A 140,012-nucleotide genomic window follows, 5' to 3' on the forward strand; every position below is an offset into this window, starting at 1 on the left:
TAAGTAACTTTTCAAAGACAAAGATACATGTGGGGAAACCATGAGAAATACTCATGCCATCACAGGCATAGATACTTACATTCATCTTCCCTATGACATGGTTTTTAAAAAAAGGTATAGGCTTTTGAGTGTTGGGGGGCTTGGTGTCTGAGTTTGAATCTCATCTTCGCTGCATAACGATGGCTGAAGGATCATCTGTAAAGTAGGGAGTCATGCCTTCCTCACTTAATTATTGAGGAAACCAAGGGAGAGAAAATACAGAGGAAGAAAGTGAGAAATCTCTTGGCACAGTGCTCTGCATTTAGGAGACACATAGTAATGGTGGCTGTAAAGATTGAAAGCTCTCGTGTTCTCCATTGTTTTCTGTGTCTTACAGGTGGATAGTTGTCAGTTTCTGGGCTGACTGAGGAGGGAGACAAGCCCTGAGCAATTTCCTCAGTCCCAGTCCCCTCGTGCCTGTGGGCTGGTGCCTCTGACTTTTCCCCACTCTGACCCCACTGGGGTCAATTTCGACTCCCTCATCTCCCTTTGCAGTGCTTTCCCCTCTGCCTGGACCACACTTCCATGACAGGGCATAATGTAGAAAACAAAGTTTATTTTCAAAAGGAAGTTCTATTCTCCATACACTCAGCATCATATATTTAAGAATGGTTTTATGTTTTCAACATTAAGGGTGGAACATAAAGTGGCCTCTGTTTGCTGAGATCATTCAGTAATACCTCCCTTGACCCCAGCTTTATGTAAGTCCCAGTTCAAAGCCCTGCTCAAAGCTGCATATGCCTCTTGAAAGACGTCATACAATTTTAAAGGGTCACTGAGATCAGGAGAGAGACGGGGGAGGAAGAAGACAACAATGATCAGGAGACCACGTGGGGCACAGCAAATTAATGGCAAAAATGATTTTGGGGGTTACTAAACCCCTAGTTTGCCCAACATCCTGCTTAATAAAACTTTTAGACTCAGTCATCTTTTCTAAGTTTCTCAAGGACTACTTAAGTGTGTGAACCCATTCAAAACCTTATTAAAATCCAGGGAGATGGTGTTTATTGGCTCTGCGTGGTCTGCTAAGCCTGCTGATCTGTCCAGGGGATGCCACGTATCTATTCCCTGGCGTTCCCAGCATACCAGGCACTGATGCTCTGGGAGAGAGGAAGTCCCCTTCCTTCCCCACCCTGGATTCTGTTCTTGAGCCAAGGATGTGACCCATCTGGGAATAAAAACACCGTATGTGACTCTTGCACCATAGATTCTGCTCCTCCAAGAAGACGGAAGCCAAGAGGGGTGGTCACATTAGAGAACAAAGCTGGGCTTAGGACGTGTTCTCTTTCCCTCGAAGCTGCTTTGGCCTCTTTTGCCCCAGGGCTTGCTCACTGAGTCCTCTGTTTCATTTTTTAGACGGTGGTGCTGTGACGTGAGCTGACTTGGAATGAAAGCTGTTGAATTCCCAGCACCAGTTACCTACTAGACATTTAGTGATGTTGATGAATAAATGAATGCATGCATGCATGAATAAATGAATGACTCTTTTCATTCATTCCCACATCACTGCTTTCCTCTTCCCATATCTTAGTTCCCACTGGCAGATGAAAAGTATGGTCATTCATTGCTATGTGTCAAACCATCTTTCCTTGTTATTGATTTTTAAATATATATTTTTTGGGACATCTCAGTTGAGTGTCCGTCTTTGATTCAGGTCACGATCTCACGGTTTATGGGTTTGAGCCCCGCATCGGGCTCTGTGCTGACAGCTCAGAGCCTGGAGCCTGCTTCACATTCTGTGTCCCCCTCTCTCTCTGCCCTCCCCTGCTCACACTCTTTGTCTCTCTCTCTCAAAATAAATAAATGTTAAAAAAATTTTTAATAAAATAAATATATATATTTTTTAGAGAGAGAGAGCATGCTCAAGTGAGGGAGGGGCAGAGAAGGAGAGAGAGGAAGAGAGAGAGAATATTAAGCAAGCTCCACACTCAGCATAGAGCCCAGTGTGGGGCTCAATCTCATGGCCCTGGGATCATGATCTGAACTGAAATCAAGAGTTGGACGCCCAGCCAACTGAGCCACCCAGGTGCCCCTCCTTGTTACTGATTTTTAAAAGAGTCATGACTTTAAAAGAAAAAAAAAAACTAGAACATTATTTGTAAACAAGAAATCTGAATTCTATAACCATATGGAACAGAACTGCCCGGTGAATGGGAACCCCAGTGCCAAACTGTATGTGGTGAGAAAAGTCTATTTTCTCAAAATAAAAAGAGAAAAGAAGAAAGGGGGATGGGAAGGAGGGAGGGAAGACAGAAAGAAGGAGAAAGAAGTAGAGAAAGATTGAGAAAGAAATTTGAGTTCTGGTCCTGTGGCCCCAACTTGGCAACTCATGGCTTTGTAACCTTGATCCTCAGTCTTCCCAACTGCGAGGTTGAGCAGTCAGTTCTGACTTTATGATTGCATCTGAATCGCGGTGGTGGGGGTGTCCAAGTCCTTGGTGGGCAGGGGCACTGTTAACAATGCAGCTTCCTGAGCCCAGTCCCTAAGACTTCAGATAGGATGCTCTGGCTCCTGAAGGATGAGACTCTGGGACTGGGAAGCACACCAGTGTTCCTCACCTCTTGGGGGAACAGCCAACCACTTTGGGGCACATAGCTCTGATCTAGATGGGAATGGCTTGTTGATAGGTGCTGGAGGCCAAGGGAATGGTACATTAGCATCTTAGAGACTAGCAGACTCTCTCAAGGTAGCCTTTGCCTTTGGCTGTCAGGACTTGTCAAAGGGGATTGGGATTAATGCAGGAATACTGGCTCCCTGGCTGTACTTACATGTGGGGAAATGGGTAAAAACAGGACCTCCCATATGGGGGTGCTCCATGCATTTTCTAAGCACTTTCCCCTCTGTGATCTCATCTGATCTTTAGGACATAGATTTTCACCTTCATTTCGCTGATGGGGAAACAGACACAGAGGCTTATTGCCAGAGTAGACACTCTTCTTTACTGGCACACCCAGGCAAGAGTTCAGATCTCCTGATTCCTGGTGTAATGGTCTTCCCAGTGTACCATGTTGCAGAGAACTGTGTGTTTATTAAACTAAAGGACTGAGGAATTACTAACAATAGGTTTCTAAAACTTCTTACCTAGCTGGAACAATGATAAAGTTCCAGTGTAGACTGAGGTTACTACTCTAATGAAATTAATGATGAAAATCCTAAGAAGCCCTGGGGTGTAGTCTCTGCAGTGTTATCTTGTGGTGAGGGGGCATGGGCATATATAATATATATCTGCATACATGGGCTTTGGATAAGAGATTGAAAGGGATATATGAAATTTTAACAGCGATCATGAGTAGTGAAATTATAGATGATTTTATTTTCTTCTTGATACTTTTTATATATTGATTGTATTGGTTATATTTTTTATAATGAGTCATTTTCCCTTTTTAATAAGAAAATATACATGTAGCACATCTCTGGGTTTATAGATACTTTGAGTTTCTAAGATGCATTCACTTATTAGTGGATTTATTCTTACTCTGTAAAAGTACTCTGAGCTGGTATTCTTTTATTATCCCCATTAGAAAAAGGAAGTAACTTCCCTAATGTCACATCACACAGCTTATGAGAGGTGACACAAACCCAGACCTCCCAGCTGCTTTTTACATTTCTTCCCTCTCTGAGACCTTGCGTTTGTTTGTTTGTTTGTTTGTTTGTTTAAGTTCTGGAGCAGCACCCCTGCCTCACACACAAACCTGTGGTCCTGCCCTCACTTCCCCTCCCTCGGGTGGCCTCTGCCTTAATACAAGGAACCCAAAGGTGGGTCTTTCCCTGTGTCTCCACCTTTGCAGTGCTGGGAGCAGCCTGCTGCCCACGATAGGGGTGCATGTCCACACATCAGTGAGATGGAGTCTTTCACTCAACGTGGGGCGTGTGGAGACAGGAGTGTGGGTGCCCTCCTGCAGGCCTCCCAGGGAAAGGCCAAGAGGGAGAGAGTGTCCCTTGCAGCATAAGGGAGGTTGAGCCACTGGCTGTCTGGAGGCCGACCCAAGCGTGAGCCACCACACTGCCCTGGATGGACACTAGGTGGCAGAGAGAAGGGAGGTGGTGACAGTGAGGCTGTGCTGTGCTTCTCAGAGATTGCCACTCTCCCTGCCCAGGGATTGTAAATGGCTCTCCTGGGTGGTGTTGGGTTTCTTTCCTTCTGTGATCAGGTAACAGTCCCTGGACCACAGAACAATGGACTGAGTCAAGGGAGGAGAACAGAGCCAATGTTGGGCCAGGAGGGTGGTGTGGGAATGAGTGGGGCCTGGGCATACATCCAGACTCACAGGCATGTCCTGTGTGACTTGACTTGCCGTGTAACTTATACTCCTGTTCCCTTATTGTTAAAATGGTGTTGAGGTTCATGACGTTGGCAATGCTTTTCTTGCAGGATTGTGTAAGGTTTAAGTTGATTCACTTGCTCAACAAATTATTTATTATCTATTGTGTTCCAGATCCTGTTCTAGGTGCTGGGGGTAGAGCAGTGACCAAAACAGAAATCAGTCCAGCCTTCATGTGGGGAGACAGACAATAAGCAGGTAAGTGTATAATAAAACGTCAGACTGATGAGTTCAATAAGAGAAATACAGCTGAGTAAAAGGCATAAAGGGGTAGAGGAGGCTATTTATTGTAATCACTACCCCCAACGTGGGACTCAAACTCACAACCCCAAGATCAAGAATCACATGCTCTGAGCCAGCCAGGTGTCCCCAGGAAGCTATTTTAGATAAGGAGTTAGAGGAAGACCTCTCCAGGGAGGTGACCCTGGAGCAGAGGCCAGGAAGAAGGGAGAGAGTGAGCCGGTTGGCATCTGGGAAGCACATTCAATGCAGAGGGAATGGCCAAGTGCAGCAGTGTGGGTTTAAGCATGGCAGTGGATGTAACAGTCCTGGCCTATCAAATGGGAACAAAAGGACCCTCCTCACTGGTCTCTTGTCCCCGTGAGTAACAAAGAAGTGAGCAGTCACAGAAAGACAAGAATTAAACTTGACATTTCTTTTTTTTTTTTTTTTTTTTTTTTTTTTTTTTTTTTTTTAAATTTTTTTTTCAACGTTTTTTATTTATTTTTGGGACAGAGAGAGACAGAGCATGAACGGGGGAGGGGCAGTGAGAGAGGGAGACACAGAATCGGAAACAGGCTCCAGGCTCCGAGCCATCAGCCCAGAGCCCGACGCGGGGCTCGAACTCACGGACCGCGAGATCGTGACCTGGCTGAAGTCGGACGCTCAACCGACTGCGCCACCCAGGCGCCCCAAACTTGACATTTCTAATGGTCCCTGGGGTCCTACCCATGAGCACCACCTCAGGAATAGGCAGAAAGAAAAAGAAAACACTTTCTTCATGCCAGAGCCAGGAGTACCTTAAATTTCATGATTTGTCTACATTTCAGTCTCCCCGCTGGGACGTGGTTTCTGGAGGCAGGACTGCCTCTCACCTGTCAGGAGTCCTGTGGTGGGCAGGGGGTGGGGGTGGTTAGGGGTGAGCTACACAGCCTTTGGAATCCTGGGTTGCAATGCTGGTTCTGTCACATACTTGCTGTGTGAGTTCAGGTGTGTTCCTTATCTTTCCTGAGCCTTGGTTTCTTATCTGTGAAGTGGAGGCATTTTATAGCCAACTCACAGGACTGCTGTGAGAATGAACAGGGCCTAGCATGTAATAGGTACAGAATTATAAGTTGTTCATTGACAATGCCCACATTCCAGATGCCTGCATATAGGAAGTGCTCAATAAATTTTGTGGAATGAAAGCTTTAGCAAAGAAAATGCTGCATGAAGGATTTCGTATTTAGAGCTGCTGCTATTACCCATGGGATATGCAGTGTCCCCAGGAGGGACACAGCCATCATCTTGGAACACCTGTGAGACAGGCAAGCAGAGTTAACCCTCGAGTCTAATCCCTTGCTCTGGGGCTTGTTTTACTGTCTTGTGATCAGATGGAAAACATGTCAAACCATTAACTTGATAAGAACAGATACAGTGCCTGATATTCACCTGGAGCTAAAAAACAGCCTACTTGCTTCCCACCTAGGCACTGGCTGTCTTCCGGCTTCTGCACGTGGGGTCTCCCCTCAGCCCTCTCTGGAGCCTCATGTGGGTCTTGGACTCATCCCACCCCCACCCTCAGTGTTGTGTTGTGACCATCTCTGTGACTTGTGCAACGCAGCCTGTCAGGAGAGACAGACAGAAGATAAAGCAGAAATCTCAGGATTTAGCCAGATGTAAAATATACCTTAAGTTCACATGTTCCAAAGGTGAGCCCAGCAAAAACCGTCTCGGTTCATAATTGCCCATGTGTTCGTGTGGATTAGAAACATTGAAACAAGTAGCTGGAAAAGGGGATTTGAAGGGAAAAGGGGAGAACGCTTCAAGTGGAAGAACTCGGTGCTTGCATGGCCATAATTGGATGATGGCAGGAGGCAACTGGGGAGTGGCAGTAGATTCTGAGTGGCTGGCAGGGGCACGTGCAGTACAAGCCTAGGAAAGTGTCTCCCCAGGTACTTCCACCTTGCTTGTTCTAATTCCAAGCAACCGGCAGCATTTTGTTTGCTTTCCTAAGACCCAGCCCTAGCATGAAAAAATAATGGCGACCTTGAGAACTTGCCCTCACTCTGTCCTGTGCAACCTGATGTAATGCAGATTGAATGTGTCTCCCCCCCACTTCTCTGAGTCAGGGGTAGGGGAACTGGAGAGTGTTTATGTCTTCTGAAAGATGGGGAGGTGACCCGGAGGCCTGGGCCTCTTGCCCTCACCTCTACTTCTGTTCCTTGGGTTCTTTGTCCAGGCAGGCTGGACTCAGCTGAGTGACCCTTGAATGAGCTGCATTACTGACCTTTGGTATATCAGTGCTAGGAATTTGGTGTGTTTAAATGAAGTGGGCTGCAGATCGCGGCCAAAGTGGTGTTTTACGCTGGAGGGTTCTGTTAACAACAGGTATGTGAGGGGCGCCAGGGTGGCTTAGTCGGTTGAACGTCCGACTTCAGCTCAGGTCATGATCTCACGGTCCGTGAGCTCGAGCCGGGCGTCGGGCTCTGTGCTGACAGCTCAGAGCCTGGAGCCTGTTTCAGATTCTGTGTCTCCCTCTCTCTCTGCCCCTCCCCTGCTTATGCTCTGTCTCTCTCTGTCTCAAAAAATAAATAAAACAAACAAACAAAAACGCGTATGTGAAACCAGGGAGAAAATAAGGTATAAGGATCCCCAAAATAAGAGTCCAAAGAAGTGGCTGACATCCCTTGGCTATGTGGCCGTAAGCAAGGGCCTTAACCTTTTTTAGCATTTGTTTTTTCTTCTATAAAATGGGGATAATTCCTGCCACACCCGACACACGGGGTGCTTATGAGATTCACATTTAAGCAAATTTACAACACATGGTATCAAGTGGTAGGAAATACATGGCTTCCCTCACACAGCGGTTGTGAGACTCCCCCACGCAGTTAACTCAATGACTAGCACATAATAGATGTTCAATGAAGCATCATAAATAATTCTCATTGTTGCTCATAAGGGTTCTGTATGTGCAAATGTGATCCTACACCACAGAGCCATATAAAATGTGATTTTTTATTTTCATTTTTAAAAAATGTTTATTTATTTATTTTGAGAGAGAGAGAGGGAGAGAGAGAATCCCAAGTAGGTGCCGTGCTGTCAGTCAGAGCCTGACAAGGGGTTTGATCTCACAAATCATGAGATCATGACTTGAGCTGAAATCAAGAGTTGGATGCTCAACTGACCTAGCCATCCAGGTGCCCCTTATTTTCATTTTTTTTAAACATTTATTTAGTTTTGAGACAGAGAGAAAGCACATGAACGGCGGAGGGTCAGAGAGAGAGGGAGACACATTATCTGAAACAGGCTCCAGGCTCTGAGCTGTCAGCACAGAGCACGATACAGGGCTCGAACCCATGAACTGCGAGATCACGACCTGAGCCAAAGCCGGACGCTTAACTGACTGAGCCACCCAGGCGCCCCCCCCCCCCCCGCCTTATTTTCATTTTTATTATCCTGGTGACATACCATCTGTTCCAGCCCAGGCAGATAACTCCCCTCCAGGTGACTTTAGTAATCCCCCTGCCATCCTCCTTATATCTGGCCACTCCCCAATTCAGCTCCAGTCTCTTCCTCAAACATCATAATCGTCTCATTGTTTCCCTTGAAAAACAGTGTCCTTGGGGCGCCTGGGTGGCTCAGTCGGTTAAACGTCCGACTTCAGCTCAGGTCACAATCTCGCGGTCCGCGAGTTCGAGCCCCGCATCGGGCTCTGGGCTGATGGCTCAGAGCCTGGAGCTTGCTTCCGATTCTGTGTCTCCCTCTCTCTCTGCCCCTCCCCCGTTCATGCTGTGTCTCTCTCTGTCTCAAAAATAAATAAACTTTAAAAAAAAAAAAAAGAAAGAAAAACAGTGTCCTTTATGGGTATATGACCTCAGCATCCTCCATATTGGTCTTTGAAGCAACCCCCCTTTTCTGCTGTCAGGATCAGCCATCTCTCCCCCATACCTCTGCGTATCCCTTGAGCTCTCACCGCTGTGTAGAATACTCTTTTCTTTTCTCTCACCTTTCCTCAGTCTCAACCCTTCACAGTCCACATCAGCTCCTTCCTTTGGGAAGCTTCCTGTGGTTTACCCAACCCACAGGCCACTCAGTTTATATGGGCTCAGTTTTCATTCTACAATTTTGCTTTTTCCTGCCCATAGCTTTCTAAACGTTCTTTGAGCCACGTGGCAGGGACTAGGTCTTTGGTTTCTTTTGGATTCCTGGCTGGCACTTAGTGGGATGTGCTGCACACATCCGAGGAGGCTGTCCTTGACCATGAGGCTTTCAATTCATCATCTACATTCTAGGCCCCTTTTTAGCAGCAGAAATTCCTTGAGGAGTGACACCACCCTTCCATGAAACATCTTAGGTCTGATGCCGAGGTGAGTCCGTACCTCCCACCACACCCAGGGAAAGCTTTCACCTGATGCCTGCAAGGGGTAAACCCTGCATGACTCACAACTATCTTACTCAGGTATAATTGCTCTTATTTTCTAATTTGGCAGGGACCTTGAAGCCAAAAGAAAGCCATGCAAGGAGTATGTCAGAGCCCTGGGTCAGTGTCTCTTCAGCAGGCTTACATTTTCCTCCTAGTTTATTTTTCTGTGTATACCTATAGACAGATGCCCAGGCTGTGTCTCCCCCTCTCCCACCCACCTCCCCGTACTCTGGTTTGGTTCTAGGCTTACCCGGGAAAGAGCACTCCTGAGCTCCATGTGCAGATTAGCTCCCAAGTTTCTCTTCTCTCCTTTGGTTTCTGTTCACTTGGCGTTTGTGTGTGTGCTTGGCACTTGGCACTGATATAAGATAAATAGGAACTTGTCTTCTCTGGAGAGTCTTACAATCTGGTGGAACTTCCCCCACCCCTCTCCCCAGTGGTGACAGGCTTCTAAAGAGGGCCTCTGGATTTCTGGTCTCCTTTCTCACTTCCCTAAACTTTTTGGGTTAAAGACCACTTTGAGAATATTTCAAAAGTATGGATTCTGTCCCCAGAAAGGTGCACGCATATCCAATAGTTTGCATAAAACCCAGAGGGTTTACAGACCCCATGAAGCCCATCCACAAACCCACAGGCCCTAGGTAAAGAATACTTTTCCTCTTAAAAAAAATTAACAAAGATGAGGAAAGGGGGGAAAAAAAAAAAACCTCAAAACAACCTAAAAATAGAATACAAATGGAAACTAATGAACCTAATTCTATTTCAAATAAATAACATTACCACACTGCAGGGAGAGTAAACAAACAAAAACTAATTAAATTCTAGTTGAAGGAGTTTTTCCTATGGTAGCATGGGTTAGCAAACCTAAAATGCTTTTTGTGTGCTGGAGAATTGAGCAAATGAATAAATATACTGTGGGTAATGGGAGCCAGTTCTTGCTGTTAGAGAAGAGAGTTGCAGATGTAAAGAGAAGGAAGACTAAAATGAATCTTGTGGTGTTGAATTAGAACTGGAGGTATCTGTATGAGTTCATGGTTGTGTGTGTGTGTACAGATATAGAAATAAATTAAGATATAAATATTGATTTATATTTCTTAGTTCCATCTGCTAAAAGGCTTAGACGTGGACACCCAGTAGCACTGAGCACACCTGGCATCCAGATCTTGCTTTCTAAATACCATTATGCACTAAAAGGAAACAGGGCTCCTTGGAGAAATGGCTGGTTTCAGGACTCAGAGAGGCAAAGTACAAGATGAACTTAGAATATCATGTTGTTCCAGAAATCAGGGGAGTGCTAAAAAGATAGTGGCAATATGTCAAAAGGACAGAGGAATCAGAAGGGGCTTCACTGGTCAAATCTGGGGCAATCTGAACATTAAAATAAATAACAATGGTAATATTACCACAGAATTTTCATAGAATAAAATAAGAACCTATGAACTTATAGTGTCCAGAATATATAAAGAACTTATACAACTCAACACCCAAAACACAATCTAATTTTTAAAATGGGCAGAATATATGAACAGGCATTCTCCAAAGAAGACCCACAGGCCAACAGACACATGAAAAGACACCCAATGTCATTCATCATCAGGGAAATGCAAATCAAAACCACAATGAAATATCACCTCACACCTGTCAGAATGGCTAAAATAGAAAACACAAGAAATAACACGTGTTGGTGAGGATTTGAAGAAAAAGGAAACCTTGTGCGCTGTTGGTGGGAATGCAAACTGGTGCAGCCGTTCTGGAAAACAGTATGGAGGTTCTTCAGAAAGTTAAAGATAGAACTACTCTATAATCCAGTAATCACACTACTAGGTATTTATCCAAAAAATGTAAAAACACTAATTCAGGGGGATACATGCACCCATATGTTTATAGCAGCATTATTTACAATGGCCAAATTATGGAAGCAGCCCAAGTATCCATTGATAGATGAATGGATAAAGAAGATGTAACGTATATATACAATGAAATATTATTCAGCCATAAAAAGAATGAAATCTTGCCATTTGCAACAACGTGGATGGAGCTAGACAGTATAATGCTAAGCAAAACCAATCAGTCAGAGAAAGACAAATACCATATGATTTCACTCATATGTCTAATTTAAGAAACAAAACAAATGAACGAAGGAAAAGTGAGAGAGAGAGAGAGAGAGAGAGAGAGAGAGAGAGAGAGAGAGAAACCAAAAAACAGACTCTAAACTAGAGAGTAAAAACTGATGGTTACCAGAGGGGAGATGGTGGGATGATGGGTGAAATAGGTAAAGGGGCTTAAGAGTACACTTACCATGATGAGCACTGAGTAATGTACAGAATTGGCGAACCACTATTTTGTACTCTTGAAACTGATATAACGCTGTATGTTAATGTACTGGAATTAAAACAAAAACTTTAAAAAATCTATGAGCTCATACTAATGTAAACAAATAAATAAGAAGGGAGAACTCTCCCTTATAGAAGAATATCAACTGATAAATGTAGGAAGAATGATGAAGTTAGAATATAACCATTATGCAACCATTGTAGTAATAATTGACAGAGACAAGAATCATCAGTGGATGCTAAAACTTGGAAGTTTGATGAAGAACAGGATATTTACATAAATGGAAAGCACCTCTCTCCAAATTAGTTATTAGTTACAAAGGGAAATTAGTAATTTTACAGTGGGTTCACCTGGTGAACACAACCATACCAATAAGGAGACAAACTGACCTCATGTGCTCCCTGATGTGGTGCCCTGAGAAGGACTCAGTATCATTTTGGTGTTGCATCTGCCAAAAATGCAGAGCCTGAATCTAATTGTGGGGAACCATCACGCAAATCAAATTGAAGCCCATTCTACAGAATGACTGACTTGTAATCTAAAGAAAAAAAAAAATCTAGTTCATGAGATTCCTAAAAGGCTGAGGACCTGATCTAGATTAAAGAAGACTAAAGAGATGTGAATAAATAGTAAGTGCAACGTGTGATCTTGGGTTGGACACTGGATCAGGGAGGAAAAAATAGCTATGAAATAGGACATTATTGGAACAGTTGGTGAAATTTGCATATGAACTGTGAATCAGATAATAATTTTGAATCCATGTTACATACACACATATACACATCTACATACATATGTACGTACATATTCATACACGTACACTCTTGGGAACAGGCTGAAGCTCCAGGTCACAGCTGGAATTTCTTCTTCAGGAAAACTTCAGTTCGTTTCCTAAGGCCTTTTAACTAATTGAGTGAGGCCCACCCAGACTATTTTGGATAATCTTCCTTACTTAAGATAAACTGATGATAGGCTTTAATCATATCCACAAAATACCTACACAGCAATGTCTAGATTAGTATTTGACTGAAAAGCTGGAGACTATAACCTTGCCACATTGTCACAAAAAACCTGACCATCCCATAATCCCAGCATCTACCCCAGGGCCCCTACCTGCTCAGTACAAGTTTGTGCAGTGAAATGGCTCATTCCTAACCCCAGCACCATTTTCCCAGGCAAACCTCAGTGTCTGATCACAACCATTCTACTGTCAGCAGGTGGTTATCAAGCACAGTGCAGGAAATGATTCCAAAAAGGCACAGCTCTACAGATCCCCTAGTGAAGGGAGACGAAACACAGCCAGATGAGTGCAAGACAACTTACAGGTGCATTCCCACTCGAATGTCTAAACCACCAAGTCCCTTTCATCTTCTTGTAACTACCTTTCTCAGGTTCCTCTTTTCTAGCTGTGACAGCCCCTTGGCTGGAGTGCCTTTGTCTAGCTTGCTCCCCCTCCAGGTTGTCCTATGTCTGGGCTGTTGGTGGAGTTGTCCTCAGACATGACTTTAGTCATCTCCCTCCCTGCTTAAGATCCACAAGAGCTCCTCATTAGCCAAGTCAAGTCTAGACACCTCTGCCTGGCTTTCAGGCTCCCCATAATCTGACCCTCCCTGAGTGACACGACAGCTGTCTTCACATTGGTGAAGGGCTGTCAGAGAGAAGAAGGATTAGTCTGATTCTTTGCTGCTCCAGCAGGCAGACGGAGATCATAGGTGGAAACTACAGGGAAACCTTGGTGCCTCAATACAAAGAATTCTTCTCCTCTGTTTTTAGTGTGTGAATGTGGGTTGCGGGGGTGGTGGGGTAAAGGTTGTGTTTCTGGACCTCTGACAATGTAGGGAATATTATTGTGTGCAGCACCCACAGTACTTGTTCTTTACGTACCGGTCACAGGTGGCAGGAAGTCACAAAATACTGCACATCCAGTCCCAACATCAATCGTGTGAAATTTCTGATAGTTTCAGCAGACTATTGTTTACCAAGCCTCCTAAATCAACGAATGGAGACAACAGGAGGACTATTTTAGATTCTCAAGAAAATACGTATTTGTTTTGAATGCCTCATGTTTGTGTGGAATGTTTGTGTTAAAGAGAGAGGTGGGAGCCAAATTCTGTAAAGCCCTGTCGGCCATGGTGAGGAATTTGGCAACTGAAGCAGGGCAGTGACGTGATCCTAGAATGGAAGCAGGAGACCATGAAGAATGAACTTTCGAACAGCAGTGAACTTGGCAGCACTGTCACGAATGGCCTCCAGCAGAGATGAGCTCCCAGACACAGGAGCAGGGGTGGGGAACCCCCTGTCAGGGATGCTGCAGAGTGAAGTTGGACTCGAGGAGGTATGCTGAGCAAGACGACTTCTAAGAATCCAACTTCTGACCTTCTCCCCAGGCCAGCCTCCCCTGCCCCAGCCTCGGATCTCTAGCCTGGATCTCTGCAGTGTCTGCAGAGAGGTGGTGCCAAACCGTCTCCCCGCTCAGAACCTTCTCGGCACACCTACCCTGCTCTCCTTTTTGTCCTTCGGATTCTTCATACCCACAGCAATGCTCTTGATAATAAATTATTACAAATGTGCAACAAGCAGCTGACAGAATAAGCTCTTGTACATTCATATAATGGAATGTTGTGTAGTTATTTCCATTCAGGTGATGCAAGATTTAGCGTGGAAAGATGGGCACCATATACTATTATGGGAAAGAAGCTGGTTACAGTGTGACTTGAATTTTAAATATTAACCAAAAATGCATAGAGAAAATACTGGATGATGTATACATCAAAATGTCATATTCTCTGGGTAATGGGATTAGAGCTATTTTTCTAAATTTTATAAAATTAGCGTGGTTTGACTGGTACCGGCTTTTATGAAAGTATTTTTTAATTCTACCTTTTATCAAAGCCACCTCTTTCCCTGTAACTCTGACCTACACTTACCTTTTCTGACTCTAAATCTTGTTGGGTTTTTTTTTTTTTATGTTTATTTTTGAGAGAGAGACACAGAGTGTGAGTGGGGGAGGGGCAGAGGGAGTGGGAGACAGAATCTGAAGCAGGCTCCATGTTCTGAGCTGTCAGCACAGAGCCCGACATGGGGCTCGAACTCACGGACCATGAGATCATGACCTGAGCTGAAGTCGGACGCTTAAACCGATTGAGCCACTCAGGTGCCCCTATATTTTGTTGGTTTTGTATAATCCGGTACATGGTTGTAATCTGTTTTGTGTTATTCTAAGATTGTTTCATTCATGTTAGTTTTGTCTCTACAATTAAGTTTCTCTGGCTAAACTGGTTTGGTCCTTGATCCTTAAGGTACCACATGACTTAACTGGCTTTCCAGAGAGGACCTAGACTTGGGAATGCTCCCAACTCCCATAGCTCTCATGGGGATTGGTTCCTGACCCCGGGATTCAGGAACCAAGAATGTTCAGCCCTATCACACTATTCCGCCTCTGTCTCCTCTGGTGATTGGATCGAGAGACCTGAAGAACCTGAGGGGCTGTCCGAATTCTAACCCAACTGTTGTTCTCCAGCAGCCAGGGCACAAGTGGAGATTGGAAGGTGACTTTTGCATTCTTTTCGCATTGCTTGTGAACAACATTAGAGCTGAGAGAATCTTTAGTGACTATCATTCTTTTAGATTACCTGTATCCTGTTCTTGAGAAATGGCCTTATTGCCACAGTGCCCACTGTGCTCTGGATACCCTGCCAGAACAGGAGCTTTGTAAAGCCGACTGCAGGGACAGGTCTGGAGAGGCATCCCTTTGTTCTTATGCCTCATCTGTGCTGGGAGGCAGCTACTCTCTTACATTTTTACTAGCAGACCCTCTCAAATGACCTTTGCAATGATTTCAGCATGCTCTTTTTACTCCATAGGCGATTCAAACTCCAGTGACCACAATTTAGGACTGTTAACATCTCTCTTTTCCATCACTAAACCAGAGGGGCAGCATGGCTTCCTTAAATAAGGCTTAGAACAGGAGACCCTGCTGTTTTCTTGATGTTTGTTTGTTTTTTTTTCCAAGTGCATTCAGACGTGATTCTCCATAGAGACCTGAAGGGCTGTCAGGTGGAAGGAAGGACAAGATTTATTCTGTAATGGATTTCTATTGCTTCTACAGCCTTAACACTGCTCTAGTCTGGCACTTTCTCTGTCTCCCTTGCCACAGTCCTGGTCAAGACCACCGTGCAGCCATGCCTGCATGACTGTGACAGTCTCCCATCAGGTCTACCTGCCCGTCCGGTCTTGCTCCTCTAATCCTTTCCCAGAGAGCCTAAGTGATCTGTTTAAATTGTGAATCTGATCATACCACACCTCTGCTTAAAATCTGTAATGCCTCTGTGTTGCCTTCAGAATAAACTCTAAACTCCTTAGCATTGCTTTTAAGACTCAGCTCCTGCTTAGCTCTCCAGGTGCATGCCTTGCCCAGACTGCCAGTCCTACCAAATCCCTTGTGTGCTGACCCTGGACACTTCTTATTCTCCCTTACCTCCAGGTCTTTCTCCTCTCTTCACCTGTTAGTTTATTTGCCTTCCAGGCGTCGCCTCAGATGTCACTTCCTCCAGAAGCTACCCCCAGTCACCCAAGGCCAGGCTGGGTATTCTTATGCATGTTTCTTGCCATCTTACAGGTACCTGTTTACATCTGTCTTCCTCTCCAGACAGTAAGCTCCTTGAGGGCTGGGATGGTTTTATTTATCACCATAACCCCAACACCAGTGTCTGACAGACACTCAATAGTTATTGAATGAATGAATGAGTGAATGAATGAATGAATGACAGATGACATAACAAGGATGACAGATGGACCTTCTTGGAGGTAGATTTCCACTCTGTGCACTGAAGAACTTGCTAATAACTGGTAATATCCAAAAAAGGGAACAGACCAACCCACAAAGCAGTTAAAGTCCTATCCCTGCAAGTCTGCAGACACAGCCTATGTGATCCTCGGGAGGGAGCTTCTTCAGGGGATGGCAGGTTGGGGTACGTGCGCTCCACTCATTTCCCATCTGCCAGAAGACCCAATTAGATTCACTTCTGAGAGCCAAAGATCTGGGTTGGGGTATCAGCTCTGCATTTACTGTGAGAACTGGGGCAAGAGGCAGCCTCTCTGAGCTGTCTTTACCTGTGAAATAGAGGTGATGCTTGCACTGCCTACTTCACAGACCTTGTGAGAGCAAAGCATAGTCACACACGTTAAATAAAGTACTTTGTAAAAGCCTTAAGGCCCAATGAAAGGTCTGATTATTTACCACATAATCCTTAGGTCTTGAAGCTTCACTAAATAACTCTTGCTCTGCAACTACATTAGAAAACAAAGTGCCGTGTGCCAAGTTTTACTCTGGCAGGCCGAGCTGAGAGAGCAGAGAAGTCTGCCTCTTCTGTGCTGTGCCATTGTCCCCTGGAAAAGGCAAGAGTGGGGATCAAGAACACCTGTTTAGCTAGGATCTGTCAAAGGCCATTGTTCCTGCCATCAGGGAGATTCCTTGGAGCTTAATACTAAAACGAGGGGGAGTAGGGCTCCAAAGTCTTGAGTCACTATGAAAACCAGCAAGAACCCAGACTGCAGACATATACAACACACCTTCCTCTTGGACCCCTTGACTGATGCTTCAAGTCAGAATACTTAAAAGCATTTCACTTCCCCTTTGGCATAACAAATCCAATGAAACCATTTAATTTAAAGGCTTTTTATTAGGAACCAGGGGAATGAGCTGCTTGTCCCTCTGTAACAGTCTAGAGTAGGTCATCAGGCCCAGGATGGAGAAAGGTTATTAGCAAAGGTACTGTGCTGTGCTTTGCTGCACTTGCTTAGGGCCTGGAAGGAAAGGTGGCGGCAACGGAGGCTGGCAGGAACTGGTGTTAGCCAAAACACCAGTAGCCTGGGGAGAACCCTCTACCTTCCTTCCACCTCCACTCAAGGCCGGATGGAGCATGCCAGGAGACCGAGAACGTGGCTGGAGCAGGCAGGACGCAGCAGTGCTGGACCCCTGGCTGCATCGTGTGCTACTTCACTTCACTTGCCTGCCCTCCACTCTTCTTGCCGTTTGGTGATTAGGTATTTGAAGAACTCATACACAGACCATGCGATGGCTGTGGAGGGGATCTGGTAAATTACTCTGGCCTGTACCCCTCGGAAGTAGGCGGTCACACCACCTACTTGATACACCGTCCTGAAGGCACTAGCCATGCCTGTGATATGTCCTGTGATGTTTGAGTTCAAAGCCAAGGATTCCTGGGTGTTGAGCAGTGTTTTGCAAACGTCCAGTGGGGTTGTGGCAGCGGCAGCTACGGCTCCTGCACAGGCTCCAGAGAGAACGTGGGAGCTGGGGTTGTACCGTCTCTGGGGGTTAAAGTGCTCCTGCAGGAATTCATAGGTCATGAAGTGAATGGCTTGGAAGGGAACATTCATGGTTAGCTGGGTGGTGTAGCTACGATAAAAGGCGCCGGCCCCTTCATTTTGCCACACTGCCCGTACACAGTCTGTCACCCGGTGGTATGGGGAGTTGTACATCTGCATCCTCTGCTTGACCACTGGTAGTGCCATCAACAAGAAGAAGGAAGGAAATGATGCCAGCAATCAACCGGTGAGCAAGAGTGTCCAGATTCAGAGTCCCGAGTCAGCGGGTCAGCCATTGGAATGGAGAGGGGAAAAAAAAAAAGGATGAGTGAGCTATCAGTCTAATAAATTAAAGTTTCCCTTTTTTGAGAGAAGGGGATAGGAGAAGGTTGATAAAGGGCCAAAAAATAACAGACTGACTTATAGTAGGATTTCTTTAAAACCAACCAGTGAACACACAAGATACATCTATGGTTTAGAAACTCCAGTAGATTTTCTTGAAAAAATTACCAACCTATTATGATCTTACCCTTTCGTAAAACCCCAGGGAAGAAATGACTCAGTGGCAGTGAACATGATAATGAACGGATAGCCCTAACAATCCCAATCCTCAGGTATGCAGAGCACCCAACTCTTATGACATGAGGATGGTTATCCTCCTCAGGAGAAGGGCTACCAGAAAGAAAACACAGTTCTTAACCAAGAAGACTGTGGCTTTAGTTTCCAAACATCTACTCTCTTGAGTAGATAACATGGTATGAGCCCTGGGTCTTCAGCTTAGCTTTGGCCCTTTCCACACCATGGCCTTGCCCAGACTGGTAAAGGGCTGGAGCTTAAAGAGCATGGCAACTGTGCTATCCCTTCACGTTTGTTTGAGTACCTCATTCTCCAGCTCAGAAGCCAAGATCCAAGCAGCCGGGCAGGAACTGAGCTCTACAATTTACCCTTTCATTCCTATTTCGACTATCTTCATTCTAATAAGAATGGCAGGATTTTTAAATGTCAAAATCCATCTTTACCTCTTTGAAGAAAAGTGAAATACTCTGTTAAATTTTCAGATGAGATCAAATCCACTACAAAGAGGACTTCCGAGAAAACCCAGGAATAGGCCAAGTAGAGCCATATCTTTTTTCAGGGAAGCCCCAAAGATGAATTAAAGCTCAATGAATTTGCTTCCTAAGGGGCTCCTCCTACCCACTGACAATATGGGGGGGGCGCCCTCTACTGGTAAGAAACGGTAACACAAAAGGATTTCCCCCCCCAAAATGGCTGGGATGCTCCCTGTCTTTCCTCCGCAAACCAGAAATAAAGGAGAAGCCTAGAGATGCAGGTGCAGTGGCCCACAGGGGGAAAGGTGGAGGAATCATTACCTTCTGCTGGATTCATGGCTGCATCATGCAGTAATGTTGCTACACAACCGGCCGCACCTGCAAAGGAGAAAACAATCGCCATACATGAGGCCAGAAGAGGACAACTGATTGAGGCACCAGAGTGAAGGGAGTGGCTAGGCTAAACAACAGCAGGGAGAGGGAACCCACTGCTCTCGAGCCCCTGTTCTGAAAAATGAAGATATTTGTTCCCACCAACTTAGTAAGGTTACCAGTCTACATTCCATATGTATAATAGGAAGGCCAAAAGAGTCAAAGAAAACAACCCAGATTTTATAAAGACTTTTCTGAGAATGAATGCACTTTATGCCCCAAACAGGAAGCAGGTACACTGCAGCCAAGGGATGCCAGCACCAACTGCCTCCAGTGGAGGGAGAACATGAGGGGCGGTGGTCAGATCTGCCCCACACCATCTCACCTGTCATCCTGCTGCCCCTGTGCTGCCCATTCCAACTCCAAACTCTAACATCTATCCATTTAGACCTTTCCTTGAGGTCCTTAACCACCATATCTCTCAACTTTCCTCTCAGTTTGGTTTTCAATCCTCAAGCATCAGGCTGCTGTCCCTTCCCTTACTTTCACATAGCCTTCAACCCTCTGGTTTTTCTGTGCAGAAGTCTCTTGGCTCAACCCCAATTCACTTGAGGCCTTGTTGTGTCCTCAACAACACAAACTGCCTCTGGTCAGTTAGGATCCTGAAAACGTGATGCAAAGAGCTGGGGCTCCATTAATGTCTTCCTTGGGCAGCTGGGTCACCTCAGATCCTGCCCCAAGGAGCAGGACACCACCCGATTATCAAGATATATACAGTGGGAGTATTTCAATGTGTCTCCACATTACCAGGGCATTAGAAGTTGATGCAGGGAGATGAAAGAAGTCAAGCTGGTAGGTAAGGGAAGATACCGTAACACTTTGTTGAGGTGTCCCAAAAGAGGGGTGGGGTTGAAGCAGCCCATTGTCTGAGAACGTCAGGTTTGGAAGTCCCTCCCCTATACTCTGGCCTACCCCAGCCCAAAGCTTCAGCTCCAAACCATGCTGAGGCTGGAAAGCATTGACAGCAGCAAAGCCCAAAGAGTTGAGAAAGTGGGGGAACCAGCACAGGAAGGCTCAATACCATTGGCAATATGGCTATTGCCCCCAGGGTGGATTACATCACTCAATGTCTTTTTTAACTTTTCGTAGCAGGCAAAATAGAGGGCATGGGCAGGCCCTGCGCCTGTTGCTGTGACGTTTAGCCCCCGCATGGGTCTCCACAGCCCCTCTGTTCTTATAATCCTCCAGAGTGCCTCCAACACATTTCGATAGCGGGCGGCTGGGTCAGGCTGTAGGCTCTGCATCCGGGTCTGAAATTACAGAAAGAAGTGCAATGTCAGTGATGCCAACTTCTTATTCAACGTTGTAACTTCAGCACTCAGGCTTGGGACACTCCTCTGTGGAATCATGCCAATGTGCGGGAGTGCTACCTGACACCCAGTTTTACTCCCAAATCTATGTCTGACCTTTCCAAGGCTTGGACCTTTTGCTAGTCATCTATGAAGGGAACACCATTCTTTTCTCAAGAATATAACTGCTTACGGGGCGCCTGGGTGGCTCAGTCGGTTGAGCGCCGACTTCGGCTCAGGTCACGATCTCGCGGTCCGTGAGTTCGAGCCCCGCATCGGGCCCCTGTGCTGACAGCTCAGAGCCCGGAGCCTGTTTCGGATTCTGTGTCTCCCTCTCTCTGACCCTCCCCCATTCATGCTCTGTCTCTCTCTGTCTCAAAAATAAATAAACGTTAAAAATTAAAAAAAAAAAAAAGAAAAAGAAAAAAAAGAAACAGAGGGAGGATATATTTGTAGCTCTGCCTTTAAAAAAAAAAAAAAAAAAAAAAAAGAATATAACTGCTTAGGAAGTATGCTTGAACTCTGAAATGATTCATAGCCCCAGCAACAAATATCAAGCCTGTTTCAGGAGATATTGCTTTTGTGCCTTAATAAACCCAGGCCAAGAGTTCGTTACAAATAGATTCTAAAGTCAACTATTTACTGTCTACAACATTATGCCTTATTTCTGAAGGTTGATCCTGGGCCTGCTTCCTAACCACACACTATACTGACTAATGAGACGATGGCTCATCCTTTATTACATCCTTGATGATTATCTGACTTTCATGGATTATTTGGCATTGGCAGCTGAGCCTGTAGGTTAAACTCTTGGCAGAAGTAACATTTGTAATCAATGCTGCTCTATTTCTGGGAAAGAGCATTTGCCTTGAGACTATGAAAGGTGGAAACTAACTTTGTCTCTAAAACTGAAGGGGCTCCCAGATTTCTAATCAAAACTGAATGAATCCCCAAACTGGCATCAAATTAAATCAGTCTCTGTGAAACAGAATCCATGGAATTTCCAGAGGATTCAATGATTGGGACAAAAGTACATGGCAGACACTTTGTATAATGTTCCTGGACAAAGTCTGGTTGGGATTTGGGAAATGAATCTCTTCGAAACATTCACCAAATCACAGACCCTCAGAGGGAGGTTTGTCTCCCAGTGAAAAACTCTTGTCTATTGATCCATTTCAAGATTAAGATGGCATGGAGACTAACAATATAAAATCAATGTCCAGTGCCTGGAACAAAGTAAGCACTCAAGATTTGTTTGTTGAATGAATGAATGAACAAACGAATGAATCTTAGCTGTGTCTGCACCAATTCACAAAGTAAGAAGGAGACTATTAGTGAGCCAGAAGGGCAATTTATGCCCAAGTATAGTTTAAATTCCTACTTCATTCCAATTACTGGTTCAGTCTGGATTTAAAAGCTTGAACCTTCCTTTTGGCCAACTGCAATCCAAGAGTGTTGTCTCTTGTCAAAAGCATGAGGGAAAAAAAAAAAAACTAACCAGATCAACAGGTCCTAGTTAGCTGTAAGCAATCCACATTCCTCTAGTTATTTTCTCTTGTCTGCTACCAACAAAGAACTGGAAAGTTCAAAGGTTAATTACTGTAAATGCAATCAGAAATACAGTTACCACTTATTACAACTTGATACATTCATTCTACTTCTCAAAAAAAGAAACCCATAAAGTTCCAATAAAGCATGTGTTTACAGATCTTTCCCATCACTCACGGGGTATAAAATCCATCAGAGGAGTTACCCAGCGACTACAGGTCTTTGCTGGCTACAGCTGCTGATAAAGATAAACTGATCCTGGTGGCTTAACAATTATGTGTTTCCATTGGTTTGTTCAAAACTGTTCTTGCATAGGGAGAATGTTCAGAAGCTGTACTGCTCTGCTGAAGTCACTAGCATTATCTGGACAACCAGCCTTGAAAGGTCTGGCCTCAGAGATGTGGAACGTTTCACCCCCAAGAGAAACCTGGACTGTAGGTATCATACATACCCCTAACTCTAATTCACGATTCTACTTACACCCTTATGGAGAGGAACCAAGCATAAGCTATGCCAAATACAGAAATGAATACGGCTCCCCAAATTTGTGGGCCAATAAATCTTTCTTTTGGAGAAAGATCAAATCTCTAAGAATTTATGAATAGCCTTTAATATAAAAACCACTAGCTTTGAAGAAAAGCCAAATAAACTAATAGGTAAGTGGTTTGGCAAAAAACAAGCCACATTTCAGTCAGAAAGCCTGAGTTTCAGCCCCAGCTTTGCTAGATGTGTGGCCTTGGATATGTCACTTAACCTGAGTTTCAGTGTTGTCATCTACAACATGAAACTAAGAATGGCTAATGGAGCTATTATGGGCATTTGAAGAGTCAGGGCACGTAAAAGCCATTGGCAATTTATGAAGTACTACAAATATAAGGCTTTTTATTGTCTTCAAACATGATTCTAGGAAATATGTGTTTATATCTTAGAATGTATAGATCATGGGAGTGTTGTCTCTTGTGTATGTCATTTCACAAATATGCATGGGCAACTAACTGGTCCTTAGCCACTAATAAATCAGGTTTCATTTTTGTATTTCTTGTTTTCACTTTATTGTTTTTAATGTTTATTTATTTTTGAGAGAGACAGAGAGTGAGTGGGGAGGGGCAGAGAGAGAGGGAGACAGAGAATCCCCAGGGGGCTCCACACTGTCAGTGCACAGCCCAATGTGGGGCTCGAACTCACAAACTGTAAGATTATGACCTGAGCCGAAATCAAGGGTCGGATGCTTAACCAACTGAGCCACCCAGGTGCTCCTATTTCACTTTCAAGTTTCTCTTTGGCTATAATGATTTTTTATGTCCGGCTATCAATCTGAAGTTCACATTTAGGACTGAGCACTATTGTGAAACTCTGTGCCTTGCTTGGCTCTGGAAATCTACTTTGGGGAGGCTGTATGGAAGGCCCGAGAGCCTGACTGGGGTCAAATCATGACTGTGCCACCTAACTTGCTTCCTTTTCTTGTTGTGTAAAATAATGAAAATGGTGTGTACTTCATGAAAACGCTTCACAGATTAAACGAATAAATGTATGTAAGGCACATCAGTTAGTGTTTGGCAAACAAGAAGAGTTGACATTTACTGAATAATTATTATTAGATACAAGAAAGTCAAATATGCCAATGTTTCCATTTCCTAACCTTTCATTGGTGAATGTGTATAGATAACCATTTACATCTGGGGTTTGGCAAAGATTTATTTCCCTTTGTCACGATTACAGAGCCAAATAGCAGCACGTTGGTGACAAGAGGGTACTTAGATGATTTTGAGAAGAGTTCTGACTGCTTTGGTTGCAGAGCCTATCCCTATAGATAAAGTCTGATGTTTGCCTCTGAGGTCCAGAAATGGAAAACTGGGATATGTTTGGGCTCCCAAACCTCCCTATTATGACCATGTAAATAGTTGGCTGAATAACTATGGCCTGGCAAGGTTATGCTAGGTTCCTCCCAAGGATATTTTAAATCAACTTGACCCTGAGAAGTGGCTGGGTAGCACTGGCTTACATGCCAAGAGGCAATGTCAACTTTCATTTGCAAACACTGTGGTTGCTGTTTTGGCTCCAACACAGATACCTGCTTCTAGTCTTAGGGATGGTTGGGCTGCTCTTCTTCTCCACCACCATTTATGGTAAAAGAGGAACTGGGAAACCCTGGGACAAGTGAACTGGGAAGGCCTTTCTGAAGGAAGAGATTTGAATTTTACTTTCATATCTGTACAACAATGTTTAACATCCTAGTGACACTAAATCCTACTGGTCTCACCTAGTTGTTCCCTCTAGTCATTTAAATCCCAGCATTAATGACAAATGAAAATGATTCTTCTAAAATAAGCTTTTGTATTTTTGAAGACTCTTGAGCATTTTTTTCCTCCAGGTCAAATAATTAATTCTTTAATATAGGGCTTTGAGGCATAACTATAATGTTATAGGACTTTTTTAAAACACAAATTTCAAAGCTTATGTAAATGAGTAAGAACTGTTCTTCAAAACAGCTTGGAAGGCTAGAAGTAACTTATTCCACCAGTGCTGTGATTATGCAAAATATTTCTGGAACTCCTCTTTCAGAAGTGTTTCCTCAGTGGGTTTGTCAGCCTCAAGAATAAACCAGGCTCCTTGCTTTCTGCTCCTACCTTCTCTCTGACTCCAATCAGTATTACCCATTTTGATCTCCCACCTTATCTACCATTTTTGATTCTGAATGGTCTGTTACTAAAAAATCGACCACATCTTGTGACAGGACAAAGGTCTGCCCTCTTTAAGGATATGCACCCAAATATTCTAAAGGGATTTCTAACAAAGAAATTTATAAAATGTTTACAGCAACAATAGCATTATGTAAATACATGGAATAAGAAGATAGCCTACCAAGGTAATAGGACAACACTTCAGTTGACAAGTTATAGTAATATTCCTAAGTCAATCACATTATTACATTGTATTTTTCAAGTCATTAAATAATTTTCATTGCTTTCCTTGATCTAGTTTTCACTTGATACCCATCCTGAAACATAGCACCCTAGACCCTGCTAGCTCCTGCTCTCTACTCACAGTCTTAGTATTGGGAGGTTACTTTACTTTGCAGTTAGATCACATTAACTTTTGGATATATAGCATTAACAACTCACATTCAACCTAGACTTTATTACATAAATGTCTGCATCTTTTTTATTTGTACTTGCCCATTTTACATTTTAATACTGTTAGAGCATTAATGATCCTTTTACTTCTCTTGCAAAGATTTTACTTTTTATTTCTATTCCTCCCAATTGACAAGGGTATTTAAAGTTCTAATATCCATTTTAACCAAGTTCATTTACCAGTTTCAATAGGGATGGCCACTGGTAGGAGTTGCTTTGCAGTGCACTAGAAAACTCCTATCAACTCAATGTCATTCACAAAGCTTAATGAGTACTTTCCCCATTTCCTCATCCACACTACTTATGAAAACATGTGGTAGTCCCAGAATCAGGAAGAAGCAGAAGAGGTAGACTTTGTATTTCCCAACTCGGTATTCTCTCCTTTTGAATATGTAACATTTGTCTAATTTGAGGAGAAAACACACGTCAAAGAGCTGTGAGAATACTGTTTTGACTATTACCCCTGATAGGTAAAGGAGGTACCACTCTCTTTCTCAATACGTTTACTTCAACAGCCCCCTTGAATTTACTTCTCATTCAATTTAGTCCTCACTTTTAGAGGTTGGTACCTTTCCTAATGCACAAGATTAACTGTAAAGAACAATCTGTTCCCTCTTCACCTAGCTTTCTTCAGAAGCACCCGACTTCTGTACCCACTAATCAGTCTGCTTGGTTGTGGTTGCCATTAGTTTTTACTTTCACAGGAATCATGCCTTCATGTTAATCCTATTTCATTTTCTTCACACTTACATCTGCTTTTCAAAATCATGCTTCCCTTCTAGGCAACTTTCCCCTTTTTGTCAAATTCAGGTGGCTAAAGAAACACACTGTCAGGTTCATCTCTCGTTTGGGGGCCTATGTGCCCCCATACAAAATCCTAATCCCAGTTTAGTTTTCATGTTCAGGAAATAGGTGGGGTGTCATGCTTGCTGCACAGAGAAACCGAAACCTTTTCCTGAACATGGGTTTTCCCAAATCATTTCCAGTCTGGAGCTATGAATTCTGACTGCACAATGACTTCCAATCATTCATGGCTTAAGAGTTAATAAGTAAATCATTTATCTAGCCGAGACATTTCAGATTTCCGTTCTTGCCCCAACACTGTTAAGGGAAGACACAGCAAGTTTCTTGTAAAAGCACTCGCCCAGAGAGCATCTTCAAGGCATTAAGATCCTATTCGGAGTCTGATTCACCCCAGTTGTCTTCACCGTAATCAAATTAGTAGCACTTACCTGTTCCATCCCATCCCACCCTATTCCTGTTTAGTCCCGTCTAGGATCCAGACTTTGGCTGACAGATTTTCTTTCCACAGTCCCGATTCAGATCTCACTGACGGTTAGAAATGGGTCCTGGTTCCTGACTGGGTTCAATTCCCAGTCGGGACCTTGCTTGCATGGCGCATCGGTCGAATCGTGTGGTGGTGGCAGGAGCCAGGAAGAAACCCATGTCGGCTCCGGCTCTCGGCCAGGATCCTGGCTCGGGACAGGACCCAGGGGTCGGGTCAGCCCCAGGTCGGATTCAGAGCCGGTCCAGGTCTCACCTTGACGCAGTCGATGGGATACATCACGCAGTGCTCCAGGATCCCTGCCACGGCGCCCGCCACCATGTGCGTGGTGACAGTGGCTCCAGCCGGCAGCGCCTCGTAGTCCGGGCCGGAGTCCGGATCCTGCCGTACCGGGGGCCTGCAGGCCCCGGCCTCCCCGCCGCCGGCCCCCCGGCCCACGCCCCGCTGCAGCCACCCGTCCAGCAGCGCCGACTCCTCGGGGCTCCGCCCCGGCCCAGCCGCCGACCTCCCCGCCACACCGCCAGCACCCCGCCCCTCCAACTCCATCCACCCGGGCCAGCTGCGGCGCCCACCCTCGCCGCCGCTGCCGCCACTGCCGCCACCGCCCCCCGGCCCCGTCGCGTCCGCCTCAGGCGCGGCCCAGAGAGCCCGGGGCCTCCGGCTCCCGCTTGGCCCGCGGACACGCCCTTCAGCCAGCCATTGGTGCAGCTGCCAAGTTATCCCCGCCCCTTTGCTTTCGTAGGGAAAAAATGTGTGTGGTATTAGAGAAGTGGCCTGTCATTCCTCCACCCCGTGGCGTTGCTACTGCTTAGGTTCCACCCCTTCCCCTTTGATCTTGGAAGCTTCTTGTTTATTGGCTATTGATTGGCCAACATGTAAGATCAACCCGCCCTCCGACTTTTCTGGAGGGCGGGAGAAACTTAAGGCTGAACTTTGATAGGCTCAACCACTCTTGATACTTTGACCGCGGCCATTGGCCCGCATCACGTCGGGATCCGATTGGCTACCGGAAGAGAGCGAAGAGCCCAGGGGCGAGAGAGGCCGGATTTGGGCCCCAGACTGGCGCCTGTGGAGCTCCAGGCGGTACCCTGTGGGGCGGATGGGGCGTGGTGCCAGGCCTTCAAGGTCAAACCGCTGACGGATGCCGTTAGGATCTGCGTTCGAGCGCCCGCCCCAAATCCCGGGATGCGCGGGTCGCGTGCAGGCGGCTTTGGCCCGAGAGCTCTGTTCCCGCGGGATCTCCGGCCGGCGTGAGGTGGAGCCAGCTTGAGCCGGGTATCCCCTGGCGCGGCCCGCGGGCCGTTCCGGGAAGCTGTTGCGACAAGCGGGCGGCGGCCCGTTAGACTGGTCGCATCTGGAGCGATGCCCCCGACCCCGTCTCGTGCAGCTCGCGAGCCGACTCCCGAAGGCCCTGTGCTCCTCAGGCCCTAGCGCGCCTCACCAGGCTTGCACCCGAAGTCGCCCTGGAAACCCCGCAGTTGCTGAATGAATGAGTTCCCCGGGGCCCGCTGTCGCTGGGTCCTGCGCCGAGCCGAGAGCTGGAGGGAGGGAAGAGAGATGTTGAAATGGGGCGGGATGATTCAGAGATGACGACAGGCGGAGAGGCGGGTCTGGAGACAGCTTGCCGCAACAAGCACAGAAAGTACGGCGGCTGTGGAGAAGCTCGGACGTACCACTTTCCCCGAAGCTGACGCGCCGATGACCACCGCTGCCTGGTGGTGACTGCCTTTTGTGATAAGACCGCTCTCCCTCCCGGGCGGGTCCGCCGGGGTTTAAGAGGGGCGCTCTCGGGTGAAGGACATTGCCAGCGAGCCCCAGCCTCGAGCACCACTTCCTGGGCGACGCTGCTGCGCGGGAGCTACACGAGGGCTGCTGGCTAGTCTGAGTGAACGCAGGAGCTTTCCCCGCTCCTCCGTCTGCCCTCCTTCAGTATCCCTTCTCTGGGGCGTGTTTGTACAAGCCTCCCACTGGTTCCAGCTCAGTCTTTCTACCTGTTTTGCTGAGATGGTGATGCAATTGTGAACTTTCCCATCTGGTTACAGCTTTTCTTTAAGGAAGAGATTGTCCTTTTTTTCTCTGAAGCTGGCCCTTCTCTGGGCCTCTGGGAGTTTTTGTTTTTAACTTTGTTTTACTCACCTATTCTGTCTCTCCTCAGCAGTGGTTATTAACCTTAGGCTCTCGACCTTTTGGAAAATAATGAAGCTACCAATCCTCTTCGCCCCTCCACTTCCCATCCCCCATGCACACACCTGGAGGTCCATGAACTTCAGGTTAAGAACCCCTCTTCTACATCTTTCCCCTTCTCTAGCTCACTTCCCTTGAAAAATGAATAGGACTCACAAAAAGAAAACCACTCAATCCTGCTAGAGTACTAATTCTCTTTACTGCCAAACTACTCCAGTAATGAGTTATGCCTGCTATGTCCTTTTTCTCCTTCAGCCCTACATTTTTACTCCTTAATTCGGTAGTCACAAATGACCTTTTCAAATGCAATGGCCTTTTTCTTATTCCCTCGTGGCCTCACTGACCCATCCCTCACTGAAATTTTTTTCCTCATTAGGAGCCACTTTATTCTACGTTTTAGACTCCTCAGTCTCTGACACTTTTCTACCGACTGAAGGAGAACATTCCTAAAGGTTTAATGCTTCTTGTTCATCTTCACCACCTTAGAGAACCTTACCATTCCAAACCTGCTTTTCTCATTGGACTTATATTTCTTTCATTGCATACTTCTTAACTAAAATTTCCATGTGAACATTCAGTAAATATTTATTGAGTGCCAGCTCTGTACTTGAAGCTGGTGACCCAGGTCACAGTCCGTGGAGTTCTCATGGAGCTTACTTTTTCTTTCTTTCTTTCTTTTTAATGTTTATTTATTTATTTATTTATTTTAATTTTTTTTTTCAACGTTTTTTATTTATTTTTGGGACAGAGAGAGACAGAGCATGAACGGGGGAGGGGCAGAGAGAGGGAGACACAGAATCGGAAACAGGCTCCAGGCTCCGAGCCATCAGCCCAGAGCCTGACGCGGGGCTCGAACTCACAGACCGCGAGATCGTGACCTGGCTGAAGTCGGACGCTTAACCGACTGCGCCACCCAGGCGCCCCTGTTTATTTATTTTTAAGAGAGACAGTGTGTGAGTGGGAGAGGGGCAGAGAGAGAGGGAGACACAGAATCTGAAGCAGGCTCCAGGCTCTGAGCTGTCAGCACAGAACCTGATGCGGGGCTCAAACCCACAGGCCCCCGTGGGATCATGACCTGACCCCGCCGTGGGATCATGACCTGACCCCCGCCGTGGGATCATGACCTGAGCCGAAGTCGGATGCTCGACGGACCGAGCCACCCATGCACCCCTCATGAAGCTTACTTTTTTAATGAGGGGAGGGTGATAGACAAAAATACCAGTTAACTCTAGGTATGATTCTGATACTGAAATAGGTGTGATAAAGTGTGACTAGGTGGCTACGTTTGTTGGACTGGGAAAGGCCTTTCTGAGGAGATGACACCATGATAAGTTCTAAATGACAAACCCAGAAAAGAGCATTCCAGAAGAAACAGTAGGTACAATAACCCTGCGGAGAGAACAAGGTTGCAAAAGTGAGTGTGGCTGGAACATGGTGAGAGAAAGGGGAGGTGACACAGGATGAGATTGGGGAGATAGGCAGAGGGTGAACATCCACCTTAATATCTGACTTGGCATGTTCATTCCAAACTTAGCCCCTTCCACTTCCCACTCCAACCAATTCCTCCAAAATGTTCCTTTTCTAAAGCTGGAGGTCGTCTGTAGCTATCCTTTAGAAATATTCTGAAGCATTTGTGCTTTCTTTTTCCTTCCTTTTGATTCATTTTCCCAGTATCTGATACCTTCACATCTATACTGTAAGAACCTTTGAATGTCCTGCCTCTGGGATTCCCTGGCTTCAGGGGCTTCACCTCTGGGATTCCCATCCTTCCAGGTACATGGTAAGGATTGTTCTTCCCACCTCCTTAAAGATAGGCATGGCTTATGCATAACGGTGGATTTGCTTTGACCAAGGAAATATGAGAGAAGTGTGAGAGCCACATATGAACTTCCCTGCCACATGACTGGTGATGTTTAGAAGGCTCCATCAGCCTGGTGCCCCAGTAAGGATGATGAAGCAAAGTCACTTACTTGCCACCCCCTTCCCCTCAGATGGGCTTTCAGCATGAGTAAGAAATAATCTTTGTCTTTAAAACAGATTTTGGGATTATTCCACACCATAGCATAATCTAGCCCAGTGCCACAGCTCAGACTTTACTGTGATATTAGTCACCTGAAGAATTTGTTAAAATGCAGATTATAATTCACTAGTGGGGACGGGATTCTGCGTTTCTTACAAGTTCCCAGGTGATGCTGATGCCATCAGACCCTGGAGCACACTTTGAATAGCAAGCACCTAACCCACCCTATCTGATGTCCCACCTTCAACACATCTGCACATGCTGCCCTACACCTCACCAACCCTTAAACTTCCCTTAACAAAAAAAAAAAAAAAAAAAAAAAAGGAGCTAACAGAGAAATAACCTTCTTGGAGATATTCCTTAGAAGCCCTCAATAGCTCCCATACCTGCAGCTCCTCAGTCAGACATTGTAGGATTTTTTCTTACATTCCTAGGACCATTGCTTTTCATATTCTCTCTTCTCTACTGTCTTTATTTTCTGCCTCTACCAATGAGACTATTCATTGTCTCACTATCAAGTTTCATCTATTTTATTTAATAATAGAAACCTCAAGTTTTAGTTTGGAGCGATAAGTCCAGCTGAAGTCCATATTTCCCCCAGCTTCCCCTTCAGCTGGTGTTAGCTGTGTGACTAAGTTCTAGTTCATGGGATGTGAGTGTAAGTGGCATGAGACATCTGGGTTCTGCCTTTAAAAGGAAGATTATGTCCTCTGAGTATTTTCTTCATGTTCTCCCTTCTTGTCCTTTAGAATACAGACCCAGAAGTTGTCAACCATTTTTGGCCACACAGACAAGGCCTATACCTTAGGTGGGCAGAGCAACCGGTTGAAGAAAACTGCCTTTAGGCAGTAACAGTAATACCTTTGGACTAATCACGTTCTGTACATGAGAGAACTCGTTTAAGCAGTTGCTGTTAGTTTGAATCTTTGTTTACAGTATCAGGTTTATATCCTGATACATGTTCATCCCTAGAATGCATTTCACCCTTTGTTCTTACCAAAATTATTCTTGAAGGTCCAAAACAAGTCCCACTACTTCCAGCTTATAATACCCTCTTTCCCTGAACTGCCATCCCACATGACCATATGAGGTATAATACAGAATGAGATGGATTCCAGCAGCCACCCGTGCAAATAACACTGACTTCTTTACAGTTACTTACAGAGAAATAGATTCCTAAATTCTGATGAGTAGACCATGAAAGCTGTAGGAATTCAGAGATGGGGCAGTCAGTGAGGAGAGAAAGGATAAGAAGATATGTGTTTGAGCAGTTTAAAACTGGAGAATGTACACAAGAAGACATTTCCAGGGGGTGTGTGGGGAACAGTTTCAAGGGAATCAATTTGTTATTCCATGTCTTCTGCATCTTTCCTAACATTCATCTTTCTGAGAAAGCAGTTGAGGCAGCTCTCCTTTCCTTCCTCCTATTTCTTAGTCTGTCCTTCCACCTTACAAAAGGAAAGTGTGCCTTCACCTGTCCTTCATCTTGGTATATAGTTCATTGTCCTGGTATGTACAAACCTCCAGGTAGCTAAGCCACCAGGTAGTCCTGGTGCCAGCAAGGCCCCCTTCAATCAAGGTACAACTGTAGATTTCATGTGTTTGTCTGACTTAAGTATATTTCCATTAGGGCAAAACATGTCTTTAGGAATGGATATTTTGGTCCTTGTGGGATATTTGGGGTACATATATATTGTACAGTAGCATAATGGGTTTTTAATTTAACCACAACGTATTATCAAAGAATACATTGTTTCTGAGGGAGATTCTCTTTAGAATAAAGCAAAAAAAGCATAATTAAATGTTAAAGGCGGTAGTGCCTTATTTCACTCAGTTGACACATCATGGCAAGTTCTGTGTCTTATCTATCTTGGGACAAGAATATTCAAGATTTATAAAAATGTGCGCTGGGAAGAAATGATATGCTATAAATATAGTACAGTGTTCCCTCTCTGGTCAGAAGCAAGAAAGCTGAGTGATGCTCTTCATTTACTCATGTCTCAACTTTGGTCTTAATTTTACATTTTGCATAACTTCTAGAAGTATAGGGAAAGTACCTGTTTAATTTTCACAGATCAACATCATGCCTTCAAGTAAAAGGAAATATGTCAAAGTAAATTCATCTTTTGTTTTTTCTTGAATATTCATGCTTGTACTAAAAACATTTTCTTTTGTCAACGTAGAGTATTAGCTATACCATTTCACACACACTAGGATGGCTATAATCAAAAACACAGAAAATACTTGTTGAGTCTACGGCCATACCACCCTGAACGTGCCCGATCTCGTCTGATCTCGGAAGCTAAGCAGGGTCGGGCCTGGTTAGTACTTGGATGGGAGAAAATATGTGTTGACAAGGATGTGAAGAAATTGGAGTCTTTTACACATTGCTGTAAAATGGTTCAGTCACTGTGGAAGACAGTTTAGCAGTTCCTCAAAAAGTTAAACAGAGTTACCATACGACCCACCACTTCACTCCTAGATATATCTGAAACAATTGAAAAGAGGTACTTAAACAAGTACGTGTACATGCTTATTCCATAGCAGCACTTTTCACAATAGGCAAAACGTTGAAACGGTCTAAATGTCTATCAATAGAATGAATAAACAAATTGTGTATATACACACAATATAATTCAGATGTAAAAAGGAATGAAAATAGTGATCTATATATACTACTACAATGTGAATCAACCTCAAAAATATGTTAAGTGAAAGAAGCCAAATGTGATTCCACTTATATGAAATATCCAGAATATGTAGCTCCACAGAGATAGAACATGGATTGGTAGTGGTGATGAGACAGGAGAAGCTGCTTGATGGGTACAGGGTTTCCTTTTGGGGTGATGAAATGGTTTGGAAGTAGGTAAAGGTGTTGGTTGCATAACGTGGTGAATGCACTAAATGCCACAGAATTGTTCACTTTAAGATGGTTACTTTCTGGCGCTACTAGGTGGCTCAGTCAGTTAAGTGACTGACTTTGGCTCAGGTCATGATCTCACGGTTTGTGAGTTCAAGCCCTTCACCGGGCTCTGTGCTGACAACTCAGAGCCTGGAGCCTGCTTCAGATTCTGTGTCTCCCTCTCTCTCTCCCCTACCCCCTCCCCTGCTCATGCTCTCTGTCAAAAATATACATTTAAAAAAAGAGATGGTTACTTTGTTACATGACTTTCACCTCAACTTTAAAAAAACAAGATCGGCTAGCACCCAACAGATGAGCTGAATAAACTAGTATCTTGTTATCCTCTCAAATATTTATGCCCAACTCCACAAACAGCAGCTCTAAACCACTTATACAACTCCTGGATTGCCTGCCTCACATCAACTTGAAGAAAATCTACCTTGGACAAAAGTGAAAGATCTGGGAAATGATTGTTAATGGATACAGACTTTCTTTTTGGTCAGTGAAAATGTTTTAAATTTGTATCATATCGTGATGGTTGCACAATCCTGTGAATATACTAAAACCCACTGTATTGGGTGAATTTTATGGCATGTAAGTTACATCTCAATAAAGCTGTTCTTAACAAACTAAAAGGTCTAATTGGGATACGTTGAAGAGTATTTTCTTTTGGAACTTGGGTTTCATCAGCCTTTAAGCAATAAACTGTAACCCTTTGCACATCTACTTTGGAGGGGGGGCTAGTTACTGCAATCACACTATTCTTTTTTCTTAAAGCTTCTCCTAAGGGATCTTATTTGTGAAAGAAAAAAAAAAAGCCAAAACAAGGAAAATTACTAATTTTGATCTAAGAAAAACATAATCTCATCTGTGGCTCACAGGCAAAAATCCAGAAAAATTACTTTGCTTCACTGGTTCTTGTCTAGGAGGAAGTTTCTGTTTAATTCATACTCAAATTGAGTTGAAACAACACAGGAAAAAAAGTATTATTTGATACAGTAAATCCATATTTACTCTTCTTTGGGCACCAATCTCCTTAACTGCCACTCATTTTCCTCCTCATTTATGCATTTCTATCATGCCCTTACTACTGTGACAGAAACATGTAAATCTGTAAGTAATGCCCTCAAGTAATTATTTTTACACCTTTTTGTAAGCCCTGCTGCCCCCAGGGCTGTTTATTTCCAGTAGATGATGCAGTAGATAAAACTGCACTCATAAAAGCATCTACTTATGTACCTGGTAAGACAAAATGTACCCCAAATATAATTTAAGATATAATACCCCGAGCTTTAGGAAACAGTTTCATTTAATAGAATTACCATCTCCTGGGGCACCTGGGTGGCTCAGTTGATTAAGCATCTGACTTCAGCTCAGGTCATTATCTCACAGTCTGGTCTGTGAGTTCAAACCCTACATCGGGCTATGTGCTGACAGCTCAGAGCCTGGAGCCTACTTCATACTGTGTGTGTGTGTGTGTGTGTGTGTGTGTGTGTGTGTGTGTGTGTCTGCCCCTCCCCCACTCACACTCTGTGTCTGTCTGTCTCTCTCTCTCTCTCAAAAAATAAATAAACATTAAAAAAACAAAAAAGAGGGGTGCCTGGGTGGTTCAGGTCATGATGTCACAGTTCTTGGGTTTGAGTCACCCCATGTCGGGCTCTGTGCTGGCAGTTCAGAGCCTGGAGCCTGCTTCAGATTCTGTCTCCTTCTCTCTGCCCCTCCCCTGCTCACTCTCTGTCTCTGTCTCTCTCAAAAATAAACATTAAAAATTTTTTAAAAAGTCTCCTCAGATGGTGACATGTCCTTTTAATTCTGTCAAATAGTTTTAAACTTACTGTTTAAATCTTGAAATTACAAATCTACATATAATATTTTTCTAATTTCTACCCATCTATAATGTCTTCTTAAGGGACTTTAGCATGACCTAAATAATTGATATAGGTCTTTGTTTGCAATCAACAAGAAAAATTATGAAACACAACCAATGTTTTAGGGTTTTTAGCTCCATAACCAGAATGGCTTTAAGTGACAGAGAAACAAGAACAATTAATAGTCACTTGATAAGTCACTTGACTTTGGTGTTATTTCCAGAGACTGAGAAAGAGATTACTCAATTGAGTAACATGTCCTTTTGCAAATGAGATAGTTCCTAACCCTTTAACAAAATTTAGGGAGATGGAAAAATTGTGACAAAGATTTGGCAAAATTCCATTCATTCATTTACCTGGTTTTTGTTTTGTTTTGTTTTGCTTGCACTCGCTTATTTATGTAAAAAGGTTTCTTGATACTTACCTATAATAACAAAAAATAGGAAAAGAATTGGTGATGGACTCCATCTCACTCTACCAAAAAATAATAGTCATCTAATGATCCATGATGTAATCTAAAATGTTCTAAAAGCCCCATCCATCTACTAAGAGGTATATTCCAGTAAAATTTTACTTTTTGTGTAGGTAATTATTCATCAAAATCTGATATTGTTTTCATAGTCCAATTCAATCATTATTTTCCTGATGCCCTAGACTGATCAGTTCCCCCATCACATGCCTCAGGTCCTCTACTTTGTAGAACTTAGATAGTTGTAATTTTGCATATGTGTATAAAGTTATTTCATTAATGTCTATATCACAATAGATGGTAAACCCCATCAGGGCAGGAGCATCTTTTAACTTTCTTCCCCCCCCCCCCCCCGCCTCTTTATATCTTCAGAATAGCATTGCACTTCAAACTCTGTGAGTACTTGGTAACACTTATTTGAATAAAAAATGAATGAGACATTTGTGGATCTTAGGCCTGAGCTGCTATGTCTCCCCTTAGGTGGTGGCAATGACTCATCCAGCAAGTTCCAGTACCCTCACTAGCTCCCTCCAGCCCAAGGCCTAACTCTCCCAGGTGTCCTGGCAGTTGTAGCCAGGGACACCACCCAACAGGGTGCTCGCAAAACTCATCCCTTTCCTGATCTTGGCATTAATTCTGGGAAGCACTCTTGGAAGCAACGGCCCTACAGTGAGTTTAGGAGCCAGGGCTGGAAAGAGAGCCCCTATTACTACTTGTAAAGGTTTATTAAAAGGTCACATTTGAAATAGGATCTTAAAGATGAGAAGAGTTAATTAAGCGAAGTCAGACAGGTGGGGGGCAAAAAGGGTAAGGGTGGCAAAGCCTTCTGGACAAGGAGAACGTCATACTGCCTAAGTCCTGTAATTAGAGGATTAGGCCAAATGACTTGGGGCAGGGGGAAGCATAGTTTTGAGATGAGCCTGGGGTTAATTAGGGGCCAGACCATGAGAAGCTCTGAAAGTCATGTTAAGGGGATCAGTTTATATCTTAAGAAAAATGGGATCTCACTGCAGAATTTTAAGTTGAAGTGAGATAACATGGTCTACTTTGGATTTTGAAAAGGTCGCTGTGGCTGCTGTGAAGAAAGATTGAGGGCAGCAACACTGAAAGTTGAGTTATTATTCTTACTTTATGGATAAGAAAATGAAATTAAGTGAATATGACTTCTTCAAGGCCACACAGCTAGTAAGTGATGAAACCAGGTCTCAAACACTAGTCTGAAAACTTAACCACAGTCTGTTGCCTTTCTAGATCAAGGTAATAAACCACCAAAATAGAGTTAGTTAAAATTATTATTTTTTTTTTAAGTTAGAAACAAGAGCCTTATCTCTGACTCATCCTGACTTTACCTTGGTCACAATTGTCAGAAAATGAGAAGCAGGAGGGTAGCACAGGTTAGCTGAAGTTCCATGACATGATCTAAACTTCAGTTACGTCTTCTGTAAAATGGTAATCACGTGTATTTTTTTGGACTGTTTGAGGTTTCAATCAGAGAAAGAATAAAGTTGTTACTCTAATATCAGTATATAGTTGGAACTCAGCAAAGGTTGATTATTATTACTATCATTATAATTACCTGATTTTACTTTTTGACTGTCATCTAGCCATCACAGAAATCACTGGCAACATGTCACCTAGCTGCCAAGCAAGAAACCAAGATGACCATGCCATTTGCTTGTTTGCATAACCTGTTGCTAGACTAGAGCACCAAATGTGGGATACCTCACAAATAAGCCTTCTTTTTTCTCCTAACAATAATATCTGTACTTTGGGTCCATGTCATGTGTGTCCTCAATTATTGTATGCACTTCGTACCATAAAGAGTAGATTTAAAGATCTTTAATTCCTTAAATAAAATGGCTAGAATTGCAAAACTTTCCTTGAATATTATCAGAGAATGTAATGGTCTATTATCCATGACATACAAAGAAGATAAGCTGGCAGCAAGGGATGAAGCTTGGGGTATTTATCTAAGTAGATATGATGTATTTTTACTGCTCTGTGGCTTTGAATCTTTCATAAATATGGGATATATTCTCAAAGTAACTAGCCACAGTTATGGAGGCAACAACATTACCAACAATAAAAACAACACCATCATTATCAACAAACAAGTTGTGGCTGCTGATGTGGGCCTCAAACCCATGAACACTGAAGTCCTGATTTATCAGTGTGATTTTCCTGGCTGTCCTCCAGGTGTGATTCCCATTTTTACTCTTTTTTACTACAGGCATCTCCCTGCCCACCCACCCCCATTTTTTTAAAGTCTATTTATTTATTTTGAGAGAGAGAGAGAGAGAGAGCACACGAGCAGAGGCAGGGCAGAGAGAGAGAGGATCCTAAGCAGGCTCTGCACTTGTCAGCACAGAGCTCAACTCGGGGCTCGAACTCACAAACTGCAAACTCATGACCTGAGCCAAAGATCAAGTCAGATGTTTAACCAACTGAGCCACCCAGGCATCCTACATTGCTGACCCTCTTAACTGGTCTTCTGCCTTACCCAATCCTTGTTTTTTCATTGTCTCTTTTTAATTAACCAAATCTTTCCCCTTCATCCCGTAGTCTTCCTTGCTTTTACAGCTTACTCATTACAAACTAACATATAAAAGCCCAGGAATTTACATTAACTGCACTAAAAGAGATAATCAAATATTTTAGGTAGTGGAAAGTTATCCTTATAGTAGCAAAGGTAAAACTGTTTCACCTTTGGATTTCAATCCTTCCCTTTGAGTTACTTAGTGGGCTTCTGCTGCTTTAAGCCCAGCACCGTGCTGAGGGATTAAAAAGGATGAGAGGCAGAGAGTGCAAAAAAAGGAATGAACTGAAGTCCTCCTCTGCAAGAAACTTGCATTTGCTGGTGAGAACAAACCCATGCATGCCTTACACAACAACGATAACAGCGAACTTTTAGGAAGGGCTTACTGTGTGCCAGCTAATGTATATATTATTTCTTTTAATCCTATGTGGTTGTATATTAGTTATCCACTGCTCTGGGACAAAGTACTACAAAGCATAGTGGCTTAAAACAGCAATACACATTTATTATCAGTTTCTGTAGGTGAGGAATTTGATAGTAGTTTAGATGAGTGATTAGGACTTGGAGTATCTCAGGAAGTTGTAGTCAGGTTGTCGGCAGGGTCTGCAGTTACATGAAGGCTTGACTGGGGCTGGAGAATCCATGTCCACGATGACTCACTCACCCAACTGTCAAGTTAATACTGCCTGTTGGCAGGAGGCCTCAGTTCCCCTCCACGTGGGCCTCTCCAGAAAGATGCTAAGGGTCCTCATGACATGGTAGCACATGGTACCACATTCTTGGCAATTATTGTCTTTTTGATTATAGCCCTTCTAGTGGGTATGTAGTGGTATCTCATTGTAGTTTTAATTTCCATGCCCCTCATGACTAATGATGTTGAACATCTCGTGTGCTTATTTGCCATCTGTATATCTTTTTTTTTGTTAAGTGTCTAAATCTTCTGTTTATAATTGGGTTGTTTGTTTCCTTATTATTCAGTTTTGAGGATTCTTTTTATGTTCTAGATACAAGTCCTTTATCAGATATATGATCTGCCGTTATTTTCTCTCCCAGTGTGTGGCTCATCTTTTTATTCTCTTAGCAGTGTCTCTTGAAGAGCAGATCTTGGTTTGAATGAAGACCAATTTTTTAAGTTACTTTTGTGGATCTTGCTTTCGCTGTTGAATCTATGAAATCTTTGTTGAACTCAAGGTCAGTAAGATTTCCTATTTTTTTTCCTTTACAGGCTTTGCAGTTTTAGCTCTTACTTTTAAGACTATGATCTATTTCAAGTTAGTTTTTATATGTTTTATGAGGTATTTCACTAGCTGTCAGTTCTTTATTTAACAATATTTCTTTGAGATATTCTCATATCAGTACATAAAGAGTTTCCTTATTCATTTTTAGAGCCAAACTCCTGTTCTGATGGAGATTATATTCAAGTTGTAAGGAGACAGACAGTAAACCAATAAGTAAAACATACTGTATGTAAAATGGTGATGTAGGAAGTGTGGGTGGGAAGGACAGTTACCATTTTAAATAGAATAGTTAGGGTGAGTCTCACCGAGAAATAAATATTTCAATAAGGACTGAAGACAGCAAGGCACTAGGTAGGGAGAGCAGATTATAATAACTCTGGAGAAGAGAACAGAAATGACAAAAAACGTAAAGGAACAAAGGACCTATCATGTTCTCGAAACAGTAAGGAGGCCCATGTGGCTAAAGTAAAGTAAGCGAAGGGAATAACAGTGAGAAATGAGGTTTGAGAGTTAAGAGGTGTGCGTGTTGTAGGTTATGAGGACTAGGGCTTTTACTCTGAGATGAGAAGCTACTGGAGAGTTTGGAAGAGTGACATGACCTGGCTTATGCTTGAGAGGATCACACCAGTTGCAGCATTCAGCATAGCCTGTGGGGGCAAGGATAGATACAGAAAGATTAGTCAGGAGGCTAACGCAATATTTCAGGAAGAAATAATAGTAGTTTGGACCAGGGTGTGGCAATGAGGTTAGTGAGCGATGGCTAGATTCTGGATACATTTTTAAAGTGGTGCCAACAGGAGCAAGGCACAGATTAAGGATAACTCCAAGATTTTGGGCCTAAGGATCTGGAAGAATGGAAGGGTTTTTACCCCTTTGCTAACAGTGTATTATCAGACATTTTAATTTTTGCCAGCCTGGTAGTTGAAAAATGTTACCTAATATAGTTTTCTCTCTACGTTTTAGTTGTGAAAATTATCCAACATACAAAAAAAAAAAATGGAAAAAATAATACTCATTTCATACTGACTTAAACAATAAAAAATATTTGTTAGCTCATATAACTGGATGTCCAGAGACAGAATGGAATTCAGGTTTGGTTTGACTCAGTTAATCATGTCATCAACAATCTAGGGAGTGGAGGGGGTGGGGCAGAGAGAGAATTGCTCCCTCAAACACTCTCTTAGGAAAGCCAATAATTTTTTTTATTTGTCCCAGCAAACATTTCTTTGTCTGGAATTTAACTATCTGGCCACTCCTGACAAAAATGGCTGTGGCCAAGGGATGGGATTTTGCATAATTTTGCATGTCCCACCCCTAGAGCCAGTGGTGGAGTCGGAATCCTCAAATGCACAGGGGTTAGGCCTGGATAAGGTGCCCACATCCAAACTGGAATGGATACCAAGAGTTGGGGATCAATACCCATGCCTCCATCGCAAGTACGGTGGGCATTTTCGAGTTTGCCATACTGCCCCCCACCTCTCTTGCTGGCATCTCTGAAGAGTAGCCTTTCACTTCTCTCAATGACCTGTGCCATTGATTTCCTGCCTCTGTCAACTTTTCAATCATCCTCCTTGTTAATTCACATCCTGCAGTTGCTATTATCTTTTTGCACTGCTATGCCTTCATCCCTCAAAGTACTCCAACACATGGCTATACTGTCTTCAGACTTTTGCTGAAAGTATGGGGTCATGGAGAGGATTATAACATAGCATGGAACTCAGAGCTGAACCCTAGAAGTCAACAATATTATCTGAAATTCCCCTGACCACCTCGCTTTGGGAACTGTGCTGATTTAAAAATATGTCTGAAAATTGATAGTTTTGCCTTCAAAAGGTGGAGCCTAATGGCCCTCCCCTCGAATGTGGGCTGGCTTTTAACAAACAATATTAGCAGAAGTGAAGACACTTGACTTCTGAGGCTAGGTAATAAAAGGGGTGGAGTTTTTACCTGGCACTTATTTTCGGCTGGCTTTGGGAGAAGGGAGCTGCCAGCTGCTGTTTCATGAGGACACTCAAGCACCCCTGGGAGAGTCCATGTGGAGAGGAACTGCGGCCTCCCACCAACAGCCAATCCCCTCTTGCCAGGCATGTACGTATGCCATATTAGAAATATATCCCTTGGCCCTAGATAAGACTTCACATGACCCCAACTGACATCTTTATTGCCACCTCATGAGAGACCCTGAGCGGAACTGCTCCCGAATTCCTGATCCATGGAGACTGTGAGAGATAATCATGCTTATTGTTGTTTTAAGCTGCCAGGTTTGGGGGTAATTTGTGATGCTGCTATAGAAAAATAATGCAGAAACTCCCTCATGGGCCATTCTCTTCATTCTTGTCTATGGGCACCTTGCACAGGTCCCCCCTTTTTTTTCATGTATTTTTCTTTTTTCTTACTAGGGCTCACCAAACCTAGTCTCTAGAGGGAATGCTCAAAATCCTGTATTTTATTATGCAGAGTAACTAGAGTCTTCTTGGTCTAAACCTCTCCCATCCAGGCTAAACCCAGGGGATCCTACTTTCCATAACCAAACATACCCTTTAAACTCCAAAACCTAGCTACTCTGTCTTCCTACCAGGCCAACTGGTACCAAGTCCACTCACACAGCTGCCAGCTTTTAAAACAATTATTCTTGCTCTGACAGAAACATCCATGAGCAAAGTGGTACAAGAGCAGAGAAAAAGAAACCCCTAGGCTCACTGGGGGAGCTCACAGGTGACATGTGGGCTGGGTTTTGAAGAATAAGTAGGACTTCATTTGGTAAAGAAGTGAAAGAAAGTCATTTATTCAGAAGCAATAGCAAGTACAGAGGCTCAAAGGTAAGAGAAGGCATAATTCTGAGAACTGTAAATATGTCAGGGCTGTGGGTGAGTATACCTGCTGGGGAGTTCAGAGGATGTTGGGGGCTAGATCATATCACGCAGTGGAAGCCACATATATCAGTTAGTAGAGTACAGGTGACAGAACTCCCTGATTCAACTGACTTAAAAAGTAAGAGCAGGAGTGAATTTAGTATCTCAAATAATAAGTCCATAGGTAGGGCTGCTCCTGGGTTGGTTAAATTAGCAATGATGTTAATGATGTTACCAAGCACCCAGGATTTTTCTGTGTTTCTATTCTGTTATTCCCAGGCTTCCCACAACTCCCGACCCCCCCCCCCCCCCTCACCTTATGGTTGTAAGATGCTTACAGAAGCTCCAGCCATCATATCCTTAAGATTTCTTCTGGGGATAAGCCCATGGGGGAGGGGAAGGAAGAAAAAAAACAAGAAAGAGAGGGAGGGAGCCAAACCATAAGAGACTCTTAGAAACTGATGGGGTGCCTGGGTGGCTCAGTCGGTTGAGCGTCCAACTTCAGCTCAGGTCATGATCTCGCGGTCCGTGAGTTTGAGCCCCGCGTGGGGCTCTGGGCTGATGGCTCAGAGTCTGGAGCCTGCTTCCGATTCTGTCTCCCTCTCTCTCTGCCCCTCCCCCGTTCATGCTCTGTCTCTCTCTGTCTCAAAAATAAATAAATGTTAAAAAAACTGAGAACAATCTGAGGGTTGATGAGGGGTGGGAGGGAGGGGAGGGTCGGTGATGGGTATTGAGGAGGGCACCTGTTGGAATGAGCACTGGGTGTTGTATGGAAACCAATTTGACAATAAATTTCATATAAAAAAAAAAAAGATTTCTTCTGGGGGTAGAAAAGGGGCTTTCTCTTCTCATTCTCATTATGTCAACTTTTTATAATCTTTTTAAGTTGGGGAAAACCTCTCCCAGAAATGTTTTCCCTCCTCCCATTCCTCCCAACAGCTGGCTTCCCTTCAGTATCCTTGGTTAGAATTGCATCATATGCCCAGGCTCAATATTTGGTTAGGGAGTGGAACACCATGATTGACTTAGACCCTTCATGGTTTACTCCTTCTGGCTGGGACTGGAGCCTAGTACTCTTCAAGCATATGGCCAAGCATAGCAGTGTGGTTACAAGAATAAAATTGGGATTCTGTTAATAATGTGGAAGAGAGATTGTTGGCTTTTTGGGTAGGCAGTTAGCAGAATCTGCTACACCACGCCAAGGAAACTGAACTGTATCCCATTGGGATGGGGAAACACAAGGATTTTAAAATAGGAATTAGCATGATTATATTTCACTATATCAGAATGAAGGGGCACTAAGGAGAGGCATGAGCCTGGATGCAGGGCCACCAGCTAGAACGCTTCATCAGAAGATTTTGCAGAGGATTTTGGGCATTTGAATTAAGAACAACTAGTCACTAACTGGATGAAATAGGTGTTGTGGAGGAAAAATTTTTCTATTCCCTTCAAGATTCTTTTGGCTGATATAAGAATTAAATTGACATGAGACAGATTAACAGTAGAAAATCAAATTTAATTACATACATATAGGGATCCTATGAGACTGTGAGGCCCACAGGTAGTCAGGCAATTGAGGCTTCTATGCCATTCTGAGTTGGGACGTCAAAGGGAAGGAGGACAATTCACAGGAAGATGAAAAAGAGTAAATGTTTGGTAAACAAATGTTTGCTGGGCCACACAGAAAAAATGGGACACAGAGAGGAATTCTAATAAACAGACTTTGCTAAGTTCCTCTCTACCACACCTGGTTCATATTATACTGTAGTTATTTATGCTGATAGTTCCCGTCCTGGAGCAGATCCTCTCTCCAAATTCTTTTAGGCAGCTGGGGGGGGGGGGGTGGATTTTGAAAAGTTCTTCCCGAGTCTTCTGTTAAAAATAATCAGCATAAAATAATCCACATGTGAAAGAGACACATTTTGGGGTGGCAAATTTTGCTCTCCTACAGCAGAAAGGAAGTAGAAGGAAGAAATCCTAAAATGACTTGCAAATTTCTGCTTGGGTGAATCACACAGTAGTTCATCAAAGTTAGAATATGACTGGAGGAGGTTTGGGTGGATAAAGTAAGAGTGGAGAGACTATGAGTCTGGTCGTGGACAATGAGGTGTCTACACGGCACACGAAGAAAGATGAGTAAACTTGGAAGGGAGATTGAAGACCACAATACTTCAACTCCTTTAGAGATTAGGGCAGGATGGAGTATGGAATGAAGAAGAACTAAGAAGAAATAAAGTGATATAGACAACTGATACTGAGTGTGGGACTGGTTTGGCTGATTTTACTCACAGCTGGGTCAAGAAATCAAGGACTTCTTGAGCAAATTGTAAATGTAATTGTAGACAAGTCTTTAAAAAGCAGTTAAAGACCTGTTTTGAAATATGGATTTCTGTAATTGGTTTCAACATGTTGAGAGTTACAGCAAATGAGATGGGGAAGTGATCTCAACCTACTTTTTTTGGCCTCCTGACTGGAAACCTCAGAACTCAGCCCTGTGAGCTGTTAATCAGATAAGCATTGTGGGCTTTTGTAAAGAATCATGCTCTACAAATTACTGAATGCATATGGCCTTACTAAAGGAAGTATTATCCAAACGAAATGGGCAAAGAAAGTATAATGAGATGTTGGGATTAAAATGTAGGTTTCTTTCTGTTTTATAACATTAGTTATGAAATGTAAGTTATAAGATGTTTCAATGTACCTTCAAGCTCTAAGTTAATATAGTTCATAAATCACATGAATTAATTACTGTTTAAAACATAACATAAATAGGAACTCCATTCCACTCAACAATACCTGTTTAGTGGACCACTGGAGTTTGAAATATACATAGGTTAGACAATACTACACAGTTGGCAGGCAAATTGAAGAATTAAAAAAATATAGGGTACCTGCCTGGCTCATTCAGAAGAGCACGTGACTCGATCTCAGGGTCATGAGTTTGAGCCCCAAGTTGGGTGGAGAGATTGCTTAAATAAGTAAAACTTAAAAAAAGAGAATTAAAAAATATATATTCCAAACATTTGTTAATTTTTTCCCCATGTCCACCTGAACCAGGCTCTGGCATAATAAAAATATCTGATATTTGTATGATTCTGCAGTTAATCCTAACTTTATGAAACTATTCTACCCAATGTGATTTCTGGGGGCCCCGATAAAATATAACACCTGAAGCAGAGTAGGGATTGAAAGACAAAGAAAAGAGAACCAAGAATTGAAGGGAGAAAGGCAAGTTAGGAAGCCCATCCAGGCTGGCAGAGTAAAGGAGGTAAAAAAACAATAGTGGGGAGAGCCTGAACATACAAACTGGACAATGTCAGACCATATATGACAATTAGAATTGTGACCTATAACCTCTACAGCAATCATCCCAGAGTTCTCACTACTGTTCAATTCTCTTCCCTACCTTCTAACTCAGGACCAAATATGAGAAAGCCAAATATGTTCTCCACAATCACATAAGAAGCCCTGCTCCTAGTAAGCCCACCACCGCCTTCCCCATGCTAACACTCTCAAGTCAGAGCATACATGAAACTTTTCTTTCTTCTTTTTTTTTTCTTCAGTTTAAGCTTTCCCATTCCCCTGACAGCCTTTGGGTCTCTGCCAGACATGAGTGATGGTGGTTAACTGCCTTCTATAGCAGGTGTAGAATAAATAGCCTCTTTTTTTCTTTTTAATCTCATTTGGGTGGTCTTCATTTATTTCCAGTCATTCACTTACTTGTCATATATTAGCTGTGTTGTGTGCCAGGCAGTGCCCAGCATTGCTGTGGAAGCAGATAGTCTCTGCCTTCAAGCATATTCTATTGGAACAGACAGACACATAAATTGTAATTCAATATGGCAAGAGAAACAACAGGTATGTATGACGGGGTTGTAGGTCAAGTAAAACTTTTAGGGGAGGTGACCCTTAAATTGAGAGTAGTAAGGGATGAGTATGCTTTGGCTTGGCTAAGTTGGGGGAAGGATATTCGAGGCAGATGGAAGGGTGGAGGAGGTCGAATGAGCAAAGCTTAAGAGAGCAGAAGCCACAGATAGATGTGCGTTTCTGAGGTATAATAAGGGAGGTGAAAAGCAGAAGCTGCATGGGAGGGTCGTGGACTGCCACGTATAAGCCACATTTGTAAGGACTTGGACTTTATCCTGTACAAACGGCTCCCTCCTGGAAATGAGAGAAACGGCTGGTGTAAGCAAGGAGGAAAAACATTAAGGAAACATTACCTTTGTATGTATTACTGTAAGGTCCGGGAGAGCAGGGGCACAGCGGCTCATGTATGGCACACAAACATTCAATGAATGCTGAATGAATAGATATAAGCGATTCGGTATAGACGATGTGGTCTCCAGTTTATGCTTCTCTAACAGGACAAGACAAAGAGGCCAGGGCACGAGTCTAGGAGGCTATAGCGAAGGTTTGATTCCGGAGATCAGGGCTGGTGGACACAATACCTCCAACTGGTTGTGGGAAAGGGATGCACTTCTCTCGCGGCCACTCCAAGATCCACCCACCCGAGCTGCACAATTCTGGAAGCGGCAACGTAGAAAGCAACCAGCTAAGAAACAGCACCACCGCCGAGAGCGCAGCTGGCGCAGAGGGTCCACCCACCGCTCGACACAGCTCACCTGTGCGCCCAACGCCGGTCTATCGAGGCGGAGCTACGGCACGACGCCCTTCCGGATTGGACGCGCTCGAAATCCCGGGGCGGGGATTAGAGGCCGAACGTTCTTGGGGATTGGCCACTCTGGCGAAAGAACGTGGGGCTGGCGGAGCAAGTTCGCAGGCTGCTCCAGCTGGGTGGAGGGTGGGCTCTTCTCCGCGGTTCTCCTGTCAGTCATTGGCTCCCTGCGGTTTCCTTGGGGACGTGGCGCCGCCGCCCGCCCAAGGTTTTTTCCGGCTGGTCTAAAGGCCTTGGGGAACCGCTCTGAACCGAGCGGGACGGTGCCAGGGGAGACTGCGGGACTCTCGACCCGTGAGTGCGAGCGCGGGAGGGCCGCGGGGCTGGGAGAGGCGGGGAGGGGGAGTGGGTCTTCCAACCCCCGCCACCGGGGGAGCGCCGGTTCCTCGAGAATGCCCGGCTCCCCGGGAGCCGGCTTAGAGTCAGCTGGGCCCCAGGAACAAGAGCGGACGCATCTGGAGTAGGTGGGTGGGCGCCTTGGCCTTCCCTCGGAAGTCTAGTCCTGTGGGCACTGCTGGAGGTAAGCCTGAAACCCAACGAACTCTTAACAGGCTGCAGACTTAGGAGATGCCTGAGACAAGGAGACCCATTTCTCAGGGCAAAAAGAAAAGGAGGTGACAGGCACTGAGACCACTGAAGGGATCCCATGGCTAGGTAAGGCTGCACATTTTCTCCTCAGCTAGGGGCTCAGTTGGGGGTGGCAGATAGGTTGAGGGGCCCTGGGAGGTTTTTACAAGTGAGGTTTGCCCTACTGCTGCATCTGGACTTTGCAGCTTCCTCGATGGATGGGGAGAAGATCAAAGTTACTTTTTTTTTTTTTTTTTTTAGGCAAATGCTACCATAGTTTCTAGCCCATAACCCCAGGGTGGTAGACTGAGTGCTTGCTCAGCTCCGGAAAGTGCTAAAATGTAATGTTCTTTCAGATTTCCATTTGAGTGAGGCTGTGTGCTTTTTGAGGAGGTTAAACAAAGATTTTGTTTGTTTGAAAGTAGACCGAGGTCCTTTTGAATCAATATAGGAAGTGAGATTCATAGTTGAATTTGTATATCCATATGGTGTGATACTCTGGAACTTCCAGAAAAGATTAATGTGGATCTACATGTACCAAATGGAACAGTTGTCAAATAGAGTAAGTGGGGAAAGATGCAGAACAGTAGGTACGGTGTAAAACCAGAGGAGTGAGATATACACATGCATATTGTCATATCTGATATATATTTATGCTCGTGCAAACATAGAATACCCCTGGAAATATACGTAGAGACAGGGTAGCAGTGCTTGCCTTTCAGTAGGAAATGCTAGGTTAAGGCAAAAGACTCATTTTTCACTATATACCCTTTTAAACTTGTTTCATGTGCATATATTACCTATTAAAATATTTTTTAATTAGTTGAATAAATATACAGATTATCCAGTTTTTTGACATCATTCTTGGTGGGAATGTTGTAGTTGCTCTGATTCTTCAATGTTGTGAAGTTGACCAGGGAGACTAGTGATCTTTTCATAAACATGAGAACTGTAATTCTTTGAATTATACCCAAAAGTGCAGACATTGGGAAAAGAGAAGATAAGGCTTTTCTGATTTATAGTAGAAGCACCATGAATCATATAGGTCCTTTTCTAAAATTTGAGACTAAAAGAACTTCTATAGACTGGTGGTGGCGTAAATTTTTGCCTTTATCAGGAAGGGCTTTAATACAGTTTAAAAGCCTTTTTTTTTTTTTTTTTTTTTTTGGCACTCACATGTAGAGACTTTTCTTACTAATGTTTGTCTCATTTCAGGATCAGTTTTTCCTACCTCTGCCCAGCCTCCTGGTACTTCACTGTGCCCACAGTGAACCCATTTCCCCGCCAGAGGGTGGCATTCCTAGGACTCTTCTTCATATCCTGCCTCCTTTTACTTATGTTAATCATGGACTTTCGACATTGGGGTGCTTCATTGCCACGAGATAGGCAATATGAAAGGTGAGTCAACCTTAGATCACTTTGATCAGACTTGGCATTGAAGTCATAAATATTTTGACATTTCACACAGTACTACCTTTGACCCTTTTGGGGGAATACTGCACTTTGATTAGTAAAATTGCATGCCACTTATTACATAAAGAAGATCTTAAGCTCCATTTTGGCAGGGTTCACTTTTGATTCAGGAATGCTGATGTTGCATTTTAACCATGAAAGGCGTCTTTCTATATTCTTGTTTTGGTGGACTGACTTAATGGATGCATAAATGTTTAGGACTGTTACGTATTCCTGATGAACTGACCCTTTATCATTATTAAATGACTGTTTTTATCCTTGATTATATTTTTTGGCCTGAAATCTACTAGTATGGTACTAATATAATTACTTCAGCTTTCTTTTGAGTAGTGTTAGCATTATAGATGTTTTTCCATCCTTATAGTTTTAGCCTTTATGTCTTTATATTTTATATCTATCCAGTCTTTTTATAAATAACTGCTTTTTATCCAGTCTGAATGTCTGCCTTTTATTTGAAGTGTTTAGGCCATTTGCATTTCATGTGATTATTGATTATGCTTAGGTTTAAATCTGCCTTGCTGTTTGTTTTCTGCTTGTCACATCTTGCTCTTTGCTCTCCCTTTTTCTCTCCCTTCTTTTAAATTGAGTACATTTTATTTATTTATTTATTTATTTTTTAATATATGAAATTTATTGTCAAATTGGTTTCCATACAACACCCAGTGCTCATCCCAAAAGATGCCCTCTTCAATGCCCATCACCTACCCTTCCCTCCCTCCCACCCCCCCATCAACCCTCAGTTCTCAGTTTTTAAGAGTTTCTTATGCTTTGGCTCTCTTCCATTCTAACCTCATTTTTTTTTCCTTCCCCTCCCCCATGGGTTTCTGTTAAGTTTCTCAGGATCCACATAAGAGTGAAAACAAATGGTATCTGTCTTTTTCTGTATGGCTTATTTCACTTAGCATCACACTCTCCAGTTCCATCCATGTTGCTACAAAGGGCCATATTTCGTTCTTTCTCATTGCCCTGTAGTACTCCATTGTGTATATAAACCACAATTTCTTTATCCATTCACCAGTTGATGGACATTTAGGCTTTTTCCACAATTTGGCTATTGTTGAGAGTGCTGCTATAAACATTGGGGTACAAGTGCCCCTATGCATCAATACTCCTGTATCCCTTGGGTAAATTCCTAGCAGTGCTACTGCTGGGTCATAGGGTAGGTCTATTTTCAATTTTCTGAGGAACCTCCACACTGTTTTCCAGAGTGGCCGCACCAGTTTGCATTCCCACCAACAGTGCAAGAGGGTTCCCGTTTCTCCACATCCTCTCCAGCATCTATAGTCTCCTGATTTGTTCATTTTGGCCACTCTGACTGGCGTGAGGTGATATCTGAGTGTGGTTTTGATTTGTATTTCCCTGATGAGGAGCAATGTTGAGCATCTTTTCATGTGCCTGTTGGCCATCTGGATGTCTTCTTTAGAGAAGTGTCTATTCATGTTTTCTGCCCATTTCTTCACTGGGTTATTTGTTTTTCGGGTGTGGATTTTGGTGAGCTCTTTATAGATTTTGGATACTAGTCCTTTGTCCGATATGTCATTTGCAAATATCTTTTCCTTTTCCGTTGGTTGCCTTTTAGTTTTGTTAATTGTTTCCTTTGCTGTGCAGAAGATTTTTATCTTCATGAGGTCCCAATAGTTCATTTTTGCTTTTAATTCCCTTGCCTTTGGGGATGTGTCAAGTAAGAAATTGCTGCGGCTGAGGTCAGAGAGGTCTTTTCCTGCTTTCTCCTCTAGTGTTTTGATGGTTTCCTGTCTCACATTCAGGTCCTTTATCCATTTTGAGTTAATTTTTGTGAATGGTGTAAGAAAGTGGTCTAGTTTCATTCTTCTGCATGTTGCTGTCCAGTTCTCCCAGCACCATTTGTTAAAGAGACTGTCTTTTTTCCATTGGATATTCTTTCCTGCTTTGTCAAAGATGAGTTGGCCATACTTTTGTGGGTCTAGTTCTGGGGTTTCTATTCTATTCCATTGGTCTATGTGTCTGTTTTTGTGCCAATACCATGCTGTCTTGATGATTACAGCTTTGTAGTAGAGGTTAAAGTCTGGGATTGTGATGCCTCCTGCTTTGGTCTTCTTCAATACTGCTTTGGCTATTCGGGGCCTTTTATGGTTCCATATGAATTTTAGGATCACTTGTTCTAGCTTTGAGAAGAATGCTGGTGCAATTTTGATTGGGATTGCATTGAATGTGTAGATAGCTTTGGGTGGTATTGACATTCTGACAATATTTATTCTTCCAATCCATGAGCACGGAATGTTTTTCCATTTCTTTATATCTTCTTCAATTTCCTTCATAAGCTTTCTATAGTTTTCAGCATACAGATCTTTTACATCTTTGGTTAGATTTATTCCTAGGTATTTTATGCTTCTAGGTGCAGTTGTGCATGGGATCAGTTTCTTTATTTGTCTTTCTGTTGCTTCATTTTTAGTGTATAAGAATGCAACTGATTTCTGTACATTGATTTTGTATGCTGAGACTTTGCTGAATTCATGTATCAGTTCTAGCAGACTTTTGGTGGAGTCTGTCGGGTTCTCCATGTATATTATCATGTCATCTGCAAAAAGTGAAAGCTTGGCTTCTTCTTTGCCAATTTTGATGCCTTTGGTTTCCTTTTGTTGTCTGATTGCTGATGCTAGCACTTCCAACACTATGTTAAACAACAGTGTTGAGAGTGGACATCCCTGTCGCGTTCCTGATCTCAGGGGGAAAGCTCTCAGTTTTTCCCCATTGAGGATGATATTAGCTGTGGGCTTTTCATAAATGGCTTTTATGAGGTTTAAGTATGTTCCTTCTATCCCAACTTTCTCGAGGGCTTTTATTAAGAAAGGATAAATTGAATACATTTTAAATATTCCATTTTATCTCTTGTTGGCTTAGTAGGTATAACTCTGGGGATTTTGTTTTTATTTTTGTTTTTATTTTAGTGGTTGCTTTAGGGTTTATGGCTTATAATATACGTCATTAATTTACCATAGTCTATCTTCAAGTAATATAATTCCTCTTCCCGTGTACCTCTTTACCTTTTCCCCAGGCCTTTGTGCTATTATTGTCATGCATCTTCCTTCTACATATGTTATGAACTCCACCATATATTGTTATTTTTTGCTTTAAACATTCAGTTGTCTTTTAAAGAGATTTCAAAAATAAGAAAAAAAAGGCTAGTATATTTACCATTTCTGGGCCTTTTCATTCTTCTGTGTAGTTCATATCCTACCTGGTGGGATATTCATTTTGTCTAATAGATTTCCTTTAACAAGTCTGGTAGTATGAGTTTGTGGTTGGTGAATTCTTTCACCTTCTGTGACTAAAAAAGTCATTTTGCTTTCTCTTTAAAAATATTTGTTGGGGGGTGTCTGGGTGGCTCAGTTGGTTAAGTGTCTGACTTCAGCTCAGGTCATGATCTCACAGTTTGTGGGTTCAAGCCCTGCATCAGAATCTCTGCTGTCAGCATGGAGCCTGCTTTGGATCTGCTGTCTCCCTTGCTCTCTGCCCCTCTCCCATTTGTGCACTCTTTCTCGGTCTCTCTCAAAATAAATAAATAAACTTAAAAGAAATTCATTGGGTATGGAACTCTAGGTTGATCTTTTTTTTTTTTCCTTTCATTACTTTAAAAACAATGTTACACTGTCTTCTGACTTACATTCTTTCTGAGGAGAAGTCTGCTATAATTTTTAAATCTTGTTCTCTGTACATCAAGTGACTTTCCTCAGGCTGCTTTTTAGATTTTATCACTGGTTTCAAACAATTTGACTGTAATGTACCTTGATGTAGTTTTCTTTATGGTTCTTTTGCTTATGATATGCTCATAATTGGATCTATGGATTTATGTTTTTTAATCAAAATCAGAAGAATTTTGACCACTATTTCTTCAAATATTTTTTCCTTTCCTCTTCCACTTCTCCTTTGGTGTCTCCAATCACATATATATTGAACCATGTGAAGCTTTTTCACAGCTCATTTATTTTTTTTTTTTTAGTCTTTTTTCTCTCTGTGTTTCTTTCTGGATATTTTATATTGCTGTGCCTTCCAGTTCATTAGTATTTTCTTCTGTCAAGTCTAACTTACTGTTAATTCCATCCAGTGAGATATGAATACCTTTATTTTTTTACAGAAAATACATCTGAATTATTTGATATACATATATATTTTTTTAATACTTATTTTTGGGAGAGCGCAGTGAGGGAGAGGCAGAGAGAGGGGAACAGAGGATCCAAGAGAGGGGAACAGAGGATCCAAAGCGGGCTCTGTGCTCACAGACTGACAGCAGTGAGCCCAATCTGGGGCTTGAACTCACAAACCGTGAGATAATGACTTGAGCTCAAGTTGGACGCCCAACTGACTGAGCCACCCAGGCCCCCCATTATTTGATAGTTTTAATGCCTTACCAGTTGCATTGAAGATCTATATTCCTTTATAACAGTGATTCATTTTGCTATTTTTTTTGAGGTTAATTTCTGATTAGGCTACAAAATGAAATGATGACATGTTGTGTTCATCATCAACTTGATTTTCTCTGTATTCCTTCTCAGACAGTATCAGGAGACTTTGGATTATAAGTGACAGTCAAACTGACTTAAATGATAAGATAGTTTATTGGCTCATATGACTAGAAGTCCAGGTGTAAAGGACCATAATAAGTTCAACATTGGCTGTCAGGATGAGAATCTCTGTCTCTGTTTTCTACAGCATCCGCTTACTGAATTGTTGCGAAACAGCAGCCAGTAGCAACTAGGGCTACATGCATCCTCACTCATGTCCCACAGGAGAGAAACAGGCCTTCTGTGCTCTTGTATATGAATGAAGAGGACCCTTCCTGGAAACCTCCAGCAGCCCTTTCCTTCTATCTTTTCTGGTCAGAATTGGGACCTGTGATCACTCCCTTAATATTTCTATGTTGTTCTGTCCCCAGAATTTCTCATTTCCAATTCACTTTGGTCATTCATTCGTTCAGCAAGCATTTATTGAGCAGCTGCTATGTGCTGGGTGATAATGGGTACCAGGACATGGAGATGTTGGTACCTTTTCTCAAGATGTTTATGTTTTCAACCTTTCCTTCCCTAGTAGCACTATTCATTTATATTTATTTATATTTTTTGTTCTTTCTTTCTGAAGAGAAACATTTGTTTAGATGACTATAGTTGTCAACAATTGGCCTTAAGAAGCCTGTTAGCTTCAGAGAACTAAATCCATGATTTGAGGGTTTTAAATGCTTATTGAGATTTTCTTGACACACTTGAGCACAGTTTTCCACCGGAAGACAGTGAGGTATCATTATGGAATTCTGTGTAGGTTAACATGGCTACAATAAAGACTGTTAGAGAGTGAGTGGTGAGCTATATGGCTGGAGAGGTAGATCACGCTGGGCTTATTAAGTCATTTGAGGGGGTTTAGACATTTTCTTAAGGGCAGAGGGAAGGCTTTGAAAGGCTTTGAAGAGTGGTATGATTGGAATTGCTTTTTAAAGAAAACTTACTTTGGGGCACCTGGGTGGCTTAGTCTGTTAAGCATCCAGCTATTGATTTTGGCTCAGATCATGATCTCACAGTTAGTGAGTTCAAGCCCCATGTGGGTTTCATGCTGACAGTGTCAGAGCCTGCTTAGGATGTTCTCTGTCTCTCTCTCTCTCCCCCCTTTTCCCTCCCTCTCTCTCTGACCCTCCTCTGGTATACTCTTTGTCTCCAAATAAATAAATAAATACAAATTTTTAAAAAATAAGGAAAGCTTACTTTGGTGGCATTGTGGGATAAACATGAAAGGAGGGAGATGGATAGGAATACTCAGTACAGAGATGATGGTCGCCTGAACTTGGATGGAAGCAACGACAACAGAGAGAAGTAAATGCATTTGAGGGATATGTGGGAGATAGAGTGATCTGATAGTTCCTGTCTATTATTATGCCCCAAGTGGCCAGATCTGATAAATACTTAGGTTGAATTAATAGCAACAGATTAACTGCAGAACTAAGGGACACACAGACTACGCCTGTGGTTACTTTACCAAAGTCCTAATAACCCATAATGCTCTGGTTGAGCAACCAGCAGCTATATAGCCTAGAGCTCCTATTCTTTAATGAAAGGTTATATGCATAGTGCCACAAATTACTATATATCATCACCTTTCACTCATGGCAGCCCCTTTTGGAATTTGGAAGCAAACATTCGTTGGGAGCTTGGTGTGTGCATGACACTGTTGTAGATGCTAAGGTACAAAGATGAATAAAACGTGGCTCCTGAACTCGTCGGGTTCATAATCTAGTTAGGGAGGCAGATGTGAAGGAATAATTCTTTCCCAATGAGAGAATAGTTTATATATAACTATGTAGAATCAGGAACAAAGTTAAGAATCAGAAGTTAATCAGAAGAGGCCCTGAGTAACTAAAGTTGTTATCACTAAGTTCATGAACTACAAGCTCATGTTCTTTACTGATAAGATAGGCTTTCCCATAGACTGTGTTTGCTTTTATTTTACACACTATTTTAATTAGCTTGGTTTTCTCCTGTCTCAGAACACAGCAGATAAACAGCAAATTAGATGGTGGTAGTAGGAAGGGTGTGCTAGTCATTAGATGTGGGCACACTGATGACAATAGTCAATAATACCCTAACAAGTGAGGCAGGAGAAAGGAAATTTATTAAAAGTTGACTGAATAATTCAGAATTTCTGCAGACCATTTCTATAGTGTTAAGCAGTTCTGCACATTTTATTAAAACTTCTCTATTACAAATATAATAATTGTGTTAAATCAGTGATTTTCAAATTTTATATATCTAAATCATTGGGGACCTTTAAAAAATGCGAATAATTGGGGCGCCTGGGTGGCTCAGTCGGTTGAGCGTCCGACTTCGGCTCAGGTCACGATCTCACGGTTCGTGAGTTCGAGCCCCACGTCAGGCTCTGGGCTGATGGCTCAGAGCCTGGAGCCTGCTTCCGATTCTGTGTCTCCCTCTCTCTCTGCCCCTCCCCCGTTCATGCTCTGTCTCTCTCTGTCTCAAAAATAAATAAACATTAAAAAAATTTAAAAAAAAATGCGAATAATTGAACCCCTTCTAAAGGTGATTCTAATGTGGAGCCTAAGTTGGGAACCATGCTTTAAGTTTCAGTTAAACTTATTTGGAGAGGAAGTATTGAGGTGTAGGGGAAAGAGGATTAATTTTAGAGCTAAACAACCCATCGTTTAATAGTTGGGTGACCTTGTGCACATCTTGTATTCTGGAATCTCATTTTCTTTATGTGTAAAGTAGAGGTACAAATGCCTGCCTTATAGTTTTGTCATTTGGATTAAAAGAGAAAAGCATCTAGGACTACCTATTGCATCATGGGGGTTTGTCTTATTGTTTGAAATAAACTTGATTTTTCTGTTCGCTAATTCCATCTTCTGCCTTCCAGATATACACTGAAGGTAATGGGCAGCATTATCTCCAATTAAAATTTTCCTCCCAGAATTTTTTTTTCTGGCTGGTGAGCACAAGCTGATGATAAAATGATCAAGCAAATAATTAGGAATTGATGGAAACACTTTAGTTCAACAGCTTACAAAAATTTTAGGACACATGTTTATGGTTGTGATTTGTATATTACATGTAATACAAAGTCATATCTTTTCAACTTGTTCCAATTCACATGATGAAATTAGGCAGTAGTTTGTAATAGAAAAAAAAATATTTTAATTTGAATTTTTTTCAGCCATTGGTGGAGCTAGCATATCACCTCCAGGCAATATGACCCAGGATTTTAGAAGCCTGTATGAGGGTTTTCCCTCAGTAGTTTCAATTTTAAAGAGTTGTGGTATTTTTTGTTTGTTTATTATGAACATTTACTCAACACTGCTTCTGGAAGGAGAAAACAGGAAGTTTGCATCAGAACTAGAATTTAAGAAAAGATACATTTAGAGAGTGATGGGGTGGGTGTCAGTAAGGGTAGAATCCAGAGCTGTTTTTGTTTTTAATAGACTCTATTTTTTAGAGCAGTTTTCAGTTCACAGCTAAACTAAGCGAAAGTACAGAGGTTTCCTAGATACACTCTACCCCTACATGCATAGCAAAGCTATTTTTAAGAATAATTTTTGTTAGATACATGTTTTAATCAACTGTTTATCTGGCATGTGCCATATATTATAAGATGTGCTCTAACAACTTCATCAGACTTAATACATATTTTACATTTATTTATTCATTGTTCATTTATTCAACAAAAATTATTGTTTACACTGTGGTATCCAATAGGGTAGCCACTTGCCACAATGGCTGTTTAAATTTAAATTAATTAAAAGACAATAAATTCAGTTCTTCACTTGCACTAGTCACATTTCAGGTGTGCACTGACCACAGCTATCCTATGGTGGCTAGCGGGTATCCCATTGGAGAGATAGGGAATATTTCCATATCACAGAGTTCCACTGGAAAATTTTAGCCCTGGATGCTAGGTAAATTGTTAAAATTTATTAATAATTTTTAGTACAAGGGCACTTTTAGCATGTATACATATATATAGTGCAAGACAAATGGTAAACTATCCTTATGTAAATGTTCTGTATCTACAATACATTTTTTCTTAACCTTAATGTTTGGTATGATTCACTTTTTTGTAGCCCCACTACTGTCTTCATTAGATGGGAAATATTTGTCTGGTTTACTGTTGTTCCAGAGAATGTCTTCGGTAGCTATTGAAAGATGGTGCCTTTATATTCCTTTGTCATCGGGGTATAACTATGAGTGAAAAGTTCTGCATCAGCAGTGGGTTCAGTACTGACTTTCCTTAGGAGTTTCAATTGTGTTTAAAGCAAGTTGAAAAGAGACATTGCTTTTGGTTAGGATAAAAATGATAAGCTTCAGGAACGCCTGGGTGGCTCAGTCAGTTAAGGTTCTGACTTCAGCTCAGGTCATGATCTTGCCGTCTGTGGGTTCGAGCCCCACGTTGGGCTCTGTGCTAATAGCTCAGAGCCTGGAACCTGCTTCAGATTCTGTGTCTCCCTCTTTCTCTGCCCCTCCCCAATTCATGCTCTATCTCTCTCCATCTCTCAAAAATGAATAAATGTTAAAAAAAAAATGATAAGCTTCAGGATATGCAGATGAAGTTCAGGCTTCTTATGTACAATAGAATCATTCAGAGACTTTTGCTGGTGAAATTGAAGGCATTTACTTGGCATTTATTGACATTTATTCTTTTATTCACTTACTTGTCCTTTAACAGTGTTAATAGTGTTTATAAGCAGAGCTTTAAATTATAAATGCTCCTTAATGCTCTGGTGAATCTTGTCAGGAGATAAGCAATAACCTTACAAGATGCTTTCCTGGGTATGTATTACTATCATCAGTCGCACACAGCTGCTTTCTCTATAATGTTATATTTGGTTCTGAGTCTTGAATGGGGTTGAAAGACTATGATGATATTCAGCAAAAAGCTGGTGGCTCTATGCTGATGGGAGCCATTTAATGGACTTTTGGTGCATTGCTGAGTTCTGTTTGAATTCTGGAAGTGGCATAATTAGTGTTGATTTTGTAAGCTAAGTAATGGTTTGGTCAGTTACTGCCCTAATGCTGTTAATGTTTTCAGGATAGTGGTAGTGAAAGCCACTGTCTTCAGTTTTATTTTGGGTGATGTATATGTGAGTAACTTTCCTTTCATTGACTCAGCAGTGATTAGAGGGAAATCAGGTTTCTCAAATAGAAAGGGTGTATGCATGTATGTATGTAGGGGAGTAAATATGTGTGATAGTGAATCAGATCTCTCCTGGGAAACTGGATGTGAGGGATTCCAAAGATTTTGGAACTTTTCTTTTGGGCTTTAGGTCCTCTTTAGGAATTAACCTAGTGTAATATCAGCAAAGCAGAAGAGTCCAGCAATGCAAGTAATTGATAATGATGGCTAAGGCCGGGACTGCAAGTCACAAATGCAAGAAAGGACCATCGATCTATCTGTGTCAGGTGCCTAGACAGAGGAAGACCTTCAGTGTTTGCAAAGTGTAAGAAGCCTGATTAGATCAGAAGAGGTCAGAGTTCCAGAAAGATGTGATACTATTACTTCCAAGAGGGGAAAATTGTTTTTCAGTTACTCATTTGTATGCATGATGAGAAAAATGGAGACTTCCTGCTGGCTGCAACCATTGAGCAAAAATTCAAATGGGAAGTGTAGCAGAATTGCTGCCTGGTCCTTTCTTATTCCCTTATGTTCAAATGTCAGGTGACATTTTTCTGCCAATGTACACATGGAGACTTCTTAAGAGAAGGGAAAGCAAAGTTGAGTTGCATGCAGATTAGAGTTGTAAAGTTGCTTATCTTGACAGGAACCCAGGAGGATGACAGGATGCTTTGGAAAGCCATTGAAAGTTTCTGAAAAGGAGACCAATTGATGGAGTATGTATAGCTAGACAGCTAATAAAGACATAGAGGAGTTGACAAACCTGCAGCTCCATACAGTGAGCTCTAGGACCAAACCAGTCAGTGTTGGTTGATACGTGTCAGGGACATGTGAGGGGCATTGTGACAGTTGGAGATACTGCAAATAAGGTGTCTGCTCTTGGGAAACTTAATAGGCTAAGTGCAGAGGTGGAACAAACAAATAGGAAAGAAGTCTTAGGAGTGCATACTAGAATATAAACAAACTGCTTAAAGGGAATAATGACATTCCACATTGTAAAACAGAAGAAGGAGGCCTTTTCAAATCATTGTGAATATCACAAGAGTCAGCATTGTTGAGTGGAGGCTTCTTTTTTTTTTTTTTTTTTTCCTGAGTGCCAAAGCTTGGATAACTTTTGTTTTTTGTGTTTTTTTAAATATGAAATTTATTGTCAAATTGGTTTCCATACAACACCCAGTGCTCATCCCAACAGGTACCCTCCTCAATGCCCATCACCTACCCTCTCTTCCCTCCCACCCCCCATCAACCCTCAGTTTATTCTCAGTTTTTAAGAGTCTCTTATGGTTTGGCTCTCTCCCTCCCTAATTTTTTTTTCCTTCCCCTCCCTCATGGTCTTCTGTTAAGTTTCTCAGGATCCACATAAGAGTGAAAACATATGGTATCTGTCTTTCTCTGTATGACTTATTTCACTTAGCATAACACTCTCCAGTTCTATCCACATTGCTACAAAAGGCCACATTTCATTCTTTGTCATTGCCACGTAGTATTCCATTGTGTATATAAACCACAATTTCTATATCCATTCATCAGTTGATGGACATTTAGGCTCTTTCCATAATTTGGCTATGTTGAAAGTGCTGCTATAAACATTGGGGTACAAATGCCCCTATGCATCAGCACTCCTGTATCCCTTGGGTAAATTCCTAGCAGTGCTACTGCTGGGTCATAGGGTAGATCTATTTTTAATTTTTTGAGGAACCTCCACACTGTTTTCCAGAGTGGCCGCACCAGTTTGCATTCCCACCAACAGTGCAGGAGGGTTTCCATTTCTCCACATCCTCGCCAGCATCTATAGTCTCCTGATTTATTCATTATAGCCACTCTGACTGCGTGAGGTGATATCTGAGTGTGGTTTTGATTTGTATTTCCCTGATGAGGAGTGACGTTGAGCATCTTTCATGTGCCTGTTGGCCACCTGGATGTCTTCTTTAGAGAAGTGTCTATTCATGTTTTCTGCCCATTTCTTCACTGGATTATTTGTTTTTCAGGTGTGGAGTTTGGTGAGTTCTGTATAGATTTTGGATACTAGCCCTTTGTCTGATATGTCATTTGCAAATATCTTTCCCCATTCCATTGGTTGCCTTTTAGTTTTGTTGATTGTTTCCTTTGCAGTGCAGAAGCTTTTTATCTTGATGAGATCCCAATAGTTCATTTTTGCTATTAATTCCCTTGCCTTTGGAGATATGTCAAGTAAGAAATTGCTGCAGCTGAGGTCAGAGGTTTTTTTCCTGCTTTCTCCTCTAGGGTTTTGATGGTTTCCGGTCTCACATTCAGGTCCTGGGAAGTCATGTCAAAGAAGGGAAGGGGGAGGAATAGGTAGAGAAGCAGATGGGAAAAAGAAGGTCACATTACAGCAGTGGTTGTCAAAGTGTTTACTTGGGAGTTCCTGAGACCTTTTCAGGGAGTTTGTGAGGCCAAAATTAGGCCAAAGCTGTTTTCATAATAATACTAAGATGTTATTTGCCCTTTTTAAAAAAATTTATTTATTGTTTAATTTACATCCAAGTTAGTTAGCATATAGTGCAACAATGATTTCAGGAGTAGATTCCTTAATGCCCCTTACCCATTTAGCCCATTCCCCTTCCCACAACCCCTCTAGCAACCCTCTGTTCTCTATATTTAAGGGTCTCTTCTGTTTTGTCCCCCTCCCTGTTTTTATATTATTTTTGCTTCCCTTCCCTTATGTTCACCTGTTTTGTATCTTAAATTCCACGTATGAGTGAAGTCATATGATATTTGTCTTTCTCTGACTAGTTTCGCCTAGCATAATACCCTCCAGCTCCATCCATGTAGTTGCAAATGGCAAGATTTCATTCTTTTTGATTGCTGAGTAATATTCCATTTGTGTGTGTGTGTGTGTGTGTGTGTATACATATGTGTGTGTATATGTGTGTGTATATATATATGTATGTATATACATATGTGTATATATATATACACATATGTATATATGTATATACATAAAAATAAAAGCAGAAGCTTTTTAGTTTGATGAGGTCCCAATAGTTCATTTTTGCTTTTGTGTCGCTTGCTTCTGGAGACGTGTTGAGTAAGAAGTTGCTGGGGCCGAGGTCAAAGAGGTTTTTGCCTGCTTTCTCCTCTAGGATTTTGATGGCTTCCTGTCTTATGTTTAGGTCTTTCATCCACTTTGAGTTTATTTTTTGTGTATGGTGTAAGAAAGTGGTCCAGGTTCATTCTTCTGCATGTTACTGTCCAGTTTTCCCAGCACCATTTGCTCAAGAGACTGTATTCCATTGGATATTCTTTGCTGCTTTGTCAAAGATTAATTGGCCATATGTTTGTGGATCCATTTCTGGGTTCTCTATTCTGTTCCATTCATCTGAGGGTCTGTTTTTGTGCCAGTACCATACTGTCTTGATGATTACAGCTTTATAATACGTCTTGAAGTCCAGGAGTGTGATGCCTCCAGCTTTGGTTTTCTTTTTCAGGATTGCTTTGGCTATTCGGGGTCTTTTCTGGTTCCATACAAATTTTAGGATGGTTTGTTCTAGCTCTGTGAAGAATGCTGGTGTTATTTTGATAGGGATTGCTTGCCCTTCTTTTAATTGGAAAAAAACACATAAGATTTACCATTTTAACAACTTTTAAGTATACAGTTCAGTACTGTTAAGTGTATTCACATTGTTATTTGACCAATCTCCAGAACTTTTTCATTTTGCAAGTCTGAACTCTATACCCATTAAACAACAACTCCACTTTTTTCCCACCCTGCACCAACCCCTGGTAACCACTATTCTATTTTCTGTTTTGATGAATATGGCTGCTTCCCATCTCTCATGTAAGTGGAACTCACAATATTTGTCTTTTTGTGACTGGCTTGTTTTACTTAGCATGATATCCTCAAGGCTCACCCATATGTAGCATATGACAAAGCTTCCTTCTCTTTTAAGGCTGAAGAATATCCATTTTATGTATATAATGCATTTTGTTCGTTTATTCATCTGTCCTTGGATACTTTATTTGCTTCTCCCTCTTGGCTGGTATGTTGCTATTTGCCCTTTTCACTGAGCTGACATATATACTAGTGATGCAAAGCAACAGGTAGGTAGAACTGCAGGTGCCTTGACACAAATCAAGATGGAGGCACCAAATTCTACTGTTAGTTATTGTAGTCGTCACTGTCACACAGTTGTAATGGGAAAAAATTCCAGTTCCATTTAAGAATATCTTTTTCATGGGACACCTGGGTGGCTCAGTCAGTTAGGCGTCTGACTTCAGCTCAGGTCATGATATTGAGGTTCTCGAGTCCGAGCCCCGCATTGGGCTTTGTGCTGACAGCTCGGAAACTGGAGCCTGCTTCGGATCCTGTGTCTCCCTTGCTCTCTGCCCCTCCCCCACTCATGCTCTGTCTCTGTCTCTCAAAAATAAATAATAAAAATGTTTTAAAAAAAAAGAATATCTCTTTCATATTCTGTGTGACAAAATTGGAAGTATGCACTTCTCTTGCACACTGAGTTGTCTTGAGGAAAAGCCCTTAGGCAATTGTTTGGGTTATGAGTTAAACCTAGCTGCTTTTATCACAGAATATTATTCTTACTTGAAAGAATGCCAGAAAAACTATGGTTTTCAGACATGGATATTTTGTAACGCTCTTCTTGAAAAATGAATGAAGTAAAATCCTGTCACTTTAAGGAAGCCAACTGTTAGTTTTTATTGCCAGTGATAACATCTGAGCTTTCAAGTGAAAATTAGCAGTTTGGAACATTTGTATCTGCCACCATGAGTCTGCTAGCTTCTTAATACTTAAAAGACTTTTTTTTTTTTTAATTTACATCCAAGTTAGTTAGCATATAGTGCAATAATGTATTCAGGAATAGATTCCAGTGATTCATCCCCTGGGTGTAACACCCAGTGCTCATCCCAGCAAGTGTCTTCCTTAATGCCCCTAACCCTTTTAGCCCATCCCCCCACCGAAAAAGACTTTTCTTGATAATATTGGTAGTGATATTAATGTGTGTGTGTGTGTGTGTGTGTGTGTGTGTGTGTGTGTGTGTGTTTAATGTTGTAAAATGAAATGTGTCAATGTTAGGGAGGTTTGCATAGCTCAGTGAACCAATATTTCCCAGTATAAGATGTTACAAAATTGTGCCGGGGTAAATGCACATTCAAAGTGCAAGATTCAAAGTGCAAGATAGACTAATGGTTAATGTTACGGAGTATAAAACATTCTTAGATAGGATTTTAGATTTCACATTGCAGCTAACCTTTAAGAAACCCCACTTGTTGAACTTTAGCGTAGCGTCAAAGAAGAATCTAAACGGGTTATTAAAATATTCCTTTTTCCAACATGTCTCTGTGAAGCTGGATTTTTTTTCATATACTTCAACCAAAACAACATACTGTAACAGATTGAATACAGAGGCAAGTATGAGAATCTAGCTGTGTTCTATTAATCTACACAGTAGAGAGATTTGCAAAACCATAAAACAATGTCACTCTTCTATTTTTTTGTTTTAAAAAAGTAGTTATTTTGGTGGCACCTGGGTGGCTCAGTCGGTTAGGCATCAGACTTTGGCTCAGGTCATGATCTCATAGTTCGTGGGTTCGAGCCCCGCATTGGGCTCTGTGCTGACAGCTCAGAGCCTGGAGCCTGCTTCAGGTTCTGTGTCTCCTCTCTCTCTGCCCCACCCCTGCTCATGCTTGCTCTCTCTGTCTCTCAAAAATAAACATTAAAAATTTTTTTTTAAAATTAAAAAGTTATTTTTATAAAGTATATTAATATGTAAAGAGTATTGTTTTATCTAAGTAAATATTAAAAATTTTCTGTTCTATTTTCTAACATGGTAAATAGATGTAACCCACATATACAAAACCTCTTTTGCATCCAATAAATTTTAAGAATACAAAAGGGGTCCTGAGCCTAGATGTTTGAGAACCAGTGTACTGGAGAAAAGTTATTCATGAAGCAGGAGGGAATGGGGTCTAAAATCTAGTCAGAAAAGTAGAGGGGAAGGTTTTGAGAGAGGGAAAGCAGAGAAAGATCTGTGAAGCATGTGAAGTAGAAAGATTGCTAGGGTAGGAAATGAAGTCACTTTGGGCTAGAGATGGCTTACCTTGCGTGAGGTCAGAATTTGCAAGAGTTCTGTAACTTGAACCCAGATATCTTCCCAGCTTTTATGTGATAGAAGTGAGCTGTTATGAATTGATTTGTGGATCATAAGCCCAGTTCAGCCCAGTAATATGATTAGAGTGGTAAAGTTTGTGGTGAAACAGTCTTTGGGAACATAAACTTGCTAGAGTGTAACAGATTTTTACCACCTGCTTCATTTCCCATAACTCCCTCTCATATTGGATCCGGAAAAAAGTTCTGCCTGACCCTATTCTATGTAATCATTTACAGCATGATACTGGAGCTCAAATATATGATCCTCCCTTATTTTGTATTGCAGAGTAGGAAAGGTACTTAACTCTACTTTTTTATTTCAGAACTGATTCTATATGCTCATCCATTCATCAAGGTTTGCTTTTCCCTCCCCAAAGCAGGGAACTGTGTGGTCTGCATAGCAGTGTCAAATCACCAGTAAACATGGCCTAGATTATTGTGAGGGGTGGGACATGTGGCTAATTGTCTAATCAGAGGTAGATTTACCGAAGAGCTAGTGATACCTACACTTCAGGGCTCCTTACATGTGTAGGCCCCTTTTCGTATTTGTAATGTTGAATCTTTCTTAAAAACAACAACAACAACAACAACAACAAAAACAACTATCCAATGGCATTAGTTTCAGGCTTCACAAAACCTAGTTCTTTTTTTTTTTTTTTTTTAATTTTTTTTAATGTTTATTTCTGAGACAGAGACAGCATGAGCGGGGGAGGGGCAGAGAGAGAGGGAGACACAGGATCAGAAGCAAGCTCCAGGCTCTGAGCTGTCAGCACAGAACCTGACGCGGGGCTCGAACTCAAAAACCGTGAGATCATGACCTGAGCTGAAGTCGGTTGCTCAACCGACTGAGCCACCCAGGTGCTCCCACAAAACCTAGTTCTGAGGGGTTCTGTGTAAGGGTCTAGGGGATCTAGGAATTAGCTCTAAATACAGTGTTGGATGAGTAGGGCAGATATAAGGAAGGGAGTTTAGTGGTGATACTTGAGAAAATACACAGCATTGCTTTCAAAGCATTTATTCAAGTACTAGCTCAACCTATAGTAATACTTAATCAAATTTAAAAGAATTTACAGGACAACGTTTTAATCTGTTTACCGTGCAGTATGTATTCTCAGCACCAAGAAAGAGCTTTTTCCATATAATAAGTTAAAAGCCATTCTCACTGGGCTTCTCTTCAAAGAGAAGTTCAGCAATGTTTGTACTTTTCAGACTCTCAGGTTCTAAGTGAACCTTAATGTCTATTAAAGCCTAAGACTCAGGAGCATTTTACTTACTCTTAGCCTTCTTTTCTTCTGGACTTTTCAGCTCTTTTCTCCAGAGAGTCTTCTCCTATTTGCTTTCCCAATTATTATCACATAACAGTAAAAGCAGTGGCAGTGGTACAGCGCTGTGCTAACCACTCAGCATACATTGTCTGTATGAGGGCGGAGACTTGGTATCCTTATTTTACAGATGAGAAAGCAGTCTGAGAGAAGGTAGGTAACTTGTTGAAGGTCACACAGCATAGAAAGTGCCAGAGCTGAGAGACTCAAACCTTGGTGTTTTGATGGTAGCATCTTTTTTTTTTTTTTTAATTTTTTTTTTTTTAACGTTTATTTATTTTTGAGACAGAGAGAGACAGAGCATGAACGGGGGAGGGGCAGAGAGAGAGCGAGACACAGAATCCAAAGCAGGCTCCAGGCTCTGAGCTGTCAGCCCAGAGCCCGACGTGGGGCTCGAACTCACGGACCGTGAGATCGTGACCTGAGCTGAAGTCGGACGCTTAACTGACTGAGCCACCCAGGCGCCCCTTGATGGTAGCATCTTTACTTGTTTCATCTTCCTGCTGTCCACCACATAAATATAATGAGAATCTGAAGAAATTCCAACACAAAATTCTGATGTCCTAGGGCCTAGAAGCTATTTTTTTTTTAACAGTGTAATGTTTCATTTTTTTAGACTGGGTGTTGGGTACATTGTTTTATTGTTATTATTTATACATATTTTATAAGCATTCTTTTTATGACTGTAAAATACTTTAAAAGATATAGAAAAGAATAACTACTGTGTTTATGAAATACATTTTTTATTAATGCAGTTCTAGCAGTAAAAAGTACAAAGCAAAAAGCCCCATAAATATGGCCACCCAGAAACACATATTAAGTGATAATCATTCCAAAGTAGTGTTAATGTTTATGTACAGAAAGATTAGAGAGATAGAAGAGAAATTATTAGGATTGTTTTAGTTAACTAGTGTGTATAACAAACTGCCCCATATCTCGGTGGCTTATAACAATAAAAAGTAGTTATTTGCTTAGACCTAGAAGCTCTTTAAAGATGGTAAAACATTTGGTATCCCAGCCAGTTTCAGAACTGCCCCCACTGCCATTTCAATGGCTCTCGGGAAGAAAACCAGGCATTATCTATGTACATCACTAATTATGGTCAGTGTTGTTTCATTCCTCAGGATGTGTGGTTCCATGTGGCTGGCACAGGTGGACACTTCATGAAAACTCTTTAATCCCAGTTTCTCTTTTTGCCTGGCTCAGGTATTTGGCTCGAGTAGGGGAGCTTGAAGCAACCAACACTGAAGACCCAACTCTAAATTACGGACTTGTCGTGGATTGTGGCAGCAGTGGCTCCCGGATTTTTGTTTATTTCTGGCCAAGACATAATGGCAACCCTCATGATTTACTGGACATTAAGCAGATGAGAGACCGCAACAGCCAACCAGTGGTTAAAAAAATCAAGCCAGGTACTATTTGGCATGTATTTTGTTGTCAGTCTCTTTACCTGCTACAGGCATGAAAAAGGAGAGAGTGAAGAGGCAGAAAGAAAGCTATTCCCTTTTTTTCTTGCGAGTCTGGATAATGGGAGAGATCTCATTCATTGCTGTTCCCGTCCTCTCAAATAAATAAGTGTTTAGGACCTTATGCAGAACTTTATGGAGTATCAGTCTTCTGAATCCATGTGATCTGCTTTTTAAAGTATTTTGTCTTACTTAAGGAATCTCTGCAATGGCCGACACTCCAGAACATGCCAGTGATTACCTTCGTCCTCTGCTGAGCTTTGCTGCTGCTCACGTGCCTGTGAAGAAGCACAAGGAGACCCCTCTTTACATCTTGTGCACAGCAGGCATGAGGCTTCTCCCTGAGAGGTGAGATCGGGGGTCTGAAGAACACAGGAGAATGGGTGGCATGAGAGTTGCCAGGCTGATTCCACATGTTACTCTTTGCAGTCCCCTGGTCTGAAGGTGGGCTATGGGTGCACCATGCAGAGTTCACAGGTGGCACTGGAAGACTCCTGGCTCAAAATAGAGCAAAGCCACCCCTGCACGCAGTTATTTCACAGTCTGTTCAGAGCTTCATGTCATTTGCTTCTTTGGGATCAATATCTATCTGTGATGGCTGTAATGATTCTTAGTTTTTACTGAGGGGCAGTGGTGATGGTGATAAATTTAGATCACTAGAAGGGGAGCACAGTTAACAGAAGGGTTGTAGGAGGTTGACCCGAGCAACTGGGTACCTGGGGGTCGGTAGAAAGGAATGCTGCTCTCTCCTTAACTGCCTGGTCATGGTGCTGCTTTACAAAGCTCAGTCTCCATTGTTTTAGAACAGTTTTTTTCAGCTTCATCCAGTCAAGTCTTTTCCACTTGACCTTGGCAAGTTAGCCCAGTATCTTGCCACCCAATCCCTCTTTCTTCTTTGGAAGAAGAGGAGGAAGAGGCAGTGGCTGTACTTAGGTCAGACACATTCTTGTTTGTAATTTCTCCCCTTTGACACTTCCCTGGCCCCTTCACACTTATGGTCATGGGGTGGGAGTGAGCTCCCTTCACTTTAGAATTCATTCTTCTGGAATGTTCAAAGTCTCATAGGCAGCAGGTATTTTTTGTTAGCTTAGATATTTTTTTCTTGGTAAATAACAGTTCCCTTTTCCAGAAAGTTTTATTTTGTATTCTTGGCCAGCAACAAAAACCTTGGCTATGCAGGTAGGGCTTCGTGCTGCTTATGCCAGACGTGCAGGACAATGTAACATATGTCCACAGTTCTTTCAATGGGGTTCTTTCCTTCTCTTTAGATACACAGTTACTGGTTTACTATCTTGTCTGCTGTTGAGAAGCAGATTATTTTATATAACCATTTGTTGAAATGAGAGACCTATTTTAACCCATTATTTTCCCGTGTATCTTGGCCTTTAAAACATTTTTGTTTTGGGGTGCCTGGGTAGTCCAGTCAGTTGAGCGTCTGACTCTTGATTTTGGCTCAGGTCGTGATCTCATGGTTCTTGCAATTCAGCCCGTGTTGGGCTCTGTGATGACAGCATGGATCCTGCTTGGGATTCTCTCTCTCCCTCTCTTTCTGTTCCTCTGCTACTTGCACTCTCTCTCTACATACATAAACTTAAGAAAATTTTTTTGGTTTTGTTTTTGGGGTGGCTAGATGGTTCAGTCAGTTGAGTGTCCGACTTTTGATTTCAGCTCACGTCATGATCCTGGGGTCATGGGATTGGGCCCCGCATCAGGCTCTGTGCTCAGCGTGGGGCCTGCTTGGGATTTTCTCTCTCTCTTTCCCTCTGTCCTTCTCCCTCTCTCATGCATGCTTTCTCTTAACAAAACAAAACAACATTTGTGTTTTTTAATTTTTAAAACCAAATTTTAAAATATTATAGCTGCAGTAAAGGAAAAATAAACAACAAACTTATATCCCTATTGCCCTATCGAAGTGTTTCATTTTGTCATATTCCCTTCTCTCTGTACATCTCTCTGTAATTTCTACAAAGTTGTTAACCATACTACACACGTAAGTTAGAATTTTTGATTCTGACATAAGTAGTAATCATATAGTTCAGAATTTAGAAACCCTGGGAAGAGTATAGGTGACACAGTGGGTGCCACATCACAGGCTTGTGAGTGGTCTGAGGTCAACACCAAGGAAGGGGGATGAAGGCCACAAAAGAAGTTGATGAGGGAGTCAAAAAGGCAGAGCCGACCAGGAGGGTGATGGTTTGGCCCCCTTTTGTGGGTCTGGAGCAAAAGAAAGGATTGCCTCATCTCCTGATGTCACTCAGCATTGACATTGTTTGTCAAAGAAGTTTCTATGCAGACAAAACCCACTATGTAATTCCATTCCATTTGTCTAAGATGTTCACTGTCAGCATGGAGGCTCCGAATATTTGTATTTTTTTTTTTATCTTAAGAATTTGTGAAGAGCTTGTCTTTTAATTCGTTTTCTGATCACCTCTTCTAAATAATGTCTATATCTATCCTGGGCTTATGAAATCATTGCTACCTCTTGAGGCAGCTGTAGTTGTTGACATAAATATAGCCATCACTGTAAGAACCTGTTTTGTATAATTAATGCTCCACTAATATATTAGCATTTGTGAGCAATATTCAAAATGGGTTTAAATCACCTGGACTATATTTTGAAATGTGTTATCACTAGGTTTTATTTCTTTGTCAAAGGCCTAGACTAACAATTTGTTAGACTGACCTCTTTTTTGTTTTGTAATGAAAATGCCTTTAAAAAGAAATTACAAAGGTATTACAAGGTGACATTTAAGGGGGAAAAAACTTTTGTTCTGGAAAATTTCAAACATAAATAAAAATAGAACAGCATAATGAATCCTTATTTTCTCAGCCCCCAGCTTCAACAGTTATCAGCATTTTGCCACTGAAAGTTTTTTGTTTTTGTGGGTTTTTTTTTGTTTTGTTTTAAAGCTTATTTATTTATTTTGAGAGAGAAGTGCGAGTAGGGGAGGGGCAGAGAGAGAGAGAGAGAGAGAGAGAGAAAATTCCAAGCAGGCTCTGCACCGTGAGCACACAGCCCGATGCATGGCTCCAACTCACGAAACGTGAGATCATGACCTGAGCCAAAACCAGGAGTCAGATGCTTAACTGACTGAGCCACCCGGATGCCACTGAAAGTTTTTGTTTGTTTTTTTTTTTTTAAATAAAGAAACAATATTGAATTTTAGGAACAAAAGTTCTATTCTGTGCAGTACGTGAAAAAGTTTTTTGTTTATTGTTTAATGTAAGTTGGGATCATATTGTATGTACTGTTTCATAACCTTTTAGAACTCAAAATATGTTGGACATCTTTTCCTGTCAATACATATAGAGTATAAGTCGACCTCATTTCTTTTAACATCTGTCTAGTGTTACATTATATGGATATGACATAGATTATTTAACAGGTTGTCACTTTTTCATTTTTATAAAGCTGCAGTATTCGCTTCCTTTTTGTATTCTTATCTGATGATTCCCTTGCAATAAATTTCTAAAAACGTAATAGCTGGTCAAAAGTTAAGCACGTTAAAAATTTGGATACAAAGTCCTGGATTGCTCTCAAAAAGATCATACCAGTGGGGCACCTAGCTGGCTCAGTTGGTAGAGCATTGACTCTCGATCTCAGTATCAGAAGTTCAAGCCCCACATTAGGCATGGAGCCTACTTAATTAAAAAAAATTTTTTTTTTAATGTTTATTTATTTTTGAGACAGACAAAGACAGAATTCAAGTGGGTTAGGGGCAGAGAGAGAGGGAGACACAGAATCCGAAGCAGGCTAGGCATGGAGCCTACTTAAAAAAACAAAAAAAGATCATACCAGTAATTTACATTCCAAACACCAGTGTATGTGGGTGCCCATTTTTCCATATTGTCCCCCAAATCAGCAAGCCCTCTTTTTGTTTATTTTAAGCAAATAGCCAATTGGAAACATATCCAATAGGGAGAGCAAAATAATCCCTCTTGTTCCCCACGTAAAATTCTTATTGTAAGAATTTAATATGTATAACAACGAGCTATTTTAGAAATTGTATTTGACAGTATATTGTAAAATTATTACTTTGTTTTTCCTTTTTTTTTTTTTTTTTTACAAAATGTTTATTTATTTTGAGAGAGAGAGACAGACAGAGAAAGTGAGCATGCACAAGCTGGGAGGGGTAGAGAGAGCAGGAGAGAGAATCCCAAGCAGGCTCTATGCTCAGTGCAGAGCCTGATGCAGGGCTCGATCTCACAACCATAATATCATGACCTGAGCTTAAAGAAAATTATTACTTTAAATATATTCTTTACTTTTAAGTGTTATCATTCTTCACTAAGTCATGCTGAGCCAATAGAATATTTTTCTAATGAGTTATTTTAAAGATCCAGGATAGTTGCTTTTGTTTTTAACCCCTTTCTCTAGAATCATATTATTACTTCTAGCTTTGTTTCTTTGCTTTTCTTTAATAATACTGATAGCATAAAACTTGAGAGGAGAAAATAACCCTAGATACTAAGATTCAGACTTTGTCCCCAAACTGTTATAACCTTTGGATTTTGATCCTGATTTGGGTTTTTCAAATGATAAGATTTTTATAAAGAAACAAAACCCCAGCCCTTGAAATATATAAAAGGAGATTAAAAAGTTCATTGTCAGTTTTGTAAAGGATATTAATTTGTGGATCTAACAGTGCTTGTTGTGTGGTAATATGAGGTGTTGTTTCTATATTGTGTAAGATCTGAGGATAAGATTGTGTTCCTTAGTCTGACAGTTTCCCTTCATAGTAGTTAGGAATCATGCAATTATGAAACTGTGCTTCCTGCCACTTATATATACTCAGCGTTGTGAGAGGCACAGAACTGTAGTCTCATCTTTTAATACTATTTGAATTATAAAATTACACAAAGAAAAAGTATTACTAGTATCATATTGCCTTTTAAGTGGAAGGATATACTTTGGAGGCAGTTTAAACCTTTAAAATCAAGTGAAGTGCCAAAAAGAAGCATGGCTCAACTAGTGGATGGACTATGTGAGCAATGAGGTAGAAGTGCAAGTTGAAGCTAATTGTGAGAAGAGTGTCTAACGATTAACTTTTATATTTTTGTTCTTTCTTGCAGAAAGCAGCTGGCTATCTTGGCTGATCTGGTGAGAGATTTACCTCTGGAGTTTGACTTCCTCTTTTCACAGTCTCAGGCAGAAGTGATCTCTGGGAAGCAGGAAGGTACTGGGCCTTGAGGGGTGCACTCCTTCAGCTCCTAGCCAATCATGGCATAGTCTCTCTGCTAAGGGTGGGGTTAGGATTACTTTATATATTTGATTTTTATTTTTCTTCGAGTAATTTTCTTGATTCTGTCATATGTTTTTTTTTTAATTATTATTTGCATATTCTGCATTGGTGTCTGTTATAGATTGCTGCTTCTGGAAGTCATATATTTATATTTATTTTTAACTTTGTGCTAAGTACGGTGTTTATAAGAACATGTTAGTATTTAGTGATGATTCCAAGTGAGTATTTGGTTAGCTAATTGTAGTTTTCAAAACATAAGTACTTCTGGGAGTTGTACTGAGTTTGCCAAATTCTAATGTAAAGCAAATTATTAAAGTAAGGGGAAACGTTAATAGGGGATGATCATTATTTACTTTTCTTTTGTTATGGGCTCTCCTTTTATTGCGTTTATGTTTTAAATGTTGATTTATTTATTTTGAAGGAGAGGGAGCAAGCAGGGGAGGAGCAGAGAGAGAGGGGGAGAGAGAATCCCAAGCAGGCTCCGTGCTCAGTGCAGAGCCCAACTCAGGGATCCATCTCACCACCATGAGACCATGACCTGAACTGAATCCAAGAGTCAGAAGCTTAACAAACTGCATCACGCAGGCACCCCCCCCCCCCCTTTATTGTATTTATTATGAAGTACTGATACTTCCCTAAAAGCTTGCACTGCTGGGTTTGTAGTTTTGAGGTAGAATTGAATATGTGTTCTCATGTGGCCCAAATGTGGCCTACATGACAAATTATGTTTCCATTTCTTGAAAAAGAGAAAATCTTCTGTGCATTCTGAGTTTTTTTAAATGTTTATTTATTTTTGAATAAGAGAGACAGAGTGTGAGTGGGGTAGGAGCAGAGAGAGAGGGAGACACAGAATCCGAAGCAGGCTCCAGGCTCTGAGCTGTCAGCACAGAGCCTGATGCGGGGCTTGAACTCACGAACCATGAGATCATGACCTGAGCTGAAGTCAGACGCTGATTATCAACTGAGCCACCCAGGCGCCCCTCTTCTGTACATTCTAGTTGCAGTTCACATAAAGGAAAAGATTTACCTTTTCAATTTCAGTATTGCATTCTCCAGTTCTAAAATTTTCATTTGATTCTTTTTTATGTTCTCTTCCTTTGCTGAGACTTTCTATCTTTCCGTTCATTGTAAGACTGCTCTTATTGCTGAGTTATATAGCTGCTTTAGTATCTCTGTCTGGTAATTCTGACATCTGTGTCATCTTGGGGTTGGCATCTTTTCCCTTAGGAGTTGAGATTTTCCTAGTTCTTTTCATGCTAAGTAATTTTATATTGTGTCCTGGACATTTTGAAAGTTATACTATGAAACTGGGTCTTGTTTCAATCGTAAGGAAAATACTGACTTTTGTTTGTGTTAGCAGGGAGTTGACCTGGTTAGGTTCATGCCTCAAGTTCTGACCTGCCTTCTGTGATTGTAGTGATTCATTTTTCAAAGCCTTGTCACTGCTATTTGGGTTTGTACCATTTGTGTGTCACCCAGTGGTCAGTCTAAAATCTGGGCATAGTCCATACAAATGGAGTGCCTAGCCAGTACGGTTCTCAGAACCTTTGGTATATTGTTTATGAGATCCATGCATGTGTTGCTTGGCTGTGAGCCCAGGAGTTCATACATCACTTTATTCCTTACTCTCTGTGATCTCCCCAACACTTTCTGGCTCCCGGGGGCTCACTTTCATGGTCCTCCAGTTAGAAAGCCAGGGCTTTAATTTCCCTGCTCTGCCATACATTTCCCATGATTGCATCTGCATCCAGGGCTAAATGGTGGAGGACATGGAGAAAAATCAGCAATAGGGATTTTCTTCAGTTCTTAAGGCTGTAGCTCCTCTAGTCAGAGAAGATTCATATCCTTCACAGTTTTAGGCACCTGCCCAACTTCTACCTCTGCTGTTGCAGGATTGCCTGGGGTAGCAGAGAACAAAATGAAGGGAAAAAAACCCAAGGGATTTTCCTCCATTCTTTCGGAGCCTTTGGGGTCTCTTTTAATGCTCCTTGGACCAGGGGCGCCTGGGTGGCGCAGTCGGTTAAGCGTCCGACTTCAGCCAGGTCACGATCTCGCGGTCCGTGAGTTCGAGCCCCGCGTCGGGCTCTGGGCTGATGGCTCGGAGCCTGGAGCCTGTTTCCGATTCTGTGTCTCCCTCTCTCTGCCCCTCCCCCGTTCATGCTCTGTCTCTCTCTGTCCCAAAAATAAAATAAAAAAAAAAAAAACAAAAAACAAAAAAAAAACGTTAATGCTCCTTGGACCAGAAAGCAAGGTCTTGAAGTTCTTTCCCTCCACACCTGGATGTCCTTTTGTGTTTCAAGCTGCTTTTGAGTCCAGGCCAGGCAATATCTGAGGGGAAAATATGAGACACTCACTACAGGTTTGGTGGTACTTTAACTTCTGATCTCTGACTCAGTGTGCCTCTTATTATTTCCTTCCAGAGTTCTCACAAATCTGCTCCATATATTCCATGCAGTTTACACTGTGTTCCGTGGGATGACAGGATGGAGTGTGCTTACCTCCTCTTGCCCAGAGCCAGAATCCAAGATGCACATTTTTTACATTTGTTTTTGCACATTAATTTAGAAAACGCAAATTTACACATTAATTTAGAAAATGCAAATCATTTTATTTTTTAATTTTTTAATTTTTTTTTTAACGTTTATTTATTTTTGAGACAGAGAGAGACAGAGCATGAACGGGGGAGGGTCAGAGAGAGGGAGACACAGAATCCGAAACAGGCTCCAGGCTCCGAGCTGTCAGCACAGAGCCTGACGCGGGCTGGAACTCACAGACCGTGAGATCATGACCCGAGCTGAAGTCGGACGCTTAACCGACTGAGCCACCCAGGTGCCCCAGAATGCAAATCATTTTAAAAGGGGAAAGCATCACAAGATAAGAGATTTTGAATTCATACACTAAGAGTATGGAATAAAATAGTATCATCACTTTTTTCCTAAGAAAAGGAGGAAAAGAACAGCCCTGGGAGAGGTGTATACATGGCATAGCAATAGAGAATTAAGCATGGGCTTTTATGTTTCTTACCTAGGAGTTTATGCATGGATTGGAATCAACTTTGTTTTGGGAAGATTCGACCATGAGGATGGTGAGTAATGTTGTTATCTTAAGACAGTTCTAAGGACTGAACGAAGGTTTATGTTGTAACCTGTCAGTGTAATATAAGTGCCACATTTGAGTGATTTTTCTTTCTTTTTTTTAAAAGTAAAGATGCTTCATTTTCCAGTCCTACTTCCCCTTCTTTTATTTCTTTTTAAATTTTTAATATGGAAAGTTAGAAACATTTACAGAAGTAAATAATAATAAAATGAATTTCCATGAGCCCATTACTCAGACTCAACACTAATTAGTGGTTGGTCAGTTTTTTGGCTCCACCCTCCCTCCATACGACACAGGTTTTTTTCCTTTTGGATTTTAAAAAGCAAACCCCAGACATATCGTTTTATCTTCTTGTACTTCAGCGTTTATCTCTCACCAATGAGGAGCTTCAAAACAACTGAAATATCCACAATGCCATTCTTAAATTTAAAAAAGTTAACAATTTCTAGTATTGTGTAACATCTATCTAATACCCAGGTAGAGACTTCCTTTATTGTATCAAGAATATTTATTTGTAATTGTCTTGTTAAAATCAGAATCTGAACAAGGATCATAATTACATTTGATTGATAAGTTTCTTTATAACAGCTTTCCCCCTCCCACCTCTTTTCCTCAAATCATTCATTAAAAACACAAAAACAAAACTGGCTCACTTGATAGAATGAAATTACCACATTCTTAATTTGATTGACTAAATTTTTGTGGGGTCTTAAACATGCTTCTCATCCCTCCTTATGTCTTATAAATTGGAGATTAGATACAGAAGCTTGATTAGACACCGATTCAATTCCTTTGGCAAGAATAAATAATAAATAAAGATTGGCACTAAGTGTTTCCTACTACATCACATCAGAAGTTTTATAAGGTCTGCTTGTCCCACTTCAGTCACGTTAAGACTGATCAGGTTTCAGGGTTCAGGTATTGTCAGCCTGATCTAATCTATTACGAAAATTCTCCAGCCACTTTTCACTTAATGGTTATAGTAGCCAATTGTGATTGTTGTTTAGATTCGTTTTTTCATTAGAGGTTGCAAAATAGTTATTTTTATAATTCCTTCATTTCTTCTGCATTTAACAGTTGGGGTTTTTATATAACAAAATTTTCTTCATTAACTATTTGATTATCCTGGAATACAGTTCTAAATGGAAAGACAGGATAGATCTTTCATTCTTCCATTTATCAAGTTTTTGATTAATGAGTTGATGTCCTAGCAACTTCCAAAGGTAACTAGTGAAGTTTTTTTTCGGTATCATTATGAGTTTGTAGATTTTAATGTGCTTGATGCATCATAGTCCATTGCATCATCAGTCTTTTCAGTGCTCAAATTACACCATCATTGGCCAGTTGGAGCACCTATAGGTTGGCTTCTGTACCTTTTAACATCCCAATAGTCTTTTATATTTCCCTTGCTTTTTGGCACACTAAGGTACATTCCATGCTTGTCTTGTATTTTTTCTACCTTAGACCTAGCATCAGACATTTTTTAAGGAGCCCTGGTTTCTTTTATTGGAAAATGATATTTAGAGACCATGGATGCCAGGAGTGCTTATTGCTCCTAGATTATACTTACTTCTAGGCCCTTTCCGTACAGAGCTAGAAAATATGTATTTTTAGAAAGAGAAAAAGAAATCATGATAGTTCCAATTCATATTTAAGATTATAAGGTTATACAAAGAGGTGAAAAATCCATACACTGAAAACTGTAGAAAACTTATGAAAGAAATTGAAGAAGGCACACAAAAAAATCAAAAAATATTCCATGCTCCTGGATTGGAAGAACAAATATTGTTAAAATGTCCATACTACCCAAAGCAATCTAAATATTCAATGCTATCCCTATCAAAATAACACCAGCATTCTTCACAGAGCTAGAACAAACCATCCTAAAATTTGTATGGAACCAGAAAAGACCCCGAATAGCCAAAGCAATCCTGATAAAGAAAACCAAAGCTGGAGGCATCACACTCCTGGACTTCAAGACGTATTATAAAGCTGTAATCATCAAGACAGTATGGTACTGGCACAAAAACAGACCCTCAGATGAATGGAACAGAATAGAGAACCCAGAAATGGATCCACAAACATATGGCCAATTAATCTTTGACAAAGCAGCAAAGAATATCCAATGGAATACAGTCTCTTGAGCAAATGGTGCTGGGAAAACTGGACAGTAACATGCAGAAGAATGATCCTGGACCACTTTCTTACACCATACACAAAAAATAAACTCAAAATGGATGAAAGACCTAAACGTAAGACAGGAACCCATCAAAATCCTAGAGGAGAAAGCAGGCAAAAACCTCTTTGACCTCAGCCCCAGCAAGTTCTTACTCAACATGTCTCCAGCGGCAAGCAACACAAAAGCAAAAATGAACTATTGGGACCTCATCAAACTAAAAAGCTTCTGCACAGCAAAGGAAACAATCAGCAAAACTAAAAGGCAACCGACAGAATGGGAAAAGATATTTTCAAACGACATATCAGATAAAGGGTTAGTATCCAAAATCTATAAAGAACTTAGCAAACTCAACACCCAAAAAACAAATAATCCAGTGAAGAAATGGGCAAAAGACATGAATAGACACTTCTCCAAAGAAGACATCCAGATGGCCAACTGACACATGAAAAAATACTCAACATCACTCATCATCAGGGAAATACAAATCAAAACCACAATGAGATGCCACCTCACACCAGTCAGAATGGCTAACATTAACAACTCGGGCAAGACTGCAGAGAAAGGGGAACTCTTTTGCACTGCTGGTGGGAATGCAAACTAGTGCAGCCACTCTGGAAAACAATATGGAAGCTTCTCAAAAAGTTAAAAATAGGACTACCGTATGACCCAGCAATCACACTACTAGTTATATATCCAGGGGATACAAGTGTGCTGTTTCGGAGGGGCACATGCACCCCAATGTTTATAGCAATGCTATCGACAGTAGCCAAAGTATGGAAAGAGCCCAAATGTCCATCAACAGATGAATAAAGATGTGGTGTATATATATATATATGCACAATGGAGTATTACTCAGCAATCAAAAAAATGAAATCTTGCCATTTGCAACAACATGGATAGAACTAGAGGGCATTATGCTAAGCAAAACTAGTCAGAGAAAGACAAATATATGACTTCACTCATGTGGAATTTAAGATATAAAACAGATGAACATAAGGGAAGGGAAGCAAAAATAATATAAAAACAGGGAGGGGGACAAAACAGACTCTTAAATACAGAGAACAAACTGAGGGTTGCTGGAGGGGCTGTGGGTGAGGGGATGGGCTAAATGGGCAAGGGGCATTAGGGAAGACACTTGTTGGGATGAGCACTGGGTGTTTTACATAGGGGATGAATCTATAATCTCCTAAAATCATTGCACTATATGCTAACTAACTTGAATATAAATTAAAAATAAATTAATTTAAAAAAGATTATAAGGTTGTTGCTTAATATTGTTGAGTTTATACCTGTATGGTTTTTTCTTTTATGCTGAGTATTTGTTCCTAAATATATTAATATAAACATTTATTTGCTTTATTTCATAACATGTTTAATGGCTTAAAAAATTATTATCAATAAGACTACTACAATGCAGTTTAAGATATTTATTTGCTTCTGTTGTCAGTAAGATACATCCTATGAGGGATATAGTAAAAATGTTACTTGAAAGAATTCTCTGTAATACATAGTTGATACAGTGAGATTAATTTATTTCAGTTTGCTCTTCATTTTTTAAGGGATTTCTATTTTGATTTTTTTTTTTTCCTTTTTGGTTTGTTTTTTAATTACTAGGCCTTTTCTTTTCCCTTATTTATTTCAGAATCAGATGCTGAGGGTCCCCAGGAATTGGCAATAGGGCGCAGAAGGACAGTAGGGATACTAGATATGGGAGGAGCCTCTCTCCAAATTGCTTATGAAGTTCCTACCTCAGCCTCTGTCCTTTCTCCGAAACAGGTATTTTACCTTTTAGGGATATTGGGTTGCTACAAATGCCAGTATTTGGGAAAGAAGGTCACTGTTTTTTGACTTAGACCAATTTGCATGGGTCCAAATATTTGTTCAGATACTCGCTAGCTTACAGTATCTTGGTTAGGTTACCTCTCTGAGCTTTAATCTCCTCCTATATGAAAAGAGAATAATAATAGTATCCACTTCATGAAGTTGGGAAGATGAAATGACACCATGTGTGTAAAGCACTTGACAAACTTTCCAACATGTGCTAAATGTTTAATGTATTTTAGCAGTTATACTCCCTGTCTCCTGGGACTGCTGGAAGATTAAACATGATAATTCATATAAAGCCCAGAGTACAGTATTTGGTACATACTTGTTCATTAAATGTTATTTTCTTTCCCTTGTGATTCCATTCTTGTGCTTCTAAATTCCTTACCTGACTAGAATGTAAAGAATATATGTATCTTGAGGGAAGAGTTTTATCATAGGAAAAAGAGCTGCAGACAGTTTTTAAACACCTGTTGTGTGCAAGGAATGAGACATATTGTACTGCCCCCAAAAACTTATTATAATCTATCAGTGAAGACAGCCTGTGATAACAGGCAGACTATGGAAGTACTAAAATTTGATCTAAACCAGGGTTTCTCATCATTGGCACTATTGACAGTTTGAGCTGGATAAATCTTTGTTGTCGAGAGCTGTCCTGTGCATAATATGGTGTTTAGCAGCATCCCTGGCCTCTACCAGATATCAGTAATGTCCCCACTCTACTCGTCTACTACATGAATGGGAGTCATGCTGGCTTCGTGGAAAGTAAGGTATTTACCTGGGCCCTGGATGATAAGTAGGCTTTTGCATTTGACGGTTGAGGAAGGCCACCTTTATGGAGGAAATAGTATGCATAAGGGCACAAAGAAAGCAGCAAAGAGCTCAGAATGTCCAAGAAACGTTGAATAGCCTGTTGTAGTATAGAATTTTCCAGTATAGTAAGTCTAGGAAGGTAAGATGAAGTTAAATTGTAAGGAGTCTTGGGTGCTATGCTAGGGAATTTCACTTTTATTTCTATAGATGGAGGAGAATCAGCAAAGGTTTTTGAGTAGGGCAGTCATGGGCCTCAGTTTCATCATCTATGAAATAATTAAATTCTGAAGGTCCTTTTCAGCTCCATTATGTGACTGATAATAGATCCAATCTGTTTTTTTAGGAAAATAATTTTGTTGTCTGTATGAGAAAGAAATGTAGGTCAGGGAACCTTGGGTAAGAGGTAATAAGGGCTGAACTAGGCAATGTAAGTGGAAATGGAATGGAGGGCACAGATCTCAGGGGTATTTTGGAAAAAACAAAACAAAACAGTGTAATGTAATGGTGTGGGTAGGGCAGAGAGGGATACTGAGTGATGCTGAGGTTCCCACCTAGGTACCTGGTAGGGTAAGGAATTCAGTCACTGAGAGAGACCCCAGGGTAAAGGGTGGGTTGATGCTAAGCAAATGAGTATGGTCTGGAGATTCAGGTGAGAACAGTTTTCTGGTCTCTAGCCCAAGTCCTTGTAACCAATGAATTCAGTTTTAAGTATGATGAATTTGAGATCTCTGAGGAGCATATATGCCTAAATATCCAGCAAGATTGTTGGAAATGTGGGTTTAACAATCAGAAGGGGTCTGTGCAAGGGTTGGAAATTTGGGGAACGAGGTTGTAAGACATTTTAGTCTTTATTTGTTAATATGTAGTCAACAGGTAAAATGAAGGCATTGTTCTGGTAAGTGGCACTTATCCTTAAAGTCTTAAATAAAAGACTTTTTTGTTTGTGCAGATTTAGAAAGCAACACTAGTATAGAAAGTATACTTGGAAGCAACAAGTTAGATGTAGCCTGGTAATATAACGGTCTTACAGATGGATTTTAGGGCTTGGTAAATAACGAAAGGAACAATGAGACAAAGTACAATAGTGCTTTAAAAAATATAAGTAATCCTAAGTGCCTAAAGTGGTTTTTTTGGTACAATTCACAAAGTTGTGCACACTCAAAAAGTAATGCAACCACCACTATCGAATTCTAGAACATTTTCATTACCCTGAAAAGAAACCCCACATTCATTAGCAGTCACTTGCCATTCTCCTCCCTCTAGCTCCAGCAACCACTAATCTGCTTTATGTCTCCTGTGGATTTGCCTCTTCTGGGTACTTCACATAAATGGAATCATACAATATGTGACGTTTTGTGTCTGGCTCCTTTCACTTAGCAAAATATTTTCAGGGTTCATCTCTGTTGTAGCATGGATCAGAACTTCATTTCTCTTCATGGTTGAATAACCATATGACCATGTCATATTTTGTTTATGCATTCATCAGATGATGGACTTTTGGATTTTTGTTTCCAGTTTTTGACTATTATGGATAATGCTGCTGTGAACATATACATTTTTGATTAGTCATACTTTTCAGTCCTCTTATATATATACTTAGTGAAATTACTGGGCATAATAGCATTTTCATTAATTAAAAATAAATACATTCAAAACAATAATTTAATTTTACAACAGTATGTACAAATATATGTTACATTAAGCACATTAGAATGTGGGGGTAGGAATGGGGGTGAGTATGAGGATAAAAGGAAGTAAATAGACAAAACAGAAATGGGGCTTTGCCATGGTAATGAGCCGTGAACTGAGGAGTATGATTAACTCAAACCATGGACTGAAGTCAAAAAAAAAAAAAAAAAAATAGACCATCTTTTCATTAGAGGTACTGTAAAATGGAACTTTCCCAGTCCTAGTCCCTGTCATAGGATACATTAAAGCTTCTTGAATAGAATTGTAAAAACCCATAGAATAGGTCTCAGGATGATCTTCCAAATTCCTGAAATTTATTTTTATCAAAAGATTTTTTCTTCCCTGATGATAAAAGTAGTACATTCTCATTTTGGCAAACTGGAAAATCTGAAAAGTACATGCAAGAAAATGACATTATCTGTAATGATTCTGCCTTGTATAGAACTACAGATCCTGTTGTCTCTAATTTGGTATTTAGTCTCTGTACTTTTTTGTTCAGGCTTGTCATTTTGTGTCTTTGTTGAAAATAATGTTATGAGAATGAAAGAATGCTATAAGATATTTTAAAGGGTAGTTACAGCACACGAAGACTGGTATATTGGTAACGTCATAGCTCTCTGTAAATCAACCAAAATGAAAATTCCCTTTTTTTCTCTTTACATTGTATTATAGGAAGAAGAAGCAAAGATCCTGCTGGCTGAATTCAACCTGGGCTGTGATGTGCAACACACTGAACATGTGTACAGGGTTTATGTCACAACCTTCCTGGGTTTTGGAGGCAACTTTGCCCGGCAGCGCTATGAAGATCTTGTGCTGAATGAAACCCTTACCAAAAATAGGTACTTTGGACATGGGGATCTGTGCCTCTGAAATAGAATGTTGTCAGGGTGCAGATATTAGCAAGAAATACTCATATTCTACTAAGATAGGTATGTCCTTGCCTCCCCCTCCTTCCTGACCACTCTCGTCAATGGGGTAGTGTCACTACTAATAGAGACCCTCCATTGGTATTCCCACTTGATCTAGGTTAGGGTGCATTCTGGTCTTTGCTCTTAGGACTCAGAAAAGTATAGCAGCTTACTATGTTGATCTCTTGCTGTGTCCTTTTTCAGAAATGGTATCACAGGATAAGTGAGGATAAGTTATTAATTTACAATGTGCAGTATAATGTAGTTCTTAGCAGTTCCCTCTCGGTAGAAGACATATTTGTTCACTTACAGTGGAGTTGCATCTTACGTGGGAGTGAGGCTCCATAGTGCGCATAAAAGATAAAAAGCATGTGAAGTTAGAAATAATCTTCACATTGTTCTCTCATTAAGTCCAGAATAGCCAGTTTTTCCTGCAGCGTGGACAGATCACTGATTCGTTTGGCTACCACATGAAGTATTTAGACCATAATGTACAAATAGTTGTGGGTTTTTTTTTCTTTAGTATTTAAAATTATTGTATCACTACGTACGTTGAAGGAAGTATAAGACAGCAGAGGTTTTTTTCACCATAAAATTACTTACCCCATTTGTTTTGCTAGAAATACTAACTTGAAGAAATACCGCTATTGTATTAATTACAATTATGAATACGGCGATTTGTAATAATTGCTCCACAGCAGTTGTCTTCTTTGGGACCATAATAAAGAAAATACTGTCTCCTGATTCTTTTTTGTTTTTGTAAGTCTCAACTACCAAGAGGTCAAGGTGTTTTAGGAGACTCCTGTTATACTGGGTGATGGATGAATGCCTTAAAACCAAGCAGTGTGTTTGCTTTCTGAAAATACTCTTCAGTCTGTATAGATGTTGCTTGGGCTGTGGAGCTCAGATCGCTCCTGCTGGCAGTCCAAAGAACAATTATGAAAGTTTTACACCAGTTTTGTTTTGTTCCATCTTTGCTAGCTGCTGTGTTTCCTTTTCCATTTCCTTCCTTTGTCGTTCTGCTGCCCTTTTCTCTTTGTCTGCTGTTTCCTGCCTCAGAACTTGCCAGGCTGTATCATGGCTGCCACCATGCATCAATATGTGCATTGGTATTTCTTGCCAGGTTCCTAATTGAGAAGACTGATCATTCATCTTGTGTAGCTGCTACTCTACTAGAGAAACCCATGCTTCCTGGGATGTCAAAATGTAATGGTTCTTTCTTCTTAATATGATTTTCTGAGTTTTTTAATAATTGGTGTCACATCCTTAAAATAGGTTCCAATTGTTCCAGAACATTTTGTTGTGTTGCCACGTTCCCAATCCCTCCTTCAGTCTTTACATCATGGAGGCTTCTTCATCCCAGGAAGTCTACCCTTCAACGTCTGTCTGTTTAGGAACTGATGAATAATTAACTGCAGTTGGCAAAGTTATTTGGTCTCCACTAATTTCTGTCCTTGGCCAGATTTAATCTCTTCAGGAACGGGAATATTGTTGCTGGGCAAATGCAGACTTGAAACAGCCAGAACCATGTAATGGCCAGGATGGGGATTAGAACTTGCCCCAACCTGTCCCTCCCCACGTGGGGCCAGGCAGGTCCTTCCTATGGCCAGCCGTTGTCACTGACCACTGACACATCCTTCTCCTCAGGAAACTCCTCCAACCTTCTCTCTTTACCTTCTCCCAGGTGTTTTGCTAAACGTTAGAACCACACTCAGTGTGGTGAGATCTTGGCACTTCTAAGAAGCAGTGGAATGAAGACTAGATTGAGACCAGCAGATTAATATCCCTAGTTTCACTATACATTGGGAAATATACATGTTGATTAAAAGGTTGAACAAAATTTGATCACTGCCATATTTCTCTCCTTATCTTCCTCCTCCCTCCCTCCCTCCCTCCCTTCCTTCCTTCCTTCCTTCCATCCATCCCTTCCATCCATCCATCCATCCATCTACCCTTCCATCCATCCATCCATCCATCCACCCACCCATCCTTCCTTCCTTCTTTCCTTTGTTTCTGCTAAATTGAATTTGCTTAAGTTAAATGTTCATGTGTTGTGACTGCATGGTTGATACTCCATGCTTGTTTCTAGGGATGCCATATAAAACAAGATATCTGTGAAGCACATTCTTTGACCAAGTTTCTTATAGGCATTTTTTAAAGAGGTTGAATACATTAGTGATGTGTTTTGTTTGTTATTGTCATTGTGGCAGGTTGCTGGGCCAGAAGACAGGTCTGAGTCCTGACAATCCATTTCTGGATCCCTGCCTGCCCGTGGGACTCACAGATGTGGTGGAGAGGAACAGCCAGGTGCTGCATATCCGAGGAAGAGGAGACTGGTCTTCTTGCGGGGCAATGCTGAGCCCCCTGCTGGCTCGCCCCAACACCAGCCAGGCCTCGCTGAATGGAATCTACCAGTCACCAATTGACTTCAATAACAGCGAGTTCTACGGTTTCTCTGAGTTTTTTTACTGTACAGAGGATGTGTTACGCATCGGTGGCCGTTACCATGGGCCAACGTTTGCCAAGGCTGCTCAGGTAAATTATTTATAGTAAAGATGATTCATACCAGGAGCAGCCATTTCTCTATGCCTAACTTTGTGCCAGATGCTGTGCAAAGGGCTTTGTATGCCTGATTTCACTGATTTCTTCACAGGAGGAGCTCTGTGAACCTTCATTTTACAGATGAGAAAGTGGACTCAGAAGTTAAGGAGCACACTGTGCTGTACTATCTTCTAGTTCATTAAACTTAGGTTTCCATGTATGTCCTGATCACCCAAATTATCACCCAGCTCCAAAATCTTTGTGGTGGCTAATGGTTTTTCCTCTAGCTTTCCAGTAATCTTGTTTAATGTTTGTGGTCAAAAGTGTCATCCCCAGATATCTTTCCCCTCACTTGGTATTCTCAGTTGTAATGTGCTTTTAGAAATGAGGTCACACAGGTGGGCAAGTCCACTTTGATTTTCTTGGTTTGTCAGGAGGCCAGAGTGGTATATAGGGTCACTTGGAATATTAAAAAGATATTGGGAAAAGCAATGTCAGGGGAAGTACTATTTAAAACTAAAATGCAGAAGAAATAAAATTTCATTTAGAGCATATATAGGACATTAGCAGCTTATAGGCTTAAATCATTAGTTACCTGAACAGGTAAAAGTTTCTCTAGCTTTCTATAGCTCCTTTAATTTAGATTCATCTCTGAAGGTTTGCCTGTCTTTCTGATCTTGTAGAAGAGAAACTTATGGGAAGAATTTGACCTTATATTTTATTCTTTTCTTTCTGCTTTGTTACAGTTCTCTAGGGTTCTCTGGATAGAAGACTTCCAATTTAATAATGTCTGTACTATGTGTATTATTCTGTTCCCTAAAGGCAGTCCCTAAGAAATACTGAGGAAAACCTGGTTTGTATTTGTTCTTTCCTCTCCAGCCTCCAGGAATACACTTATATTCCTTTTCCTTTCTAACATCTAGGGCTGCCTAACTGTTCATGGCCTGCGTCCTTCTCTCATTTTAAAACTTCTTCAAATTCTGTTCCCTTGAACACCAAAGGGCTCAAGTTACTGCTTACTCAAATTGCTAGTGGCTTCATATGTTCTTTTTCCCAGGTGAAAGAGATAATTTTGTTCCCTTACTTTTTTTTTTTTTACTTTGACTCAACTGTTATTTTCCCAGTGATACCTTCCCTAGCAACCATATCCAAAACTGCAGCCCTCCCCAATTTCACCTATTTCCCTTTCCTGCTTTATTTTTCCATGATCATTTATGTCATGTAACACACTCTATATGTAAATGTGTACGTGTGTACATGTCTTATGTATGCATGCATGTATATGGTTATTGTCTGTTTTTTATCACTAGAATGTGAGCTTCATGAGGACAGAAAGTTTTGTCTGTTTTGTTCACTGCTAGATCTCCTGGCACCTAGAAAAGCACCTGGCACAAAGTAGACATTCAGAGGAAAGGAATGGTTCTTTGGGGAGAACTATAGCAGGGGAACAGGCCAGTGGTAGAATTTGACCATTCTGTTCCATCTGCTTTACTTCCTCATCTTACATAGTGTAGAATGAGGCTCCCTTTGGCTTTGATGTTGCTATTTCTGGTCCTAACCTTACCCCTCTCTGAAGCCACAGAGGCTCAGGAGCCGTGTTGGGCTGGCTTTGTACTGGACTTGAGGTGATGGGAATAAAAAGGAGACCCGCAGGAACCTGTGTTCTGGCACTTGCTTTGCACAGTGTCCAGGGAATGAATGTGGCATTTCTGTTTTCCTTTGTCAACTAGTCGCCCACAAGTAACTTTAGACATGGAACAGCTGAGACTGTAGGGAAATTAGTTGTGCTTTAATTTCATGTTCCTCTGTTTCTCTTTGGTTGTTCCAGGATTACTGTGGCATGGCTTGGTCAGTCCTAACTCAGAGATTCAAGAATGGTCTCTTTTCATCACATGCAGATGAGCATCGACTCAAGTGAGTAGCTTCCTTTTTTCCCTAAGATTGGCCTGAAAACGCAGATGGCAGATTATAATGAGAGAGAGAGAGAGAGAACAAGCAAGAATACAGATGGAATTTTCTGTTGAAGGAGAATCGAGAATTTGATTTTTAGATTTTGATTTTCTGAGTGATAAGGGCCAAAATAGTGAGCCTATTTTAGTGAAGCCAGGGAAAACCAGGGTTACCAAAAGGCTCATTCCAAACGGTTTGAAATCAAAAGTGGTGTTTTTTTAAAGCTTTTAATTAAAATATTGAACATGCAGAAAAGTGGAAAGAACAGTAACATAAATCCTCACCCAGCTTCAACAAATACCAATATTTTGCCAGTTTGGTTCATCAGTCCTCCCATTTTGTAAACATTTTAGTTAATACATTTTAACCATAAACAAAAATAGAATGGTATAATGAATTTCTGTGTACCTATCACCCTGCTTCTCTGCTAACAGCTACCAACTTCTGGCAAATCTTATTTCATCTCTTTTCCCACCCTCTTACCACAATTGGGTTCTTTTGAAACAAATCCCAGACATCGTGTAATTACAGCAGGCTCCTTAAAAATAAGGACTCTTATAAAAAGAAAGAAAAAAACACAGCAATATCATTATGGCATAAAGGTGTTCCTGCACTTTTGTGGTAAACATCAAGATAAAGTAGGCTCAGATTTGGCTCCACCTAGAGGCGAGGAAGGTGAACTGGGGAGAGAGATTCTTTTTGACATCCAATGGGAGTATGTGGAAAGTATTCTTTTTTCTTCTTCTTCTTAAAAAAAAATATTTATTGTTTTGTCACACAGATATCAGTGTTTTAAATCGGCTTGGATGTACCAAGTTCTTCATGAAGGATTCCACTTTCCCTATGACTACCCACACCTGCAGACAGCCCAGCTGGTATATGACCGAGAAGTTCAGTGGACACTGGGAGCCATTCTGTATAAAACACGATTCTTACCCCTCAGGTAAAGTGGACTGAACTGGCGTCTTGAACTTAGAGGATATTGGTGTCTCAGAATAGGTTTCTTAAGTGACCGCTCTCCCTCAAAAATGCATCCAAATTAACTCCCTTTATTACTATCCCATGAACTATTATTACTAACCAGTTATATTGAAACAGAAAGAAGGTTGAGAATTTAATCCGGAGTCTGTTCTTTAGCTTCGCAATTTCAGGAATGCAGTTTTGTTTATGCATAATAAATCATTCTTTAGGATTGAGCACTTACTAACCAGTTCTAAGATTCTTACTGATAAACCAAAATTCATTCTTAGGTTATTGTAGAAACATCTGACTAGAGAGTTAGGGAATGCTGGCTGTATAGAGCAGTCTTTCCTAATGGGTAGAGTCACTCTAGACATCATGTCATTGACTTGGAAGGCTTTTGGTGGGCCAGAATTTAGAACAAAGCACACAAGATGCTTTTAGGGGGGTATTGTCATTAAGCTATGATAGCCTGATGTCTTGCTCTATGTATATAAGATATTTGGGATAATGTTTAGGTACTCTCTCCCCTGTATTATTTTGGATACACTAAAATGAATTTTTAATCTTTGCTGCCTGTTTCTTTAAACCCAATATTGTCAGAAACCAGGTAGCTGATAGATGTGAGAGAAGTGGGGAGCTGGAGAGTACGTGCTCTAGATGAAGGGCTGACTCCTATTATGCGGAAGTGCTGTCCCAGCATCTGCCAGTTGTCATTTGTCAGGACAAGCCAGAAATCCATATTTTATAAGCAGCGTTTCAGTTTGGAGATTCACATTTAGAGAAAACACTTCAGGTCGAACCAAACAAAAACGGATCCAGTATCTGGACCTCCAAACTGCAGCTTCTGTTCTAAGCAGGCAGGCTCCTGCACTTTGGTTTACATGTCTCCTCTTTTTTTTCCAGATTATAAAACAGTTGATCAGGCAACCACTTTCTTTAGATATATCCGAAAGAAAGCACAGGAAGCACAGCCAATTTTTTTAAGGATTTCAATACACTCTGATTTCTTGATTGGATTTAGGGACCACCCTATTCTTGTTAGAACCATAGTTACAAACTGTATGTATGTATTTACAGAATGGCATGGGACCACTGTTAAGACAATCAGTATTATAGGTGATCAGTCTTATCTCACTGTTCACTTTTTTGTCTTCTAATTTTGTCCCCATTCTGGAGGACGTAGGCCTGTGAGGAGAAAGAAAGTACAGGAGGAATCACATAGGCCTGTGAGGAAAAGAAAGTACAGGAGGAATCACATAGCAGTCCTAGGGCTAGAGACGTTCTTCAGCTTTGCTTGCTCTGTGGAACTGGTATCAGCATATTTGCATGGATAGAATAAATGGCATAACACCACTGGCCTTTTAAATCCGCATGAATGTTTTTCTTCGAAATTAACGTTACTTGTTACCTTCAAACTCTTGCCTAGGGATCTACGGCAAGAAGGTGTCCGGCAGGCCCATGGTAGCTGGTTCCGTCTCTCCTTTGTCTACAACCACTATCTCTTCTTCGCCTGTATCCTGGTGGTGCTACTGGCCATCATCCTGTACCTTCTGCGGCTACGCCGGATTCACCACCGACAAACTAGAACCTCAGCTCCATTGGACTTGCTGTGGATTGAGGAGGTGGTGCCCATGATTGGGGTACAGGTAGGGCCATGAGGCCGGACAAGGACATAGAAAGCTCGAGTACCCCAGGGTTGCTGCCCATTGACTTCCACCACTTTCTTGTACCGGCCTCAGATGCTGCTTTGCCTGACCTTGGGATATTTGGCCTTGGAATTTCTACCTTAATATCTACTTTAATTCCTTCTCAGTATCCAGGTCCTCTTCTCTAAGAGAAACCGGAATTTAGTCTGTGAAGAACTAAATAATGAGAGTTTGGTGCTAACAAAGAGGACCAACCTTAGTCCAACTGAAGCATGCTTCTACTCCTTTATCTGAGAGGTCTAGTGTGTTCCTGGCATCTAGACTTTCCCCCCTTGCTAAAGCATGAAGTTTGACATTCGGCAAACTGGAAGCCTGGTTGAAACCAAATTTGGAGCATCTGATACAAAGCCGAAGACATTCCAGCAAGTGCAGCAGCCCCTTCTTTCTCTGTAACAGAGATATCATTTATGTGGAGATCCACACCCTTTCATAGGGATCCAAGATATTTGCATTTCGCTGAAACAGATATGAACTTCCAGGCAACCAAAATAATATAGTTTCTTTGCTTAACTTGACAAAGAAGCCGTTATGAGTGTGGTCCAAGATCCCTGACGTAGTGTTGCTGATGTTGATTATTATATGATTTTAAAAGGGTTTAGAACCCCTTCTAAATGAATGGTCAATCAAAGATTTTGACAGTATCTTGTGTGATACCTGGTATGACCAGGGTAGAAAACGTTTCTATGACTATATGCCTCACCGGCTGTTTGGGCATTAATTTTTCTTTTTGAGCCTTAAGTGTGCTTGTAAGATGGAGAAACTGATAGGGTTGGAGATCTGGATTTGTCTGGTTTTAAGTCACTGTCTCTAGGCCTATTTTTATGAGCCCCTTTACAGGAAAACAAACAAAAAAAAGAGTTCTTTTATTTCACTACGGTCAATATGTAGTTTGGGAAGGGGGGTGTATTTGTTGTTTTTAAAGAAGGAAAGAACAACAGTATCAGGAGAATGGGCAAAGGCAATAAAATCCAAGGTCTTAATTTATTAATGTTTTCTGAGAAATAGAAATTTTCCCAATTTGACTCTTGGAATGTCTGAAAAGAAGCAAATTCTAAACTTTGAAAAACATAGATATATCTGTTAGTAAGCCACGTGGCGTCTTTTAGAACATTTGTAGAGTTTGCTCAGTCACAGACCACATTTCCATTAATGAGGAGAGAAGAAAGCCATACGATTACATTTTAATCCACTACCCTTCAGGAGCTTTGTTCCTCCTCTACATGTAGCCTTTAAATCGCATGAGGATTTCTTTTTCATCAACTCGCATCTTCCCCTATGGGATCTTCTTCATACTTCATCCTTCCCTGTATGCAGCCTTGAATGTCCTGCCCAAGAATATGCTCCCAGACTTGAAAGAGCTTTCTTTTCTGTCACTTTATTTTTACGATTAGATGAGTAGAGGGAATCATCTCTGCCTTTAATGGGGAAAAAGTTGGAAATATTAAAACATAAATTTCCACACTGGGAACCAGAAGGAATTAAATGCCTCATAAAACAGAGAAAAATAAGCCGAGATCCTCCTAGAAATAAATTGAGATGAAAATAAGTATGCTGTTAGTTGGTAGGTGAAGAGATGATGAGTCTTAAATAGTTTTCAAATTAAATAAAAATGGATCTAGCAAAAGAGTCTTATAGTTCCCTGTGGAAATATTTTTTACTTTTCATTAGGGTTCATGTCACAGCAATTTCCTTTAATTTTTAAGACTTCTAAATTTCCTTGATCTTCTTTGACTTCTTATCTTTGTGTCACTGCCAAGTGAGCCCTCGCCTTGTGATGGCTGCTTATAAATAATGTCCGAATGTGTTTTTTGCTAGCCAATGCCTCCTGAGGTACTCTTTCTTTTTCCCTCATCTTGGTTTCCAAATACTATTTTTTGGTTTTCTTGTAAGATCTGGTCAATGATCTTGTCAAAAGCTACCTAATTGGCTAATAGTGATCACATTCGTGTGCTCAAAATTTAGCTGAAGCAGGGAGGAGGCGGTGATGAGTCCAGTTTGACAGCTCTTATTAATGAAGTTATTCTTCCTCCTGGTTATAACATTTGTTAAGCATTTAGTGTGTATCACATACTCTTAAGAATTTGTGTATATTATTTAATCATTATGACAGCCTTTCAGATTGATACTACTTTTTGTGTTCTTTTTATAATTGAGAAACTCAGGATACCCTATGCTTATCATTTTTTCAATGTAAATGTATTTCTTACTCTTAATTTATTCTAAATAGTTTTTGAGTTTTCGTTTAGTGTATTATATCCTGTTTATTACTTTGATCTTATGAGATCTGGGCTTGTCCTTGTTACCACGAGTATGACTTCCCAGAAACCCATGGTAGAAATGTAAGGAGCACAGATTTTTACCATATCCCTCAGAAAAACTAATATTTGTTGTTGATATTGGTTCCTGTGCTTCTGTCATTTGTTCCCAATTAATAATTTTGCATGAAATCTCATTAGTGAGAAACATAAGCCATTTGTTCTCCAAGAGCCAATTACTTCTACATATTGCTGTCTCCTAAGAGTCTGTCTCCCTTGTAGAACCAGTCTACCTTGCCTCTACACCTCTTTTTGCCCTCGGTTGTTAAAGATTTTTTAAGATCTCTATTGCATTTCTGCACTTTTCAGTAGTCTCCTTGTGAAGATAATTACAGTTTCATTAAATTCACATCCCACTCATTCCTTTGAATCTTACCAGCCAGTCTTCTTGATACCAGAAAAATGAATCTGAACTGCTTTAGTACTTTTATCATTAGTGAGACAGGTCACAGATGTCAAAATCAGAGTCCGTGCTGATAGGAGTTGTGATGCTTTATTAGCCTTACAATGGCACAACCCATCACTTTTCTCTGACTTCTTATTACTAGAACATAATGAAAATAGGTATAATACTCAGTTATATAGCATTACATTGACTTAAGTTGCAGTTAACTCTAAGCCAGATTTTACCATCTTTGTCTCTGTACCTTAACTCCTTGAATTGACTTTCCTTGGTATAGGGAATTTAGTCACTTTCCAACAACCTTGTGTTTATCCTTTAATGTCATCCAAAGGATTCTGCCTCCCTCTCCTCAGCCTGACAGCTTTCTTTAACTTCCAGGGCCTTAGGCTGTGATTATTAAAATGTGGTTGATTGAGTCTGCCGTGCATCTGTTAAGCTCATCTTTTTAGTTATTAACATTTATTATCACATCCACATTTGTGTTGTTGAAGTATAGTTGACATATACTTGTTTCAAGTGTGGAACATAATGACTCTGTTTGTATACACTGCAACATGATCACCACAATGAATCTAGTTTCCCCCATCACCATATAAAGTTATATGACATGCAACACAGTGTTATTGACTGTAGTCACCATGCTGAACATTACATCCCATGACATGACTTATTTATTTTATGACTGGGGTTTGTACCTCTTGACTCCCTTCTTCCATTTTGCCAGTCCTCCTTCTCCCCTGACTCTGGCAACCTCCAATCTGTTCTCTGCATTTATGAGTTTTGTTGTTTTTTTGGTTCCACATATAAATGAAACCATGTGGTGTTTGTCTTTCTCTGACGTATTTCATTTAATGTAACACCCACAAGGTCCATCCATGTCACAAATGGCAAGATTTCATTCTTTTTTATGGCTGAATAGTATCCCTCTGTGTGTGTGTGTGTGTGTGTGTGTGTGTGTGTGTGTGTGTACACACATCTTTATCCACTCATCCATCAGTGGACACTTTGGTTGTTTCCTTATCTTGGCTGTTGTGCATAATGCTGCAGTGAACATAGGAGTGCACATGTCTTTTTGAATTACTGCTTTTGTTTGTTTTTTTTTTGTCTTCTCACCATTTTTAAAAAATTTTCATATTAAATATAATTTATTGTCAAATTGGTTTCCACACAACACCCAGTGCTCATCCCAACAGGTGCCCTCCTCAATGCCCATCACCCACTTTCCCCTCTCCCCCACCCCCCATCAACCCTTGGTTTGTTCTCAGTATTTGAGAGTCTCTTATGGTTTGCCTCCCTCCCTCTCTCTGCTTTCATTTTCTTCAGAGAAATAGCCAGAAATGAACTTGCCAGAAATAACCAGAAATGGAACATGGTAGTTCCATTTTTAGTTTTTTGAAGAACCTCTCTACTGTTTGCCATTGTGGCTGTACCAATTTACATTCCCACCAAAAGTGCACAATAGTTCCCTTTTCTCTACATCCTCACCGACACTTGTCATTTCTTATCTTTGTGATAATAGCCATTCTGATAGGCGTGAGAGGATATATCTCATGGTTTTGATTTGCATTTCTCTGATGATTATTGAGCATCTTTCATGTACCTGTTGACCATCTGCATGTCTTCTTTGGACAAATGTCTGTTCAGGTCCTCTGTCCATTTTTAAATCAGATTGTGTTTTGTTACTAAGTTGTAGAAGTTCTTTTTGTAATTTGGATATTAACCCCTTATCAGATTTATGATTTGCAAATATCTTCTGCCGTTTAGTATCTTGCCTTTTTATTTTGGTGATGGTTTCCTTTGCTGTGCAGAAAGCTTTTTAGTTTGATACAATCCCATTTGTTTATTTTGGTTTTTATAGTCATTGCCTTTGGAGTTAGATCCAAAAAATTCTCACCAAGAATGATGTCAAGGAGCTCACTGCCTGTTTTCTTCTAGGAGTCTTATGGTTTCTGGTCTTATATCCAGATCTTTAATCCATTTTAAGTCAATTGTTGTGTATGGTGTAAAATAGTGGTCCAGTTTCATTCTTTTCCATGTGGCTGTCCAGTTTTTCCAACACCATTTATTGAAGAGACTTTCGTTTCCCCACTGTGTATTCTTGCCTCCTTTGTTGGAAATTAATTGACCATACATTCAAAGATTTATTTCTGGGCTCTCTATTCTGTTGTATTGATCGAGCGTCCATTTTTATGCCAATACCATATTGTTTTGTTTACTATAGCTTTGTGATACAGTCTGAAATCAAGGGGCATGATGCCTTCACATCCATATTTTCATTTTTGAAATAAAATAACTTCTACTTATCGGTATTATCTAAATAGATGCTCTCCCTACCCCTATTAACATGCTTTTGTTTTGCTTTTTGTCAGGAGTGAAAGACAAGTGGGTGGTATGATTTAAGGAAAAGAAGACTGGACTTTACAAATAGCCGGTTTGGATTCTTAGTCCCGGCTTTGTCACTGACTAGCTCTGGTACTCTCTAGGCAAGTCACTTGCCCTCTCTGGTTCTTTTTTCATCTATAAAACAAGGTGGCTAGACAAGATGCTCTGAGGCTAGTTCCAAAGGAAGAACTGTTGGCCTAAGGAACTAAAGGCAGGAGAAAATGTAGGAAAATGGTAAGAGTTTCAGGAACAGGATTTTAGCCTTTGGTTTAAAAGGACAGGATGACCAAGAGAGCTGGTGGTCCCCTCCTACTTTATCACTGACATTAAGGTTGATGGGAATGGAGTTTCCAACAGCAATCATTATACATAAATTTCAGAGGATGAGATTTTTACAGCTGGGATTTTAGAGTTCTGTCTTTTGTTAACCCCTTGGGTTTTATGAATGATAAAATTGAGGCCCAGAGCAGTAGTAATATGTGCAAAGTCTGAGTGAATGGTCTCCTGGATCCAGTTTTCTCTGGTTTCTGTACCACAGACACACACCTTTGACAGCTCCAATGAAGTTCTCATTGACAGAATCTTCCTGCAAGATTGTGTATTTCAAAGGAATCTATTCTTTATAATACAGCTGATTACAAGTAACCATGCCCAATCTTTATAACTGCTTCTGACATTCATTTGTGATGGCTTTGCTCACATTTAGGAATAAAATATGAAAGAAACACTTTGTCAGAAATGGCACCCAGTTGTTACCACATTTATTCTACCTTCTATATTTCTTTTAATCCTTTTACATTTTAGATGTTTCTTTTAAACAATTTGCTTAATTTTGTACAATTTTCTTAACCACAGCGTCTAAGCAATTCATTTGATGGTTATAATCAAAATTATTTAAAGTATAAAATGCCTATCAGATCTACCTCATTAATGAACTTGGCTGTATTTCTTGGGCAGTTCTCAGACTCCGTTACAGAAACAAAATGCTGTTTCTTTTTGCTGTCTTTAAACTTCTTTTTGTGCTAACTCAGAACTAGTATCTAATTTCCCTTTGTGCTGTGGTATATGATATGACTTCATTTGGGATAAAGAATTAAGGTAGAAGTAGCAACAGATACTTCAGATTCTCCCAGATTAGCTTCTTAGGTCATGCTTAGTGTGAGAGTCCTGCCGGTAGGGCCATATGCTCTAACTTGTGAGGATTTTGTTGGTGTTACAAAAAATATTAGTTAAAAAACAAGAGCTCTTTTATTATATACTAATATACTAATTAGTATATATACTAATATACTAATTAGTATATATACTAATATACTAATAGACTTCCCTTGTATTATTACATAAGTGTTTTTCTTTTGCTATAATTCATTATTTCCAGTTTGTCAGTACCTACCATTATTAGAGGGACAGAGGAGGTCAACATCTGTTGACCCTGTGTTTCTCTGGAACTCTGAGCACTAAGATGTTCCTTTTATTTGTAAAATTGAGTTATTACTCATAAGGGTTTTTTACTTTTAAAGTGTATGCAATCACGGCCTGCCATTTTTATAAAAACCAAAGTTGAAAAAAACTTCTGAATCACAGGATGTTTATAGCCATGCATGTATGACTTCAAGCAAGCTGAGGACGTGTCTACTCCTGAGCCTCTCCTTTTTAAGTAGTGCAGCCACTTGTAGACCCTCTGGCAGCCTACCACTCTGGTTCTCCAGTATTAAGGTAGCCCTGATGCTTTCAAAGAAGCCCTTCCTGCAGAGGACTTGCCAGAGTTTGGCCTGTTAAAACTGCTCGTGGTGAAGGCTCTGCGCCTTATTAGCTTCATAATGCTTTCTCTGCAAGTAAGGATCCTAGACGAATACTTTGATTTCTGGTATTGCTGTCATTATGTTGTGTTTGAAATTCTCATTCCACAATTCCTCTTTTGTTGGAGCCCTGAAGTATATGCCTTATCTCTGTTATTTCTGCCTTGAACAATGAACTTTGCAGTGTTGAAAGGCATCTTTTTATTATGACCCACAGCTAGACACTCCCTTCTCGCTTTCAAAAACTGAAGGCTGCTTATGTTGCATCACTTTTGGGGGTTGCTAAGATTGTATGGTTTTCGAATGCTTCACATTAAATAATTTTGCTCAACAGTTCTTAAAATTCTGTTAAATACTGTTACATCAGTGTTGAACAAAAAGTGCAATGCATATTAGAGATGTATTGTCCCTTCTGCAGGGACATAGGTATATGTGTTTCATATGCCTATATATAACCCACCATACGTACCAGAACTGGAAGAATTGCTACACATCAACTGGTTATCCTAACGTCGTGATCATCACTTTAGGCAGTAGCTAATTGTTACCTCCTCTACAATGGGACAGCATTTGTCAGTGTAAGTTAAAAACAAGAAAATTCTAGATTGATAAGAAAGCCAGGTGTTTTCATTTCTCTTGATGTTTTAAAAACAACTGACAGAATTATTGACAGATTTTAAGGGAAATTCATTTAATCTTCTAGGTATATGATGACTTACTTTGAAAGAGGTGTCTTGGACCTCAATCGGTAATTATCCATTTTCCATTCATTCATGCAATATTTGGTATGTGTTTGGTGCTGGGAATAATGCAAACATAAAAATAATTCAGATAATCTGCATTTACCAAGAGCTCATAGATAGCCACAATACAGTTATACAGCTAAATGCAACCAGAATCGGTTTTTCCAAACTTACTCATACTTAATAAAAGAAAAATGAAGAAAAACATCTAGAACTTGAACTTATTCATTCATTGCTACAATTGTTGGAGGGAACTTTAGAAACACCAGCATTTGGCTTTTTGGGTTGGGTTTGGGAGTCATGAGATGATGGATGGGAACCTGCACCTCTGACCGCAGTTCCCTTTAAGAATTCTATCTAGAAGAGGTGACATCCCATTAACACACTAATAGGATCAGATTAAATGAGATAGGGTTGGGCAAATTTGGAGGGGATGGAAATAAGCTGGTCAAAACTTCCTTTTTTTTTTTAGAATATCATTTTTTTTCTTTTTAATATGAAATTTATTGTCAGATTGGTTTCCATACAACACCCAGTGCTCATCCCAAAAGGTGCCCTCCTCAATACGCATCAGCCACCCTCCCCTCCCTCCCACCCCCCATCAACCCTCAGTGGTCAAAACTTTCTAAGGTAACTGGTTTATTAGGGGCTAGGCCACGGTGTCTAAACTTGTCTGCATGTTGGAATGACCTAGGAAACTTAAAATTATGTCTATTACTGCTTCCAGAGATAATGATTTAATTGGTCTTAGGGGGAGCTTGGGCTTCAGGATTTTCAAAAATTCTAATTTGAAAAAAATTAGAAACTACCTCTAGCAATAGCATAAGCCCCGGGGTCATCCAGAATTTTTTTTTTTAATCAAAGACAAACTATTACTTTTGTTTTGCTAAGAACCACTTGAGGATGGTAGCTGTTAAGTCACAGTGAAACTCACAGAATACTGGAGTTGAAAAGGAATGGAGATCATCTCCTTGAGACTGTAAATGGGCAAACCTTAGTCCATTTATGGCTCCCAGATGTGTTCAGCCTGTGTCATGTACTAAAAAAAACCTGAAATTAGTTGCCAACCCTTGAGAGCTTTCACATAAAAATCTCAATGTTTTGTTTCTTTAATCAGATCTGACAACTCTAGACCTATAGAGCAGCAACAGGCCAGAGCTCAGCAGTGGTTTAGTCGAATAGTTGGGACACCTGCTTTTCCACTTTTCCACTTTCCACTTTTCCTCACCAGCTGCACCCTAGTGGGCTTTTGTTTTGATCCGACTCTTGTCTTCTACAAAACTAAAAACTAGCTTTCTGCACCTTCTAGCCATTGTTCCCAGCTCTGCTCTGTCTGAATGTTCTACAGTTCAATGCCCCTACTTCCTTCAAGTATTCCCTGTGTGGTGTGAGTTCTGGACGACTCACCATCCTGGTCCCTTCCTCTGGAGACATACTTAGTAATCAGTGCCCTCCTTAAATGGGGTACCAATAGCAAAACACAGCACTTGCAACTGAAGTATTCTGAGTGCAGCTGTGACACTTCCATTGATGAAATCTGAAACACCACTAATTTTTATCAGTGTCATTACACTTTTGGTGCAAGTTGAGCCGATGGCCAACTGAAATCCCTGTCTTCTTTATATGAAATGATAGGATACCAGGTTTCTCTATCCCAAACTTACACAACCTATTTAATTTAAATGAGGATGTTACATTTATAATATTTAATTGTATCTTGATGGTGCCACTCTGGAATTGTTTTGAGTTGTGACGTTCATCTATTATATTAGCAATGTTGGGTTGTTCCATCCTCAGGTCTGATCTTTCTGATGCCTTCATCCAAATCACCGATTTAAAAAATAAAACTGAATAAGAGCCCTATGACATGTCAAGATAGACCAGAATTATAATTTGTTAATCAAAAATTTGTTCACATATCTTAATAGATGTCCAAGTACTACGTACACCATCAAGGCCATACTTTTCTTATCCATGAGGCTGTTACGAACCTCTCTCAGGAACTGATTCATATTATCTATTCCATGTGACCTAGCAATGTTATAGCCATCAAAAGAACTAGGTTAGTGCTTGACGAATCCAAGTGGGTTACTAGTGATTATTTCCTTTTCTAAGTACTTCTAAGCCATTTTGTTACATATAGACATTAAACTTGTCAAAATCTACCCTTTCCCCATTTTGAAAATCAGGATACTAGAAGACACTTATTTCTCGCTGAAGGCTGTCTGGCTACTTAAGGTATGCCAAGTCCTTCCCTTTGAATCTTCACCTGATGGAAGTGGAGATCATAAGGAATTTCTCCTTAGGCATAATTCAGGACTCGGGGTCAAGGAGACAAGAGCTCATGCATGTCGAATCAAGAGCTTGCTAACATTAAGAAACCTAGACAGCCTACTAAAAAGGAACAAAGGCAGACATTTCTCTACGTTAAATTTGGTTTTCAACAAAAAAACTAAATTTATAAAGTTTTTTTTTAATGTTTATTTTTGAGAAAGAGACAGGGTGCGAGCACAGGAGAGGCAGAGAGAGAGGGAGATAGAATCTGAAGCAGGCTCCAGGCTCTAAGATGTCAGCACAGAGCCCGATACAGGGGTTGATCCCACGAATCTAGAGATCATGACCTTAGCCAAAGTTGGACGCTTAACCAACTCAGCCACTCAGGTGCCCCTAAATTTATAAAGATTTTAAAAAGGAATATTTAGTTAAATATACTTAATGACACTCTTGATCCAGTGACTTTGTTAAAAACAGGCAAAGAATTTTACTTTTTTAATGTTTATTTATTTTTGAGAGAGAGCACACATGCATGTGAGCAGAGGAGGGGCAGAGAGAGGGAGACAGAGGATCCAAAGTGGGCTCTGCGCTGACAGCAGAGACCCCAGTGCAGAGCTTGAACCCACAAACCGTGAGATCATGACTCAAGCTGAAGTCAGAGCTTTACTAAGTCACCCAGACACCCCAAAACAGGCAAAGAATTTTAAATAACTTGACCAGTTTGGAAACCACTTGGTATGCCAAGGACATCCTTTTAGAAAACTCCCAAGTTCTTGTGCTCTCTGATGAGCTCTCAAATGCACTTTCAGTCATAGGAAGCTGATCCTCGGAATTATTTTGGGACTCTTCGGAGTTCATTCATGAGCCAAAGGGCAACACTAAGCAGAGCCAGGGAGCCTGACTGGTGAGTGGCAGCCAAAGGAGTTGGAACGTACATTAGCAGAGTGCTAATGCCCAAGCCCACCTGTTACAGAGGAAAGAATGCAGTAAGAAAAGCAGGAGCCACAACTTCAAATGACTGGGCATAGATAACCAGATACATAAATTTCCACATTCTCCCATCAGAACACTAAAAATATATATTTAAGAATTTTCACAAGTAAATATACTCACAACAAAGGAAATTCAAACAAAATAAACCTAATATTCTCTTTAATTATCCTTCACCCTAGCCCAGTTCCCCCCACCAAGGTAGTTTATCAGTTTCTACACACTTACACTTTTTCATAGATGTTTACAGAAAAAACATACTCCTGTACTTTTAAAAATTGGATTGTTCTGCTACTTGCTTTTTTCCACTTAACATGCGTCTTGAGATCTTACTATTTTAAACTGCTACACAGTATTCCACAGTATGGGTGTGCCATACTTGTATATTTAGGTTGTTTCCAGCTTTTTACTATCACAGCAACTTTACCATGAGTTTCTTTGTACACAGCTCTTTGTGCACTGGAATATTTCTAGGGCAGGAACTAAGAAGTCACTTTTCTGGACCAAAAGATTATACATTTAACATTTTAAAAGATAATGCCAAACTGCCCTCTGGAAAAAACTATACCAACTCATGCTCTCACCAAGAATATATGAAGGTATCCATTTTCCTATGCCCATGCCAATACCTGATAATCTTAAAAAAATTTTTTTTCTCCAATCTAACAGGCACAAAGTGGCATGCATTGTTTTAATTTGCTCCTCTCAGATCCATGATGCTTCTCTCGGATCATGAATGAGGCTAAACAGCTTTTCATATTTATTGGTCATTCATTGTTCCTCTTATGAGAACTATGTATACTCATATCCTCATTTTATTTTCCAGTTATTAATCTTTTAGTCTATTACAAATATTGAAATCATTTTCTCCTAGCCTGTCACCTTCCTTTTTTAACTTAGTTTTGGAGATCCCTCAGACCAAGAAGAAGTGGTTTATACCTGTGTATATGCCAAAGCTAGCAGAGTCACTGCTGCCATTTTGGTCCTTCGAGGAAGGGGAATTCTCCGGGAAAGGAAGTAGAGCACTGTCACGGCTGTAACTGAAGTGATTCCCTGCAGAAAGGAAGGGATCTCACCAAGTGCCAGGAAGAAATGTCCCACCCTCCTGATTTCTGCTCATCTTACATGTATCTTCTCTAGAACCAGTGAGTCACCATTAAGCACTTTCTTATACCAGGCAGAGAACGACCTGTGGCTCCACCTGTGATTACTCCTCAGTCTCCTCCATGTTCTGCTTGCCACTTAAATGTTCACGTTCCCCAAGGCACCTATCACTCTAGACACTCTTACTCTCTTCTCAGTGATCCTTTCCAAATTCTAACACGGGTGCGCCCCTCAGGGGTAGCCCTCACTTTTTAAGTCATTCTTTGCATTCTTATGCCTAATTTTATCTCCTCTCGAATCCTGGGGTTTTTTTCTTTTTTTTTTTTTAATGTTTATTTTTGAGAGAGAGAGCATCAGCAGGGGAGGATCAGAGAGAAAGGGAGACACAGAACCCAAAGCAGGCTCCCAGCTCCAAGTTGTCAGCACAGAGCCTGATGCAGGGCTCAAACCCATCAACCATGAGATCATGACCTGAGCCGCAGTCGGATGCTCAACCGACTGGGCCAACCAGGTGCCCCACTAATCCTGTATTTTTAAAGTGGGTCTGACCCCAGCACATGAGGGTTATTCTCCTGGGCTGTGAGTAGAGAAGATAGTGGTGCTGGCAGCTAGTGCTAAAAACAAGTGAAAGTATCATTTTCCTTCCTGCCGCACTTCAGTAAAGGATTGGCAATAGGGTCTCCTTTCCCACTCCATGATGTCAAGGAGAATGTTCGTCTATCATTTTTTACATCTATTTCACTTTTCCTTTTCAGAGCTGTCCAGGATGACAATTTCAACTAGACTCTACTTATTACAAAATGTTGGCAAAGAGGCCTGAGCCCACACAAGGTAACTGGCCCAAGTGCCAGTGTTGCCCTTGGGGGTCTGAGTCCTCTGGACCTCTGTCTTTGGGTGTGCTCCAATCACCTCATACCCAGCACACCTCAGTCTGATGACATCCTTCATCTCCAGCCCAACACTCATTCCAGTAGTCCTATTTCTGGGTGTGTTTTAAGCATGCCACAGAATAAACTTTGGGATCTTCTTTACCATCATTACTACAGCCAATCTTCTCCTTAGAGCCTGTTTGTGATCCACTGTTCTCTTCAAGTTCTGCTCCCCCACACAGCCTAGAGCCCCACCACTCTCACCTGCAATACTGCAATGGCACCTCTGCTTCTTGCTGGCCTCCTTGCTGCCAGTCTTTCCTGGCTCCAACGTATCACGCCCAGCTACCAAGCCAATCTTAACATGACTCATAGCAGGCCCTTAATAAATATCAGCTTAAATAAGATGACAAACATTTTAGCTCCCTGGAGTTTGGTTCAGCTCTGATAGTTATATGTTCAGCAGCCTATCTTTGCCCTCTCTTCTCTACTTGGCCTCATTTCCACTAAAATGACTCTCCTATGTGTGTGCAGGATTGAAGGAAGTTATCCTTTGCCAGATGGCAAAAGGCATATTCCAACTTTAAGAAGATGGCAGTATCCCAAAAGCCAGAATTTGGCTGGAAAGGGTGTGGGTAATTAGGACAAAAACATCACATCAGAGACCAGGTGCTAAATTTCTCCCAAAAAGAAAAGGAAATCTAGTGCCCAGTCTGTTCTACCCTCTCTTAGTGCTGCCATCAGTGCGTCAGACACCCCAAAGGCTGTGAGAGGCTCCCTGTGCTCAGTAGCCAGTAACTAGCAGCCAGACTTACCAGAATCCGGTGATCAAACTGCACCATGGTGGGATTCTCAAAAACATTCCTCAGGATGGGGGAGAAGGTAAAGAGATCCTCTGGGATCCAAGATTCTCCCATCTTCGGGAAGGAATTGTAAACAAGCCCAGCATCCAGCCCTGCCACAAAGGCCCCTATATTCCAAGGCAAATAGTATTTATTAAAATGAGATACAGAGGAGATCAAATACTAGTTTTGGCATAGAAAAAGTTTATTATCCCAGAGACAGACAAAAAGGAATAATCAGAGAACAAAAAGATCTACAGAAGGGTTTCTAAACAGAGAATATACATCCTAATCACCACGGGAATTTAAAAAAAAAAACAAACCCACAAAACTGCATCCTCACCTGCTCCCACCCCAAGATTCTGGCATGCCTCCCTTAAAGGAGAGAACTAGAAGCTCTGGAACAAGGCATATTCGATAGAAACATCCTGTTAGTGATTTTGATGCCCTCCTTATCCCACTACGAACCAGATCTATTCGGGAAATGCTTTTCCCCCAGATACCTGCGTAATATACTCCTTCATTTCCTCAGGTCTCCACTCAATATCACCTTATCAAAGAGATCCCCTCAATGATCCTATATAAGGCAGCACTTCCCCAACCTCACCTCTATCCCCTTATCCTGCTTTATTTTTTTCTTCATAGCACTGAACACCATCTGCCATATATTTTCACTGTTTATTGCCTGTCTTCCCCAAGTGCTCAAAAAAATGTTGGTTGAGTGAACACAGAAGTGAAAAAAAATTTACAAACTAAATCCTGGATAAACATGTAAAATATCCATGAATTAATAGATGACTGATCCATTATTTATGATCAAAGAGACCTTGTTTTTTTATAAATAGCATTTATGAAGTCAGAATTCATGTTCTTCCACCAAAAAGGAGAGGGGGCACAAAGAACTGGTTTGATGGTTTTATTTACAGCAGTGCTCCTCAACAGAACTTTCTGTGATGATGGAAATATTCTCTATCTGCCATCCAAAATAGTTGCTAGACACATGTGGCTATTGAGCACTTGAAATGTGGCTAGTGTGACTAAGGAACTAAATTTTAGATTTTATTTAATTTTAATTATTTAAGTTTAAATAGTTGCTACATGACAGGTACTGTTCTAAGCACTTCACATCTATTACTTATAGTACACCATCATCTTCATTTTACAAATGAGGTCACTAAGGCCCAGAGAGGTTATACAGCTTGCCCAAGGTCACAGAATTCATAGGTGGTAAAGCCAGGATTCGAACCTAGGCAGTCTGGATCCAGATAAATCCTCAATATTTTTGTTCAACTGACCGGAAAGCAGGGTTTTTGGAAGGGAGGAAGGAACAGAAAACAGAGGGTGAAGATGGTGGGTATGAGAGAGGCAGGTGTGAAAGGGAAATAGGAAGGTGCAAGAGGAAAGGACAAACTCCCCCCTGGAGTTTGTCTAGAGCCCGTTGGATGAGAAGAGTCCTACCTGAGAGAGCTGTAAGGAACACTAGGCCTGCTGTTCCATGAGCACATCGCCTCAACCACAGAAGCTGACGAGTTTCAGGCAACTAAAGAAGAAAAGCATTCAGATAAACTGTACTGCAAGAACCACGAGAGGCAGCAAAGATCTCCAAGGCCAAAGTCAAGTGACAGTCTGAAGCCTCATTTTCTCTGACTCCCTAAATAGGTTGAGCATTCCCAGCAGATATTCTGTTCAAATATGCATCATATTTTATGATGTTTATACATTTACTATGTCTTCCTTGCTATCCTGTAAGTTTTGTGAAGGCAGGAACTGACGTCTGTCTTGCTTGGTGAAGTAATCCTAGCCCAGTGCTCAGTGTGTAAATACTCATTACATATCTGTTCAATAATGATTTGCATTGCATTTCCCATTGCAAGGGAAAAATGCTTCACCATGTTTGAAATGATGTGGCTTAAGATAGAGGACTAGATTTTCATGTTGTTTATGTATGATATTTAGTGTTTTACAAATATAGTCAGAATCAAAATGCCTAAAGTAGAGACTCTTCCATTTAGTGTTTTGTTAATATAAAAATTTGATTTTATTTTTACTGTAGCCAACTTCTGATACTAATCAGTGAAGCAACAAATATTTATTAAGAACTTTATAAACAGGTTACCATAAAGATACAAAGGAGTTAAGGAGTTAAGTCAGACTACTGTCCTTAAATGGTCTATAATCTAGTACATGAAGAGTGAGATATCATTAGAAAGATAACGTAGGACTGTCCAATGGAACTTTCTGTGATGATGGAAAAGTTCTATAATCTAAGCACGTGGATTGTCTACTGCACCAATGTTTTGACCCCATCTGGCTTCCCTGTGGGGATGACTGCCAAGTCCACAACTCCTCTCCTTGTTGGGATTGAGGCTACTTATTCCAAGTACCTACTGGATAATTCTACCTAAAAGTCCTTTGTCATCTCAAACTTCATTACATGGACAGGTTATCCAGGCCAACCATGACTTTAATACCAAAAATAATAGTCATTTTTAGAAAAACTAGTATTTTCTTTTGATCAGCATACAAAGAAAATATTTCAGACAAGATCACTATATTGTCAGATTTGATGAATGATAGGTCCCCAACTAAAGAATAAACAGCCCCCATGGCTCCTGTACACCATCAAAGGTTCAGAAACAGCTTCCATTCTGGCCTTCCTCCAACCCTCTGGGAGTCACAAGTAAGGCTCTTGTTGCAACCCCTTCCTACCTTTTCTAAAATTCATGTTTTCACTGTTCCCAACAGGCAGTGCAAACAGAATATTCAGCTCCTGTACTAATTTTCCTTTGAATGAGTTGTTCCAGCTCAAAAGAGTAATGACACATTTTCCTTTGCAGTTCCAAAGCTTTCTATAATCTCAAAGTTCAATGCTTCTGTCATCTTTGATTATATCTAATTTCTGGTAAATCGGTAGATGTTACTAAGGGAATGTGTGCATTTTGATTTGTAACTTCCCATAAGAAGCAGAATTTCTGTTCCTGTGACCCTGTCAGCATCTGTGTAGATGTACTAACAGCATAGACTGACTTCTACCTTGTGCTGAGGGAGCAGCAGTGAGAGTGAAGTCCACAAGCTGGCACAATAAAGAACAAGGGCTGATCCCAGGTGGGCAGCAAGGCGGTACTGACTGACCCGAGGGATGTCATGGGAGTCTGGTTTTTCTTCTAATCCACTTTTCACCATATACCATCCCAACAGACCCTAGAACCAAAAACAGAAGGGGCAAATAACACACAGCTGGATCTGTCTATTCAACTTTACTATCTGAGAAAGCGAGTTATCAATTATCAGTACTCCCTGACCTCTCCTTTCCATATCTTCACATATCTCCAGTATCCCAGGAGTCGTAACCTATCCACATTTTCACACATAGCACCACAAATACTTAACCACTGCTTAGATTAACATTTTATTCAAGTATAAGCCAAATACAGAAAAGTACACAAAAGTGTATCTATGGGCAAAACCTTAGAAATACTTGCTATAATTTAATATTATTTAAACCAGTGAAATATAAGAATAAAAAGAGAGTTTTTTCTATACAAACTAGATCATATGCTTTGGAAAAGCTTTGATAAAGATAACTGCTTAATAACAATCATTGTCAAGTTAGTAGGAATAGACAATTATAAAAGTTTTGGGTAGAGGGGAGTAAAAAATTTGTAAGGCTTTGCCAGCAGATTGCTTTGCAAATGTCTAAGTTCCCACTCTTCTTTAAGGAAAATGAAATGAAATAATAGTTTATGAGGATGCAAGAGATCTGAAGTTAAATTCCAATCAGAGGACTTTAAAGAACAGGTCTTAGCTCTTCATTTAAAAAAAAAAAAAGTAATCAAAGTACAGGCTTAAGCTTAAAAATGCAAGGTATGTATTATTCTGATTCTCTGCTTAACTTTTTCAATTAACCAAACAACTGTCAGTTTCATTTCTATCAGATAAGATATAGCCCTTTCACCCCCACTCTCCCAAGTCAATAGAAGCATGTCAAGAGGTGGGATTCTCCCACCTCTTCTACATAGCTCTCCTCAGGAAATCTTCTGGGGCATGTCTTTATCCTTAGTGATGACCCTGGATGGTCTAATTATCTTGATTTCATCTGCATAGGACATTGGAAGACAAAGGAGTGTAAAGTGTGATTTGCCAGCCCCACTTTCTTCTTCCCATAACCCCATGTGGCATCTTCAAATTTCTACCGCCCTTGGAGTTGATCTTTAGTGGGGTTTTTTTTTTTCATTCTAAAATAAACTTTCATTTTGTTTTACCAACCCTTCCCTAGGTCTTAGGGACATTTACTAATGTCTCTTTACCTGTTTCTATTGCCTCTATTTTGTCTCTTCCATCTCCCTCTTTAATTCCTTCTAATTGGTTCATATTCTTACTACTTCAGAGTCAAATTAACCAATTAGCTTCTTCCTGATCAAATTCTGATGTTCCTTTGAGCTCTAAGACTCTCTCTGAGGGCGTAGAATCATGACCCAAATACTCGTAAGTACCTTCTCTCATATTCCTTTTCGTGGCTCTCAGTCTCAGTCTCACCAAACCCTTAACTGTGGGAGCTTTCAAATTTGCTTCTTTAGCCATTCTAGCACAGAAAAGCCATAGAGCAGACAAGTGAGAAAAGGGGAGGAGAAAAGAACCCAGGAAGAGAGCCATGACAGGAAAGAAACTCTTGTGACACAAAAATATATTTACTGAGTGCTTACTAATTCCAGGAACTAAACTAAGTATTGTATATGCATGATCTATCTCATTTAATAGTCACACAAGTTAACCAGTAGGCACTATTATTATCCCTATTTACAGGTAAGGAAAGCATAGCCTACCGAAGGTAGACAACTTGCCCTACTAAGTGGCAGAGCTGGGCCACGCTTGTAACACTAAAATTCATCCTCTTACCCACTCTGTAATACAGACTCAGATTCTTTCCTTAAAAACAATACCAACCAGGAAGCTCCTGGAAGCATCTCTGGTTTCCCAAACTTGAATAAATCTCACCTGGAAGCAGACTAACCCACACAGGGCAAGAACACGTCCTTTCATGCCACGGCTGAGCCAGCCCTTTCTCCAAAAATAGGCAGCAGGCAGGATGTATGTGAGGCCCACAAGGCGACCCCACATTCGATGTGAGTACTCCATGTACCAGATGAACTTGAATTCGGCCAGTGTCATATCATGATTCAAGCTGGGAGGAAGGGAAGTCAAAAAAGAAAGAGGAAACATCCATCTGATTGTTATTTACCAAGAGAATGCAGAAGCATTCTCAGTTTTGAAGCTTGAAATGAAAGGTCTGCCTTCTTCCTCATCCGTGACCCCAGGATCACTCTGGAACTGGAGGTTTAGAGTAGAAAGCTCACTAAATATAACTGGAGCAAATATCAATAATGGAATCTAACCATTCTGAAGTGCTGAAATACGCAAAAGATTGAGAAGGCCTAGTGGGGCGTTTACCTGATTTTCTATAATACTTACATTTTAAATTCTGGAAATTGCTGGTATTTTTGGAATTCTGCTTCCCATTCCTCTTGGTGTGTAGGTGGCTTCATCTCCTTTATTAAATTCCAGTCTACCATTGAGAGGCCAGACTCTGTCAACCTTAAGATAGGAAAGAAATGGTGTGTGCACACATGCACGGGTGCCCATGCAATGAACAGTTAACAGAAACGGGGATCTGAACTTAACCCCTCTAAAGTTAAACACAACATTTCACTATATCCTTTTTTGAAACCTTGCTTTCTTCTTACTGCTTAAAATTTCACCAGAAACAGCTGCCATCAGGTACACATTTCTTGACTCCTTGTTCTCTCAATCCTTTCATTCAACTCTCTTTACCTCTTTCTTTCACTAACATTCCTTAACAGGTAATATCAACCCTTACACCCAAGAAATGTGCCCTACATGGATATGAGACATTATTTACACAGGGAAAAGAGATTTGTTAGATATAAAACAGTTTAGATTCTTGAGTGAATTTAAAGCTAATAAAATTCAAATGTGTTGCAGTTTCCCATAACGGCCTATACAACATATGATATTTTGAAATAAGGGTACAGGGAATGCGGAGGAAATCTGAGCAACGCATACTGTATTAACACCAGAAGGTATTTTCACCAAAAGGAGCAAGGATTCCTAAGGTAAAAGGCTGATTTTAGGTCAGAGGCAAGAAATGTAGAAGATGAACCTGGAACATCATATCCAGAAAGCAAAGAATTAAAGGTTACTAGTACCCTGTCAAAAAAAAAAACAACAAAAAAAAAACAACCCTGGAGACAATTTGAAGAGGCTCCCATTGACTAAAGATGGAACAATCTGAGCACACCATCAAAGCAATGGATTGAAACATCAAACACATTTAAACTGATGAGCTCATAATACGTAAAAAACTAAAAACTTTATTGATCACCTTTGGAGGATGCTTGGGAACCAATTTATTATTTTCAGAATTGGTAAATAAAGGGAAATTATTTATCCTGCCTTTCCCATACAAACTGTACAAACAGTACCTTAGGATAACCAAACTGTTGATGAAAGTTCCTCTTTAGAGTTGAGCTAATAAATTATTAGAATTTTGCAACTGTAATGAAATCATGGATCTAGGCAATGATAATCAATGGCTTTTGGTATCTCTAATGGACACCAGATATTTATGAATGTTGTAATCCCCTATGAAGGATTTTGCCCCCTGCTCCCATCCTGAATCTGATCAAGCAACAACCCATTTACAGGAAATACAGGGGATAAGGGAACATGTTAAACACCACCACAAGTATGCAATCAGCAAAATCCAGACTGTGGGAAACTCCGTATGACAAATCAGTTGGGTTTCTTTAATAGCAAACAAACAAACAAACAAACAAAAAAAAAACAAAACTACAAAGAATGGGGGAGGAAGGGAGAAGAATCTAAATCTATAAAATCTCTTTATAGATTTAAAGAGACCTAAGAGGCATATGAATCAATTGTGATATATGGAACTTATGTGGATTTAATTCAAACAAACTATACAAAAAAATTTTGAGACAAATTTGAAAACTGTGTGTAGAGGGAAAATACATAAAAACAATGCATATCGAACAGTTAAGACCTAAACAAGTCTTTATGAAGGGCTCCTAATAATAAAACTCTAGATTGTTCTATAGCAGGGCAAGTCATCCGACATGTCCCTCTACATATATAAAATGAGGGAGCTAGACTAGATGATTCCTAAGGACTCTTCCCCCTTAGTCATTCCATGTTTCTACTGATGACCCAAATAGCTGACTCTCGCTCTGAGCAAATTACTCACCTAGTCATTCCACCAAGAATAACTGCTCCAGCCACTGTTCCACTGCAGACCAGGAGCCATCGGCCCACCACCCGCTCAGCAGCTTTTGAGGGAAGGGACACTGTACCCCTTCCAGACTGCAAAGCTACTTCAGAGATGGTGCTGTATTGCCCTGGCCTTAAGAGGTGCCTGATCCCACAGCTGCAACCACACTAAGGATCAAGACAGACAAATTACAACTGGAGACAGAGGGAAAGGCCTCAGTCCACTACTCTCATACACAATCCCACTCTGTCTAGAGTGGAGTACCCTGTACAGTCACATCTCCACCGCTTCTGCCCTAGTAAATCATCATCTCCTATCCAAGTCACTGCATCCACATCCCCCTTCACCCCCCGCCACCCCGCACCTGGTTTTCCTGCCTCTAGTCTTGCCTCACTCCAATCCATCCCCATACCACATGAACCTTCTAGTCTCAGCATGCTTCCCCCAGACTTAACTCCACACCTAAGTATGGATTTTCTTTCTCCTGTGGGAATTTAAACATGACTTCTCTGACTGGGACGCTCCTTGTTGTCTGATTGGTAACATCGACTATAGATCTTAGTTTAGTTGTCACCTCCTCTGGGAAGTGTTCCTAGACTCTGCCAGGTCTGCAACAAGTCGTTCTCACACTACACTGTACCTCCACTATCTCAGCCCTTAACACATTGCAATGTACTTCAGGTTCATTTGTCTCTACCAACCACTAAGCTAGGAGTGTGGGACAGCAGTATCTGGTCCGTCTGGTGCTTTCCCTCCTGCAAATTTCATTTCTAACACATTCCCTTACATAACAAGATCTTAATAAAGATTTGACAAATGAATTACAAGCGAATTAACTGTGCCTTCCTCTAGAGTGGGAGACTTTTGGTATTTATCTTTCCTAACACATAATAATCACTCAATAATTATTTGTTGAGCAAATACACACCCTCTTCTGATTCTGTCCCTGAGTCCAAAGGTTCGTGTTCTGTTTCCTAACTTTAGACAATTTAAATTAAGCCTCAATTTCCTTCTCTGTAGAATGGGATTATAGTTCCACACCTGACTACCTGAGGGCTTTTAGCAAACCTCAAATATACAGGTAAAAATTACTGGGCTTTTACTATGTGCTAAGCGCTTGCTGTATAGGAAATTATTCAATCCTCCCCAGAAACTTATGAAGTAGGTATTGCAATTCCCATTTTACAGCCGAAGAAACTAAGGGACAGAAAGGTTACCTAACTTGGCTGATATCACACAGCCAGTAAGTGGCAAGTCCAGATCTTTAACTCAGGGACTTTGGGCACAAAGAAATGCGTTGTGAATTCTACGGAACTACGTCAATGTGATGTCGAATTATCTATTATTTTTTTCCTGACTCTTTCGCCCCATGTCCGATTCCGCGATTGAGTCGGCTGCGGTGCAGTACCTGCGTTCTAGGCGCCGCCCTAGGACCCAGGAGCCAGAGGCACGGGCTCCCCATCAAGGCCTTCAGGCGCGGAAAGAGTAATCGCTGCATACTGAAGACAGTGTAAGGAAGCCACCTCCACAACCCCGCACTCTGTGGTCTCCTTTCACCGCCGCCGAATGGAGAAACATTTCCGGGTCATGCAGCGCGAGCCCCTCCTTCTCAGAAGACAGGGGCGAGCAGTGACTGCGACTGCGCCAGACACTCGTCTTTCGCGGGGGCTGCTGGGTCTGGGTGTCGGAGACGCGCCGGGGTGCGCGCAGCCATCAGGCCGCGCTTCGTTGGGCGCGCGCGCCGGAACCCAGACCCTGAGTAGAAAGCGAAGACGCACGAGGGAGGGACGCGTCGAGCATGAAGAGGCAGGGGACCTCCTCGGAGCGGAAACGGGCGCGCATACCGTCCGGGAAGTCCGGTACAGAAGGGGGCGGGGAGGGGGGGAGGGGGCGGTCGGCCGCTTTCGCTGTCAGGGGCGGGCCTACGGGAGTTCTGGCCAGTGGAGTAGTAGCGATTTCTCTCGGAGTCCTTTCCCCGGCTTCTCACATCCCTCAGCGCGGCAAGTTCTGGCTTTAAACATGTAGAAGCTGAGGGCCTGAGAAGGGGCTTGTAGCGAGAGTGAAGCGGCTCCGGAACTAGATGTGTGGGTTTGCATCCCGCCGCGTCTAGTGTGCGACCGTGTTCAAGTTGGTTAACTTCTTTCAGCCCCACGTTTCCCGTCGCCACGCGAGGCTGCGAGTCCCCAACCCGTGGCAGCGCTGGGACTGTTAGCTGTCGAGCGCTGAACACAGCGCCTCACCGTGGTGACCTCTTAGTAACCTGTAGCTGCTGCGGCGGGGGTGAGGACTGTCCCCAAAGCCGCACCGCTGCCAAGTGCCCGAGCTTGTGGCTGCCCCACGTCCCGAGTTCTTGCTGCTGCGCCAGGCAGGGTGGCGTAGCAGGTGCTGGGGAATTTGGCAGATCCTCCGCCTCGTGAACTCTCGGTTCCTCCAGACCAGCGGTTCTCAAGCTTTTTGATCTCAGGACCCCTTTCCCGTCCTGAAAGTTATCGAGAACCTTAGAGACCTCTCATTTATATAGGTTAAATCTATCTGTATGGACCGTATTCGAAATGGAAACATTTTAAAATGCTAATTAACTGGAAACCCATTACATGTTAACACCACTAACATCTGTGTGCGTGTGTGAAAAATATCTTCCTAACAAAGAGAATGCCAGTATTTTATATTTTTGCAAATCTCTTGAAGATCTGGATTAATGGAATTGCTGTACCTGCTTCTGCTTTCAGTCTGACATGTCAGGTAGCCTCTTGAAAATTCCACTCCACTTGTGAGAGAATGAGAGTGAACAAGGCAAATAAAGTCTTAGCATTATTATGAAAATACTTTTCACTGCACAGACTCTGAGAGGGTCTTGAAGGCCCCCAGAGGTAACTGGACTACCACACTTTGAGAACTGCTGCTCCAAACACATGTCTTTGATTCCCACAAATAACTTTGTTCCTGGACAGCTGTCATAGCCTTGTGTGTGCGCCTCCACCATCTCCTGGCCAACATCCTTTCTCCTGGGAGGCAAATGGTACCCCAGCTGCATTGTCCAGTCAGATTGATGTGACAGCTGGTCTGGGTGGCTATCCGCAAACTCTTGGAATGAATGCAGTGCTATTGGTTGAGAACATAGTGTGGCACTTAACTCTTTCACAGTTTGAGACTGATCATCTTCTTTTACATACGTGAGACCTTTGCAATTTGATGTAAGCAGATGATAGATTTTGGTTTTTCAAATTAAATAGCCTTTTTTAAAACGATAAAAGCAATATTGGGTAGGAAAAAAAGCAACATAGAAAAGTAAAAAAGAGGAAAGTAAAAGTAATTCCAAATCTGCTACCTAGTAGTAACCATTATTAGTATGTGGTGCACATTCTTTCAGGTCTTATTGCATGAAGTGTACATTTAATATTCTGAATTGTAAACAAAAACAATGTGCTTCACTTACAGAAAAACTCAAAACTTTATTTTCATCACACTTGTAGTGTAAATACATGATTGAAATTTTTGAATTTATAATTATTCAGCCTCTGGTAAATCTTTGCATGACTGTTGTATACCAGGGTGGACACTGTGCTTGCTATGGGTGATGATAAAGATTTCTCACATAAAGACTTTATTTAGGAACTTTAAGTCAACTAAGAGTGAACAGACACTTATCTATATACATAATAATAAGAGGTAGAAAGTAATTAGTGTTTTAAAAAGGTACAGTTAGTTTTTAAAAAGGAGCACATAATCTGTGAAGAGTTATATGAGTTCAAAAGAGGGAGATACAATTTCCTACTTTGAGAGAGGGGAAATATGGAAATGTGATGTAATGTGAGTCTTGGAAGATTTTACCATTCAGCAGTGGAGCTGGCACGGCTTTGTGGATTGAAGAGATGGCCATAATCAAGAGCAAGGATGGGAATTGGGGGGAACTGGAGGTATATAGAAGAAAGAGTATGTAGTTTATTAATGATAACTGTTTTTGAACACACAGTGAGTACTCTCCAGTTTACATGAATTATTTAGTGCTCACTACTCTGAGGTAGGTACTAAAGCCTATTTTGCTTCATAGAAAACTTAGGCTAAGTAACTTGTCTAGGGTCACACAGATGAGTAGTAGGGCCAAAATTTGAAGTCCATCCTTTTTCTTAAACATGATCTTTATAAAAACGTTTAAACATATTCTGAAAATGCTGAGAAACATCAAAAACAATCTAACTTAGAATGTGATGATGAGGTCTGTGCTTTAGGAAAATTAATTTGGCATTCAGTGTGTATTTTCCTCAGTGTAATTTCTTATACATATGTTTGTATACTTATTTCATAGTTTGGAGACATCAGTTTAATAATCAGTATGCTGTTGGGGCACCTGGGTGGCTCAATCAGTTGAGCGACCCACTTTGGCTCAGGTCATGATCTCACGGTTTGTGGGTTTGAGCCCCGTGTCAGGCTCTGTGCTGACAGCTCAAAGCCTGGAACCTGCTTCGGATTCTGTGTCTGCCCCCTCCCCTCTCTCAAATATAAATAAATGTTTAAAAAATTAAAAAAAAATAATCAGTATGCTATTTTATTGTACTCATGGTCTCTAGTATACTTACCTACTTGGATTATTGGATTTGGACATTGGACATTGTATTTTGGCAGCAAAATATAAAATAACGGTGGTAGATTGGTCTGGATGGATAGTACCATCATGAAATTACATTGTTCTCCATGTATTTTAGGAGCAGCAAATGGATTTCTCATGGAAGTGTGTGTTGATTCAGTAGAGTCAGCTGTGAATGCAGAAAGAGGAGGTAAGACAAAAGAGAATGAATGACAGTTGGCAGTCCCTGTAAGAATCTGAAAATGAATCCTGTTGAACTGATCTTGGGAGCCATTGTGATTACTAAGGATCCTAGTAATCTTTGTGAAAACAGCCAACCGACTGGAAAACATACTGGAAAATTATCATCTTCTAATCTTACTCCTCCAGTAGATCACATTTTGAGTCAAGTGTCTACAGTAGTGCTTACTCACCAACTTCATTTTTTTTTTAATTGAACTTAGCAAAGACTTCATTTTTTTTTTCAAACTATTGATTTAAAGATGATTTAAGAGATTTGCTTCCATTTTCATCATCGAGACTTTTATCATTATCTCTTTTTTAAAATTTTTAAAAATATTTATTTATTTTTGAGAGAGAGACAGAGACAGAGCACAAGCAGGGGAGGAGCTGAATCTGAATCTGAAGCAGGCTCCAGGGTCTGAACTGTCAGCACAGAGCCAGATGTGAGGCTCAAACTCATGAACCAAGAGATCATGACCTGAGCCGAAGTCGGAAGCTTAACCGACTGAGCCACCCAGGCGCCCCTATCGTTATCTTTTTTTAACATTATTTTTACCTCAAAGTTTCTTTTGTGTTCTGAACCTGCTTTAATGGGAAGCATAGAAATTCCCATAATCCCTGGGGGGTGCCTGGATGGCTCAATTGTTTAAGCATCCAGCTCTTGATATCTGTTCAGGTCGTGATCTTGTGGTAGTGAGATCTAGCCCCACGTGGGGCTCCGCACTGGCAGCATGGAGCCTGCTTGGGACTGTCTCTCTCCCTCTTTCTCCCTGTCCTCCACTCATGCGTATGTGTGCGCGTGTTCTCTCTCTCTCTCTCAAAATAAATAAATGCAAAAAAAAAAAAAAAAGAAATTCCCATCATCTTAGGATCAGAAAATTTTAAAAACATTTTATTATGGAAAATTTTAAACATATACAAAAGTAGAACAGTATAATGAATCCCCACATACCCATCACTCAGCATCTACTATTTCCAGCAAGTGCCCAATCTTTCATCTATATGGGAATCAGGATACTTTTTGTAAAGAGCAGCATAGTATATATTTTCAGCTTTGCTGGCCGCATTTGGTCTTGGTTGAATATTCTTTTTTTTTTTATATATATATAATCCTCTGAAAATGTAAAAACCATTCTTAATTTGGCAATAATGAAGAGTGAAATGCTGATACATGCTACAACATAGATGAATCTTGAAATTATTCTAACATTGCAAGTGGAGAAACATTAAGTGGAAAAAAGTCACAAAATACCACATGCTGTATGATTCCACCTATATGCATTTTCCACATTGGTCAAATTTTGGAGAAAGAAAGTAGATTAGTGGTTGCCTAAGGTTTGGGGGCATGGGAGAAGGGGAGGTAACTGCTAAAGGGTATGAGGTTTCTTTTTGGGGTAATGAACATGTTCCAAAATTGTGTTGATGGCTGCCAAACTCTATAAGTATACTAAAAAATATTATATTGCACACTTTATTTTATTTTATTTTTTAATTTTTTTAACGTTTATTTATTTTTGAGACAGAGAGAGATAGAGCATGAACGGGGGAGGGTCAGACAGAGAGGGAGACACAGAATCAGAAACAAGCTCCAGGCTCTGAGCTGTCAGCACAGAGCCCAATGCGGGGCTCTAACTCATGGACCGCGAGATCATGACCTGAGCTGAAGTCGGACCCTTAACCGACTGAGCCACCCAGGCGCCCCATATATTGCACACTTTAAATGGGTGAATTGTATGGTATGTGAATTGTGTGTCAGTAAAGATTTTTATTTTTTGAAAAACACATACACAAACATTTTTAACTTCTAGGCCATAACAAAAACAAGCTATGGGCTTTTTGCCTGCAGTGGATTCAGATATTGTTAGCCTGATCCATCCTTTATAAGGTTTTCTTTCAGCTTTTCACCTAATGATTTTAGCAGTGCCTATTTTAGTAGGGTTTGAAAAATGGTACTATAGTAATTCTAACATTTATTTACTTTTCACTTATTAGAAGTATGCTTCTATAAAGAACTTTCCTTCATCAACTGTTTGGTTATATTGGGGTTCAGTTTCTATAAGAAAGGCAGGATTAATGCTTGCTCTTTTTCTGCTGTTTACTGATTTTTGGGTAATGAGTTTATTTTCTATCCCCCAGTGAATTGTTTTATCAATATGAATCTAGATTTAGACATATTTGATGTGTTTTACTCCATTATGGTTATTCTTACTGATGCTCAGAGTGTCCTCTGTTTGGCTGGTATGAGCCTTTTCAAGCTGGATCCTGAGACTCTTTTGACATGATGCTGTAGTCCGATAGTTGATTTGCTTTCAGCATTCTCTTATTCTTGAAATTATCTTGATTTAAGCTACTTAAAATTATCTTATACTTTTTTAAAGCTTAGACACTCTTTGAAAAGATTGTTAATATCAATGAAGAGTCAGTGTTCCACTGTGATCAGTCCAGAAACTTATTTATTGTAAGTTACATCCCTATTCATGGAGAAGCAACCTTCTAATACAAATTTTCAGGAGATCTAGCTTAACTTGAATTAACTCTTAAATTTGGCTATCAGTAACACAATATGGGTTGCAGAATATAGTTGGGATTAAAAATAGAGTGTTATTCTGGTTTTATAATTTGATTTCTCTCAGTTTCTAAGAATCTTTGCTATATTTTAGAAAAAAGTGTTAAGTTTACTGTTTCATAAATGTTTATTTTGAACGATAATTTTTGAGCAATGCTTCTTAAAACTGTTCTTAATTTTTAAGTTTTAAAAGTTTATTGTATTGAGCAATGCTTTTTTTATTATTATTATCATAGGTGCTGGTCGGATTGAATTATGTTCTGGCTTACTGGAAGGAGGAACCACACCTAGCATGGGTAAGTGTCTGGTTTTCATATTTTCTAGGAGGAGTTTATAGAGCCCAGAGACAATGGGTAATATGTTTTATTGAGATCTTTTACTAATGTTACTAATGTGTTAACTATGCTGTGGATATTGTATCAGTTAGAAATGCTTATGCTTATGAATAAATCTATCAAAGATGTGATCCTCATACAGTACATCAAAAAGTTGAGAGATAGGTAGTTACTATTGGTTTAGTTGCTCTGCAGTAATATCAAGGGCCAGGGTTTTTTTTCTTTTCTCTTTCCATCCTGGCATCCTTAGCATATTGACTTTTGTCTTCATTTCTTCCCTCCTGGTCTTTTTGCTGTTGTCATACATCTATCTTACTGCTATCTTCTATCTATGTTAAAAATACATACACTCCACACTAGTTTTTGTTTAAAAAGTCAATTATCTCTTAAAGAGAGTAAAAGAGAAAACAATCAGTGTAGTTACTATTTCTGGTGTTCTTCATTCCTTTGTGTAGGTCTGTGTTTCCATCTGATTTCATTCTCTTTCGGTCTGAAGTAATTCTTTTTTTTTTTTTTTTTTATGAATCTTTTTTTTTTTTATTTTTTTTTTATTTTTTTTTTATTTTTTAATATATGAAATTTACTGTCAAATTGGTTTCCATACAACACCCAGTGCTCATCCCAAAAGGTGCCCTCCTCAATACCCATCACCCACCCTGCCCTCCCTCCCACCCCCCATCAACCCTCAGTTTGTTCTCAGTTTTTAACAGTCTCTAATGCTTTGGCTCTCTCCCACTCTAACCTCTTTTTTTTTTTTTTTTTCCTTCCCCTCCCCCATGGGTTTCTGTTATGTTTCTCAGGATCCACATAAGAGTGAAACCATATGGTATCTGTCTTTCTCCTGAAGTAATTCTTTTAACAATTTTTTGTATTACAACTATGCTGGTGATGAATTCTTTCAGCTTTTGTATGTCTCAAAACATCTTTCTCCATTTTTGAAAGATATTTTTGCTGGGTGTAGAATTCTAGGTTGACGGTTTTTTTTTTTTTTTTCTTTCAGTACTTTAAAGATATTTCTCCACTGTCTTCTTGCTGGTGTTGTCTTTCGTATGAAATCTGCTATCATCCATACCTTGTGGATTTTTGGTGGTGGTTTTTTGTTTGTTTGTTTTTGGTTTTGCTTTTGCTTTTGGTTTTTTGTATGTCTCTTTTTTGTGGTTGCTTTAAAATTTTTTTATTTCTGGCTTTCAGCAATGTGATAACAATGTACCTGACTATAGTTTTCTTCATGTTTCTTGGACCTGTGCATTTATAGTTTTCATCACATTTAGAAAACTTTCAGCATTCAAACCCCCTCCTTCAAAGATGTCACATACTTGTTTTAGGCTGCTTGAAGTTGTCCCACAACTCACTGATGAACTATGTTGGGTTTGGTTTGGTTTGTTTTGTTTTGTTTTGTTTTGTTTTGTTTTGTTGAGACAGAGAGAAAGCGTGAGTGGGAGAGGAGCAGAGAGAGAGGGAGACACAGAATCAGAAGCAGGCTGTCAGCAAAGAGCCTGACATGGGGCTTGAACTCCTGAACCGTGAGATCATGACCTGAGCCAAAGTCAGGCGCTTAGCCAATTGAGCCACCCAGGCGCCCCTCTCTTTTTTTCTTTTTAATCTCCTTTTTCTCTGTGTTTCATTTTGCATAGATCCTATTGGTTTGTTTTCAAGTTTACTAATCTTTTCCCTGCAATGTCTAATCTGACATTAATCCCACACTGTGTGTTTTTCATCTCACACATTATAGTTTTCGTTTCTAGAAGTTTAATTTGAGGCTATTATATCAAGCGTGTTGTTTCTGAACTCTTTTGAACATTTGGAGTAAAGTTATGGTGGCTGTTTTAATGACTTGGCTGCTAATTCTAACATCTGTATGAGTTCTAGGTTGGTTTCATTTGATTGGTTTATCATCTCATGATGCATCTTGTGTTCCTGCCTGATAATTTTTTATTGGCTTCCAGACATTAATTTTATTTTGTTGGGTCCTGGATATGTTTGCATTCCTATAAACATTCTCAAGCAGTTACGTTATTTGGAAACAATTTGTTCTTTTTGGGTCCTGGCTTTAAAGTTTGTTAAGCAGGTCTGGAGCAGTGGTCAGTCTAGAGTTAATTATTCCCCACTACCAAAAGCAAGAACCTTCTGTGTTCTCTATCCAGTGCCCCATGAATCTTCAACTTTTCCTATATGCCTGTTGGGAATAGGTGTTATTTTTGGTGCACCAGGTGTGAATGACAGGCACTATTTCTTTCTAATTCTTTTCAGTGGATTTTTTTCCCCTGGCCCTTGTATGGTTTCCTTGCATATATGCACTCATCACTACTGAGCTGAATATTAGAAGGGGATTCTCTTCAAATCTCCAGATTTCTCTTTCTCTTCCCACTGGTACTTTCTCCTGTGAACTCTAGTCATTTGGTCTCCCTGGACTCTCAGTTTTGTCTCTTCAACTCAGAGAATTCTCTGACCTCCACCTGGGTTCCCCCTTTCTATACTGCAGCCTAGAAAACCCTCAAGGTAGTAATTTGGATTAAATAAAGAGCTTATCTCATTTGTTTCCCATCTTTCAGGCATCATTGTTCTTTGTTGCTTGACATACAATGTCTTTCAAACCATTGTTTCATATATTTTTCATATTCATATGTGTTTTTTGGTTATTATAGGTAGGAGGATAAATCCAGTTCCTGTTACTCTGTCTTGGTCAAAAGCAGAAGTCCCTGTATGAATTTTTGACTCTTCTATGTTACTGTGAGGTTGATGATAGCATTATTTAGTATAAAGGTTTATATGTGCTGTAGACCTTTGGAATCTTCTCACTAAGGGAGGGCATTCCCTGGCCATTCTGTGAAATCCCCAGACCATCTCTAAATTTGAATGCAATCTGTTCTTTGCAGTCGTAATCATGATTCATTGCTTGGTGCTGGGCATATTGCTATTCCATGCAAAATTGGGGATCTTTTAGCAAGGAAAAAGAAGTAAGTTCATAAACACAATGGCACTTGTCACAGAAATTATACAAACGGTTCCCAACAGATGATGGTTTGGCTTATGATTTTTTGAGTTTGCAATGGTGTGAAAGTAATATGCATTCAGTAGAAACTGTACTTTGAATTCTAAACTTTTCCTAGGCTAGCCATTTGTGGTATGGTACTCTCATATGATGCTGGGCAGCCACAGCTCCCAGTCAGCCATGCGATCACGAGGGTAAACAACCAATACACTTAAACCATTCTGTTTTTCACTTTCAGTACTGTATTCAATAAATTACATGAGATATTCAACACTGTATTATAAAATAGGTTTTCTATTGGATGATTTTGCCCAACAGTAGGCTAATATAAGTGTTGTGAGCGTGTTTATGGTAGGCTAGGCTAAGCTATGATGTTCAGTAGGTTAGGTGTAATGAAGGCATTTGGATTTAAGATCTTTTCAGCTTAAGATGGGTTTATCAAGATATAACTAACACCAGTCATGGAAGATATATACTATTGAGGTTTCTGAATTAGTCATGAATTTTGTCATATTTAGGTATTTTTGTTCATAGATCTCTTTATAAAATCACAAATAAGTAGAACTTTGCTTCCTTTTACATAACTCTTTTTAAAAAAGGCTTTGATTAATTTCTTTGTTCCTAAAGGATCATAAACTTTAGAACTATGTAAACGTCTCTATAGTAGGTTCTAAACAGAGCTGTAATCAATTAGAAAGGAAACATTGGATTTTATGGAATACACTGGCAGAATATTGAGCCTGTTAATTCACTTTCCAATGTTACATACCAGCAAAATGATTTTTCTTTAGTCAACTGACAAGTGCTTTTAAAAATTCAGTAAATTTTTTCTGTTTTCTAAATTGCTCTTTTTTACCCTTGGTTTTCTTATTTAACTTCTATTATATGCACATTTTTAAATTTAGGGTTGTCATTCTCTTTAGATCTATCTCTGATTGCCTCAGTCATTGCTTCCTTTTCTTATAGAAGTGATACACAAGAGCTAATAAATTTTATTGACTTCCTAGAGATGTTAGTTCACATTTGAATTTTAATTAGTCTGCTCTCTATATTCTTTTAGGTGTCCTTCAAGTAGTGAAGCAGTGTGTCCAGATTCCAGTTTTTGTGATGATTCGGCCGCGTGGAGGTGACTTTTTATATTCAGATCGTGAAGTTGAGGTGATGAAGGCTGACATTCGTCTTGCCAAGCTTTATGGTGCTGATGGTTTGGTATTTGGAGCATTGACTGAAGATGGACACATTGACAAAGAGTTGTGCATGTCCCTTGTGGGTAAGAATTTGTATCTGAGACCAAAAAGCCTCTAATGATGATTGCATTGAATACTTCTGATATTGAAACTAACATAATATTGTGTGTCACTGCAAGTAAAAAAAAAACAATGCAATTGCAAAACTGAATTCAGTCACACCTGCAGGCACTTATACTGACCTATTTTAAACAGTTATCTAGATGTCTGGGGCAGATCTAGGTATACGTTCTAGTCCTACTGACTCCTCAGTTGTTATGGATCAAGTTCTGCTGCTGTTCCTGGAAGGTTTAAGGGAAGTTTGCCTCGATTCCTTTAATCACTGCACCAAACACTTCAAAGGCTATTGCAGTTGTTGAAGATGGGGAGATGTGTAGAGGACAGAAGCATACTACTTATAATTCTAAGCCAAAGTATTTCTTGAAGATTCTCAGAGGGGTAAAAGTAATAGATGTAATGCTGCCTTTATAAATAACCAGATCGCATAATTTTTATTTAGTCTGGCTAAAGAATGGATGACCATTTTTTCTTTTAATGAAAATCAGAGATTAATGGAAACATAAGAATTCTGAATTTGGAAGGCTGCCATTTTATTATCTTAGTTCACTGTCTTTGCTTCTTAGGAGAGGACAGTATAAAATAAAAAAGTCCCATCTAACATGGAAAATTCTATATACACCAACCAGTGACGATCTCTTCATTTATATTGTTATTTGACTTTATTTTTGTAGCTATATGCCGTCCTCTGCCAGTCACTTTCCACCGAGGTGAGTCATTTCCATTTTAGAAGTTCTTTTGAACGGTGTCAGTTTTCTAATTTTACCAAATGCCATAACTTTTTTATGGAACACATAAAGTGTTACAGTGTTACCAGTTGGTTTCTTTATAACTGTTATAAATTTAGAGATGCACAATTTGAAACTTAGTTATGAAAAGTTGTTAAAAGTAAATGCTGGTGTGGTGGGATATAATAGAGGGAGAGAGTGGGAATTGTCTACAAGTGTATGTACTTGTCACAGCATTCCAAGCAAGAATCCTGAGATTCATTTTTTATTAGACGCCTTAGATCATGTGCAACCCCCAAAAGAATAAAGTGCTGTGGGGCACCTGGGTGGTCCAGTCAGTTAAGCATCCAACTTCAGCTCAGGTCATGATCTCGCAGTCCGTGAGTTCGACCTCCGCGTTGGGCTCTGGGCTGATGGCTCGGAGCCTGGAGCCTGCTTCCGATTCTGTGTCTCCCTCTCTCTCTGCCCCTCCCCCGTTCATGCTCTGTCTCTCTCTGTCTCAAAAATGAATAAATGTTAAAAAAAAAAATTAAAAAAAAAAAGAATAAAGTGTGTGGCCAGTGAAATGAAATGTATTGCCTGGCTTAAGCCAGACAAGACCATTCTAGGAACTAGTGATGTGACCAGCTTTCCCAGATGAATATAAGATTCATGGGCAGAGGTGGGGAAAGGGGTGGATATCTGCATAAGAGTTGGTTACTATTAGGAAGGAGGAAAGAAGAAATAGATGCTGGATAGTCAATGAACAGATGCTCACTATTGTGTACAAAAGTGCGTTATTGATAGCTTGTCTACATCAGAATGGTTTCTAAAATTATCTGATAGTTTCATATAAAAAATACTTCTTATCTATAAATCAGGTAGTCCTAATTTCCGTACACTTTTGTTAAACCTTAGTAAAACTGAACAAGTCAATTTTGCCTGCAGAGGGCGCTCCGTTATATGTGAAAAGAAAGAAGTCTTCAGTCAAAACTTTTTTTTTACTTGATATATGCATGAGAAATTGTTGAATGTTTTTCTGCCGTTTCGAGTAAGCATTCAAAGATTAGGATAAGAGTGGGCTCTGTCATTTGCATCTATTTACAGAAATTAGAGATAAAGCATTTGTTATTCTTGTTGCTTTTTGAAATGGATTATACCACCAGAAAACTGTTTTCTTGACTTGCTGTTTAGCAATGCTTCTCATAAACTAGCAATAACTAAAAGATGTTAGAATGTTTAAAATCCAGCACCTTGAGAGTAGCCAAAAAAAAGTTTGTAAATATGAAAAGTAATTTTAATCAGTAAACACTTATCTGAAAAGTATATAGTTTAAAATTTGACATGCTAAATAATTTAAAAAGTACATGTGTCATATAGAATGTATTTTTCTCTTCTTAAACTAAGAAAATCATTTCAAATTTCTTTTCCTTCAATACATTTAACAAAAATATTTTTGTATTTTCAAAATTTTGCATTGTTGTAAGTTCTACATTGTTTTCACTCATGCATTTAATGAGATAGTATGATAGTATAATCACTGGTGAGGCGCTGCTACAAAAAAAGGAAAAATCTCTGTGGTACATTTAGCTGCCTGCATACGCTAACGGGTAATGTAGAGGGGTCTAACCTTAATCTGCCATGGATTAGAACTTCCAAATCATGTAACAGTGCTGAGAACCAAAGCAGAAGTTTTTATTTTTGAGGTTCCTAGTGCCACTTTCCTCCCTGAGGAGGAGAGAAGTCTCTTAGAAGGTAGAAGGGAATTACGAGTTTATATAGTCTGTTGTGAACAATTGTTGTACTGTGAGCCATAAGTATTTGGAGTAAATGGAATAGTACAAAATATTAATCAATAATGAGAATGTGAACCAAGGCCTTTTTAGGAAATAGTGTAATATTTGTCTCAAGTGAGGTTTGTCCAGTTTGTCTGAAGCCTTAGAGCAGTTTTCCAAATTTGAGTCACTTGCCTATCACATTTAGAGTGATTTGAGTGCTACCTGTGCAAATGTATGTAATAATTTTCATTAAATAAAATCTTAAGTGAATTAAAAAAATTTTTTTAATGTTTATTTATTTTTGAGACAGAGTGCAAATGCGGGGGGTGGCAGAGAGAGAGGGAGACACAGAATCTGAAGCAGGCTCCAGGCTCTAAGCTGTCAGCACAGAGCCCGAAGCAGGGCTCGAACTCAAAATGGTGAGATCATGACCTGAGCTGAAGTCAGATGCTTAACCAACTGAGCCACCCAGGCGCCCCTTAAGTGAATTTAAAGAGAAACTTTTATACCTCATGAAAAATGGAAATGTTTCACTCTTAATCTGTGTTTAAGTAAATAAATCTGTTCAGGTGGGTACCATCTAAAATGTTCACACGTACCATGATGGTATGTAGACTGTGGTGTGCTGGTAAACTAGTTCTTGGACGAAGAGAGACCTGGTACATAGTATTTGTTGAGTTCTGTGGTTTAAATTCTCCCACCTTGACTGATTTCAGGCTGTCAGTGGATAATAATCATGCTTGCAGAACTCCTGAATATTTAACAGTTGGCTCTGGCTTGCCAATACAGGCTAGGTCCAGCACACCTCTGTGTGTATACTACATTTTGGAAAGCACTGTATTAGAGGATATGTGTTCAAAATTCAAATCAGTTTTATTTATTTCAGCCTTTGACATGGTTCATGATCCAGTGGCAGCTCTAGAGACCCTCTTAACCCTGGGATTTGAACGAGTATTGACCAGTGGATGTGACAGTTCGGCACTAGAAGGGCTACCCCTAATAAAGCGACTCATAGATCAGGTACACACAGTTTGTTTCCTTTCTTCCTAACTCTGTTGTGCTTGCTCCTGATATTCTGTTGTTCAGCGAGGTTATGAAGCTAATACTGACTTAATGATTACCCTATACAGAAAAGCAAGCAGGCAGAAATATATTTATATAATTCTTATTTCTTTCACATGAGCATTTTAGTGTTTAAGACTCTTGAAGTCAAATTGTAACCAGTGCTTAAGGTTTTGATCTAACTTGGATAACCACAGCCAATTTTATCTTTTCTCTGCCATTAGCATTACATTGTTTTAAGCCACATCATCTCACCGTCAGCCTATGTATACTCAGGGGATCCCATAAAAATTTTGAAATAATTATCACGTGGAAATGAATTCTAAACCTAAAATTATATTCTTCTTTCACCTCTCCCTATCTATCAGGATAGGAGGAAATATGTTTTACCCTTGTATGAATTTCCATGATGAGTTAGCATCATTTGTAGAGCAGGCAAATTTGTAATTGTGGTATGTCTGTTTTTCTGACACCAGTCCAGAGCCATTTTGAGTTAGTGAGTATGGACTTTGAGACAAGAGAGTTCTGGATTTAAGACTCAGATACTTATTTGATTTGTAATGTTGAGTAGATTATTCATCCTCTGTTCCTTTATGTGTGCAATTGAGAAAAGTTTAATACTTCCTTTATAGGGTTGTTCTGATGATTGGTAGAGAGAAGATATGTAAGAGCCTTAGCATAGTGCTTGACATATAATAGATCTTACTACATGTTAGTTTATTATTATTACTTCTCCTGTTACTAATATTTTTTTGGTGTTCTGTATAGAAATCTAATTATGTTCACTTTCTTATAGCCATGAAAATAATTTTCAGAAATTTCATCTAAGGATCTGATGTGACTTTGCTAGTCTGGAACTTACTGATTTTACAAGTATTTATTAAGTATATATTAACTGCAGGGCATTTGTACTGTGGTGGTGACCTGTGTGTGTGTGTGTGTAGTCACTGCCCTTGGAGTTTGTTGCACAACAGGCACTTTTAATAGAACAAGCAATTGTAATAGAGTGCTATAAAAAAAGGTACTAAGTGGCACCTGGCTGGCTCGGTAGAGCATGCCACTCATTCGAGATAGTGAGTTCAAGCCCCACGTTGGGGGTAGAGTTTACTTAAAAAAATAATATTTTTTTTGAGAGAGGGAAAGAGCATGCGCAGAGCGAGGAGTGGGCAGAGGGAGAGGGTGAGAGAGAATCTTAAGCAGGCTCCATGCCCAACTTCAGTCTCGCAACTGTGAGATCATGACCTAAGCTGAAATCAAGAGTCAGACATTTGGGGGTGCCTGGGTGGCTCAGTCAAGTAAGCTTCTGACTTTGGCCCAAGTCATGATCTCACAGGTGGTGGGTTTGAGCCCCACATCAGGCTCTGTTTTGACAGCTCGGAGCCTGGAGCCTGCTTCGGATTCTGTGTCTCCCTCTCTCTCTGCCCTCCCCTGCTTACACTCTGTCTCTGTCTCTGACTCTCTCTCTCTAAAATAAATATTAAAAAAAAAATTTAAGAGGCAGACATTTGACTGACTGAGTCACCCAGGTGCCCACCCACTCTTTTTTTTTTTTTTTTTTTTTTAACTTTTAAAGGTACAAAGGGGCACATTTGAGAGGAATTAACCCCAGTTTTGGGCATGGAGTTGGCAGTAGTTAGCTCCCAGGAGAAGAGTCACACACACATTCATTTGAGCAATGATTACAAGTTATCTGTGTAAAAGCAGGTAAGGGGAATAGGTGAATGCTTCATGCAGAAGAAATAGTGTATACAAAGACCAGGAAAGAGTAACTTACTAAGATATTGAAGAAACCAGAATATTGGATGTAAAGAGAAGAATGCTGTCCACAGCCTTGAAAACTGTTGAGGAGTGTGTATTTTATCGTTGGGGCAGTGGGAAAGTCTGAAGGGTTTTAAAATAGAAGAATTGAATTCATTTTTAAATTTTTTCTCACTGTGGAGTAGAGAATAATGTAGATATAACTGCCATAGTCATGTCTTGCATTTCATTATCACTGTGTTGCGAATGTAATTTGTAGTTTAATCATTGGTTGGCAGGAAGCATTAAGTTAAATATTCTCATACGCTAACTTTACTTCTTTTTTATAAAAGAAAAATTCCATGTATTTAGGGTATACATGATATTTCAATGTTAATATATATATAATGAAATAGTTACAGTCAAGCTAATTAACATATGCATCTCATCTAGTTACATTGTGTGTGTGTGTGTGTGTGGTGAGAGCATCTGAAATATTACTCTCTTAGCAAATTTTTAGAATTCAATGAAGTATTCACTATAGTCTCATTGTGCATTAGATCTGTAGATTTGCTCATCCTGCATAATTGCAACTTTGTACCCTTTGACCAGCATCTCCCTGTTTTCCCCACCTCCTCACTAGATAGCAATGTTCTACTCTCTGTTTCTATATATTGGACTTTTTTTTTAGATTTCACATATAAGTGAGATAACACTAACTTTACTTTTTGAAGCAGTTATCTAGCAGTATAATATACTGGTTAAAGCCTAGGTTTGGGGATTAGAAAGTCTGTGTTTAAATCCTAGTTTTGCCATTTATTAACAGTAAGCCTGGGCAAACTACCTAACCATTCTAAACTTCAGTTTCTTCATCTACAACATTAGCATTTTAATAGCACCTACCTCCTACCTCCTAGAATAGTTGTGGATTACTTCAGATAATAGCACAAAGTCTGATACTTATGTAAGTGCTTTATGTTGTTAAATCACTTTGATAGCTTTAGGTAAGCATACAGTTCTCAGTAATCTTATGGAAACCCCCCTCCCCAAAGTGTCAGAATTCATTTAATTTGTCCATGTGTTGAAAAGCTTTCACTTGGAAGAAACAGTTAAACGTGACTTTTGGGGGGGGGGGTGACTGGGTGACACAGTGGGTTAAACATCTGACTTCAGCTGGGGTCCTGATCTCATGGTTTGTAAGTTCAAGCCCTGCATCAGGCTGTCTGCTATCAGTGCAGAGCCTGCTTTAGATCCACTGTCTCCCTCTCTCTCTCTGCCCCACTCCAGCTCTCTCTTTCTCTCTCAAAAATAAACATTTTTTTAAATTACTTTTTTTCCTAGAATCGTTTCAGCTTTCTAGATAGTAAACATTTTGTTTATGGATGCTTTTCTTTTGCACATTTGAGAATACTAAATGGCCTTGTTCTACTTATTTCTCTTAACAATTATTAAATTCTGTGCGATAGCCCCATCCCCCTTTTACGCTCTGTTTCATTACCTTGCTTTATGGTTTTTTCATTGTACTTACAGCTACCTGAAATTTTATTACATAAATATACCTATATGTTGTCTCTCTTCCTTGAACATGAAAGCTGCACAAGAGTAGGAACATTATCTTGTTTACTGTGTCAGGGAGGAAAAACTATTTCTCTGCCTTCTTAGGTTTTATGTTTGAGGGCCTGTGAATTAAACTGACAAAACACAGATTAGCAGGAGGAAAAAAGATTTTAATCACTTATGTATATATATTGGAGTTCACAAAGAAATGTGACTAAAGGAGGTGCTTAGAATTTGGGTCTTACATACCATCTTAATAGGTGAAGAGGAGGTAGAGGGAGGGGCACTTAGGAATTTAGAAGTGGAAGGAGGAAAAGCATTTGTGGGGTGGGAGGAAAGACTTTTTGGAAAGATAAATAGGTGCACCCTAATGAGAATAGATTGAAGATACGAAAGTTTAATGACAATGTCTTGTTTAGGTATGGTGCTGATGAATTGCTCCCAGAGGGGAATTTTGACCATTGAGTTCTTTTTGAATTCTTTTGGGAGGCTCTGCTTTTAGGGCAGATAAGGAATTTCAGGAACTCAAATGCTTTCAACTCAAAATTATTTTTATGCCACAGTGGCATATGCTGGGTCATTTCAACCATAATATTCTCTATATCCAGAACAGTGCCTGATAACATGGTAGGCACTTAATATTTGTTGGATAGATGGATGAGTTAGTAAAGTGACGTTGATAAACACTTTCATGATAGATCAATTTGATCAGGGTTTAAAAAATTTATCAGAAGAGGGGGCACCTGGGTGGCTCAATCATTTTAGCATCCAACTCTTGATTTTGGTTCAGGTCATGATCCCAGGGCCATGGGATCCAGCCCCAGGTTGAGCTCTATGCTGAGCATGGAGCCTGCTAGGGATTTTCTCTCTCTCCTTCTGCCCCTCTCCTCTGCTCACGTGCTCTTTCTCTCTAAAATCAAAAATTAAAAAAAAAAAAGTTGATCAGAAGGAGGTTCTCTGAAAAATCTACAAAATGTCAGTCTACAGATTTCACAGTATGTATACATATAAGCTTTTTTGGTAACTTTGGAGCTGTCTTTCCAAAATGACATATAATTCAGATGTCATGAAAAATTATATGCTTTTTCAGTGACATATATGCCAGAAGCTGGACTTGGAGGTCACTTTTGATTATTTTACTGAGGCCCTGATACTTAAATACTAGTCTGGGGGGTTCTAATTTCCTCATTATAGAGCACAAGTTGTTGTTGACTCATATCTGCAAAAGAAATTTTTTTTTTTTGCACCTTATCGTATTGTCATTAACTAATTTAACAGTCTCTGTTTCCCCTTCTGCACCAGCATATAATTTTTTAAGTTTACTTATTTATTTTGAGAAACAGAGAGAGAGAGACAGTGCGAGCAGGGGAGGGGCAGAGAGAGAGGGAAAGAGGATCCCAAGCAGGCTCCACTGACCACACGGAGCCTGAGGCGGGGCTCAATCTCATGAACCATGAGATCATGACCTGAGCCAAAATCAAGAGTCGGACACTTAACTGGCTGAGCCGCCCAGACACCTCTAGCATATCATTTTTTTTTCTTTTTAATATTTTTAAAAATATATAATTTATTGACAAATTGGCTACCATGCAGTGTGTACAGTGTGCTCTTGGTTTGGGGGGTAGATTCCCATGATTCATTGCTTACATACAGCATCCAGTACTCATCCCAACAAGTGCCCTCCTCAATGGCCATCACCCATTTTCCCCTCTCCCCCACCCCAGCCCAGCATCAACCCTCAGTTTGTTCTCTGTATTTAAGAGTCTCTTCTGGTTTGCCTCCCTCCCTCTCTGTTGGTAACAATTTTTTTCCCCTGCCCTTCCCGCATGGTCTTCTGTTAAGTTTCTCAAGTTCCACATGTGAGGAAAAACATATGATATCTGTCTTTCTCTGACTGACTTATTTCATTTAACATAATACCCTCCAGTTCCATCCATGTTGATGCAAATGATGGGATTTCATTCTTTCTCATTGCCAAGTAGTATTCCATTGTATATATGAACCACATCTTCTTTATCCATTCATCAGTTGATGGACATTTAGGCTATTTCCAAAAGTTGGCTCTTGTTCAAAGTGCTGCTATAAACATTGGGGTACATGTGCCCCTATGAATCAGCACTCCTGTATCCTTTGGATAAATTCCTAGTAGTGCTATTGCTGGGTCATAGGGTAGTTCTATTTTTAATTTTTTGAGGAACCTCCACACTTTTCCAGAGTGGCTGCACTAGTTTGCATTCCCACCAACAGTGCAAGAGGGTTCCCCGTTTCTCCACATCCGCACCAGCATCTATTGTTTCCTGAGTGGTTAATATTAGCCACTCTGACTGGTGTGAGGTGGTATCTCAGTGTGGTTTTGATTTGTATTTCCTGGATGATGAGTGATGTTGAACATCTTTTCATGTGTCTGTTGGTCATCTGGATGTCTTCTTTGGAAAAGTGTCTATTCATGTCTTTTGCCCATTTCTTCACTGGGTTGTTTTTCGGGTGTTGAGTTTGGTAAATTCTTTATAAATTTTGGATATTAACCCTTTATCTGATATGTCATTTGCAAATATCTTTTCCCATTCCATCGGTTGCCTTTTAGTTTTGTTGTTTCCTTTGCAGTGCAGAAACTTTTTATCTTGATGAGGTCCCAATAGGTCATTTTTGCTTTTAATTCCCTTGCCTCTGGAGACGTGTTGAGTAAGAAATTGCTGTGGTTGAGGCCAAAGAAAATTGCTGCCTGTTTTCTCCTCTAGGGTTTTGATGGTTTCCTGTCTCACATTTAAGTCTTTCATCCATTTTGGGTTTATTTTTGTGTATGGTGTAAGAAAGTGATCTAGTTTCATTCTTCTGCATGTTGCTGTCCAGTTCTCCCAGCACCATTTACTTAAAGAGACTGTCTTTTTTCCATTGGATACTCTTTCCTGCTTTGTCAAAGATTAGTTCACCATACATTTGTGGGTCCAATTCTGGGTTCTCTATTCTATTCCATTGGTCTATGTGTCTGTTTTTGTGCCAATACCATACTGTCTTGGTGATTACAGCTTTGTAGTAGAGGCTAAAATTGGGGATTGTTATGCCTCCCACTTTGGTTTTCTTTTTCAACATTACTTTGGCTCTTTGGGGTCTTTTGTGGTTCCATACAAATTTTAGGATTGTTTGTTCTAGCTTTGAGAAGAATGCTGGTGCAATTTTGATTGGGATTGCATTCAATGTGCAGATCAAGCATATCAGTTTTTAACTAAAAGAATTTGGAATGCTTTGGGTGCCTGGGTTGCTCAGTCAATTAAGCATCTGACTTCAGCTCAGGTCACGATCTCATGGTTGGTGAGTCCAAGTCCCACTTGGGTGAGCACGAGCCCTGCTTCAGGTGAGCCCCGCTCCTCTCTCTCTCTGTCACCCTCTCCCTCGCTGTCTCTCTCTGCCACTCCTGGGATTTTCTCTTTGTCTCTCTCTCTCTCTCTCTCTCGCTCTCTCTCTCTGTGTCTCTCTCTGCCCCTCGCTCACTTGTGCCCTCTCTCTCAAAAAAATTTTTTGGAATGTTTTTCACAAGATAACTCTTATATCTAGCTCTTTGGAGCTGTTTTAGAGTTTGTGGCTATTACATAAAGACCCTCACCAATCGTACTGAACGCTTATCTTAACTCTACACTGCTGGTTACTTAGAGCTCATTAAAGTATAACTTGTCTTAAAAGTAAAGGGAAGGCTGTTTCTCCCTCTGCTCATGATTATCTCTATCATCTTCCCTACTGTTATTACCTTCCCTTTTTACTGTTTTTATGCTTTATTGCTTTTGAGACTTTCTGCTTATCTTCCCTTCTTCACATTTGTTATTACAGAAGTTAGCTAATTTTTACTTTATTCCATTCTTTTGGTTTCTCTTTTCTGTTCTCTCATATCCTCTTTTTCCTTTTCTGTCCTTCCCACATTGGATGGCACTACCCCTTTTTCTCCAGTCCCCATTTTCCCCTCCCCACACTAAGCCAATCGTTTTGTTTTCTTATTTGTCCTAACTGGACATGATATGGAAGTTAAGTATTCTCAACATTAATTGTATTTATTGACTGTATTAATCAATTGTTTCATTTTTTTCTGTGGAAAAAGAAACTAAGCTATATGTGGTTCTTTTTTTTTTTTTAAGTTTATTTATTTATTTTGAGAGAGGGGGATGGAGGGAGGGGCAGAGAGAGAGGAAGGAGAATCCCAAGCAGGCTCCTCGCTTGCAGTCCAGGGAGTAGGGGGACTCGACATAGGGCTCCACCTCAGGAACTGTGAGGTCAACACCTGAGCTGAAATCAAGAGTTGGATGCTTAACCGGCTAAGCCACCCACGCGCCCCTATTTATGGTTCTTAATTGAATTTTTTAATAGTTCAGTAGTACCCAATAGAAGAAAGATTATATACCCAACTTTGTGTGCATATAATAAGCTGCACAGTTGAGGCAAATGACTTGGAATTGTTTTGAGTGGCAGAATTGGCTGGTTTGGTATTAAAGACTCCTCTCAGGAAACATATGTGAAAAAATTCATTTTCCATACAATTTAAATGGTTTTATTCAGAAAATTAGTGAGCTTGACATAATGTGTAATTTTTATTCTGTCATCACTACCTACCTGCTACTAGTAGTTCTGCTAAATTTGCATTTGGGGTGATATCCTTTTGACTTTCAGTGATACTGAGTATATCCCTAAAGCTTATTTAGGAAATGTAATGAAAGTTTGAATAAAGGTAAAGAAACTTCAATACCTGTCTTCCAGAATTATCAGAAATTAATCCATATAGTCTGATTTTATTACTTAAAACCCAGTTAAATGGACTCATGGGTTTTTTTTTTTTTAGCTGATATAAGAAGCTAGGGAATTTAGTTGAGGATACAAGACTTGAATAGGGTTTTTTTTTTCCCCCAGTAATTTACTATTATGCTGTGCTTTGTTTTCTGCTAAAATCTTGTTTAAATTCAACTACTTCCATTCCGCTGCATAGCAAAAACTCAGAATTAATGTTATTTTTCAGTAATGACTTTTCTTAAGGTGATGTGATTATTCAGTGTTTATAGCATAGTCTCCTTTGTGTTCATCACAGTACCAAGTCTTCAAAGCAATACAATAAAATAACCTTTCTGAATAGAAAGAGTTACTATGCTAAACATCTTACTTACCCAAGATCCCAAAGAATTAGAGATGACCTATTGAAAGTTAGGCACTAGTAATAGTTTTTAAAATTTAATATACTTTCACTCATGTTTCTGTTCTCACTGCCTTATATCTCATTTGAGAGAAAGATATTAAAATTTGTGTTTTTTTTCTTTTTTCAGGCAAAAGGCAGGATTGTGGTAATGCCAGGTATTTAATTATCTATCCATTTGTTAGTATAACACTGAAGTGCAGTGAAGAAAGAACAAAGGAGGCAGGATGATATGAGAGAAAGTATTAATACATGGTATTCAGAGAGAAGAATAAGTAATTTGATTAAAAATTTAAGATTGAGAAATGTGTGCTGGAATTTAAAACTTCAGATAAGGAGAACATTCTAGCAGGGATTAGCTCAGAGAGTAGCAAATAAGGAAGTAGATTGGGATTGGGGTTTCTCCATCTTCCGTAGTATAGAATTTTGTGAATGTGGATGGATGTTCATCTCTGGTGAGGCACACCAAGTTCGATGCTGCTATGTTGAGTTAGGGCCAAACGTCCTAGTTGTTAACAAGGTGTAAGCAAACATTTAGGCGGTATCTCTGGACAAATATAATACTCTCTTGGTTCTTGAAAATCTCTGATCACTGAATTCTTCCTTTTACTAGAACAGTTGGGACATATGTTCCTGATGATAACCATGAAATCAGCTAGGTACATTCTGGCTCATTAGGGGTGAACAATTTTTAAAGAATTAATAAGGGGATCTAGAATCAGAGTGAAAGAGATATAAAGATAATCTTAATTTCTTCATATTAATTTTCTCAAACATGTAAAAAAGTAGAAAATAGCATAAAGAATACTCATTTACTCATTTCCTACATTTAACATTTTGCCACATTTGTTATCTTTTTTTATCCTTAGGTATTTTAAAGTTAAAAGCATCATGGCATTTTATCTTTACACGTGTCTAAAATAAGCCTATGTTCTTTCAACTTCTTAGGGCTCAGTGATATTACTGTACCACTAAGAAAAAACAAGTTGATGAGTCCAAAAGAGTGTGTAAAGTCAAGTTACTTCAACGACTTGAATAGCTTGAGTTACCAAGTACATAATTTATCAGTCATTAAAAAATCTTTATTAAATACATACTATATACTAGGAAAGAAGAATAAAAAGATCAGTAATGTTATATTTTTAATCTGGTATTAGTTCAGAATATGATTATCTGTATACAAATATTTAAGAGATTGTTCAACAAAACAAATGAGTCTTTACCAAGTTCTTAATTGTACAGTTTTAATAAAGTAGAATCAGATGCTTCTGTGAAAAACAAAGTTGATATTATATTGAATAAACTGCAACACCTTGCATTTTTCCCCATTTCCAAGTCATGTGCTCTTTGAATACTAGTTAGAGAATTTGTGTCTTTCAGATACATCTCTGAGGCTGTGCTTTTGTAGCTTCTTCCTCAAACCTATCCTTACTTTTTGTTTTGATTTTGCTTTAATTGAGAGGGAGTGGGGATAGAGATTTTTCCTTGCCCTAGAACAATCTTTTTAAAGTCAGTAATATATAGCATCATTATATGAACCAATAGATGTATAAGATTCCACCATACAGGTTCTGTGACCTTATTAGTTAACTGTTCTCCAGAGTCTATAGTCTGTCTTTTATCATTCCTTTCTTATCTCATTCTAGCATAGTAGGGAGAGAGTAACTCTTAAGTCAATGAGAAATTTTGGCATGGGAATTTCAGGTAGAGTAAGCAGCCATTGCTAGTCATTAAGTTTTATACAAAATTTTATTCTTCTTAATGTATTACTTATTTTTCCAACAGGGGGTGGCATAACAGACAGAAATCTACAAAGGATCCTTGAGGGTTCGGGTGCTACAGAATTTCACTGTTCTGCTCGGTCTGCTAGAGATTCAGGAATGAAGTTTCGGTAAGAATATATTCTTTGATTCATGTAAGAAGGGATGGATTAATCTTGAATTTCCTGATTTCCTTCCAGTAAGGAAGACCTTATTGGTGGTATGATTAATGAATGGAATGTTGTGATTAATACATAAGTATTACCTTGTTCTTGCAGTTTTTCAACTGCAAATGGTTTTATCCTGCCTCATATAAGCAGGCTTTTCTGAACTTAGGTGAATCTTTATATATTTAAGTCATTGCTAAACTTAGACCAGTTAATAATAAACTCTAATTCAGCAGCTAAGCTTCAAATGAGTCAGATATGTATGTATGTGCATTCAACTGTGATTTCCTTTAGTGAAGTTAATAACTATGGTATAAGGATGGAGGAGTCATAGTCATTTTTATCCCTCCTACCTTTAATTCTTAGTCAATCATCCCTCACCTTTGTTCCCTATTTTTAGTTATTTTGAAATTATGCCACTATTAAGAAATTGAAACTATTGCGAGTTTTTTATTACACTTTGGAAGATTCACATAACTGAATTGTTAAGTAGTTGATTATTTCTGTTTAGAATTGGGAAAAATGAGATATAAAAGAAGCAAGAGCCTTAGAACTACATTTCTAGAGGGGCGCCTAGGTGACTCAGTTGGTTAAGCATCCAACTCTTGATTTCAGCTCAGGTCATGATCTCATGATTCATGAGCTTGGACTCTACATGGGGATTCTCTCTCTCTGCCCCTCCCCTGCTCGTGCTTTCTCTCTCAAAAATCAAAACAAAACAAAACTACATTACTAGATATAAAATCAAGTATACTGTCAGGTAGATTTGGCTACTAGATCTTTTAAGTAAGTAATTCGTAAAAATTATGAAATATGAGAATCCAAGCCCTTGACCTCCTGTCTTCTTGCCATTAAGTAGCCTATAAAATGAAGTGCCAGTAGGAGGGCTCATTTAACAAGTTATATAATTATCTGTCCTTTTATTATTTCTGTTGCAGAAATTCCTCTGTTGCCATGGGAGCCTCTCTTTCTAGCTCAGAATATTCTCTAAAGGTAACAGATGTGGCACAAGTAAGGACTTTGAATGCTATTGCAAAGAATATTCTGGTTTAGCCAGACCTCTCTGAGAGACATGGATATCACAAGATAAAGGTAGAAGAGTGGTTTTTAATTCTCTGACACAGCTTTGACCTTCTTCTCTGGCCAGGACAGTCACAGTCTTTAAATCTCACGTGGCTATAGAGACTGTTTCCAAGAAGACAAAGAATTCAAACAGAGCTACAATCAATTCCTTTGCTTAATCTTGCCAGCCATCTCCATTATCATGGTTAAATGTGGTCTATGCTTCTTCCACAGACAAAGGTTTAATTAGTCTATTTTGTGGAATTAATTGATGAACTAGGAAAATTGAACTGTAAGATAGGAATTCAGAGTGTGACTTCAGGGTCAATTTAATAGCAGTATTTTGCTTTTTCATTTGTAAAATAAAAATTTTCATTCTGTAATGGTAGAGTCTTTTATTCTTATCCTAAATACAGTCTGTAGCCAAATATAAAAGGGAATATTTTTTCTTTCATTTTTTTTTTCCTTATTATGTACTCATTAGATGGGCAAGACACTAAAGACACAGGATAAAATGATACAACATGAAAATCTCCAGACATGGGAAGCAGGATACAAAAGTTTCCAGACTTATAAAGGCAGAAGTGATCTCTAATGTTTACTGGGTGCCTCTGCTCCCAGATAGAGAAAGGACTTAACCGTAAGTTTCATCTAACAATTTACAAAGACCTATAGTAAAAATTGGGAGGTTACAGAAGTTAGCAAAATAGCTATTTCTTTCAACTGAGGCCACAGATAGGGAGAATGGATTCTAGTGATGAAAGATGCTTCGCCTGTAAGCAGGCCCCAAATGGTGAAGTTCATCACTAGCTTTATCTGTCACTTTCATAAATAATCTCATTTTAGGGGCGCCTGTGTGGCTCAGCTGGTTGAGCATCTGACTTCAGCTCAGGTCATGATCTCACAGTTCATGAGTTCAAGTCCCATGTCGGGCTCTGTGCTGACAGCTCAGAGCCTGGAGCCTTGCTTCGGATTGTGTGTCTCCCTCTCTCTCTGCTCCTCCCCCACTCTGCCTCTCTCAAAACTAAATAAACATTAAAAAAAATAAATAACCTCATTTTATATCAATAACAAACTAGTAATAGAGCTGTTATTTCTACTTTAGGAGAGTAACTGAAGCATAATATAAAGAGCTTGCCCTTTGTCAGAAAGCTAGTTAGCATAACCTCTATGAAAAGTGTGCATAGATTTGGGTACTAATGAATGTGTGTAGCAATAGCTTTGCCTTTATTTAAAGGCACTTCTTCAGGTATAATTTCAATGTAGAATATTTGCTGAATAATTTATTAAAAATGAGAGGCACACTATTTAAAAATCAACAATAACCTGTTTTTCTTTTCTTGCTTGTTCAGAT

At 40.4% G+C, this 140,012-nt stretch overlaps 5 protein-coding genes and 1 long non-coding RNA gene across 11 annotated transcripts; 2 read left to right on the forward strand and 4 right to left on the reverse strand.

Annotated features, from left to right (window-relative positions):
• Positions 1-16,980: 16,980 nt before the first annotated feature.
• SLC25A28 (solute carrier family 25 member 28) lies at positions 16,981-27,176 on the reverse strand. Of its 3 annotated transcripts, XM_019459102.2 has the most exons (5): positions 26,639-26,752; positions 21,915-21,992; positions 20,149-20,377; positions 19,017-19,073; positions 16,981-17,840 (listed from the first exon to the last, which is right to left on the reverse strand). In XM_019459102.2, the coding sequence occupies exons 3-5, from the start codon at positions 20,369-20,371 to the stop codon at positions 17,323-17,325; spliced, it is 798 nt and encodes a 265-aa protein (XP_019314647.1). In that variant the 5' UTR covers positions 20,372-20,377; positions 21,915-21,992; positions 26,639-26,752; the 3' UTR covers positions 16,981-17,322. The 3 variants fall into 3 exon arrangements, with proteins under 3 accessions (XP_019314647.1, XP_019314645.2, XP_019314646.1); XM_019459100.2 differs by lacking the exon at positions 21,915-21,992 and having other exon boundaries at positions 26,639-27,176; XM_019459101.2 differs by lacking the exons at positions 21,915-21,992; positions 26,639-26,752 and adding an exon at positions 26,331-26,632.
• A 127-nt stretch (positions 27,177-27,303) lies between these two features.
• On the reverse strand, positions 27,304-28,617 carry LOC109272680 (uncharacterized). The gene is made up of 3 exons (XM_053910125.1): positions 28,520-28,617; positions 27,825-28,307; positions 27,304-27,695 (listed from the first exon to the last, which is right to left on the reverse strand). The coding sequence occupies exons 1-3, from the start codon at positions 28,615-28,617 to the stop codon at positions 27,326-27,328; spliced, it is 951 nt and encodes a 316-aa protein (XP_053766100.1). The 3' UTR covers positions 27,304-27,325.
• A 10,224-nt stretch (positions 28,618-38,841) lies between these two features.
• LOC128779022 (uncharacterized) lies at positions 38,842-47,122 on the reverse strand. The gene is made up of 2 exons (XR_008424899.1): positions 46,673-47,122; positions 38,842-40,247 (listed from the first exon to the last, which is right to left on the reverse strand). It is a non-coding gene; the product is annotated as an uncharacterized LOC128779022 (long non-coding RNA).
• A 104-nt stretch (positions 47,123-47,226) lies between these two features.
• On the forward strand, positions 47,227-96,474 carry ENTPD7 (ectonucleoside triphosphate diphosphohydrolase 7). 2 transcript variants are annotated; one of them, XM_019459103.2, is made up of 13 exons: positions 47,227-47,421; positions 47,679-47,781; positions 48,910-49,092; positions 67,459-67,664; positions 67,916-68,066; positions 72,792-72,895; positions 75,990-76,046; positions 79,879-80,012; positions 83,235-83,401; positions 85,681-86,005; positions 87,840-87,925; positions 88,743-88,904; positions 90,351-96,474. In XM_019459103.2, the coding sequence occupies exons 2-13, from the start codon at positions 47,774-47,776 to the stop codon at positions 90,580-90,582; spliced, it is 1,815 nt and encodes a 604-aa protein (XP_019314648.1). In that variant the 5' UTR covers positions 47,227-47,421; positions 47,679-47,773; the 3' UTR covers positions 90,583-96,474. The 2 variants fall into 2 exon arrangements, with proteins under 2 accessions (XP_019314648.1, XP_019314649.1); XM_019459104.2 differs by lacking the exon at positions 47,679-47,781.
• Positions 96,475-101,026: 4,552 nt separating this feature from the next.
• On the reverse strand, positions 101,027-113,272 carry LOC109272758 (cytochrome c oxidase assembly protein COX15 homolog). 2 transcript variants are annotated; one of them, XM_019459113.2, is made up of 9 exons: positions 113,066-113,272; positions 111,634-111,824; positions 109,821-109,943; positions 109,347-109,533; positions 107,385-107,552; positions 105,810-105,891; positions 104,325-104,479; positions 102,476-102,589; positions 101,027-101,510 (listed from the first exon to the last, which is right to left on the reverse strand). In XM_019459113.2, exons 1-9 carry the CDS (start codon positions 113,153-113,155, stop codon positions 101,379-101,381), a joined length of 1,242 nt encoding a protein of 413 aa, XP_019314658.1. In that variant the 5' UTR covers positions 113,156-113,272; the 3' UTR covers positions 101,027-101,378. The 2 variants fall into 2 exon arrangements, with proteins under 2 accessions (XP_019314658.1, XP_019314659.1); XM_019459114.2 differs by lacking the exon at positions 111,634-111,824 and having other exon boundaries at positions 113,066-113,180.
• Positions 113,273-113,295: 23 nt separating this feature from the next.
• Positions 113,296-139,041, forward strand: CUTC (cutC copper transporter). 2 transcript variants are annotated; one of them, XM_019459115.2, is made up of 9 exons: positions 113,300-113,516; positions 116,361-116,432; positions 119,267-119,326; positions 123,418-123,627; positions 124,336-124,371; positions 127,033-127,166; positions 135,800-135,827; positions 137,455-137,560; positions 138,535-139,041. In XM_019459115.2, the coding sequence occupies exons 1-9, from the start codon at positions 113,456-113,458 to the stop codon at positions 138,647-138,649; spliced, it is 822 nt and encodes a 273-aa protein (XP_019314660.1). In that variant the 5' UTR covers positions 113,300-113,455; the 3' UTR covers positions 138,650-139,041. The 2 variants fall into 2 exon arrangements, with proteins under 2 accessions (XP_019314661.1, XP_019314660.1); XM_019459116.2 differs by lacking the exon at positions 116,361-116,432 and having other exon boundaries at positions 113,296-113,516.
• Positions 139,042-140,012: the final 971 nt, after the last annotated feature.

Source organism: Panthera pardus, unplaced genomic scaffold, assembly GCF_024362965.1.
Source record: "Panthera pardus isolate Hobbes unplaced genomic scaffold, ASM2436296v1 HiC_scaffold_22, whole genome shotgun sequence".
NCBI classification, from domain to species: Eukaryota; Metazoa; Chordata; class Mammalia; order Carnivora; family Felidae; genus Panthera; species Panthera pardus.

Excerpts from the sequence above, each read along its gene's own strand:
- LOC109272680 (XM_053910125.1), bottom strand. The coding sequence starts at position 28,617 with ATGGGAAGTGGAGGGGCGAAGAGGATTGGTAGCTTCATTATTTTCCAA. Across the intron at positions 28,308-28,519 it reads GCTGAGGAGAGACAGAATAG|GAGGGCAGACGGAGGAGCGG; the intron begins GTGAGTAAAACA and ends GGGATACTGAAG. Across the intron at positions 27,696-27,824 it reads CGACTTCGGGTGCAAGCCTG|CTTCCCGGAACGGCCCGCGG; the intron begins GTGAGGCGCGCT and ends TTGTCGCAACAG.
- ENTPD7 (XM_019459103.2), top strand. Across the intron at positions 68,067-72,791 it reads ATGAGGCTTCTCCCTGAGAG|AAAGCAGCTGGCTATCTTGG; the intron begins GTGAGATCGGGG and ends TCTTTCTTGCAG. Across the intron at positions 88,905-90,350 it reads ACACGATTCTTACCCCTCAG|GGATCTACGGCAAGAAGGTG; the intron begins GTAAAGTGGACT and ends ACTCTTGCCTAG.
- CUTC (XM_019459115.2), top strand. The coding sequence starts at position 113,456 with ATGAAGAGGCAGGGGACCTCCTCGGAGCGGAAACGGGCGCGCATACCG. Across the intron at positions 113,517-116,360 it reads CATACCGTCCGGGAAGTCCG|GAGCAGCAAATGGATTTCTC; the intron begins GTACAGAAGGGG and ends CATGTATTTTAG. Across the intron at positions 124,372-127,032 it reads GCCAGTCACTTTCCACCGAG|CCTTTGACATGGTTCATGAT; the intron begins GTGAGTCATTTC and ends TATTTATTTCAG.
- LOC109272758 (XM_019459113.2), bottom strand. The coding sequence starts at position 113,155 with ATGCAGCGATTACTCTTTCCGCGCCTGAAGGCCTTGATGGGGAGCCCG. Across the intron at positions 107,553-109,346 it reads GTGGGTTAGTCTGCTTCCAG|GGTCTGTTGGGATGGTATAT; the intron begins GTGAGATTTATT and ends TTTTGGTTCTAG. Across the intron at positions 101,511-102,475 it reads TAGCTTTGGCATATACACAG|GTGGGCTTGGGCATTAGCAC; the intron begins GTATAAACCACT and ends CCTCTGTAACAG.
- SLC25A28 (XM_019459100.2), bottom strand. The coding sequence starts at position 26,929 with ATGGAGTTGGAGGGGCGGGGTGCTGGCGGTGTGGCGGGGAGGTCGGCG. Across the intron at positions 19,074-20,148 it reads CAATAGCCATATTGCCAATG|GTGCGGCCGGTTGTGTAGCA; the intron begins GTATTGAGCCTT and ends TCTCCTTTGCAG. Across the intron at positions 17,841-19,016 it reads AGCCATGAATCCAGCAGAAG|TGGTCAAGCAGAGGATGCAG; the intron begins GTAATGATTCCT and ends TGGCACTACCAG.